The sequence below is a fragment of the Malaclemys terrapin genome, chromosome 1 (assembly GCF_027887155.1).
Source record: "Malaclemys terrapin pileata isolate rMalTer1 chromosome 1, rMalTer1.hap1, whole genome shotgun sequence".
NCBI classification, from domain to species: domain Eukaryota; kingdom Metazoa; phylum Chordata; order Testudines; family Emydidae; genus Malaclemys; species Malaclemys terrapin.
The window spans coordinates 145,247,023-145,368,918 of NC_071505.1; the positions used below are offsets into that span (position 1 = coordinate 145,247,023).

The 121,896-nt window shown below is 43.0% G+C and overlaps 1 protein-coding gene across 1 annotated transcript; it reads left to right on the forward strand.

The window, feature by feature from the left end:
• Positions 1 to 35,895: 35,895 nt before the first annotated feature.
• Positions 35,896 to 120,489, forward strand: WARS2 (tryptophanyl tRNA synthetase 2, mitochondrial). Its single transcript, XM_054042499.1, has 6 exons — positions 35,896 to 35,956; positions 71,032 to 71,289; positions 110,268 to 110,348; positions 113,460 to 113,545; positions 116,710 to 116,828; positions 118,512 to 120,489. Exons 1-6 carry the CDS (start codon positions 35,903 to 35,905, stop codon positions 118,958 to 118,960), a joined length of 1,047 nt encoding a protein of 348 aa, XP_053898474.1. The 5' UTR covers positions 35,896 to 35,902; the 3' UTR covers positions 118,961 to 120,489.
• Positions 120,490 to 121,896: the final 1,407 nt, after the last annotated feature.

A 121,896-nucleotide genomic window follows, 5' to 3' on the forward strand; every position in this document is an offset into this window, starting at 1 on the left:
TCTGAGGGAACCTGAACTAGGCAAGAGCTCTCCAGGCAGGGAGGCCTGGGAGAGTGTGATGGTTCTTGGAGTACTCAAGACCATGAGTGGCAAGATGTGGCCTTGCCTGTGGTGGCTGGGTGTCAGCTCCCTGACACCACCAACCATTCAAGCGCTTCTGGGGTATGATAGCCATAACATCACCTTGCACATTAACATTACGGGCACTCCAGTCTCCAAATCCCCTTGCAGTGTTCCCTTGTGATATCCAGCCCCTGACACTGGCTACTCACAGAAATCCCAGATCCCCTACCCTCAAAGAAGCAGTGTACCCCAGTTTGCCAGTTTTCTCTTAAATCACCATTCCTATAAACCACATAGCACTTTTAATACAACAAAAGTAGGTTTATTTAAGAAAGAATAGATATTTAACTAGATACAAGAGAGAGTGGTGGAAACAAATGGTTACAAAACAAAACAAAATTATAAAACAGGAACCTGGGTCTACATTTATCATTCCTATCTAATAGAGCAGATTTCAAGTTCTATTTTTGGAGAATCCTATTATCTTTATTAGTGCACAGTGAATATTGCAGAATGAATAGCAGTAGTCAAGCAAACAGTACTTGGAAGTGCACACCAAGCACCATACAGTTCATAGCTTCGGGGAAACACATAGCCTTTGTTATAAATATACAGCCAACACTGCACAGTTCTTAGCAGAACTCAAAGCTCCAGGCTCAGAGAACAGTCCAGCACACAGAACATTACTGTAACTGACCATTAAAGTGCTCTTTCAAAGCCTCCCTCAACCACATAGGTCCACATTTGGTTCTTGTAATAGCCCCCATGTCTGGGTATTCAAAAGCAGTAGACAGCCGCTTCACCTCCACCGTGGTGGCAGCTTTTCCCCCTTTTGCCTCACAGATATTATGCTGGACCCAACAGGCAGCTATAACCATTTGGGATATTTTTCTCACTGAGATCCCATCTAGAGAGTAAACATCACCAGTGTCCCTTCAGTCTACCAAAAGCACATTCAACAGATTTTCTGCATCTGCTGTGCTGGTCATCAAATCTTTCCTTGGTGCTATCAAGGTGGCCAATGTATTGCTTCATGAGTCAGGGCAGAAGGGGTAGGCTGGATCGCCCAGAATCACTACTGGCATTTCAATATGGTCAGTGGTAATCTGTGAGTCTGGAAAGAAAATCCCTGCTGGCAGTTTTCTGAACAGTCCTGTGTTCTTAAAGACGTGGTCATCATGCACCTTCCCACACTGATATCAATGAAGCATCCCTGGTGACCATCCCGTGCTTGCATAACCATAGAAAATTAGCCCTTTCTGTTGATGTAATCTGTGGCAAAGTGGGCTGGTGCCAAAATAGGGAACTGCAGTTTGGGAACTCCATTGCTGCAAATCCATCTACTATATCTTGCACATTGCCAAGAGTCACAGTCCTGCACAGCAGGAGATGATTAATGGCCCTAAGAACTTGCATGACAACAGCCCCCACTGAGGATTTTCCAACTCCAAAATGATTTCCTACTGACTGGTAGCAATCTCATGTTGCAATTTTCCAGAGTGTGTTCACCACTCATTTCTCAGCTGTCAGTGAAGCTCTCATTCTGGTGTCCATACACTGGAGGGCTGATGCAAGCTCAGCACACAGATAAAGTTCTGCAGCAGCTGCTCCTCATCCCAAACCTGCATTATGATATGATCCCACCAGTCAGTGCTCATTTCTCGGGCCCAGAAGCAGCTCTTTGCCATCTGCAGTTGCTCCCTGTACACCACCAAGAAACTTGAATTGTTTTTTGCTGTGTTCCTCAACAAACTCATCTCAAAGAAATCCTTATGTCCCGCATTGTTGCGGTACGTCCTGAAAGTCTGTACACAAAGAAGAAGCATACATCCTGTATTTGCAACGTTCATTGGAATACTGCAGAGCTCTGCAAGCTCCATGCTTCTGTCAGAGATGACAGAAACCAAAAAGTGTTACACGGGTTTGTGGGATTTTTAAAAAGTGGTGTGAAAATTATGGGATATGGATGGCATGGGATGGAGAAAGTTGCATGCTGGGAACTTGACCCATAGTGCCCAGAAATCCCTGGGCAAGTCATTACTATCCCACAAAACATTGCAAAAATATCCCAGAAGTCATTGTGCTAGATGGTAGTGGATGGCACACTGGGATACTTACCCATGGTGCATTGCACTTGACATTAACACAAGTACTCCTGGTGAGTATGTGCAGCACTGACAGAAGCAGGCAAGCATGCATGTGCCCAAATTATATAGAAACTTCAGCAGCTATATGCTGACATAGCTTGCATTGACCAAAATTTATAATGTTGACACATGGTCTAAGTTAGAGCAACCTTTGGGTTCTGGGAGAAAAGCTAGAGCAGTCTCAGAATCCATGAAGTGCAAAGGTGGCATAAAGTCACTTTTCTCCTCATTTCTGCAGTTCCAGGGCTGATCTCAGCTCACCGAGAATGGAGAATGAGGACCAGAATCTTTGCTGGTGATGCTTGAACCAGAAAGAAGCCAGCTTCTGTCTCCGGTCTCAGGTTAAGTTTGTGGAGCCAGCAGTTAGAAAAAATAATGTTTTACTTGTAGACTAAACTAATTTGCTCTGGACTCATGAAAGACAATAAACCTGAAGTCCGACAATGATATTTTTACAGTTACCTTCCAGTGTAGAACTGCACTTTAACCTTATGCTGTACAATACATCTTGTATGTATGAAAGTATACAATGTAATAAACCCAGTGAATCATGGCTGTATTACAGTGTGGAGAATAAGGGAGTTAAGTGTATTATTTTGATTAATATCATATGCACCTCAGCTTACTTGTTTGATATTTGCCTGCCTGCCTGCATAAATTTAAATCAAAGGAGGTTGTTAGGGGGCAAACAAGCAGGAAACAAAACAATGGCAGAGCTAAGGATCCTTAAGGGAACAATGGAGGGAACTATTAACCAAGGAATGCCGCTGCCTGGCTCCAACCAGGCTAGCAAGGTTTACTCTTTCCAGGCCCAAGTCTAGGATCAAAGGAGATATTCAACCATTAAAGGATCCTGGGCCTAGGCAGGAGAGTTGGGTTGAGTGGATGGTCAGCAGCTGCCAGGGGGAGATGCTGAGAGTGACACATGGAAGGAGGAAGACAATGCAGCAGGGCAGTCTGCTTCCCCTGCCCTGAGATGGTAACTGGACCGAATGCACTTACCAAAACTAGCCAGGAAAAGTTAAGATTTAGGTAAGGAGAAATATCTATACAGGCCTTCGTTTTAACTCTTGTTTCTGACTGGTATGTACATATGGGTGAATGAATAACTAAATGCTTATTTTCAGTGAGTTGGTTTTGGTCACAGTTGGGTTGCCATCTGTCCGGTTTTTCCAGGATTGTCCCTTTTTTGAAGTAACAGTCCTGGGAAATCTGTAATGGTGCTCAGCATACTCTGCCAGCTGTCTAGTTTTATGGTCTGAGGCTCATCCAGGATGTCCCTTTTTTTCTACCTCAGAGGTGGCAATCCTGGGTCACAGGCTCCTGGAGGAAAAGGGTTTACAGGTGCCAAACACAGCTGGGCCTGTCAGGTTAATGCAGTTGGTTAATAGGGGGGCTGCAGTCCAGAGATCCAATCTAATCATGGTAGGACTTCTACCCAGAGAAGGGTGAGGGTAGCAAAATTTGTCCCCAAAGAGGTGCAATAGAGAGGGACTAAAATGTGTGAAAAGCACTGTCCTGTAACCATGACATACAGCATTAAAGTAATGATTCTGTAGTCAAGAGTACAAAGGACAATTCATTCTAAAATGCCACCTTTTAAGATGTAATTACTTTCTTCAAAAATCTTGAGTGAAAAGCTTTTGTCTTAGCCACAGGGGAATAGATCCTATTTGTTGTAAAGATTTTTTAAAAAATCTATGCAGCTATTTTCAAGTTAGGAAAGTGGGTAGATGGATGAAATGAAAAATAATGTGATGCTCTTTAAATTATTCAGACCTTTTCCCTCCGAATATTCTGACCGCTGATTCTAAAATGACTTAGAATACATGGGAAATGGCTAGTACTAAGAGAGGATTAGTTATTTGATTAGGTATAGGAAAAATGTGAAGACCTAAAATTGTAAACAAAACAGAATTGCATGCTGACAGGTGCAATGTCTAATGGTCCCTGCCAATCAAGCTACTATTAATGACCTGAAATAACCAGAGCCCAGATTGTTTCCCTCCAAACCCCAGCTGGAGGGGATATTCTATGGCTGCATCTTCCCTGACCTTCTAAGGGGTAGATTAAATATTTTATGTCACTGTCTCCCCTGCTCTTGGCCCCATAGATGGCTCTCTATAATGTCAGTGTCTTCACTGCAGAGGATGTAAGGGAAATTCCCACACTTGAGCCATTCTTTTTTTAAGTGACAAATCTGAAGAACTGTCTCAGAATGAGGCATCAATAGAGGAGGTTTTGGAACAAATTGGTAAATTGAACAGTAATAACCAGGACCAGATGGTTTTCATCCAAGAGTTCTGAAGAAATTCATATATGCAATTGCAGAACTACTACTGTGGTATGTAACCTAGTGCTTAAATCAGCCTCTGTACCAAATGACTGGCAGATAGCTAATGTCATGCCAATTTTTTAAAAAGGCTCCAGGGGTGATCCTGGCAATTGCAGGTCAGTAAGCCTAACTTCAGTACCTGGAAAGTTGGCTGAAACTATAGTAAAGAACAGAATTATCAGATACATAGATTAACATAATATGTTGGGGAAGAGTCAACATGGCTTTTGTAAAGGGAAATCATGCCTCACCAATCAATTAAAATTCTTTGAGACGGTCAACAAACATGTGGACAAGGGTGAGCCAGTGGATATAGTGTACTTGGACTTTCAGAAAGTCTTTGACATGCACCCTCACCAAAAGCTCTTAAGCAAAGTAAGCAGTCGTGGGATAAGAGGGAGTGCCACAAGTGCCTTCTAGTGGATGGGTCTGCAATCTTCTTTCTTCTCCCGGCCTCCCCTATAAGTTGCCATGAAAGCAAGGTATATAGCAGAACTGAAGCACAAGACAAAAATAAGAAAATGTACTGTAGGGTTTAATCTTGCATTGGCCTGCAAGAGGTCTATGCAAATGTATGAAAGCCCTGCGTTAGATCTAAGGCAGAGCTTTCATATATTTGCATAGACCACATGTTAATAAAACTGTTTGGGACAACCACCCTCCCATTTGGGATCTTGCAATATCGCTAAAATAAAATCATCTAATGTATTATTTATTGTGATTCGCTCTCCTGATTTTTTATGACATTCATAAAAAGGTTAAAGTTCAAAAAGTGAGAACCTCCTTTTTGTGAATCCACATATCTCCAAAATACTTCATCTACTATGTCTTAAACATTGCAGGAACGTTCTACTCCAATCTACAACCCTACCTGTGAAATGTCAGCTTTGGTTTGCCCAAATTAGAAGTGGTGTTCGAATCAGGCTTATAATAACTGCCTCAACTGCAGTTATGTAAGAAAATAGCATCTCCTTAATAACAGAGAGTAGAATGTGTTAGATTGAGACATGATTATCAGCTAGGCAAGAAAGGAAGACAGATAGAAATGGGGATGGGCACTATACTCTCTTTCATCGCAGATTTTAGGTGCCAACCATCAATGGTTGTACAGTGTGAAATGTTTAATATCTGACTCAAACATCCATTCTTCACCAGATCTCAGTGGGAATGCCTAACACTGAAGCTCTATGTTATTATAACATATCGGTAGATGCACTGCAATATTTTCCTCTCTGCAAGGCTGGTGGTGGCATTCCATGTTGGCAGACAATTTTCCAGCATCAGTGAAGTGAAAGGCAACTGCCATTCTCCCCAGCAGCAGCTGGAGAAACCAGGACTATGTGTAAAGAGTGTCAGAGGTGTCAGAGCCTCAGGGGCAAAAGAGGGAAGGGAATTGCATGACTGTAACAGGAACCTTGTCTGCTTGCCTATCTGTCTGTCAGCATGGAGTTCTGAGTCAATAAATACTAGCCAAAATGCACAATTCCCACTGACCCACAGTCCCCTCTCTGTCTCTGGAGAAAATAAACAGGGATCTTGGGTGCTGAGCAGTTCTGCCTTCTTCAGAGCTTCCATTGTATTTGTATTTGAAGTTTTCAGCCAAAAGCACTTGGTAACATTAGTCTGGTAGTTCCAGGAACTTGGAGGGACTCCCCAGTTATTATGAGATGCTCCTTTCACAACAAAATGAAAGGTTCTTTACTGTTTCCAAATCCAACAAAGGAGCACTCTCTCATAGATGTCGAGGAGTCAGGATGGGCTGGGAGTTTGATCTAACATGTAAATCCTCTCACTGTTAGCTGAAGTTACCAGCACATTGCGACTCTCCATCCCAAGCATCCAACATGGCAAGAAGTTTTAGTCATTCTGTAGGTGGCACTCTTCCTCTGAATCAGAACTGAACCAATGTCTCCCCAGCATAATGCTAGAGAACCCAGTGCTGCTGGAGGTGCCTCCTTTCAAAGGGATATGGTAATGAGGCTTTGACCACTTGGGCCCCATGGCACTTTTCAAAAACAGCTACACTACTATTACAGACTGCTTGCTATTTCCTGACAACAAAACATTCTGTCTCAGGTCACGCAGGGGACAGGACACTGCCCCTAATGGTAAAGGAATGTCTTTTATTCTAGATCTTTGCACAACCAATTGTGATTATTATAATTAATTGTTCACAGTAAAATTGTTGTATAGAGTTAGTTACATATCTCCACCCATTGACTGTCATTTCCATCCTCCTCTCCATATTTAACTCCACTGTGCCTCTGTGATGGGACACCCCCCTGGCTGGAGACCCTACGGCCCTACTACACCCTACCCCAGGAAGGAGCAGCTAAGGTGGGTCTTCCAGGCCTAACTAGAGAGGCCTTATGGAAGCAGCCAATCAGAGTTCAGCAGGCCCAGATAAAAGGTGCTGCAGGGGCTGAGCAGGTCACTTCCTGACTGGGATCAGTGGGGCAGAGAAGGGGGCTCTGCTCTGGGCAATGGAGCTTGGTGAGCTGCAATCCTGGGCAAAGAGACCTGAGAACTTTAATCCTAAGGTAACAGGAACAAGTAAAGAGACCTGGTGGGAAGAGGCCCAGGGAAGTAGCAGTAACTAATAAAAGGGAGCAGTGTGTAGCTGCTGTTTATACAGAAAAGCTTCTGTATTAGGAGAGATTAAAAAGACTGAGAGTTTTCAGTTTGGAAAAGTGATGACTAAGGGGGGATATGATAGAGGTCTATAAAATCTTGACTGGTGTTGAGAAAGTGAATACAGAAATGTTATTTACTTCTTCACATAACACAAGAATGAGGGGTCACCCAATGAAATTAATAGGCAGCAGGTTTAAAACAAACAAAAGGAAGTGTTTCTTCATACAATGGACAGTCAACCTGTGGAACTCCTTGCCAGGGGACGTTGTGAAGGTCAAAACTATAATAGGGGTCAAAAAAGAAATAGATAAGTTCCTGTAGGATAGGTTAATCAATGGCTATTAGCTAGGATTGGCAGGGATGCAACACCATGTCTGAGCGTCCCTAGCCTTTGTTTGCCAGAAGCTGAGAGTGGATGACAGAGGATGGATTGCTTGATGATTGCCTGTTCTGTTCATTCCCTCTGAAGCACCTGGCACTGGCCCCTGTCAGAAGACAGGATACTGGGCTAGATGGGCCATTGGTTTGACCCAGTATGGCCATTCTTATGTTGTTATGAGGCAGGCCTGGGTTCCTCCACTGGCCACTGGCAAAGTGGCCTAAGCCCTGAGAAGGGGACAAGTCTCCTTTAGAAGCCTGAGTGAAGAACTGATTTTAAAGGGCCTAGGAACAGGGCTGAAGAACCTGGTGGTGGCAGACAGTTTGTTGAACTCTTTGCTACCCAGGAAAGGGTTAATTTGTGACTGTGTGACTTGGCCAGAAGGCTGAACCACTGAAGAAATACCTAGTGAGGTTGGCAACCTACAGGGGGTGCCAGGAGCAGAAAAAAAAAACTACAGTACTACTTCCAGCTGATAGAAGGCACTCAAAGGTGAGTGTTCTCTGTCACAGCCTCTTTCCAACTTTCCTTCCAGTCCTAAAATTTGGCTGTGCCATGCATCTGCTCCCTCTGTTCCTTCCCCTTTACTACCAAGCATCTTGAAAAAAATCCAACAACCATGCTGACTTCCACCTATAAATTTATCTTGTTTGAGTTCTGCTATGTATCTTGCTTTGTTTCTTCTCCTTGAATTTCTCCATGTTCACAAATTTCATTCCCTCTTCTCCTTTAACTGTGTCCTCAAACTCTCTCCTCCCTCTTGGCCTGCACTCTTGCCAGTTTCCTGAAGGACTGACACCAACTTCTCCCCTTATCCCATTTGCTCCAACATCTCCCTTCCCATAGGCTCCTACATGCTGAGAAGTCCCTTCTCTTCTCTTCCCTTGGAAGTAAGAATGATATATCGAAAGGAAGGAGAGAGATCCTTGAGGCCAAATTTAGGCTACTAGGTAAGAGATTAAAGTCCAGTCCTCCATGGTAGCATTCTCTGAAATGCTTCCAGTTCCATGCGCAGGGCCAGTTAAACAAGCAAAACTGTAGGGTCTCAACGTATAGATGAATCTATGGTGTTCAGAGGAGAGATTTAGGTTTATTAGGAACTGGGCAACCTTTTTGGAAAGGAGGAGCTGATACGAATAGATGGTCTCCACCTAAATCAAAACACAACCAGCTTGCTGGCATGTAAAATGAAAACGATTATAAAGGAGTTTTTAAACTAAGGGCTGGGGGAAAGACAACAGCAGTGGTGCAATAAGGGCTGTACGGTATGTTACGCTGTACCAGTAAGCTATTTATAGTCGGTATGTCATACTGGAAAGGCACAGGAGGAGTTGTACTGCCCCCAGCCCTGCCACACAGCTGCATGCCTGCGTCTTCTGTCCGGGATCTGTACAGCAGCCCCGTCGGAGGACAGGGCTGGGGGCAGGTCTGGGAGTGATACAGCTGCGCCGGAGGAGCTGCCTGTGTGAGGCCACCCAGTGGTCCCACATTCTGCTCCTTTTGGCACTGCCCTTCCCGGGAGAGCCCTGTGGGTGGGACTGGGGGTGGTACAGCTGTGCCAGAGGAGCTGCTGGCATGGGGCTCAGTTGCCGGCGTATCTGAAAAAAAATTCTCTGCTGTCAGAGGGAGCTGGTTTGAAGCTCTTCTGCTAACAATTCCCAAAGCAGGTGTGACTGCGAACGGGCTATTATTCCAGAGAACAAGCCCTCCTCTTCTCTTAGCAGCCCACACAGCAGCTGTGCTGTGTCCACCCACTGGGAGCGCTCCCCTCCCCCCACCCCCAGGTAACGTGGGATGGATCATGGGGAGGGGTGGGGGAGAGTGGTGGGGTCACGTGAGGAGGTCATGTGTGCCCCTCCCCCCTCCTCCCCCCCCAGCTGGTGCAGCGTACCTGTAAGAAATGAATTCTACTTGCACCACTGGCCAACAGGTGCAGAGGAGAACACATTTCAGACAGGAGAGAATTTATTAAAAGGGATTTTCTATATCTTAGTAAAGAGGAGAGGATAGAAGTTGATAAAGTATATGTAGGAACTGAAGATAGACAATCAAACAAAAGAGTCCCATTCAGTTACATCATATGAAGGCAGAAACTGAATACTGTCCAGTTTTATAAGTGCTTGTATACAAATGAAAGTCAAAATACTAAGATGGGTAACCTTGGATGCCTATTATTAAATGAGGATATTGATATAATGGCATGCATGACTAATATGAGTATAGCAGTAGTAATATACTACAGACCGCCCAATCAGGATGGTTACAGTGATTGTGACATGTTCAGGGAGATTAGAGAGGCTAAAATACAAGAAAACCCAATAATAATGGAAGATTTCAATTATCCCCATATTGATTGGGCACATGTTACCTCAGGATGGGATGCAGAGATAAAATTTCTAGATACAATTAATGACTGCTTCTTGGAACAGCTAGTCCTGGAATCCACAAAGGGAGAGGCACACAGGATCTGGTCCAAGACATGACTATATCTGAACCTCTTGGTAATAGCGACCATAATGTAAAATGGGGCAAAATACAAAAAAACCCACACCCATAGCATTTAACTTCAAAAAGGGGAATGACACAAAAATGAGGAAGCTAGTTAAATGGAAATTAAAAAGAATAGTCAGAAGAGTGAAATGCCTGCAAGCTGCATGGAAACTTTTTAAAAACATTATAAGAGTGGCCCAGAATATATCTATATCCAAATAGAAAAAAAAAAACAGTAAAAGGACCAAAAAAAAATGCCATTATGGCTAAATAACAGAATAAAAGAGGGAGTTAGAGACAAAAAGACATCCTTTAAGAACTGGAAGTCAAATCCTACTGAGGAAAAATAGAAAGGAACATAAACTCTGGCAAGTGAAGTGTAAAAGTACAATTAGGCAGGCCAAAAAAGAATTGGAAGAGCATCTAGCAAAAGACTCAAAAATTAACAGCAAAAATATTTTTAAGTACACTAGAAGCAGGAAGCCTGCCAAAGAATCGGTATGACCACTGGACAGCTGAGGTACAAAATGAGCACTCAAGGAAGATAACGTTGTTGGGGAGAAGCTAAATAAATTCTTTGCATCATTCTTCACTGCAGCAGATATGAAAGAGATTTGCATATCTGAGCCATTCTTTTTAGGTAACATATCTAAAGAACTGTCCCAGATTCAGATATCAATAGAGGAAGTTTTGGAACACATTAATAAATTAGACAGTAATAAGTCATCAGGACCAGATTGTATTCACCTGAGAGTCCTGAAGAAACTCAGATGTGAAATTGCAGAACTAACTGTGGTGTGTAACCTATCGCTTCATCATCTGGTACAGAGGCTGATTAGGCAGATAGCTAAAGTAATTTTTTTTATTTTATTTTTTAAAAGGCTCCAGAGGCAAACCTGGCAATTACAGGCTGATGAGCCTAACTTCAGTACCAGGCAAATTGGTTGAAACTATAGCAAAGAACAATTATCAGACACATAGATGAACTCGACATGTCGGGGAAGAGCCAACACAACTTTTGTAAAGGGAAATCATGCCTCACCAATCAATTAGCATTCTTCGAGAGGGTCAACAAACATATGGACAAGGGTGATTCGGTTGATATAGTTCACTTGAACTTTCAGAAAGCCTCTGACAAGGTCCCTCACCAAAGGTTCCAGCAAAGTAGGCAGTCATGGGATAAGAAAGAAGGTCCTCTCCTGCATCAGTAACTGGTTAAAAGATAGCAACAAAGGGTAGGAATAAATGGTCATTTTTCACAGTGGAGAAAGGGGGTAAACAGGTGACAAAGTTTGCAGGTAATACAAAATTACTCAAGATAGTTAAGTCCAAAGTGACTGCAAAGAGTTACAAAGGGATCTCACAAAACTGGGTGACTGGGCAACAAAATGGCAGATGAAATTCAATGTTCATGAGTGCAAAGTAATGCATATTGTATGTAGAGTTGGAATTATGTTTTCCAAAATTATGAGGTCTAAATTAGCTGCTAGCACTCAAGAAATAAATTTTGGAGCCATCATGGATAGTTCTCTGAAAATGTCTGCGCAAGTGGTAGTCAAAAAAACTAACAAAATGTTAGGAATCATTAGGAAAGAGATAGATAAAAAGATAGAAAGTTTCATAATGCCACTATATAAATCCATGGTATGCCCACATCTTGAATATTGCATGCTGTTGTGGTTGTCCCATCTCAAAAAAAGATATACACCTCTACCCCGATATAACGCTGTCCTCGGGAGCCAAAAAATCTTACCGCGTTATAGGTGAAACCACGTTATAGCGAACTTGCTTTGATCCGCCAGAGTGCCTAGCCCCCCCCCCAGAGCACTGCTTTACCGCGTTATATCCGAATTCATGTTATATCAGGTTGCGTTATATTGGGGTAAAGGTGTATTAAAACTGAAAAAAGACAGAAAAGGCAATAAAAATGATTAGGGGTATGGATCACCTTCCATATGAGAAGAGATGGGAAAAAACTGGGATTTCTCAGTTTAGAAAACAGATGATCAAATGGGAATAGTCTAGAGGTCTATAAGGTCATGAATGGTGTGGAGTAAATCAATAAGGAAGTGCTATTTACCCTTCACCCAGCACAAGAACCAGGGGTCACCCAATGAAATTAATAGGCAGTAGGCTTAAAATAAATATAAGGAAGTCTTCATGCAGTGCATAGTCAACCTGTGGAACTCATTGCCAGGGGTTGTTGTGAAGGCCAAAAGTATAAATTAGATATGTTCTTGGAGGATAGGTCCATCAATGGCAATTAGCCAAGAAGGTCAGGGATGCAGCCTCATGCTCTGGATTATCCCTAAACCTCTGACTACTAGAATCTGGGACTGGATGACAGGGGATGTCACACTTGATAAATTACCCTGCTCTGTTCATTCCCTCTGAGCACTGCTGGAAGACAAGATATTGGACTAGATGGACCATTGATCTGATACAATATGGCTGTTCTTACGATCCAATACTTGACCCCAAGCTTTCACATCTCCTGATCTCCCTTCCATCCCCCTACTCCATGACCCTTCCATTGTACTCATTCTCAATTTTTTTCATCTGGCTCTTTTCCCTCAGCCTCCAAGAAAGTACCTGCTTCTCCTATTTCCCTACAAACCTTTTCTGATTCCCCAGCTACAGCACCATCTCCATCCTCCCTTTCATGTCCAAGCCCCTAGACCTTGCAGTTTACTCTTGCTCCTTACTAATTCATTCCTTGACCCTTTGCACTCTGGCATCACTCCACTCAGGCTGCTCTCATTAAAGTCACTAATTACCTCTTCCTAGCTTCCACCTCTTTTCCTTCTACACCTTTTCCCTGGGAGAACTCATTCACTTGCATTGCTTCCGTCACCTTCCCAACACTAATGACTGCTTCTCTCTGCCCTTTCTGATACCCACCTAGCTCTCTTCCAGTTTAACAAAATGCTACCAACAAATTAATCTTCCTCACCTGCCACTCTGACCGCATCATACCCCCTTCTGGGCCCCTTCACTAGCTCACATCTCCTTCTGCATCAATATCAAACTCTTTGGCCTCATTATCAAGGATCTGCCCATTCCTACAAATTATCACTGGTCACCCACCACTCTCCTGATTGGACTATGCAATCTAACAATTCTTCCTTTTTCGTGTTACTTTTGTTCCCTTCTCCTGTAGGTGCCTCTGCACAATTTTCCCATGCTGTCCAATGACTGGAATGTCATGTCTAGTTCTGTGTAATATGCCATCTCCCTGTCTTCCTGAAAATCCCTCCTCAAAACCCACCTTTTCCAACAATCTCGCAAAGATTCTCTAATTCCCTATAAATTTTAATAAGAAATTATTCAAAAATAAAATCAAGGAACTAACCTGCTGTGCATGGTGCCATCGAAGTAGACACACAGGATCATCTCTATATTTCTTCCTTCCTTCCTCTTTTCCCCATTTTGCCTGTCATTTGCTTCCATCCCACACTCCTTTTTCTGTATGTTGTCCATTTAGATTATAAGCATTTTGGGGCAGGTTCCTCTTTTACCCTGTCTCTAAAGCATCTAGTACAGTTTGGTTGTCATATAAATAAAAAGAAATAGTAGATCATTATGTGTCTTCTCAACAACTATGACACTAACATTTATCTGCATGTGTTCACTGGTAAGTTGCCCTACAGCACATAGGGAGCAAGGCCGGGGCTGCTCCACAAAATACAGGGAATGAGCACACCTACCTATGATGGAAAATTAAAAGGCTTGAGATTTTCCTCCTGCTCCTCATCCAAATCCCTTCTCCCTACACACACTCCCCCTACACATACATCCAGGTTAAATTAATGACTTGTAAACATTTTAATTTGTGAAGGTGTATTTGGGATGTTTGCTTGTTTGTTTTAAAAACAGAAGAATAGTCTATCACTGACGTTGAGTCAATTCTGACAAAAGAGAGATTGAAGAATTCCAGAGTTGTTTTCTCTGTCTTGGCAGGATCTATCTCACTATTCCTCCCATCTATTTGAGGCTACCTTTGTGGCTGTGGCTACTCCATCCATGTCACTTGTGGACCTGAATGCTGTATCTATGCCAAATGTCCTGATATTTTTGAAAGAAGTCCTGCAGGCCTGAGGAATCTCCTAAAAGCCTGAATCTCATGCCAAAAGTCCGAGGTTAGACTGGTGTGAGGGTGAGAGAATGGCCTGGGGTGGATGAGCAGTGTCACAAGATGCAAGAGTGAAGCAATCATCTCACAGAGACCTACGACAAGGGAGCAGGAGAGAGGGTACAGCGGTGACCTCTCAGAGGCATGGGGAAGTAGAGCAACCATTGAGGTTGCCAGGGTGATGCATAATGAATATAATGCTGGAGTACATAAAGATGTTTATCAGATCTTGTAATCAGGGCTCCATGTTTCCCACAATTCCATAACTGTGGAATTCACCACTTGCTGCAAAATCATGCCCCCAAATCTGAGCTTTCATTTAAAAGAATGTTTCTAGTCATTAGAGCTGCAGAGAAGATGAACCAAGAATAAATAAATGCAGTGATGTTCGTCTGAGTCTACAGTGTGCCGAAAAACAATACCTCAGAGATGTGAACTGTTCCATTCATCTCAATCAGGGCCTCATGGACTCCATGACTCTGCTACCATGGGATCCCTGATACGACTGAATTCAGCACTTTTACCATTCACCATTTTGCTGCAGCAGGCTCCTGACATTTTTTATTTCAGTCAGCTTGCAGAGAGGAAGATGGGGAAGTTGGTATAAACTGGTGAGCTAGGCAGTCTGAAGAACAGTATAGCAGCTAAGACCCAGGATGATGCTAGGGAGATGCGCTTCTGAAGCTCGGTACAAGTTCCTTCCTTCCCTGCCACATGAGGGGAAGAAAGCCCTGAGCTGGGCTACTTGGACTACATTGCTGGATTTGAGGCCCTGGGAATGGATCTGAGTTGTTTGGCAAGCATTGTGAAAGGAATTTTTCTCAAAAATAATAGTTGTTGAAAATAGTCAACAAATGTTACATCCGAGTGTTTTCAACTACAGGCCACAGATATATGTGTGTTTGTGTAGGGGTAGGGAGACAGAAATAAAGGGTATTTCCTAGTGATCACATCAATTGTTGCCACACAGTGAAGTGGTTGTTGCTGAAGTACTTGGCCCCACTGCACCATGGAGTACACAGGCCCCTGCTTATAGAAGGATGCCCTATTGAATCCTATGACTCAGGTCCTTAGCTGGTGTAAAGTATTGTATCTCCATTGAAGTCAATGAGCTACTCATGAATCAACTGAAGTCCATGGAGCTACATCAATTTATACCAGCAGAGGATCTGGCCCTATATATGTACTATACATTAAGTGAATGTTAAGGTTGGAAAGTACTCAAAATTAAGAAATGCTCATGCATCCTTAATTCAGTCCCCCTTTGTGTATGCATTATGATACAGTCTTAATTTACATGATCAATGTGATGCTTTCTCAGGGCATCCAGAAGTGTAAGTCACCTTGTTATTCCTCTGCCTCAGTGGGAGAGAGATTTGCTGTTGCTAAACTATGTGTCTGCACCATGATGTTCCAATACTAAGCAATAATAATAGGGACAGCAATGGTTACAAATAAAACAATAGTATAATCATGCTTCTTAGAGACTAAAACTTAACCCAGCAGGTTATTATCCTTGTCTAAAGTGGTTTTCTCCCTACAGCCACTTTAGTGTCATCAACCTGTGTAGTTGGGTATCCACCATTCATAGATACAAAGAACACTGCCCTCTTAGTTCCTCAGTGATATATAACTAAGGCATTCTCTCACCTTCTTCTTATAGTCCAGTAAACCTTTGACATGCATTCTTTTGAAGTGTATCCCCAATAAAGTTCTCTTCCACTGCTGTTTTGTGCCCCAGTGAGCTGATGCCATGCTGTCTTCCTCACCTTTCTCTCAATTTGCTTTTCCTGTTGACTCAGATGCAAATATAACTTCCATTGTCTCTGGCTTTAGGCAGACTGGTAACTCAACATTCCTTTGATGCTGGGACTGCTCACATCTGGTCCATTACCCGTGCAGGCTTGAAATCAGACCTCTTACCATCCAGAGTCTCCCTCGTTCAGGGGAACAGTGACTCACATCACCTTATGGTTGTGCCTAGTTTTCCTCACCCAGATCAGCAAAGGGTTCTGTTAGTGTGAGTGTGGTCTCATGCTTTATTTACTGCACACTATTCAATCCCTGATCTGAAGACAGAATTGTTAATTTTCTTTGGCACTTATCACAGTAGGGTCAAGTGCTTCTCAAACATCAATGCATTTATCTTCACAACACCACTCTGAGATAAGGTGATATTATTATTCCCATTTTACAGATGGATGAATGAGGCATAGAGATATTGATGTCAAAAGTGTCTGCAAATTTTGGGTGCTCAATTTGAGATGTCTATGGGCCAATGTTTCAAATAACTTTATTTGAACACAACTCTCATTGCACATGCAACCTTAATTCTGGAATTTCCTAACTTTTGAGTCCTTGACTTTGCAACTTTAATGTTCCTTTATTGTAGGTTTTTGTGTGTAATTTTCTAGGCGTTTTAAAAAAAGGAAACTGAAAAAATAGAAATTCCATCTTGTGGAATCATTTCAACTCCAACATGGTTCATCAGCATGGTTAGAATCTTTAAATCCGTAGCACAGATCTCTGCCACTTGAGGTAAATGGAGTAACTGCTAGCAGTAGTAGGTTGTCATCCTCTGTGTGGATCAGCACTAGAAGGAGATGAGGCACTCTTTTTGACAGTTGGCTTCACAGGTATTTGCTGACAACAAGGGAATCTAGAGACTCAGGAATCCTGGATTATATTCCAGGCTCTCAAGGGAGTGTACTCTAGTGGTGTTAGAACCTGTTCTGCCCCTCTCCCTTACAAGCCAGGCCACATCTATCCCAGCCATTCCCCTATATCCCAGTTCCAGTCTCCACTCCACCAAATCTTGGCTCCTTGTCTCAGACTCCCTGCCCACCCTAGCACCCCTCCCACTCAGTTCTATGTCCCAATCCCAATCCTCCATACTCCCTGACTCTATGTCCCTGTCCCCGACCCTGCCTTGGCTCCTCATCCTGGGCCTTCTTCCCTGGCAATTTGTCATGGCTCCTCAACCCCACATGCTCCCTGTTTGTTTCAGCCTTTCCACTCATGATACCTGATCCTCAACCCTCTGCATTCCAATCACAAAGCTTACTCCTGCTACTCCATGATACCTGAGGTTATGTCTACACTACCATGGTAAGTCGACCTACACTATGCAACTCCAGCGACGTGAATAACATCGCTGGAGCTGACGTACCTTAGGTCGAGTTACCACGGGGTCCACACCGCGGTGGGAGGAGGGGTCGACAGGAGAAAATCTCACGTCGACTTACCTTACTCTTCTTGTCAGAGGTAGAGTACAAAGGTTGACTGGAGAGTGATCTGCAGTCAATTTGGCGGGTCTTTACTAGACCCGCTAAATCGACTGCTGGTGGATCAATCTCATAGCTTCGATCACAGCTGTAGTGTAGAGCTGCCCTGATTGTCAGCAGAGTGTAGTGAAACAGTCTCTCTGTTCTCAGTTCCTGTGTGTGGAGCAACTATTAGTGGCCTCGTGTAGCCAAGCACACCAATTTCAGGGAGAGGCCTGACAGGCCCCTACAGTCCTGAGCTGGAGCATGCCCAGTGCAGACAGAATCTTCAGGGAATTTAACTGCAAAACTATAAAAAGTCTATATTGAGCATGTGTGAACTGAAATGTTTAGAGGTTCATAATGTAGCCAAATTTGGGTGGATGTTGATAGGGGTAGGAGAAGGCATGAAACCAGGATGTGAAGCCTGCCAAATTTCAAGTCCAAAGCAAGGAGACACTAGACTTTCTCAACAAAACAGTTGTAAGATTTTTTTTAACATGAACAAGACAACCATTTTCCTTTTAGCCTCATTCTGAGAAATAGCAGAACTATTTTTGCTGACTTTTCTTTCTTTCTTTTTTTGTTTTTTGTTCAGCCTGAGGCAGACATCTGGCATGGGAAATTTCAGCCCAAATGGTTAAAGTTGGCAAAGTTATAATTAACTGAAAACAGGGTCTTATAATAGTGTTGGCCAAGCTTAACTGTAGGTGTAGCTACCTGTACTGCATATAATACCGATCTCACTTAATAAAAACTTAAAATTCTTTTTGATTAAGTGAAAAACAAAGCTGCTCTGCATATTATTTTAATCAACTCAGTAATAATTTGGTGATTAAATGTAGCAGAGTTTTTCTTAATTATAGTAATTACAGGCCAATTGTATGTATTAACCTTGGTTCTAAAATCTTGCAAAAAGTTTAGCCAAGCAATTGTTAAAAACCCATTTTTACTTTCTCTTTTTATCAAATAGATTTAAGAAAAATGTTTGGCTCAGATAGTGTGACGAACCTGTTCAATTTCATTCCTACAGTAAGTCAGTGGGCTCATTACTGTGTGGGCAGCATCACTGTCTTTCAATGTCAAAAAGGCATTTGACCACCATGAGGAATGGAGCTACCTCATCCAAGCAATTAGTTGACTTAGTGAAGTGCCAAGGCTCATTAAAGGAACACATCAATGAAATACAAAAGGCCATCTAAACACTACAGCTAATTACAAAACAGAATGAATGAAAATGTAAGTGTTCAGAAAAAATAAAAATAACAATTATCAGGTTGCTAGGAAATTGCCACATTAATAGTCTGACAATGCAGGGGAGGACTCAGGCAATAGATAAGTCATATGAATACATGAGAAGAGAGAACTTCAAAACTTGCAAGAAAAATTGATCATTTTTTAAATTAACTAAATGGGCCAAATCCATCCCTAGTTAAGTGTTGACTAAGGAGGAACTTGATAATTGTCTTCAATTTGAACTAAGTAAACACCAAGCAATATGAAGAATTGTTTAAAGTTGTTCATGGAATAATGGGATGGAAATGTGGGAAAAATATCTTGACAGTAAAGATCAAATAGCTACTGGAACTCTCTCCTTGGAGAAGTGGTAGAAGCCCCAGTATTTGTAATCTTTAAAACTGGACTGGACAAAGTACTAGATAATACATTGCAGGGAACAATTCTGCCTTGTCCCAACTCTCTGTCTTATTTTTCTGTGATCAAAATCAGTACTAATTGTCAGTCTCAGACTCTCAGCAGAGAACCCGAGGACTGTCTAGACCATGGAAACTGAATTCCCCTCTCCTCAGAAGGGGGATGGGGGTATGCCTAGGGCATGGGTGAGGTGCTTTGGTGAGGAAGCTCAGTAGCTATGCCCAGGCTGTACCTGTTTTGTGGAACAATAAAGGACTTCAGTTTCTAAAGCTGTCAATCTGAAACCTTTCACGAGAACCAAATTAATAAAAATGTCTTTAAAAAGTGAATAAAAAACATGTTAAAAGTGCTAAGTAGCCAGCGATTGATAGTTTGGAGCCCAGGGATTGATGGTGGAGAGTGAGCAGGGGGTCTGTTTCTCACCTAGGTAATGATTATATGAGCCCCATAAGGACATAGTTAAATCAAATATTAAGAAGACTGCACTTAAGAAGGGGAAAATATGTCAATCACACTTTGCCTTTGACAAAAGGAAATTCCTTGAAACTGAGAATGGAGAGAGAGCGGGAGGGAAAGTGTCTCCTCATGTGGGTGGCCAGGAAATTGGAGGCCAGAAAAGTACGAGAGAGAAAGAAAGTGTAAGAGACAGGAGGAAAAAAATCCACCAGATTGAATTCTAATCCAAATGCTGTGAGGCGTTCACACCAGGCCTTGTGAGAATATTAACAAGGTTACAGAAGAGGGGCCTTTAGCCTCGGGAATTATTAGTGAATATGGAATTATATTTGCACAAACACAACCAGATGCAAGCAGCTAAATGTTCTGCAGATGTGAAAAGAGCTGGAGTGTGTTACATGAAGCTGCTGCCCATTTGGATTTTAACTCTCCTTCTTGGTGCCTTGCTGCATGTTACAAAAGGGCTACATTTCTCAAATGGCAATAGTACTGGAAGGATGGGGGTTTCTCTCTTGTCAATGCCACATATATGGGTTCCATTTTGGGATTGTTCTTTTGCAGAGCCCCCAACACCTCACAAGTGACATGATGCTGAAGAATCTGTCTTTACTTAATTCTTTTTCAGAACTTTTCAGTACTTTTCCTCAGACCCATTTTCTACTATTTTAATTTCTTGTTGAATTTTTCCATTTATTTTTTTCTATAATCTCTATGTCCTTCTCATTGTTCTATTATTGCTGTTGTTATTAGTATTACAGTCGCGCCTAGAGCCTCAATTGAGAATACAGCTCTATTGTTTTAGACACTGTACAAACATGGTAAGAGGCATTCCCTGTCCTGACTCCATGAGGAGAAAAATCTAATGAGTCTTTAAACATCAGTTTAATCTAATTTGGGTCCACAAACACTAAAGTGCCTTAATCATAACTGTATGGTTTTCGAATGGTGTCATTCTAGGGCAGAATTAAGGATTTTGATGAAGGAAAAAAATGTGCAGTTATGAAGAATAATGGGAAAAATTACTGTTAATCATAGAAAAATATGCAAGTGCAGCCTATCGATGAGAGTTCACTGAGTTTTAACTATATGGGAAGTTTGACAAGTCCGTGACAGGGCAGAATTAAAGTTGTTTGGCAGCCCTAACTGTGAATTTGTATACCTTAATATGTTAGGATTTCTTTTAACTTAACTTTAAATTTCCTGGATTTGTAATGCTTGGTTTCAAGATAATTACCTTAGATGTAGTTTACCCTAAATTACAGTTGATGTGAGCTCTCAGCCTAAACTTAATTTTGAAGTATATTTGTCTGGGAATATAGACTATGGAGGCATTGTTAGAAATTCCACAGTTAAGGCTGAGTTGAGTTCTGCACTTTAAGCAGGGGATTCAACCTCTTTGTAATGTATGAAAAAAATACATTGTCCTCCCCAAAATTGCAACACTTTACTTTTTAAGTATAGAATGAATTTTCTGAGAATTTGTAATGCATTAGTTAATTAGTTTAGGAATAAAAATTAATGAAAAATAGGTCCTTTAAGAAATATATCATCCACTGTCATATCTCGTTTTTGCCTCTAATAATCTCAGTAGCAGAATAACAGACTCTTCAAACTTCCCACATAGTTAAAAATCACTGAAATCTTATGCATATACTATATTTCAGTTTTGTTTTTGTTTAGAATCATTGTTCAGATCAGGGGTGGGCAAACTTTTTGGACTGAGGGCCACATCTGGGTATAGAAATTGTATGGCAGGCCATGAATACTCATAAAATTGGGGTTGGGGCACAGGGGAGTGGCTTGTGGTGCAGGATCCGGGCCGTGCTTACCTCAAGTGGCTCCTGGAAACAGTGACATGTTCCCCCTCCGGCTGCTACGCGCTGCCCCGTCTGCAGGCGCCACCCCTGAAGCTCCCATTGGCTGTGGTTCTCGGCCAATGGGAGCTGTGGGGGGGGGCGCTTGGGGTGTTGGCAGCATGCAGAGCGGAGCCCCCTGGTTGCTCCTATGCATAAGAGCCAGAGGGGGGCCATGCTGCTGCTTCTGGGATTCACGTGGATTAAAATGGCTGGTGGTTTACCCACCCTGGTTTATATCATTTTTCAAGTTTTTCTTCATAACTGAATTTTTTTTCCTTCAGCAGTGGCTGAAGGATAGAATGGCCTACTACAAAGAATTCCATAAAGAATTGCCCTCTTTCAAATGGCTGCCATGTTCCATTGCTCTCAGTGGGACGGAAACCATAGTGGACCCCTGTTGGTGGCCATTTTGAGATGGCGCACTATCTCTCTCATTGTTCTCAACGGGTCTGAATTTCTCTGACTCTTCACAATATAGTCACTCGCCATCTTCCCTGAGGCAGCTGTCAGATTTCAGTTCCATTGAGAACAATGCGAGATGGTGGGCATTTTGAAAGGGAGCAATTCATGACAGATACATTTTCAGTTATGAAAAAGAATGGCACATATGATTATTCATCCTAAATATCTTTTCAAAAGCCACCCATTGCATCAGGTAGGCCATGAGAGATGGGGAAACTGGAATGTGTGTGTGTGTGCATGCAGGGGAATGTAAGAGGGTACAGGAGGAAAGAAGAAACAGACATGTGGGTGCAGGGTCATGTAGACAGGTGCCAGAGGAAGAGGGAATTTGGAGTATGTGTGTGCACAGGGTAGGTTTGCCAGTTTTGGTAGGATGTATTCCTGGAGGTTTCATCACATGACATAATCTCTAATTAAAGATTAATCTTTAATTCCTGGAGGACTGGCAAACCTAGCACAGGGTAATGTAAGAAGGTGCAAGAAGCAGGGGGATTTTGTGTGCACACAAGGTAATGCTGGGAGGTGGAACAACAGGGGTAATCTGAGGGTTCTGAATAGTGGAACATAGGGAGGTGCAAGAGAGAAGTGGAATTTTTGCCAAGGATAATGCTGGGAGATACAAGAGGCAGGAGAAATTTGGAGTATGGAAGGCAGGGCTCTGAAACAAGGCAGTCATAAATCCAGTTTATATGACCCATAAACTCTGGCTGCTTTGTGCTGCTCCAGAGTGGGGTAAAGCAGCCAGAATGTACCAGTGAATCTGGTCGTAAAAGTTAAAATAAAAAAAACAGATTTAAGGCTGATACTACATATCTTCAAATCGTTAAAAGTATCAAATGCAACATTCTCTTAGAGTTTCTTATTTAGTGTTCTTCTATTAAATTTTCATTTAAAAAAGAAAGGAAATTCCCAGACAATAACTATGTTAAAATGGTTTTAAAGGTTAGAATAGATTTCAGTATTTAAGGTAAAATCCATGTTGTAATTATATATCAAATAAACAAAAACAAAAAACAAAAAAACTCAAACTCTTGTAATCTGAGGAACTTCACAGTTAAGTTTAAGATGAAAAGAAATCCAAGCATGTTAAGGTATGGAGAGACACAAACTAGGGCACTGAAACAATCTTAAATCTGCCTTGTCACAGACTCTTCAAAATTTCTCATATAGTTAGAACTCAGTGAAATTTTATTTATAGGCTACATTTGAATATATATTTCTTTAGAATTAACAGTCATTTTCCCCCACAAGTCTTCATACCTAAAAGTTTCTTGATCTATAAATATCTTAACTCTTCCCTGTAGGACAAAACCATATGATTTATGATTATGATTAAGGCATTTTAGTATTTGTAGTCCCAGATTAGATTAAATTCTTTTTTAAAACTCATTAGATTTTCTTCATTATTTTCTCCTCATAGTTTACTACAGGATTGAGTTAAGGTTATTTGGGTGTCCTAACTGTGCATTTCCTTACTTTAACAGGTTTGGACTTCTTTAAAATTTAATTTTAACTGAATTTCCTGGGACCTCAATACTTGGCTTTTAGATAATTACAATATACCTGTAATGTATTTTGTACATATAAAATCAATGAAGCATATATTAAATAGATTAAAAACTGACAGATTTCCACAAATAATTGTGATTGGGGAGTCATCAGATAAGGGTGTTTTTTATGGATTTTCTTTAGAGATCTGATCTTGCTCTAATGCTCTTGAATGTCTTTATCAACAATCTGGAAGAAAATTATTGCTGGTAGAGTTTGCAGATGACTAAGGTTGGTGGATTAGTAAATAATGTTGAGGACCAGACTGTTATACCAAGTGATCAGGATTGCTTGGTAAGAAAGACTCAGTCAAACAACATGTCTTTTAATACAAATAAATGCAAGGTCATACATCTAGGAACAAAGAATGTGTGTCATACTTACAGGATGGAACACTGTATCTTGGAAAGCAGTGACTGAAAATAATTTAGGAGATCATGGTGAATAAGCAATTGAACATGATCTCCCACTGCTATATGGTGGCTAATGCTATACTTGGATGTATAAACAGAGGAATATTGAATAAGCAGGTTGCATTAAGTGAGACTGTTACTGGAATACTCTGCCCAGTCCTGGGGTCCCTGCTTCAAAAAGGATGTTGAAAAATTAGAAAATGTTCAGAAAAGAGCTACAAGAATTATTTAAGGTCTGAAAATCCTGATTTAGAGTGAGAGACATAAGAAAAATCTATTTGTTTATCAAAGACAAGATAAAGAACTTATTTTATTATTTGGAGAGAAGATTTCTGAGAACAGAGGGCTCTTGCTGAGATGATTTAGTTGGGGTTGGTCCTGCTTTGAGCAGGGGGTTAGACTAGATGACCTCCTGACGTCTCTTCCAATCCTAATCTTCTATGATTCTATGATTCCTTAGTCTATTGGACAATGGCTTAATAAGATACAATGGCTCGACGTTGGAGTGAGACTAGTTCAGACTGGAAACGAGGCACAATTTTTAACAGTGAGAATAACTGGAATAATTTGCCAAAGGGGTGGGGTGGGGAGGATTCTCTATCACTTGAAGTATTTAAATCAAGACTGAATATCTTTCTAAAAGATATCCTCTAGCTCAACCAGAAGTTATGGGCGTTAGCAGGAATTATTGGGTGAATTCTTTTCAGAGAAGCAGCCATGTTAGTCTGTATCTGCAAAAAGAACAGGAGTACTTGTGGCACCTTAGAGACTAATACATTTATTTGAGCATAAGCTTTCGTGGGCTATAGCCCACTTCATCGGATGCATGTAGTGGAAAATACAGTAGGAAGATATATATATATACAGAGAACATGAAACAATGGGTGTTACCATACACACTATAAGGAGAGTGATCAGTTAAGGTGAGCTTTTATTAGCAGGAGAGAAAAAGAACTGTTTGTAGTGGTAATGAAAATGCCCCATTTCCAGCAATTGACAAGGAGATATGAGGAACTGGGGGCGGGGGGAGGAATAAGCATGGGGAAATAATTTTACTTTGTGTAATGGCCCATCCACTCCCAGTCTTTATTGAAGCCTAATATAATGGTGTCCAATTTGCAAATTAATTCCAATTCAGCAGTCTCTTGTTGAAGTCTGTTTTTGAAGTGTTTTTGTTGTAATATTGCAACTTTTAGGTCCGTAATTGAGTGGCCAGGGAGATTGAAGTGTTCTCCAACTGGTTTTTGAATGTTATAATTCTTGACATCTGATTTGTGTTCATTTATTCTTTTACATAGAGACTGTCCGGTTTGGTGATCTGTGCTATATAGGGGTCAGTCTAGAGGATCATAATGGTCACTTCTGGGCTAAAATCTATGACTACATGTTCACACATATATGGATGTATTTAATAACATCCTCAATATGTTTCATAGTAGGCTGAACATAGCCAAACCATGAGCATACACAGGATTTAAGATGTCCTCAGTTTAGGGAGCCAGACTAAAGGTTAAAATGGTTGTAAAATGTCCAATAGCTGGTGTGAGGGAAATATATGGGGAAGATAGGATGGGTGTTGGATACGTTGTTGGTGTGTATATGGTGAGATGTTGCTGTCTTGTCAATGAAGGATGAATCTGAGAATAGTCTATGATCACATTGATGGAACATACTCCAGGGAGGACAGATGGCTGTGTGGTAAGGGCACTGTACTGGGAGTAAAGAGATCTGGGTTGAATTCTTGGGCCCATCACAAACTCCTGTGTGACACTGAATAAATCACTTAATATCTCTGTGCCTCAATCTCACATCTGTAAAATGGGGATAATACTTCTCCACCTCCCAGGTGTGTTGTGAGAGTAAATTATTCATTCACGTTGGGGGGGGGGCTTCACCCAGGGGTGCTGGAACAATTTTTATAGTGGGGGTGCTGAGAGCCATTGAACCAAACTGTAATAAACCCTGTATATGGTGGAAACCACCTCAAGCCAGGGGGGTGCAGCAGGCCTCCACCAGCACCCCTAATTCCAGCACCTATGGGTTCATCTAACTACCTTAGACAGATATTTTTCTCGTACGTTATAAATATATATTACAATCTTAGCACTATTTTAGCATATTTTTTGTTTGGGAATATCACTGTCAGTTTGGACGCACTTGAGACAGGTTCCATAGATAAGAGGAACAGCAAAGGAGATAAGGACTAGTAACTCTCTTCAGAGTAAAATCCTTCAACTCTACTCCATGAATAGTTATTTAAGCAGATGGTGCAGAGTATATTAATTTAATCCAAGAAAATAATATAGGGCCCATTGCAGATGTTTTGCACATATAGAAAAGAAATTGTCATTCCACATGACAGAACCTTCTCAGCACCCAAGAAGAGAATGATGACTGGGGATCATGTGGAGAGGATGATGTTTAAATGTCAGAACTGTAATGATTTATTATAAAGCCTGCTTGATCTCGGTGGATCAGTGTGGGAAGGAGACTGTGACTCTGGTGAAAACTATTTTGGATAATATTTGTATTTGTTAAGCTACATTGGTACCTGGAAGTCTTAAAAGGAAGAAGTGTGTGGGAGGGAGGAGGAGAGCAGTTGAGTTGATATCCCAGCCATTCAATTCCCCCCCCCCCCCCTTCACTTCTGGGTCATGTTCTTGTAAGACTGCTGTATAACATGAGGAAATACTGTATATATCTGCTTCCCCTCCCGATAGTTCTCTCTCATACACACACACTCTTCTTCCCTTCCCATCCCTCTCTTGTATTCTGGAAATGCATATAAAAGTAGGTATCAGATCAGCACTAAAACTTTTCTTCATGTTGTCTGATTTGGATATTGATGCATCCTTTTCTTTCAGCCTGGGGATTTCATGTCATTTTTAAGTGGATAGATATTTCCACTGTCCCCCTTATTACTAATTCATATTATCAACATCTAAATAGCAATACTGCTACAAACTGAATTTGGGAAGCCAGAGAAATGAAAATGTAATTATTAATTATTATTTATGTGGCACTAAAAATGTGCTAGGCACTTTGCAGACATGGAATAAGACATGGCCCTGCCCTGAATATGATTGGAGCTGTCTTCAGACATTCAGACTGGACAAACTACTGGAAATAATAGCAGACTTCAGCTTTTTTATTTACCATAGTAAAGCAACCTGGTCTAGAAACTCCTTATTGCTGCAAAGTTAAGGTGTGTGTCTGGAGAGGGAGAGCTTTTCCCCTTGATGTTCCAGGACGTGGAAACACAATCCTTTTTCAGACACAGATGTTTGCAATAGAAAACTTTCACCCTGCACTCCTCTGTTTTTAATCTACCCATGACAGGAAACACAGATTCAAAATGAGTGTAAGAACAGAGTCACCACAACGGGTGATAATACAAAAGAACTTATAGGAAAGATCTCTTTCCCCCAAAATAGTAGAGAGAGAAAATTCCAGTAGATTTTAGGTGTATGTATATCTGCTATGTTATCAATGCAATTGTTTTTCATGTACTTCAGAGAAAATAATCCTTACCAAACTGTGCCATATAGTACTGTGCAAATATCTCTGGTTTCTGTGCACAATACACATTTACTGTCTCTGTCAGATACTCAGCTCTTTTCAAACCACTAAATTGGTTCATGTGAAAACATGTTCTCATCTGAGAACAAAACAGAAATGTCAGTTGTTAAAGCTTCCTCTTCTTATGTGTGTAAAGTTTTTAATGGAACAGATATGATTATTTGATCCACTCCCTAGCTCCTCAGCCAGTCTCCAGCCCTGCTCTAACTCCTTAGGTCAGGCCTGCTCCCAAGCTTTGTACCCCCAAAGACATGCAAACATATACCTCTCAAATACATATTCAAACATTCACATGTACAAAGATAATAGAAGTGTAGACTGGAAGGGACTTAATAGGTCATCTAGTCCAGTCCCCTGCACTCAAGGCAAGACTAAGTAATAACTAGACTAGACCATTTCTGACAGATGTTTGTCTAAACTGTTCTTAAAAACCTCCAATGATGGAGATTCCACAACCTTCCTAGGCAATTTATTCCAGTGCTTAACTATCCTGACAGGAAGTTTTCCCTAAATCTCCCTTGCTGCAATTAAGTCCATTGCTTCTTGTCCTATCCTCAGAGGTTAAGGTGAACTATTTTTCACCCTCCTGCTTGTAACCACCTTTTATGTACTTGAAAACTGTTATCATGTCCCCCCTCAGTCTTCTCTTCTCCAGACCAAACAAACCCAATTTTTTCAAACTTCCCTCATAGGTCATGTTTTCTAGACCTTTAATCATTTTTTGTTGCTGTCCTCTGGACTTTCTCCAGTTTGTCCACATCTTTCCTGAATATGGCACCCAGAACTGGACATAATGCTCCAGCTGAGGCCATATCAGCGTGGAGTAAAGCGGAAGAATTACTTCTCATGTCTTGCTCACAACACTCCCGCTGATACATCTCAGAATGATGTTCATTTTTTTGCAACAGTGTTACGCTGCTGACTGTGATTCACTATAAATCCCAGATCCCTTTCCGCAGTACTCCTCCCGAGGCAGTCATTTCCCATTTTATATGTGTGCAACTAATTGTTCCTTCCTAAGAGAAGTACTTTGCATTTGAAGAAGTGTTTTTTTACCCACAAAAGCTTATGCCCAAATAAATTTGCTAGTCTTTAAGGTGCCACCAGACTCCTTGTTACTTTGCATTTGTCCTTATTGAATTTCATTCTATTTACTTAAGAAGAACATCAGAAAGGCCATATTGGGTCAGACCAAAGGTCCATCTAGCCCAGTATTCTGTCTCCCAACAGTAGTCAATGCCAAGTGCCCCAGAGGGAATGAACAGAACAGGTAATCATCAAGTGATCCATCCCCTGTTGCCCATTCCCAGCTTCTGGGAAACAGAGGCTAGGGACACCATCCCTGCCCATCCTGGCTAATAGACATTGATGGACCTATCTGTGACGTTGCAGTCTATATGGTTTTATAAAAATATGCTAATGAGTGAATATAATGTAACTGGAATATGTTTCATGCAAAAGGTCTCTTGTAAGGTATCATTACAAAGCTTATAATCTACTGAGTGTGATCATCCTATTTGTATAAATGTACCACTCTTGTATCTGAAACTAGAAATATGAAATATAAGTCTGAGACCCTATTGTAATTATGCAAAGTGTGGGCCATTAATGGTGGTTTGGAATCTTGATGACTCCCATTAACCAGGACAATTGTCTGCAGATGGGTGTGTTTTACCTGTAAATCTTCCTGTATACATGTGTGCTGGCAAGTGGGCAATGAAGTCTTGCAGTGACATGTGATCATGTCACCTGAACTGGAATCCATCTTTAACCTGGTGTCTTTCCATTGAGAAGGAGGGGGTGGGAACCCAGAGAGGGACAAAGGATTCCCGCCTTATGCAAAAGAGAGAACAAAGGAGAGAGAGGAGCCATCATGAACAATCCCCTAGCTACCACCTGAGCTGGAACAAGAGCTGTACTAGGGGAAAGAATTGTGCCCAGGCCTGGAAGGTGTCCAGTCTGAGGAAAAAACTTACTGAAGCATCTCTGAGGGTGAGATTATCTGTATTCAATTTGATTAGACATAGATTTGAATATTTTATTTTGCTTGGTGATTTACTGTCTGTTTCGCCATGGAACCACTTAAATCCTACTTTCTGTATTTAATAAAATCACTTTTTACTTATTAATTAATTCAGAGTTTGTATTAATACCTGGGGGAGCAAACAACTGTGCATATCTCTCTATCAGTGTCATAGAGGGCGAACAATTTATGAGTTTACCCTGTATAAGCTTTATACAGGGTAAAACAGATTTATTTGGGTTTAGACCCCATTGGGAGTTGGGCATCTGAGTGTTAAAGACAAGAACACTTCTGTTAGCTGCTTTCAGGTAAACCTGCAGCGTTGGAGTGAGTAATTCAGACCCTGGGTCTTTGTTGGAGCAGACTGAGTGTCTGGCTCAGCAAGACAGGGTGCTGGGGTCCCGAGCTGGCAAGGAAAGCAGGGGTAGAGGTAGTCTTGCCACATGGGGTGGCAGCTCCCAAGGGGGGTTCTCTGAACCACCCCGTCACATTATCCTCCATGAATTTATCTAGTTCTTTTTAGAACCCTGCTATAGTCTTGGCCTTCACAACATGTTCTGGCAAGGAGTTCCACAGGTTGACTGTGCATTGTATGAAAAAATACTTCCTTTTGTTTGTTTTAAACTTGCTCCCTATTAATTTCATTTGGTGACCCCTAGTTTTTGTGTTATGAGAAGGAGTAAATAACACTTCCTTATTTACTTTCTCCACACTATTCATGATTTTATAGACCTCTAGCATATTCCCCCTTAGTTGTCTCTTTTCCAAGTTGAAAAGTCCCAGTCTTATTAATCTCTCCTCATATGGCAGACGTTCCATACCCCTAATCATTTTTATTGCCCTTTTCTGAACCTTTTCCAATTCCAATATACCTTTTTTGAGATGGGGCAACCACATCTGCACGCAGTATTCAAGAAGTGGGCATACCATGGATTTATATAGAGGCAAAATTATATTTTCTGTCTTATTATCTATCCCTTTCTTAATGATTCCCAACATTCTGATAGCTTTTTTGACTGCCGCTGCACACTGAATGGATGTTTTCAGAGAACTATCCACAATGACTCCAAGATCTCTTTTTTGAGTGGCAACAGCTAATTTAGACTCCATCATTTTATATGTCGAGCTGGACTTTAGATCATTTCTCCAGATCATTTTGAATTTTAATCCTATTCACCAAAGCAATTGCAATTCCTCCCAACTTGGTATCGTCCACAAAATTTATAAGCATACTCTCTATGCCATTATCTAAATCACTGATGAAGATATTGAACAGAACCGGACCCAGAACTGATCCCTGCAGGACACCACTCAATATGCCCTTCCAGCTTGATTGTGAGCCACTGATAACTGGTGAACCCACAGAGTCAGACAACCACATCAGCATAGGTGCTTTCAAATCTCCTACTGAAGTTGTTCCACTTTATAAGAATAATTAAATATTAATTTGGGCAGAGAAAGAATGAGTGACTCTAAGAGCACTCATTTCAGAGGTGGCAGATCCCTATTCAAATTAGGCATGTAAATACTGTTTAAAAAGTTAACTGTTTAAACAATTAAAAATATTTATTTTAAATGGTTAACCAATTAAGCAGCTGAGGCTGATCCTGCCGGCCAGCCGGCATGGCTGGGGTTGCTTTAGCCAGGGCTGCTCTGGCCGGGCAGTGCGGCTGGCCCTGCTTCAGCTGGGCGGTGTGGGGCCAGTGGGGCTACCCAGCCAGCCCAATGGTTAATTATTGTCCCTGTTTTAAAATATACACCTTATTTCCAGCCTGAAGCTGTTTAGCTTCAACTTCAAGCTATTGGATCATGTTATATTGTTCTCAGCTAGATTGAAGAGCCCATTATTAAATATTTGTTCCCCATTTAGGTACTAACAGAATGTAATCATGTCACCCCTTAACCTTCTGTTTGTTAAGCTAAATAGCTTGAACTCAAGTCTTTCACTAGAAGGCATGTTTTTTAATCCTTTAACCATTCCCGTGTCTCTTCTTTGAACCCTCTCCAATTTATCAACATTTTTTGTAACTAGACACCAGAACTGCACACAGTATTCCTTGCAACGGTGGTAGCATTGCCAAATATCAGGTAAAATAACCTCTCTACTCCTTGAAATTCCCTTGTCTATGTATCCAAGGATTGCAATAACCATTTTGGCCACAGCATCACACCGGGAGCTGACATTCAGTTACCAATGCCCCCATTTTTTTTTCAGTCACTGCTTCTCAGGCCAGAGTCCCCCAGGCAGTAAATATAGCCTACATTCTTTGTTCCTAGGTGTATACATTTAGCTGTATTAAAACACGTATTATTTACTTGTGCCTAGTTTACCAAGTGATCCAGAGTACTCTGTATCAGTGAGCTGTTCTCTTCATTACATGAATGTTTTAATTAAGTAGACTGCATAAGGATTTATTAATTTTTTCAACAATTTGACACTAAATTGAAGTATTTCTGTGAAAATTAACTTTTAAGCAGTATTGTATGTGTGTTGAATGTCTCTGTTCTAAGGTCAGGCTACTAATCTGATCTAACCTGCACTAAAACATAATGTGTGCAGATGACCTGAGGCTGAAAATAAGAGCTGAGCTTCCACCTAATGTTTCTTTATAAACTCCATCAAATGGCAGAAATGCCTCATATTTCGCATCTGTGGGAGCATATTATGGATTGACAAAGGCCCCCACTGCCACCCATACTAGTACAGCCTGGAATATATTACCCACCGTACTGCAGTAGGACGTTGGGGCTAGTACTGACTCAGAGAAGAGTGGCTCCTCCTGAATTAGTGATGCCACTCACTTCCTGCAGCCAGAAGTGGACTAAACAGTAGCTGGAGCCACCAAAATGCTGGGAGACCCTCGTAGACTGGTCTTCTTGCTCAAAAATTGACAGGCAGCTGGAAGAATCACCTGTGTGCTACACACTGTCATCTTCTGCTCTGCCACTGAGCCACTGTTGCATCTGGCTCTTCCTAATTGTTGGGCCTGCAATAATCCACCCCTGCTTTTAGCACCGTGCAGGCTCCCAATCCTGGATCTGAGCCTGCCCATCTCTGTTCATCAGGAAGAACTGGAAGTGCGAATAAATAAATACAACTATGACATTGTTGGCATCACTGAAACTTGGTGGGATAATACACATGATTGGAATGTTGGTGTGGATGGGTACAGCTTGCTCAGGAAGGATAGACGGGGAAAAAGGGAGGAGATGTTGCCTTATTATATTAAAAATGTACACGCTTGGACTGAGGTAGAGATGGACATAGGAGACGGAAGTGTTGAGAGTCTCTGGGTTAGGCTAAAAGGGGTAAAAAACAAGGGTGATGTCATGCTAGGAGTCTACTACAGTCCATCTAACCAAGTGGAAGAGGTGGATGAGGCTTTTTTTAACAACTAACAAAATCATCCAAAGCCCAAGATTTGGTGGTGATGGGGGACTTCAACTATACAGATATATGTTGGGAAAATAACACAGTGGGGCACAGACTATCCAACAAATTCTTGGACTGCATTGCAGACAACTTTTTATTTCAGAAGGTTGAAAAAGTTACTGGGGGGAAGCTGTTCTAGACTTGATTTTAACAAATAGGGAGGAACTCATTGAGAATTTGAAAGTAGAAGGCAGCTTGGGTGAAAGTGATCATGAAATCATAGAGTTTGCAATTCTAAGGAAGGGTAGAAGGGAGTACAGCAAAATAGAGACAATGGATTTCAGGAAGGCGGATTTTGGTAAGTTCAGAGAGCTGATAGGTAAGGTCCCATGGAAATCAAGACTGAGGGGAAAAACAACTGAGGAGAGTTGGCAGTTTTTCAAAGGGACACCGTTAAGGGCCCAAAAGCAAGCTATTGCGCTGGTTAGGAAAGATAGAAAATGTGGCAAAAGACCACCTTGGCTTAACCACGAGATCTTGCATGATCTAAAAAATAAAAAGGAGTCATATAAAAAATGGAAACTAGGACAGATTACAAAGGATGAATATAGGCAAACAACACAGGAATGCAGGGGCAAGATTAGAAAGGCAAAGGCACAAAATGAGCTCAAACTATCTAAGGGAATAAAGGGAAACAAGAAGACTTTTTATCAATACATTAGAAACAAGAGGAAGACCAAAGAAAGGGTAGGCCCACTGCTCAGTGAAGAGGGAGAATCTGTAACAGGAAACTTGGAAATGGCAGAGATGCTTAATGACTTCTTTGTTTCTGAAGGAATGCCTAACATAGTGAATGCTAATGGGAAGGGGGTAGGATTAGAACATAAAATAAAAAAAGAACAAATTAAAAATCACTTAGAAAAGTTAGATGCCTGCAAGTCACCAGGGCCTGATGAAATGCATCCTAGAATACTCAAGAGCTAATAGAGGAGTTATCAGAGCCTCTAGCTATTATCTTTGGAAAATCATGGGAGATGGGAGAGATTCCAGAAGACTGGAAAAGGGCAAATATAGTGCCCATCTATAAAAAGGGAAATAAAAACAACCCAGGAAACTACAGACCAGTTAATTTAACTTCTGTGCCAGGGAAGATAATGGAGCAAGTAATTAAGGAAATCATCTGCAAACACTTGGAAGGTGGTAAGGTGATAGGGAATAGTCAGCATGAATTTGTAAAGAACAAATCATGTCAAACCAATCTAATAGCTTTCTTTGATAGGATAACGAGTCTTGTGGATAAGGGAGAAGCTGTGGATGTGGTATACCTAGTCTTTAGTAAGGCATTTGATATGGTCTTACATGATATTATTATCGATAAACTAGGCAAATACAATTTAGATGGGGCTACTATAAGGTGGGTGCATAACTGGCTGGATAACCCTACTCAGAGAGTTGTTATTAATGGTTCCCAATCCTGCTGGAAAGGCATAACAAGTGGGGTTCCGCAGGGGTCTGTTTTGGGACCGGCTCTGTTCAATATCTTCATTAACAACTTAGATATTGACATAGAAAGTATGCTTATTAAGTTTGCAGATGATACCAAACTGGGAGGGATTGGAGGACAGGATCATAATTCAAAGTGATCTGGACAAATTGGAGAAATGGTCGAGGTAAACAGGATGAAGTTTAACAAAGACAAATGCAAAGTGCTCCACTTAGGAAGGAAAAATCAGTTTCACACATACAGAATGGGAAGAGACTGTCTAGGAAGGAGTACGGCAGAAAGGGATCTAGGGGTTATAGTGGACCACAAGCTAAATATGAGTCAACAGTGTGATGCTGTTGCAAAAAAAGCAAACATGATTCTGGGATATATTAACAGGTGTGTTGTGGGCAAGACAAGAGAAGTCATTCTTCCGCTCTACTCTGCGCTGGTTAGGCCTCAACTGGAATATTGTGTCCAGTTCTGGGGACTGCATTTCAAGAAAGATGTGGAGAAATTGTAGAGGGTCCAGAGAAGAGCAACAAGAATGATTAAAGGTCTTGAGAACATGACCTGTGAAGGAAGGCTGAAAGAATTGGGTTTGTTTAATTTGGAAAAGAGAAGACCGAGAGGGGACATGATAGCAGTTTTCAGGTATCTAAAAGGGTGTCATAAGGAGGAGGGAGAAAACTTGTTCACCTTAGAACAAGAAGCAATGGGCTTAAACTGCAGCAAGGGAGGTTTAGGTTGGACATTAGGAAAAAGTTCCTGTCAGGGTGGTTAAACACTGGAATAAATTGCCTAGGGAGGTTGTGGAATCTCCATCTCTGGAGATATTTAAGAGTAGGTTAGATAAATGTCTATCAGGGATGGTCTAGACAGTATTTGGTCCTGCCATGAGGGCAGGGGACTGGACTGACCTCTCGAGGTCCCTTCCAGTCCTAGAATCTATTAATCTTGAGCTAGCTGATCACAAAGCTATCAGGGAACAAGTCACCTATTATTTATAACCCCAGTGATGTTTATTGCTCTTGGTTCTGTTATCCTGAGCATGGCGAGGTGAGTGGGGTGCAAGATCATGCTGGATGGTTACGGTTAGGGAGAGGTGGTGGCCTTCTCAGTGGGGCTGGGGGAGAAGTGACAGGCTTCTGGCGGTGCTCTGGGCAGGCGGGTCTGACCCTTGGGCTGGGGCTGGAGCCGCGAGGAGAGCCGGCATCTCTGTGCAGGGACATGGCCCGTGCAGGAGTCTGTGTGGGACGGGACGGGACGGGGGGAGCTGTGCACGCGGCGGGGTGGACAGATGCCCTGGGGAGCTCGGGCGCTGCGGGGGGAGGCGCTGGCAGGGGCCGCGGGCAGGGGCGTGAAGGGCCTGGCTGGGGGGGCGTTGGGACGACGCAATGGGACAGGAGGCAACACGCGCCGGCGGCAGCACCAGTGGAAGGTGGGGGGCGGGGGGCTCTGACGAAGCTGCCGGCCCCGCCCCCGGGCAGGGCGGTAGATTATATTTGGGCCCCGCCCCTTGAAGCGGGTGCCAGGCGCGCAGGCGCTAGCAGGCAGCCAGGCCACGTGCGCAGGAGCAGGCTCCCCGACTCGCTATTCCCCTCCCCCCAGCCATGGCGGCGCCGCGCGGCGTGATCCGGGCCCTGCACCGCGGGACCCTCACCCAGGTAATGGGCCGGGGCCCCTCCCCTGACCCTCCTGGGCGGGGCCCGCGCGTCCCTTGCCCCGCCCTCGGGACCCCACCCGGGCACCGGCCCCACGCTGTGCCCCGGACTCTCCCTGCCCTGGAGCCGCCCCGAGCGGGGAGCCGGAGTCAGGGGCGCCGGTGCGTTTCCCGGCTCGGCCCTGCGCCGCCGCTCTCTGGCCCGGGGCTCCGCCCCCACCGCATCACTGCCCCGCCCTGCATCACTCCCCCTCGTCCTTCCTCAGCCCCTCATCACAGCTCTGCCCCCTGCACTGCATCGCCGCGCCAGCCTTCTGCTCCACGCCGCCCCTCTGCCCTGCATCACCAGCCCTCTGCGTAGCACCACATCCCTGCCCCGCTCTCTGCCCCACATCCCTGTCCCTCTTTCTGCCCAACACCGCGCTGTAGTCTGCCCTGCTGCACCACGTTCCCACCCTGCACTGCCCCATCCTCTGCACCACATCGCGGCCCTGCTGTGTGCTTTGCACCACATCCACGCACCTCCCATGTGTATTGCCCTACCTTTCTGCAGCATTGTGCCACATCTCTACCCCGCCCTCTGCACTGCATCCTTGCTCTGCATCTCCTGCCTGCACCACTTTACCAGATCAACACCTCCCTGCTGTGCTGCAACAGTGCACGACTGTACGGTCATGTTGCCTTGTATTTACTGTAAGAAAAAAAAAAGTCAAATTTAAGTTAGGTTTAGCTGGCACACTTTACACTCATCCACTGTCCCTAGTCAAGACAAAGCCTTTGGCCTTGTCTGGACTAGGGAGAGCTAGTCCAATTTAGCACGTTAAAGGAAGACTATTTTGTCTCAATGAAACTCTTAAAATATGTTCACTAACATCACTCCATGAAATCCTAGTCTAGACAGTATTTGGTAATAGTTTTTCTCAGGGTGATGGGGAGCCAGAGCCTGACTTTCTAACCTTTTTTCCATAGTTTGCTGTGTTTATATGTGCGTTTTAGAACTTTTCAAAGCAAACCCTTTGGGCTGAAATTTATCAACCCTCTTCTCAGCCCAGACGTGGAATAGTTGGAAAACTGGTAAACTGTTTACATCAAAGTTATGTGAATCAGGGTGGATGGGAATAATTCAGTTTATCCAGAAGTATGTAGTGTAATAAGAGGGTTTTTTTTACGAATATTAAAAGGTTTTACCAGTCTTCCTCTTGTAGAAGAAATCTTTTTCAGGACAGAGCTTACAAATGTTATGAAGAAATAGGTCCCTGGGGCCAGCTGCATCGGCCGATCGGTGTGGCTGTCCCCAGGGCTGCCTGAGCAGCTGGTCCCAGTGCCAGCTGCTTGGGCGGCCCTGGGATCAGCCACACTGGCTGCTGCAGAAGTCACAGAGGTCACAGGAAGTCAGGGAATCCGTAACTTCTGCAACCTCTGTGACAAACACTGAGCCCTACTTATGCTAAACACTCTATTACATCTTGTATTTAGCTGAGACACTCCGACGGAAGCTGCATTACTGTAGCGCTTAAGTGAGAGGTCCCCAAAGTGGGATGAGGAACATGCGGGGGGCACAGCCGGCCTAGGGACAGGGGGAGGGAGTGCCACCCAGCCCCTCCCTGCCCCCAGGTTTGCTCTGGTACCACCTCAGCCTGGCTCTGGCTCTGCTCCTGCCCCCAGCCTTGGCCTCTGGCCACGGCCCTGCTCCCAGCGCCACCCCCAGCTGTTTTCTCCTCCCACACCTTCAAGCTGCAGCCCTGCTTCCTGCTCTCGGGGAGCAGAGGGAGTGCAGACAGGGGTAAGGGGGGCATGACCCTCAAAAGTTTGGGGACCACTGGCTTAAGCGAAGACGCTCCTACACTGACGGGAGAGCACTCTTCTGTCAACATAGTTAATCCACCTCCCTAAGATGCAATACCTTTCTCCCGCTGATAGAGCGTGTCTACATGGTGGGTTAGGCTGGTATAACTATGTTGGTCAGGGGTGTGCATTTTTCACAACATAGTTATTCTGACCTAAACCCCAGTTTTAAGGTATAGGTCTGTAGTGTAGACCAGACCTGAGTAAGTTTCCCATACCTGAAGAACAGTTCTGTGTAAGCTCAAAAGCTTGTCTCTCTCACCAACAGAAGTCGGTCCAATAAAAGATATTTCCTCACCCACTTTGTCTCTCTAATATCCTGGGACAGACACACTACAACTACGCTGCCTATATCTCTACATTAGGGAACATTTTTAGAAAATTTCAACCATTGCTGTCAACGTTCCTTCCCCACTCTGAACTTTAGGGTACAGATGTGAGGGACCTGCATGATAACCTCTATAGTGAATTACCAGCTTAGATCTGGTTTTGCTGCCACCACTCCCAAGTGCTAACTCCCTTCCCTGGGTAGCCTTGAGAGACTTCTTCACCAATTGCCTGGTGAACACCGATCCAAATCCTTGGATCTTAAAACAAGGAGAAATTAACCATTCCCCCTCCTTTCCCCCCACCAATTCCTGGTGAGTCCAGATCCAACCCCCTTGGATCTTAAAATAAGGAAAAATCAATCATGACACGCCCCCCAAATCACAGATAGTGTTGGACAGCCAGTTCCACACTGGCTGTGATTTCTTCCTGGAGCTCTAGGAGAAAACAGAGTTAATAAGACACATGCACCTTTAGACATACTACTGATTATATAAAACCTAACAATATGTCCCACATTCCAAGAACAATTTTTAACCAGTTGATTTTGGGAAACTTTCACGGGAGAGTGCATTAGCCACTTTGTTAGAAGCTCCTGAAATGTGTTGTATTTCAAAATCAAAATTTTGGAGAGCTAAACTTCACCGAAGAAGTTTTTTGTTATTCCCCTTGGCGGTATGAAGCCACTGTAGCGCAGCATGGTTGGTTTGTAGTTGGAAACGCCATCCCCAAACGTATGGGCGTAGCTTTTCCAGCATGTACACAATGGCGTAGCATTCCCTTTTGCTGATTGACCAGTGGCTTTCCCTCTCAGACAGTTTCTTGCTGAGAAACACGACAGGATGGAATTTTTGATCCGGTCCTTCCTGCATTAAAACTGCTCCCACATCACGCTCGGACACATCTGTGGTTACTAGGAACGGTTGATCAAAGTCTGGGGCCCTTAGCACAGGGTCAGACATGAGTGTCGCCTTAAGCTGGTTAAAGGCCTTTTGACACTCATCAGTCCACTGAACTGCATTTGACTATTTCTTTTTGGTTAGGTCTGTCAGTGGGGCGGCGATTTGGCTGTAGTGTGGTACAAATCGCCTATAATATTTGGCCAAACTTAAGAAGGATTGGACCTGTTTCTTTTAATTTGGGACAGGCCACTTTTGGATAGCATCCACTTTGGCCTGTAGGAGGTTGATAGTTTCTTGACCCACCTGGTGTCCAAGGTAAGTCACTTTGTTTAGGCCTACTTGACACTTTTTTCCCTTAAGAGTTAGTCCTGCCTGCCTTATGCGCTCAAAGACTTTTCTTAGGTGCTCCAGGTGTTCTGCCCATGAATCAGAAAAAATGGCCACATCATTGAGGTAGGCAACTACAGATTCTCCCAATCCTGCTAGGAGACCATCTACAAGTCTTTGGAAGGTGGCAGGTGCATTTCGCAGCCCGAAAGGGAGCACATTAAATTCAGACATCCCTGCCTGGGTGATGAAGCCTGACCTTTTTTTGGCGGGTTTATCTAGTGGTACTTGCCAGTACCCCTTGGTTAAGTCTAAGGTAGAGATGAATTGGGCATGTCCCAATTTATCCAATAGCTCATCTGTGCGTGGCATTGGATAGTTGTCGGGACGAGTTACAGCATTTAATTTACGGTAGTCCACACAAAAGTGTATTTCCCCATCTGGTTTGGGAACTAGAACCACTGGAGATGCCCATGCACTCTTAGAGGGGTGGATTATACCCATCTGTAGCATGTCCTGGATCTCCCGTTTTATAGCAGTTTGGGCATGAGGTGACTCACGGTAGGGTGGGGTTCTAATTGGGTGAGCATTACCTGTGTCAATGGAATGGTATGCCTGTTCGGTCCATCCTGGGGTGGCTGAGAACATTGGCGCAAAGCTAGTGTACAGCTCCTTGATCTGCTGTTGCTGCAGACGTCCAAGGGTCGCAGAGAGGTTCACCTCTTTCACGCCACCATCACTTTTTTCTTCATAGTAGACACCTTTAGGCCACTTCGCGTCAGCTGTTCCCTGGGCTGTAAACTGGGAAACCTTTTAATTCTCTGGAATAAAAGGGCTTAAGAGAATTAACATGGTATACCTTAGGCTATATGTTGGAGGTGGGGGATGCTATGAGATAGTTAACAGCTTCTAGGTGCTCCTGGACCGTGAATGGTCCTTGTGACAGTGTACCCCATAAGGCTTTATGGGGAGGGGGTGCTTATAAATGTATGTATGACATAACTGGAATATGTTTTGTGCTGGCTGTGCCATGTAACATATCTCCGTAAAGGTTATGGTCTACTATATCTATTCATCCTATTTGTACATATATATCATTTTCTACTCGAGGTTAAGAATATGGGCTGTATGCTTGCCTGATTTCTAAGTAAGCTTTGTGAGACATTTGGTCAGCTTCTTTAGGAAGGAATTCACCAGGTTAAGTACCTGATCAGGAGACACTTAGGGAACAATGCATCTTGGAATGCTCCAATCCACATGAGAAGTCTTCCTGGAGACATGCAAGACGCCATGTGGACAATGGCGTCAGCCTGCAAAGACTGAGTCATGCAGGGGCATGTGACTTGCCCAGGTGTCTCCAAAACTCCATCTTAGAGATGGACTTTGCAGAGGAGGGAGGAGGGGGGTCTCCACCCACAAGAGAGAGTCTATTTAAACCCAGGGGAGACCCCTCCATTTTGTCTTCAGCTGGCTAAAGAAGGAGCCTCTCCACCCCCCCCCAGGATACTTGAAGGAGACTGAAACAAAGGACAGTAACTGCAGGGGGTGTGAGTGATTGCTGGACCCAGGCTAAAAGGAGATTAGCCTGTAAAAGGGAGCACTCTGGAACTGGTGAGGAAATTATCTGTATTCAGTTTGATTAGGCATAGATTCGCGCATTTTATTTTATTTTGCTTGGTGACTTACTTTGTTCTGTCTGTTACTACTTTGAACCACTTAAATCCTACCGTCTGTATTTAATAAAATCACTTTTTATTTAGTAATTTACTCAGAGTATGTATTAATACCTGGGGGAGCAAACAACTGTGCATATCTCTCTATCAGTGTTATAGAGGGCGAACAATTTATGAGTTTGCCCTGCATAAACTTTATGCAGGGCAAAACGGATTTATCTGGGTTTAGACCCCATTGGGAGTTGGGCATCTGAGTGCTAAAGACAAGCACGCTACTGCGAGCTGTTTTCAGGTAAACTTGCAGCTTTGGGACAAGTGATTCAGACCCTGGGTCTGTGTCTGGAGCCAGACGGGAGTGTCTGGCTCAGCAAGACAGGGTGCTGGAGTCCTGAGCTGGCAGGGAAAACAGAAGCAGGGGTAGTCTTGGCACATTGGGTGGCAGCTCCCAAGGGGGTTTCTGTGATCCAACCCGTCACAGTGGCGTAGTCGAGCAGGATCTGTGCACAGCTGATTGCTTTGAGATACTGGTAGTGATTTTAAGTGAGTTTTAAGTGTGGTGGCTGGAGAACAGACAAAGTGGTTACTGGTTTGTTATTTTCTGTTTGCTTATTTCGGGCAAGGGAAGTAGGGACAGAAAAGGAAGCTCTCTGTTAACTAAGAATCCCCTGAGCTGAGTGCATCTCAGTTTCAGTGAACTGCAGAGGGGTTGTGGCCCAGCACAAGAAAGCAGGACAATGAGTACTAGTGATCTCAGTTCCAGTGAACTGCAGAGTGGTTGTAGCCCAGCACGAGAAAGCAGGACAATGAGTACCAGTGACGCTGCTATTAAACTAAAGCTGGCCAGGTTGGAAGCAAAAGAGAGAGAAAGTGAACATAAGAGACGGCTGGAACTAAGACAATTAGAAATTAGTGCCATGGAGGCAGAACAGGCAAGGGAAGAGGCTGCCCACAAGAGAGCTATGGAGGTCGAGGCAGCGAGGGCGGAGGCAGAGGCAGCGAGGGCGGCAGCGAGAGTGGAGGCAGAGGCAGCTGCCCACGAGAGGGCTATGGAGGCCCAGAGGGAGGCCCGGAAGCATGAACTGGCTGTTATGGAGTCAAAGAGACGAAACCCTCCCCCTGCTGGCTCCACTTCCCCAAAAATCCATAAATGGGAGCGGCTATGTCCACAGTATGATGAGTCCAGCGATATTGCCGAATATTTCATCACCTTTGAGAGACTGTGCACCCTCCATGCCATCCCTGAAGATCAGAAGATGACCACATTGATAGCAAAATTGACTGGCAGAGCTCTGGACATATTCAATAAGATGCCTATTGATGATGCTTCAAACTATGGTAAATTTAAGGAACTGGTTTTGAAACAGTTTCAGGTTACACCTGAAACCTACAGGGTTAAATTCAGGAGCCTTAAGAGGGGATCTGGATTAAGTAATGTGGCTTATGCCAATGAAATGAGAGATTTGGTAGATAAATGGGTGCGGGGGAGAGGCATTACCAGCTTTGAAGGGATGTGTGATCTAGTTACTCAGGAACATTTCCTGAATATGTGCAGTGATGAGGTAAAACAGTATTTGTGGGACAAAAAGGTAAATGCAGTGGGTGAATTAGCTGAGTATGCTGACTCTTATGAACAAGCCCAAGCTGCAATCAAACACAAACCACTGGCAGAAGGGTATAAGGTTGGGGGAAAGCAGAATCACCGTTTTACCCCTGGGTCTGGGAAAAAAGAGGCTGGGCGGTCACCTCCCCATTCCCCTGGTACTCGACCCAAATTTCCTGTGCAAGCAGAGGAGCCCAAGAGGTGCTATCATTGTAAGTCCACTGAGCACCTGAGGAATAAGTGTCCCTTACTGAGTGAAGCTGCGGCTTCTCAGAGCCAGGCTGTGGCCTCTTTCCACACAGGATTTGTAAAGCTTGCTTCCACACAACCCAGCAATGAGCATATGCATGCTGTTAAATTGAATGGTCAAATGCTTCTTGGATTAAGGGACACGGGTGCTGAGATTTCTGTGGTCAGGAGGGACCTGATCCAAGAAAAGGATTTGTTGCCAGGTAAAATGGCAGAATTAGAGCTGGTCGGGGGTTATAAAGTCTTTGCACCTTTAGCTAAAGTACACATGCAAACTCGGGATTTGCAGGCTGAGCTGACTGTTGCAACGGTGGCACACAATTTTGCACCGTTTCTACTGGGGAATGATTTCTTTAGTGTGGCAGAATCTGTCCCAGGGTTGGTTAGCAGTGAGAAGGAATCTTGTGCTAAAAGCCCCAGAGGGGGGGGCGAAGTCACACGGACTGCTGGGGGAATAGGAGAGTGTCTCTTAGATTCCTCTGCAGCAGTAAAGGATGCAGCTTCGGGGGCAGGGCTGGTTGTGGCCAGTTCCTGTAGCCCTGGGTCTCAAGGGAAGTTCCAGAGGGGGGAGCTGGATGAAGCCAGCTCCTGTCCCGTAATCATCTCCCCGGGGGAGGGGGATGTACCACCTTGTAGCAAGGAGGCCACTACAGCCGCTGACTGCCAGGAAGTTGCAGGTCAGCAGGGGGCCAGGCCTGCCCTGGGGTGCACAGAGGCGTGTGTCCCAAAGGTGGAAGTTGGGGTCCTGGGGACTGCTGTGGTGGGAACAGGCCCCAAGGACCCTATAGCTGAGTGCCAGCCCAACCCGAGTGGAAGGGGAGGGATTTTGCTGGCCAGTGAGAGGTCTGTCGTAGCTGGTAGCTGTGAGTCCACAGCTGGGGCAGGATCACCTTCCCTTTCAGGGGACACAAGAGTGTCGGACCCAGAGGGGAGACCAAAGAGGGAAGCCCAGATGGAAGGTCAGGGGGGGCCAGAGAGTCCACCCACCTTTTGTGGGGAGGGGCTTTCCCAGGAGGAGGGTGAAAAGTCTGCATTCGAAATGCCAGCCCGCTCTCCTGTGGATCAGGTTTTAAGGGAAACCTGGGGGTCAGGTCTCCAGGATGAGGGGGTCTATCCAGCTGACCCATTGGAAACAGCAAGTGGGGTGCCCAAAGGGGTCCAGAGCACCCCAGGGAAAGCTGCTGTTCTTGCTACACTTGCAAGAGATAAAACTCTCTCTCCAAGACAGGGGGGGGAAAATCTCTTCATGGGAGGAACTTCACAAGGGAGTGGGGCCCAGCCCAGAGAAACTCCAGAGGGAGGGGCCGAGGACAAGTATGGTTGTAGTACACCCTTTCCTGGCCAAAGACCCAAGCACATGCCCGAACTAGAAGTCTTCCCCAAAGAGGCAGAGGAATCTGCATCAGAAGGTCTACCAGAGGGCACAGAGAACTGGGAAAACGCAATAGATGCTAAACAAGTCAAATTGAGTGAACGAAGCCTGTCCACTGTAGATTTGCTGTTAACCTTGTGTCTTTTGCTAATTCACCTATGGGATAAAACAAAAGAATTCACACTAGTGGTAAACCCTTTAAAGATGTGGAACATATCTGATTTGTGGAATAAGCTGTTATACATGCTGGGGATGGTGACAGGACAGCCCCACCAGCATGTTACTTTACAGCCCATACCTGTAAAAAGCAGCAAAAGCATAACAGGCCTATGCTGCTGTGTAGAAGGGGAAACTGAGGCACACCGCCTCATGGCATTGGTGGCTAAATGCCAAGATACCTCCACGTTAACGAGTATTGCTGCCTGCATTCTGTTAGCAATACTACATCCCTACCTGTTTGCAAGCATCTGGGGACCAGGAACCCCAAAACGGGCTAGAACCCCCAGGAGTGACATCATATGGTTTCAAGGTACTGAAAGGAAGTGTGACCAGAAACAAACAGAAATTTTACAGGTACTGCCTCCGCCATGGACAGTGTCCAAGTCTCTGGCAGTAAGTTCAGGGGGAGGGTGTGACAGTGTACCCCATAAGGCTTTATGGGGAGGGGGTGCTTATAAATGTATGTATGACATAACTGGAATATGTTTTGTGCTGGCTGTGCCATGTAACATATCTCCGTAAAGGTTATGGTCTACTATATCTATTCATCCTATTTGTACATATATATCATTTTCTACTCGAGGTTAAGAATATGGGCTGTATGCTTGCCTGATTTCTAAGTAAGCTTTGTGAGACATTTGGTCAGCTTCTTTAGGAAGGAATTCACCAGGTTAAGTACCTGATCAGGAGACACTTAGGGAACAATGCATCTTGGAATGCTCCAATCCACATGAGAAGTCTTCCTGGAGACATGCAAGACGCCATGTGGACAATGGCGTCAGCCTGCAAAGACTGAGTCATGCAGGGGCATGTGACTTGCCCAGGTGTCTCCAAAACTCCATCTTAGAGATGGACTTTGCAGAGGAGGGAGGAGGGGGGTCTCCACCCACAAGAGAGAGTCTATTTAAACCCAGGGGAGACCCCTCCATTTTGTCTTCAGCTGGCTAAAGAAGGAGCCTCTCCACCCCCCCCCCAGGATACTTGAAGGAGACTGAAACAAAGGACAGTAACTGCAGGGGGTGTGAGTGATTGCTGGACCCAGGCTAAAAGGAGATTAGCCTGTAAAAGGGAGCACTCTGGAACTGGTGAGGAAATTATCTGTATTCAGTTTGATTAGGCATAGATTCGCGCATTTTATTTTATTTTGCTTGGTGACTTACTTTGTTCTGTCTGTTACTACTTTGAACCACTTAAATCCTACCGTCTGTATTTAATAAAATCACTTTTTATTTAGTAATTTACTCAGAGTATGTATTAATACCTGGGGGAGCAAACAACTGTGCATATCTCTCTATCAGTGTTATAGAGGGCGAACAATTTATGAGTTTGCCCTGCATAAACTTTATGCAGGGCAAAACGGATTTATCTGGGTTTAGACCCCATTGGGAGTTGGGCATCTGAGTGCTAAAGACAAGCACGCTACTGCGAGCTGTTTTCAGGTAAACTTGCAGCTTTGGGACAAGTGATTCAGACCCTGGGTCTGTGTCTGGAGCCAGACGGGAGTGTCTGGCTCAGCAAGACAGGGTGCTGGAGTCCTGAGCTGGCAGGGAAAACAGAAGCAGGGGTAGTCTTGGCACATTGGGTGGCAGCTCCCAAGGGGGTTTCTGTGATCCAACCCGTCACAGTCCTTTCCATGACGCTTTCATTTTATGGGCCTGGAGCACCTTTAAGACTATGACTTGGTCTCCTCCTTTGAAGGACCGTTCTCTGGAATGTTTATCATACCAGGCCTTTTGCTCTTCCTGAGCATCCTTTAGGTTTTCTTTAGCAAGGGCTAAAGAGTGTCGGAGGGTGCTTTGTAGGTTGCTTACAAAGTCTAGAATGTTAGTTCCTGGAGAAGGCGTAAACCCCTCCCATTGCTGCTTCACCAACTGTAATGGCCCCTTAACCTCGCGGCCATACACAAGTTCAAATGGTGAAAACCCTAAACTGGGATGTGGTACAGCCCTGTAGGCAAAAAGCAACTGCTGCAACACTAGGCCCCAATCATTGGAGTGTTTATTTACGAATTTACGTATCATTGCCCCCAGAGTTCCATTAAACCTCTCCACCAGGCCATTGGTTTGATGGTGGTAAGTGGTGGCAACCAAGTGATTCACCCCATGAGCTTCCCACAGGTTTTTCATGGTCCCTGCCAGGAAATTAGTTCCTGAATCTGTAAGGATGTTGGAGGGCCAACCTACCCTGGCAAAAATGTCTGCTAATGCCTGGCACACACTTTTAGCCCTGGTGTTAGTTAGCTTAGAGCTACTGCTTCCGGCCATCGGGTAGCAAAATCCATGGAAGTCAGTATGTACTGCTTTCCTTTGGGAAAGGACCCAAAATATCCACAGCTACTCGCTGAAATGGGACTTCAATTATGGGGAGTGGCTGGAGAGGGGCTTTGACCTGGTCTTGGGGTTTTGCCATTCATTGGCACGCCTCACAAGACCGGACATAATTAGCAACGTTCTTGCCCATTCCCTCCCAATGGAAGGACTTCCCCAACTTGTCTTTGGTTCTCTTCACCCCAGAATGGCCACCGGGATGATCATGGGCTAAGCTCAAGAGCTTTACCCGGTATTTAGTTGGAACTACCAACTGTTTTTGAGGATGCCAGTCTTCCTGGTGTCCACCAGAAAGAGTTTCCTTGTATAAAAGTCCTTGTTCTACATCACAACCGGGATCGGTTAGAAGAGCTGAGAGGCAATGTGGTGCTCCATGCCGCCACCCAAGCTTTCTGAAGGCTGTCATCTGCTTCCTGCTTGGCCTGGAACTGTTTCCTTGATGCTGGAGACATCAGTTCCTCCTTGGACTGTGGACTTGGACTTTGTCCCTCTGGAAGCGATGCAGGTGCTGGGGTCGTTTCCGTCGACTGAGAACCGCTCTCCGCTGGTGCACTATGGGTATTTCAGGCTCTGGCTGAGCCTCTTGGGTAGGATTATCTGCTGTTTTTGCCAGTTTAGGTTCGCTGGTGCCCTCTGGTTTTGGAATTGTAGATGGGGTTGCAAGCGCTGGACTCAGTGCTGGCAATGGTTCTGGTGCTGGTTGCTTTGCCAGTTCCGGTTCTGGGACTGGCTTTGGCTGGGTTTCTGGGATTTGATCCACTACGGCTGTTGCAGTCATTGGCAGGGGATCCTCTGTCTGGGTCTCTGGTAACACAGACGGGGCCCTGGTGGACGGCTCAGGAACAGGGATGGGTGTAAAAGCTTGCTTAGCCTGGCTGCGGGTGACCATTCCCACCCTCTTGGCTAGCTTCACGTGGTTGGCCAAGTTTTCCCCCAGTAGCATGTGGATGGGATAATTGTCATAGACTGCAAAAGTCCACTTTCTTGACCAGCCCTTGTACAGGATAGGCAACTTGGCTGTAGGCAAGGTTAAAGACTGTGACATGAAGGGTTGAATTGTAACCAGAGCCTCTGGGTTAATGAGTTTGGGGTCCACTAGGGATTGGTGGATAGTCGACACTTGTGTCCCAGTGTCCCTCCACGCAATAACCTTCTTTCCGCCCACTCTCAAGGTTTCCCTTTGCTCCGAGGATATTTGAGAGGCATCTGGGCCTGGGGATCTTTGTTGTGATTGTGATGTAATGAACTGTAATCGGTTGGGGTTCTTTGGGCAGTGGGCCTTTATATGTTCCAGTTCATTACATTTAAAACATCGCCCTGCTAAGGTATTACCAGGGTGAGGTTGGTTGGTGTAGACAGGTGTGGTGGGGTGAGAAGGCGTTTGGGATTTTTCTTGGGATGTAGGTGGGGCCTTGGGTTGCTCCCGGTGATAGGGTTTTGTTTCGGGTTGCCCCTTCTGATATTCGCTCCAACTGCTACTAGTTTTTTTCTTTTCTGCCACCTCCACCTATTTGGCTCCAATCTCCCCTGCCTCGGTTACAGTTTTGGGCTTCCCATCTAGGATGTACCTTTTTATTTCCTCAGGAACGCCCTCTAAAAACTGCTCCATTTGCATTAGGAAGGGCAACTCTTCTGTAGATTTAACACTTGCTCCTGATATCCAGGCATCCCAATTTTTCCCAATGTCGTAGGCATGTCGGGTAAATGACACGTCTGTTTTCCACCTTAGGGCTCTGAACTGCCGACGGGCATGCTTGGGTGTTAGCCCTATTCTGATTCTGGTCTTGTTTTTAAAAAGTTCATAACTGTTCATGTGTTCTTTAGGCATTTCAGCCGCCACTTCTGCTAAGGGTCCACTGAGCTGCGGCCTCAGCTCTCCCATGTACTGGTCTGTAGAGATGCTGTACCCAAGGCAGGCCCTTTCAAAAAATTTTAAGAAGGCCTCAGTATCATCGCCTGACTTGTAGGTGGGGAATTTTCTGGGATGGGAAGCGGTACCTGGAGAGGGGTTGCTAGGGTTGGCTGGTATTTCCTGCCTAGCCCTTACCAACTCCAGTTCATGCTTTCTTTCTCTTTCCCTCTCCTCCATCTCTTTTTCTTTCTGCTCCATAGCTCTCTCAGCAGCTTCTTTCTCGAGTTTTTTTAATTTGAGCAGTGTCTGATGTTTCTTTTCATTTTCTTCTGCTTCTGGTCTGGCCAGCTCTAGTTTAGTTGCAGCCTCACTGGTAGTCATTTTCCTGCTTCCCTGTGCTGGGTCACACCCCCTCTGCAGTTCACTGAAACTGGAGTGCATTCAGCTCAGGGCTGCTTAGTTAACAGAGACTTTCTAACTAGCTATACCCGAGAGGTAGAAAGAAAAAAAAAAAAAACAATTCAGCTTGTAAATTCCTTTTGCAGGCTGCTTGCTCACGGCTTGAAACCCTCTCTTAACAAAGACCCTTGTTAAAAAAAACGTAACACCTCTGCCTTCAGCTAAGAGATAAGATATGTATCTACCTTCCCAGCTCTGTGTTCTAAGCAGCTATACAGGAGAAAAAAAAATCTTACTGGCTTTTGGTTCCTTTAAAATCCCACCTCTACCACCATGTCAAGGTTCCTTCCCACTCTGAACTTTAGGGTACAGATGTGGGGGACCTGCATGAGAACTTCTAAACTGAATTACCAGCTTAGATCTGGTTTTGCTACCACCACTCCCAAGTGCTAACTCCCTTCCCTGGGTAGCCTTGAGAGACTTCTTCACCAATTGCCTGGTGAACACCGATCCAACCCCCTTGGATCTTAAAACAAGTTAAAAATCAATCAGGTTTTTAAAGAGAAGTCTTTTAATTAAAGAAAGAAAGGTAAAAATCAGGATGGAAAATAACTTTACAGGATAATCAAATTCAAAGAGCCCAGAGGAATCCCCTCTAGCCTTAAGTTCAAAGTTACAGCAAACAGAGATAAACACTCTAGCAAAAGGAACATTTACAAGTTGAGAAAACAAAGATAAACCTAACACGCCATGCCTTGCTGTTACAAGTTTGAAATATGAGAGACTTGTTCAGAAAGATTTGGAGAGCATGGATTGATGTCTGGTCCCTCTTAGTTGCAAGAGCGAACAATCCCCAAAACAAAGAGCACAAACAAAAGCCTTCCTCCCACCAAGATTTGAAAGTATCTTGTCCCCTTATTGGTTCTTTGGGTCAAGTGTCAGCCAGGTTACCTGAGCTTCTTAACCCTTTACAGGTAAAAGGATTTTGGTGTCTCTGGCCAGGAGGGATTTTATAGTATTGTACACAGGAGGGCTGTTACCCTTCCCTTTATAGTTATAACAATTGCTAATACTGGTTTAGCTCTGTTTGTATTCGCAAAATTGAGAACCCTAGTGTAGATGGGTCAGTGGCTGCTGCTGGGATTGTTAACACTGTCAGACCTTCATTGAGCATGGTTATGTGACAGTGCTAAATAGATTGGTAACAACAGAATTGATGTTATCATGTCTTAATCAAAACCATGTGGATTTGCATTATGTCGGTAGAGGGTGATTCTTGCTGAACAAGAATTTTTCACCTCTAAGGAATAATGTTAGATAAAATGCCACTAATCCTAAAAATAAATAAAAATAAAAATGTAGCCTATACCTAGGACTGCACTGAGTTTTAATTATATGGAAAGTTTGAAGAATGTGATAAGGTGGAGTTAAGGTTGTTTGAATGCCCTGTTTTATAGTGGATGCTACACTGGGGCCTATCTCATTCTTCTTGAGAGTGCAGAGACATGAGGATAATGCAGTGTTTCTGGGTGAGGTGGAAGTTGGAAGTGGCAAAGATCTATTTGATCCCAGACCATCCCATGAGGGCCAGTGCAGGATTGTTTAGTACAGTGTAATTGTCATGCTTTTTTTCTAGTCCAGTTTTAAATTACTTGAAATGTGACTTCCATTGCTTCCTTAAAAGACTGTACACAGAAGAGCTTGTACATGATATTCTACCTCAGTTTTCATTTTTATTACTATTATCCTTCTCCTAATTTTATGCCTTTGAACTGTTAGTGTTGGGTTTGCTCCTAGGCCTCTCTTACCAGTCTTCTGTTCTGATATAGCGTATTGGATAGCTTCACAGTCATTTGCTCTAAGGATTGAATATCCCCTTCAGATATCCCTTCAGACAATGGTGGGCAGCCTGTGGCCCGTGGGCTGCCCGCGGCCCATCAGTGTAATCCGCTGGGGGGCCACAAGACAGTTTGTTTACATTTGCACAGCCACCCGCAGCTCCCAGTGGCCGCGGTTCGCCGTTCCCAGACAATGGGCGCTATGGGCAGCCGTGCAAATGTAAACAAACTGGCGGGTTGCCAGCAGATTACCCTGATGGGCCGCAGGTTGTCCACCACTGCATTAGGGACATTGTCTAGGCTAGAATTAAGCATCTGCTCTTTTCTCACTTTCAGAGGTCAGAGTGAGCCAGTATGTAGCAGTACAATGTACACTTCTGAGAGTCTCATTGAGTTTTGTGGCATTTAAGCTTTCATATAATAGTAAGTTACAAGAACTAGCCTCGTTTTTCAGACAGAAATTATAGAATCATAGAAATGAAAGGTCTTTGAGGTATGTACTAACCCTGTTCATCTCAGTGGCATGTTAACAATGAAGAATGACATATGATCAGTGTTAACTTCTCTAGTGATCATTTTAATAGGAAACACCCCTTCATTCTGGTGTCTTGGCAGGGCTTGGTTAGAGTCCTACCACTCGTTCCCTCTCTAGCCCATAATTGAATCTCTTTGTTGAGCCTGATGTTAAACTGACAGTCCCGCATGCTGAATTTCTCTGTAAATATCCCCAGAGCAGGTTGTGATTGTCACCGTTTCAAGGGTTAACTGCTCCTTCTGACTCCCCCCACCCCGTCATCCTTGAGGACATCCATTTAAAGTTTCAGGCTTCCAGTAGTCACCTCTCATGAACAGAGACCTGTGTCTCTTTCCCTCCAGACTGGGAAGTTAGATTTGCAGTCCCTCTGCACCTCACAGTGATTTTTCTCAGCAGATGTGACCGGGTTCGAGCACCTGGCGTTAACCTTTCTCCAGGGGTACAGCAGTGTATACCAGTTACCAAGCAACCTTCACAGAGCCAAATACATTCATTCTTAGAATAAAAGTATTATGGAGAAAACATATAAAACAACAGTAGAAGTTCCTATACACATGCTAAAAGTTCATCCCATTAATCTTACGGAATCCTAGTAAGCCATAGTCCTTCCAACCCTTCCGCAAGGATTGGGGATCCTCCTTCTTGGACAGAGGGTCCTGTCTGTTTACTGGGTCAGAAAGGAGGCCCTGTGTCCCAGGCTTTTGGTATAAACTCAGCCTGTTTATACCAAAAGCCCTTTATTTGTTTTGAGTCTCTGGAAAACAGAGTGTGAACCAATATATGCAAACCTCTCCAGGGGGTGATACTGCTGTAGAGTAGTTTAGTCTCAGTGACTCACCTTAGTCACCCCCTTCCCTCTCCCCCCCCCCGTTTTTAGTTCCTGAAGGCACTGTGGTAACCCTCCCCATGGAGTACTATGTAGTCATACATAAACCATGCATACATTTAGACCACTGGTCCCCAGAGATACTGCCTGGGGTTGCAATATCTATCAGAGTGATGTGTGTGAGATTATGAACTCTCTGTATGTATCTTTATCAAACTGCAAACTCCATTTCGAATGTGCAACTTGTTTGCCTTCTCTGTTGTCCTTTTACTTCCATCTTGGGCTGGAATTCAAGGGATAGTTGCCCAGGCTGTCAATGGAGGATGGTTAAATCTTGATGGTCTTCTATTCAAATAGAAGTACCCTACACAAAAGACTGGCTGCTACCCAGGAGAACTAGTTTATCAGGGGGAGGTTGCCTGACAATAAAGTCACCTGGTAAAGGTCTGTGGTCACCTGTTGAAGCTGATCGGTGTGTGTGGGTGGGGGAGTCATCACACAACAGGAGATTGGAAGGTTATAAAAGGGCAGGAGCTGCTCTATTCTGCATCTCCAGCTATTTTCACCAGACCAAGCTGAAGAGAGCTGCTGCTGCAGGAGCCTTGATGAGGTAGGGGGGAGACCTGGCTGTCTGAACAGAGAGACACTCAAGGGCTGGGTGAGCTGGAGTAAGGGGCGTTTCATTCAGGATGCTTGTTTTCTAAATGAATTGTGCTTTCTCTTTAGTAAAGAGTGACTGAGGTAGAAAGACTGTGTTTTGCTATTTGCTTCCCGCAACCGGAAGGCTCACAAGGTATTCTGGGGAACGTGCAAGAGCTGCTGGGGAGCCTTGGGGAAGATGGCACTAGTTTCAGGACCTAACAACTGAACTGTGGGGTCCTCATTGCCAAGAGTGGCGTCAGATGCAAGGTCTGCACCTGGAATGCATGCATAGAGGCCCAAAGGCAGGGACAGTGCCTAAACTCATCTTGCCAGAGCTGAGCCCATGTTATGTGGCTTCAGCGTTTAGATCCTCTCACAGCTTTCTGGCAAGTCTGCCGTAGGGGGAGCTTGTCCAGACCTGTGACAAATACAATGGGGCAGTGGAAAACTTCCTCCAAACTGGCCTGCCCTCCGAGAGCCACCTCTTGGGGTATGTCAAGAGTAGAGTGTGTAGTCCTGTATTCACTGAATTTAATTGACAATTTAGTTAACTCAGGTTAACTAAAATATGATTATAAATACAAGTTGAGACACTCCACAGCTCTTTGTTGCAGGACACCAAAATTGTTGGTTTACCCTCGGACTCCAAGGTTAGATGAACAAACACTTGTGGAATTGACTTTGTTCTCCTATTGTAACTCAAGTTCAGACAAACCTGAAGATTGAGGTCAGTTAAGTCTCCTTGGACCATTTAGCCCTTGACCTCAGCTGAAGTTGCATATAAGAGGGCTGATCATGGTGGTTTTTAGTGACTTGAGCATCTGTTCGCTAGGAAATGGGCTGACACCTTTCCCCTCTATTCAGACAGGCCAATGAACAGCCTTCAGGAGCCTCACTTGTTTCTGTTGGGTTTAAAAGATCTACCTAATACCTGTTAGCCAGAACAAACAATACTTGATTCACCACAGGTGTCCAGCTTGAAAGTGCTCCCCAATCTCTGCTGCAAGAAGGAATATTTTCTGTCTTTGACCAGTCCCACACTATTACCGACTGGCTGCCACAAGGGTGGGGGAGGGGGGTTCTCTGTTATTCTTAGCCCCCAGCTTCTATTTCTGTGAGTTCTTCGAAGGCTTGCTGCTGTTTCTCTGAGCTTTTCTAAGCAGAAGAATGAAGTTGACCAGATTCTTACTAATTTCACTGATCCCCACAGGACTTAGAATAGCAGCAGTGACAGCTTACAGTACTCTGGCCAGTTTTCATGCTGTTGCACCTGGTGATTAGCAGCAGAGGTAGAACTGCATCAGTTACAACATTTTGTGTTTAGACTATAAAGGCTATACAGTTTGCAGAAGTGGAGTTTTCACGCACTGAGGGTAATGATTTGCTTTTTATGCAATCTTCACACTGGGCTTTTTCTGCCACCCCGAAGAGTCTCCTACTATCTAGGTTTGGGTATTTGACCAGTCCAAAAATAACTAGTCATTTGACCAATCACATATTGGTCAAATAATGTCAAAAATGGTCAAATATTTTAAAGCATTAATTTATTAAAACAATAACGACAGTAACAAAAAAAAAGTGAGACTTTATGGTCTCCAGTAGGATTAGCCTTGTGTACTTATGCCTAGTAACAAAAAACATTTATGAAACAGAGTTATTTTAACACAGAAAAATGTGTAACACAATGAAATTAAGATTAAAAAATGAAAGAATGATGCAATCAAAAAGGGAGGCAACTGCTTATATCAGGATATTCTTGATGGAGTATTTGACAATATTTGGCTGTGGTCAAATAATAGATGCTCAACTGGACAGTCAATTGACTGGCTTGCCAAGCCTAATCTGGTACAATGGTAGCACTTAGTGTCCCTCGTAAAACAGAGATCCCACTATTTTAGAATTGACACTAAGATCTATAATTGTCATACTCAGCACCCTTCCCATGTACACACCTCTTGTTCCAGCAAATGCATTCTGGCATACATAAGGATTTGCACTGGGAGGTTTCTGAGAGTGTAGTGTCTTTTGCGATGTGGACCATTGTCCAGTAAGATCTAAGGTGAGAGCGCCAGGCCTAATATAGGATTTGAACTCTCCTCTCCAGAGGCTAGTGCACTTGTCTGTCTGCACTCCAAAATCTGCCACATTTTCCAGTTCAAATTATCTGGAAACTCTTACTTTCAGCTTCTGACGTATGACTGTCCCAGAGCTAATGCAGTTCATTGTAACTCCTTTTAACATGTGACTCTGTATAAGCAGCTGTACCTCCACCTCAAGCCATGCTCCAATCACATATTTCAAGATGTGCTTTGTTGGGATGGGTCAGAACTTGGACTGGAGAAGTCCAGAGAATATGTATGTCCTGCCTCATATGGTATTTATGATAAGTACCATCTTACTTTGTCATTATTGAGCCAATGCTGGAGTGATACTGGGGAAGGAAGGACACTGTGCTGCTGGAGGTGCTATCTACTAAATAAGACAAAACTTAGGTCCTTATATGGATTTGGTGTTCACTTACTCCCCAAGCAGTTAAACTGCTGCCATGTTTCACTTCAGAGGTTGCTAAATCATAGTGATTCCTGTGTATATTTTGTGTATAACATTAAGCTTGTAGATAACTTTGGGATTCTTCAGGATAAAAGTGTGGCTATAAGATACTTAATAATCAGGAGTAAGTGAAAATTTTGGAACATTTATTATTTGGGGTTTTTTTAAGATGCTTTCTTGAATCCAGGAGAACATGTCATATTGCTGTGTTGCATTGTCTTTTCCTCCAGGAAGTTAGAGAAAATTACAGCTGGCATTTGGGATACACCTTTGCCACTACTCTATCAGCCTGTCTCAAGGATGCATTACTGGAAAGTTAGCAGTTCAGGGGACATCTGTTTTAATGAAGAGATCTTGCTTATATGCAGCAATTCATGCTAGAGAGGCTGTATTCAGGAAATGAGGATTTCCTGTGTAATATCCTATATTTCTGTGTAGCTCCTTTTAACCTGAAGAATTCCAAAAGCACCTTGTGACCTTAAACTGTAATGTACTGCTTAGATTCTTGACTTTAAATTTTCAAAAGTCCCCAAGTCCCATTTTCAAAAGTGACATAGTCACTTAGGAACCTAACTCTCATTGAAAGTCGATGGAACTAGGGCCTGGCCTACACAATGGAGCTTAAAGCACCTTTCTGCTGGTGTAACTGTCCAAACTAGGGGGTTGCATTGCTTTGATTATTGTTTTCTAAACTCATGTTGTTATAGTTGTACAAAAGTTGTGAGGACCAGCCCATAGTCCCACTGACTTTCAATGGGACTTGTAGTCCTTAAGATGCTATTGAAAAGGTGTGTCTATCACTGTGGGGCCTGAGCATCTTCCTGTAATTATTCTACATAAACATCATTGCCATGCTTGGGCATCAATTCTTTAGTGCACAGCAAAACTGTGCAACAGTTTAGGACATGAAGAGAAGCAGAATTTTGAATCCAGCTGAAACTGCAGGGGGAATTTAGTGAGGCAGGATGTAATATGAGTTGAAATTTCACCAGGATGCTGTTGTTAATGGCCCATACAAAAAGTGCCATAGGCTCTTTAATAACCCAGTGTGGTCAGATTCTCAGTTTTGCATCCCCTCTGAGGACTGATTTAAACAAGCTGATTACCACGTTCAGTTAAGAAGAAAAAAGTTTCAAGTGATTTCTTGACCTGTTCAAAGGATTTTGCTTGTTGCCCAACCCCGAGAATTGTCTGAGAAGCCAGCATTTCACATCAGTCAAGTGTAGACCTTGAACTGATGAATTTGCTCTTTTACCATCTGGATACAGTAGAAGGGATGATATTTTTGCATTGGCTTACTGGATACTATCCAGAAAATAACATGTCTTGGGCATCAAAGAGCTAGATCAGAAGTGGTGCCTACCCTTTGGGATTGACTTTTTTTTAAAACATGGTTATGAGACATCCTGGAATGAGATCAGAGTTGCCAAAATTTATGATTTTTCTCTTTTGCCACCCCTAAATATTCACTTACGCATTCAAGCGTATCTTGGAGTTAAACCTCATTGTCTCTCTAAATGAGATCACTCCTGCCTGGGTAGCAGAACCAAGAGGGATGGGGGGTCAGCTTTGTCTCCTTGTAAACTCATGCACAGCAAGGGGTGGGGGTGGGGACCAGAGGTGAGAGTGGGACCAGCTGCTCTAGGGCCTGGGATCATTGCAGGGAGCGGGAAATGGAGGGGCTAGAATGGGACCAGGGGCAGGTAGAAAACTCTGGGACCCTCCTTCCCAACTTGGGGCCACCTCCATGCCTGCCAAGTCTTAGTACCTCCTCTCACTCCCCCTCCTGTCCTTCTACTTCTGCCATCCCCTGACTCCTGCAGTGCACCATGCATTTAAACAGAAGGCTGTGAATATCTCTGGGGCCTTAAACTTGGTATAGTCTAATGATGGATGCCCAAACTTTGCCATACTGAGTATTGTGTTGGTAATTTGTAATGAACCTATAGGCCAGTGGTGGGCAGCCTGCGGGCCACCTGTGGCCCGTCAGGGTAATCCACTGGTGGGCTGCTTGACAGTTTGTTTGCATTGTTCGCAGCAGGGCTTTGGAGCTGTGCTCTGGCTCCACTCCAGCTCCAGGCAAAAACCTGCAGCTCCCCTGCTCTGGAGCTGCTCCGCACTTCAGCTCCCATTGACCAGGAACGGCGAACCGCGGCCACTGGGAGCTGCAGGCGGCCGTGCCTGCGGATGGTCAGTGTAAACAAACTGTCTCGTGGCCCGCCAACGGATTACCCTGACGGGCCGCAGGTTGTCCACCGCTGCTACAGGCCATCCACACCAGACTTACATAAAACAGGGCAGATCGCAAATGGCCTCTCATCTTTCTTGCAGAGGAATGGTTCATGAAGACTACAGACCCAATCATGTGATGCTGCTTGGCTTAAGATAAATAATAAATAAGCTGTGACTTTCATGAGAGGCACTTTGGCCACCCTAGTCTTATGGGAAGAGTCCTCTGGATTTTAAATATCTTAGAACTCTATTAAGTGGTACACTGCTAAATACCCTGGCACTCGGTAAGGATTGAATTCACATTTTCACCTGTAAACTAATAGTTTTCTTTTAAGTCTACCCTTAGTCACTGCAACATTAAGGAAAATATGGCTTCCACTTTTGCAGCAGCCATAAAACCAACTGTTAGTTGTGTTGGTGTCTGTTAAATATGCTGATACATTAAGTGTCTAGATGTGAGAGGGTGCTAGGTTGAATTGGTAGTTTCTTACCATGTTTTAAGTGAATGCAGCATTAGTGAAAATTCTTGGATATACAGAAGTAGAGATTGAAGAATTGTCTATCTGAAGAATAGGTCCAACACAGAAAATTAAGGTGAAAGCCTCCTATCTGCCTGATCTCCACTAGGGAGCTTCAACCCCAACCTAGATTGAGCTTCTTGAGGGGGAAATGCAACTTGTGTATTTGGTGTGTTTGTTGATATTTAGGCCTGGTCAACTTTAGAAAAGATTTTTAAATCTTAGTTCAGTAATGTTGCAACACAAACTATGTTGATTAAGTAAAGGTTAAAACAGTTTAAATATGTCTATGTGAGGGATTCACACTGATTTAATTAGTTCCATTCTAAATCCATTTAAATTGGTATAACTTTTCTAATATGGAAAAGAAGTGCCAATTGTGTTTTTTGTGATGTGCACATTTGCCCACTAAGGAATGCACTGAGACTCCCAACTCACACAGACTTCAGAGTGCCATCAGATGGTGTAAACTTTCATTTCCACCTGAGCTAGATTTGAGCCAGCGACCACAAAGTGAAAGTTTTTAAACAGCTGTGTTAATTTTGGCGCCATATAAAAAGTAGCTAACCTTTCCAGCCTTCAGGCAATTGCCAAACAAAATAACCAGTAGAAAAAATTATTTTCTGTTTTTAAGATGTATTATGAACAATTGAATAGTTAAAACACAAAACACGTTTTTAAAAAGCCACTGTAAATGTGACTTGATACTGTTTGTCCTTGTTTGTGTTCCTTTGCGCCAGTCTTGCTAGTATACAACTGCACACTTGAACCAAAAGTGCTATAAAATAAAAAACGTCCCCTTCATCTGAAGGTCAGCGAAGGAGACATTGAGATTGTATGTTTGTAAGGCACTTAGATATTACTGTGTTGATTGTAATATAAAAACTTAGCTAGCTAGTTCACTGAGAGGGAAGCAGGCAATTGGGAATTTGGTTGCCCTCTCCTAAAAAGAGACTGGGAAGTCTTCTTACAAATAAATGAAACAATTTTTGACATAATTCAGAGATTAGAAAAAAGGAGGTGTCCAATAAATTAGCTACTTGCCCTTTGTATGTCCAATGGTCATTATTCTTAAAAGGTAATAAATACATACTGTCTTTTCATATTCTGAAAATAAGTCTTGCCTCTGTATTGCTTACTCCTCATTTCTAAAATCACTTTTCTTTTTGGAAACAAATCAGACTTCTTTCCAGCAGTCTTATGTGGTGCAAATAAATGGAGGTTTCTTCTATTTCTAAACGATAGTACACACAAGGCTGTAAGTACTAAATACTAAGCCACATGTCCTTCCAGAACATCTCTGTCTAGGTAGAACACAGAATGGTTGCAGAATTGTCAGTGTTCAATTCTTATCTATAATGGGTTTTTATAATCTCTTCCCCAAAACTTGTTAGAATAAGACAGGATCGGATCACATGATCTATTGAGCCTCATTCTCATTTCTTGCACAGCAATGCTTCTTTTTTTTGTTTTTTTTTTTGGCTTTGTCTACACTGGAAAGTTGCAGTTTTCAATTGATTGGTATAGTTTAAAACAGTACAACCCTATAGTGTGGACATAGTTATACTAGTGTAAAAGTGCTTTATATCAGTATAATTATTCCCGTATGGAAAGGGAAAAATTTCCCTGCTGTAGTATTTGAAGTGTATTATGGCTCCCCCTGACTCTGCCTTTCTGTCTTCAGTTAGTGGATGTGTTTCTCAAAGCCCATTGGTTACCACCTTCATCCTGGCCTCTGGAGGGACTAGGAGCAGTAGCTGAGTGGCAGTGAGGTGTTCCCAGAACTCCACCTTCTATCCCCCTCATTGCCACCACTTCCTCAAAACACAAGAGGAATTCACTGACTAAAAACTTAGTGCAGAATTAAGTTTGACCAGCAGTGCATCGTACCCCTCCAGAATGTCAAATGAACCTATATTTAAACCTCTGAAAACCAGGAAATGTAGAGTTAATGTACGTACCATCCCTGCACTGTAACAGTAACTGTACATTCTCTGTGTGATGCTCTAGTGCGACCCCTTTAACAGACATCTGTGAGGACACAGCACGGGAGTGTGATAGGAGGAACTGTCAGAGCGTGTCCTCACTAAGGGAAGAGTTGTGTTTAGGGCAGGACAGAGGTGAAAGTAAGCCGGTACGCCGTACCGGGGCGGCCCAGCTTCCCCACGGGGCAATTTAAAGGGCCTGGGGCTCCCAGCAGGGGCTGGAGCCCTAGGCCCTTTAAATTGTCACTAGAGCCCCACTGCTGGAGCCCTGGGGTAGGGCTGCGGGACTCTGGGGGCTAAAAAGTCCGGGGCTCCTGCTGCTTCTACTGCCCTGGCCCTTTAAATAGCTGCCAGAGCCCCACCGCCACTACTCCAGGGCTCCGGCGGTTATTTAAAGGGCCGGGGTGGTAGAAGCAGGGGAGCCCTGGGCCCGTTAAATAGCCCCCAGAGCCCAGGGGTAGCGGGGGGCTCCAGGGGCTATTTAAAGGGCCCAGGTCTCCAGCTGTCTCTGCTGCCCCGGTCCTTTAAATAGCTGCGGGAGTCCCGCTGCTTCCCCAGGGCTCCCGCAGCTATTTAAAGGGCTGGGGTGGTAGAAGCAGGGGAGCCCCGGGCCCTTTAAATAGCCCCCAGAGCCCTGGGTTGCTGCTGCTACCCCGGTGGTGGGGACACTTACCTTACAGGGTGGGCTGGGGCTGGCTCTGGCTCTGACTTTGACTCGCTAAGCCACTCCCCTTCCGCCCTAGGCCCCGCCCCTTCCAGGGCCCAGAGCTGGCCCCAGCGTACCGGTAAGTCACTGGACTTACTTTCACCCCTGGGGCAAGCTTAGTGGCACCAGCAGGCTACATCTGTCTTTTGCTCAACTCTGTCACCTGCTTTTCACAAACCATTCAAAAATTAGTAGATATTATCATCCTTTGACCCTTGTCCTAAGGGCTCTCTCTGCAACATACCTACACTAACGTCTGCATTATTACGTATGCTACCAGACTGCTACAGATCCGCATGGCAAGAATAGATTTTATGCTCCTATGCTTGCACAACCCGCATAAATTAGCACAGAAACGAGGGGTCTGTGATCCCTTTTGGGGGCACTTCTCTCCCCTGCTACTGCAGTGTTAGTCGTGTCAACCTTCTGCAAGTAATCCCTGCACTAATCAATACTGCTGTCTGTAACAAAGTGAAGTGCAGTTGCAGTCTCTTATGTAGATGAATAAGAGAATGCAGTTCTGTGTGACGCAGCACATCACTTAAAATGGCCCATTTACTTCATACATTCAGTACTTGCCAGCGCCAGGTTTGGGGCGGGGCTGTTGTGTATCTTAAATCTTTCTTTCCAGGTTTTCAGAGTTTCAAGTATAGGTGCATATGGCATTTTGGAAGGGTACAAGGCACTGCTGGACAACCTTACCTCTACATTAACTAAGTTTTTGGACAGTGCATTAATATAGTTTCTTAGTGCATGTCTATATTCAAAAAATTGCGTGGAATAAGTCTTTAATTACATCAATGCAAACTCCTAACTCTAAATGCACTTAAATAATTTAAACTGCATTTATACCAGTTTATCTTATTTTGATTACCAGCTTAAGCTAAACCAGTTTAAGTATATTTACATTAGGAGTGTACACTGATGTAATTAAATTGATTGAGTTACATCAGCACAAAAAATTGATGTCTAAACCAGCCCTTGGTTTCCCTGTTTCTTTTAAAAAGAAAGTGAAAGAAATGCCTATACCTGATGATGATAGCACTTCAGTGGTCCCAGTTAGGCTTTAAAATGTATACCTCAGTTGCAGGGGTTTAATGAGGTAGGGTAAGTTCCTACCTTTCTTACTGCTTCAGACTTTTTTGTTGTTGTAAGTCTAGGTTAACAGGCTAGCATATCATTTAGAAAACAAATGCTTTTTATTTGCAAAATATTAATAAGGGAAGTAAAAATTATGTGCAGCCCCTAAAGATACAAGAGTTCATATTTACAGCCAGAGAATTTCTCCTGTCCCTGAAGATGAGGCAAGGTTTTGTTTTGTTTTGTTTTCTTCTCCAACCCCTTTGGGAAGATCTTACTTATGTTTGATCAGACACTTACAATGTCAGGCACTTTTCTTTTGACCGTATTCACTTATGTATTGTTCTTTCTTCCTTCTGACACTCTGGTTTTCAGTCTTATGTGTTTCTCTTCTTTTGACAAATTTCAAGATGTTTCAGTTGGAAACAACTAGGGCTATGTGAACTGCCGTGGATAAAATAACGATAAAAAGGAGAAAAGTCTGTGAGTGATTCTTCTCTGTTTCCTGAGTCATTCCAGCCCCATTAATCAGTGCTAGTGCTGTGGAGGCTGTGTGGTGTGTTATGTCGCCAGCACAGCAGCTCCTCAGTCCCTTTCCCCCACCCCCTGCGTGCCTACACAGTGGGGAAAACTAGAGAGGGAAGCCATCAATCTTTCCCGTCACCACATGCCAACAGTGATTCCCCTCTCCACTTCCTGTTCTCTCTGTCTTGCTCACCACCTGTGTTTAGAATTAGCTCTGATTCTATAATCTCACTCTCATCCTTACCTGATCTGCTCCGAGAAGATAGCAAATTGTCATACTGCTATAGTATTTGTGAGTAGTGACCACTTGAGTTTGGATTGTAAAATAATTTCCCTTATAACAATCTGTTGTGACTCTCTCCATTTTCTGTAACATTCATTCTTAGGGCTGAAACTCTGCTTGCTTTCACTTCAGCCCAATGATGAACTTTTGGGAGAGTTTTAAAAAACTGTAGTTAGCCATTTGTATTATTTGCAGGGATTGAAATATATACTATGCACTTTCTCGTGAGAGGACTAAACTAGCTAGAGGCAGATATAGCAGGTGAATGGATGAGGGTTGGAGGCAGCCTGCAAAATAAGTCCACAGGCAGTAGTTGGGTTAGAAGCCCAGTCTTTATGCTCAGCTGCTGGGAGGGTTCTTATCAGAAAGCTTTTGTACCCTGTTTGGGGCTTGGTCTTGATATCTGCATCTCACTAGTAGGTGTTTTGAAAATTAGAAGTCCCATCCCCTCCTCTTTTGGCTACTAATAACTTGGAGCCTCCGGGTTCTACTCCATAATCTCATCAGTTTGTCTCTGTCGAATAATATGGCCAAGTAAAATCTTTATTCTCACTGTCATGTAGTTTGTAGCCTGATCTAGATTATGAATAAAATTCCCAGCTATCACTTTGAGGGTTGACAGGTTCTTGTCCCAAGATCAGGCCCAGTATTTTTAAAATTATTGTATAGTTGAGAACCCCGATGTGCACAGATACAACACTCACAATGTAGGAACTCTTTTATATTTACAAATAAATAATTTAATAATACATTTAGCAAAGTCTCCCACACTTTAACTCAGTAAGATAGATAGAGATAATACAGAAGTACATCTGAACATCCACACTCACACCATCCCTTCCAGGACAACCTGAAATGTTAGCCATTATCTTCCTCATCACCGTCACCCTCCTTATCTTCGCCAGTGGCCATCATTCTGGCCCCTCTCAAGGGCTACATCTCTCCCCCCTACTGTCCTGGGATGCCACTTTTGTAATATGTTACACTGACATTACCATATCTAATGCATATTTAGTAGGGGTTTTCCCCCTCTTCCTTATATGTATTTCCTCCCCTTACCAATGTTAAGATGTCCTTCTTCTACGGGTTAGTGTATTTATGATTTCACCTCATTAACATATATGTCAATTCATTACCATGGCACTCTTGCAGTCAGATGTTCCGTCCAAAACCTTCCAGAAGCTGGTGTGAGTTCATATGCTGTTCTTGGCTGATGTCCTTATAGACAAAATTCCCCCCTACACTCTACTTCCAGTTCCCCAAAACTTATGAGTTACCTAAGTTTATCTATGCCAAAGTTCATAGGCCTCAAGCCTCATGCTAACTGCTGAAGCCAATGACTTACAGGACACAAGCCTGTAGGTTCCTTGCATTATTGCTGACTATAAAAAGCAGAATATAATGCAAAGCAGTGAATATAATAGAGGTAAGCTGGCCCACTAGGCTACAAGCTTGTATATAAATAAACTTTCTAGACAAAAAATAATTTTTTTATGGCCTTGGTAGAGTTAAGGTTGTAAGCAATATGCTTCTCAATTATTTAAGAAGAAAACTCCTACGGGAACGTTGGTAGTTTTTACAAAACCCCAGCAGGTGTTGGCCCGTCTGTTCAAAGCTAAGATTTTGCTAAAAACAACAAAATATTTGGAAAGAATGGAAATGTCCAGTTAAGAGCATCCAGATAACCCTAACTCTGCTCTTATCTGCTGCCACCCTTCTGTTGAGTGTATAATGGTGATATTCTTATAGACTTCTGAAGGGTTTTTGATAGGAACTGAGCTTTAAATCCACTTTATGTGCATAGCTTAAGTTGTCTGAGGAGCCAGAGGAACAGTAATACATGTTTGATACATGTGATCCCCCTATGATCTCGATGTGTAAAACTACTTCATTTGGGGTTCGCCTTTATGAAGTTCATAACCCTAAATATGGTAGCCATGGTCAAAATTTTGCGAAGGTGAGTAGTGATTTTTGGGTCCCTCGATTTGTGGGTGCTCATTGAAGGTGCATGAATTGGCCTGATATTCGTCAGAAGGTGTGTCCACAGCAGTTGCTGAAAATCAGATCCCGAAAAGGTGTCTTAATGAGCACATACAAACTGAGGCACCCCAAATCAATAGTCACCTTTGAAAATCTCTGGTCCATGTGTCTATGCTAACTTTTGCAGTATGACAGCACTCATATTTGAAATTACATAGAATATCATTCAGAACAATTCCTAAAAAGTGTTCACCTCTGTCAAAAGATTTAAATCTGTATTTTTTTTCCCAGTGACTGACTGCTCATGGCCTTAAAGAAGGCAGAAGTATTTTGCTGTAGTGATGTAAAGACAGGTGTACTTTGGTTTATATGCTACAGCAGTAGTGCTCAGTTAATCAACAACAGTACATTAACTTTAGTCACTGACAATGATTAAATGTGCTTTTGAAGATGGGATTATCTACTGCCTTTCAGTTGTTCCCGGGGTTGAGATACAGGTCAGAGTTAGGGTTAGCTTTTCATGGCTGTGCTTTCTGCTGTTTGCTTTTTGGGGTTTTTTATGGAACCTGAACTCGGAAGTTCCAAATTAATAATGTTTCTGTAATTTGAGAAAACTACAATGTTGTCAAGCCTTTTCCTTACAAGATAGATATTTACAAACTTATTTAAAGATTAAAGCTTTTGCCTGAGAGTTTTCTTAGTTTTTGAATGCATTTTATTGCAGTTTCTGTCACTTAGACATCTGTTAGGGATGTCTAAAAGTTGTGTATACTAATTTGGACATCTGTACAGTTTGGAGAGACATTAACAAAATAAACTTGTTTGCAGTGTTGTTGTAGCCTTTTTAGTCCCAAGATATTAGAGAGACAAGATGGGTGAGGTAATATTCTTTATTGGACCAACTTCTGTTGGTGAAAGAGACAAGCTTTCAAGCTTACACAGGACTCTTCTTCAGTTTGCTGAAATAAACTTGAGTTAGTTACAAGTCATAGAATGCAATAGAGAAACTTCATTGTGAAACTTTGGCTGCAGCTGTTTATGTCTAATGGAGCATATGACACGCTACTTTGAATGGTGCATGGAGCATTAGAGAGAACATGGAACATAGCACATATGTCTGCCAGCATCCTAAAGTTTGAATGGCATAGCCACTTAGATGAAGATTTCAGGCAGCCACACTGGTCAAGAGCTTGGAAGTTTCTTCATGTGCATTATAATGGCACGTGGGTACCATGCCTTATCCTGAAATAATTGTTTTAGTCCCTATAATAGATAAACCATCTCCAGACTCCTTGGAAATAGCAAAAGGCCCTCTTCCTTGTTGTCTAAGGACAGCTCAGGAAAACATACGGGGGGTGGGCAGGGGCTGGCTGGCCATTTCCCAGGTCAAACCACTTTTGATCTGTGAAGGGACAAAAACAAATGAGGAAATTTTTCATAGTCAAACACTCCATTCATTTTCGTCACTCCTGAATTTTGGAAATGTCTTGCCTTATTTGCTTCAACCTTTTCAGAAATCTTTTTTTCTGGCAGACGGCTCTGTTTGCAAATGTTCAGGCAGACTAAGTGGCCCTTTGAAGTGCCTGGTGTGCAGTGGGTGTTCAAAATCAGCTTGATAATGGTATGAAGAATCTATATAGTGTGTGTGTGTGTGTTTATACACTCCCAGCAGAAGTAAATATAAATGTACCCTTCTAAATGAGCAGTATAAGCAAACTGCTAGTGCCATTGTGGTTTAAAAAACGCAGTTTATGGCAATAGACAGATTTTCTGTCCTTATATCCAGCAATTACACTACATTCTCCAGTTTCAACAGCTGGATTTCTTATGGAAACCAAGTTTGGTAGCTGAGGAGGAGGTCCAGATATTGTATGCATCCTCATCTCTAATATGGAGGTGTAGCCGCTTGAGAAGCTGGGTCTCTACATAGAATCATAGAATATCAGGGTTGGAAGGGACCTCAGGAGGTCATCTAGTCCAACCCCCTGCTCAAAGCAGGATCAATTCCCAACTAAATCATCCCAGCCAGGGCTTTGTCAAGCCGGGCCTTAAAAATCTCCAAGGAAGGAGATTCCACCAGCTCTCTAGGTAACGCATTCCAGTGCTTCACCACCCTCCTAGTGAAATAGTGTTTCCTAATATCCAACCTAAACCTCCCCCACTGCAACTTGAGACCATTACTCCTTGTTCTGTCATCTCTCACCACTGAGAACAGCTGAGCTCCATTCTCTTTGGAACCCCCCTTCAGGTAGTTGAAAGCAGCTATCAAATCCCCCTTCATTCTTCTCTTCTGCAGACTAAACAATCCCAGTTCCCTCAGCCTCTCCTCGTAAGTCATGTGCTCCAGCCCCCTAATCATGTTTGTTGCCCTCCGCTGGACTCTTTCCAATTTTTCCACATCCTCCTTGTAGAGTGGGGCCCAAAACTGGACACAGTATTCCAGATGAGGCCTCACCAATGTCGAAGAAAGGGGAACGATCATGTTCCTCAATCTGCTGGCAATGCCCCTACTTATACAGGCCAAAATGCTGTTAGCCTTCTTGGCAACAAGAGCACACTGTTGACTCATATCCAGCTTCTCGTCCACTGTGAACCCTAGGTCCTTTTCTGCAGAACTGCTACCTAGCCATTCGGTCCCTAGTCTCTAGCAGTGCATGGGATTCTTCCGTCCTAAGTGCAGGACTCTGCACTTGTTCTTGTTGAACCTCATCAGGTTTCTTTTGGCCCAATCTTCTAATTTGTCTAGGTCCCTCTGTATCCGATCCCTACCCTCTAGTGTATCTACCACGCCTCCCAGTTGAGTGTCATCTGCAAACTTGCTGAGAGTGCAGTCCACACTATCCTCCAAATCATTAATAAAGATATTAAACAAAACCGGCCCAAGGACCGATCCTTGGGGCACTCCACTTGAAACATGCAGTTCTCTATCTTGATGCCAAAAAGAAGGCAACATGCAGGGGCCGGTGGTCTCTAAAGAACACTCTATAAACAAGTCACACGGTAGGATTTGGTGTGGGCCATACTTTGGTTGTCCTGCAATAAGGGCCCTACCAAATTCACAGTCCATCTTGGTCAATTTCACAGTCAGAGGATTTAAAAATTGTAAATTTCATGATTTCAGCTATTTAAATCTGAAATGTCACAGTGTTATAATTGTAGGGGTCCTGACCCAAAAAGGAGTTGTGGGGGGGAAAGAGGTTGCAGTACTGCTACCGTCACTTCTGCACTGCTGGCGGTGGTGCTACCTCCAGAGCTGGGTAGCTGGAGAGTGGCAGCTGCTGACCAGGAGCCCAGCTCTGAAGGCAGAGCTGCTGCCAGCAGCAGCGCAGAAGGAAGGATGGCATGGTATGCTATGGGTCCTCAGTCAGCAGCTGCCACTCTCCAGGCACCCAGCTCTAAAGGCAGCAGCGCAGAAGGAAGGATGGCATGGCATGGTATTGCCACCCTTGCTACTGTGCTGCTGCCTGCAGAGCTGGGTCTTCTGTCAGCAGCTGCCACTTTCTGGCTGCCCAGCTCTGAAGGCAGTAGCACAGAAGTAAGGGTGGCAGGGTATGGTACTTCTGTGCTACTGCTGACGGGGTGCTGCCTTCAGAGCTAGGTGCCTGGCCAACAGCTGCCGCTCTCAGGCCGCTCAACTCTGAAGGCAATGCAGAAGTAAGGGTGGTAGTACGGCAATCCCCCTAAAATAGTCTTGTGTCCCCTCTGCTACTCCTTTTTTGGTCAGGACGATCGGTTTGAGAAACGCTGGTCTCCCCCTATGAAATCTGTATAGTATAGGGTAAAAGCACACGCCACACCAGATTTAATGGGGGAGAACAGATTTCACGGACCGTGCTGCATTTTTCATGGCTGTGAATTTGGTAAGGCCCTAGCAATAAGGTAAGCACAGACGTTTTAGTTATGATTAGACTTGGCAGGATTCAATTTAAATCGATAGGTGTCAGTAAATGTCATTATCAGATGACACTCTGAAATCAACAACAACAACAAAACCCATTGGTAATAGTTGTTCCGAATGAAGCCTGCCCCTCGCACCTTGCAGGTGTCACTGGCCCTGTGGCCATGCAGGGAGCCCTCTGCAGCCCTGTTGTCATGGGAGTGAGCAAGCGGGGCTGTAACAGCAGGGCTGTAGAGGGCTCCCTGCACAGCTACATGGTCGGTGACACCTGATCCCTGCAGGCACAAGTCACGGAGGAGCCTGCAGTTTTTACACTTGCCCAAGAGTATCCCCATTATTTTTTGTGGTTTTACAATCACATTTTTTTCCTATTTAAAAAAAAAAAAAAAGACCTCCCATAAATGGGAAGCTCACCATCTAACTAGTCATGAAGGGGAAACAATGAAAACGGTTATAAACAAAATGCCATCAAATCCTCAAAGTAAAACTGGGAGAATTTTTTTCTTATCTTAGTTATAGGAATCTTAGATGTTACTTGTAACAGTAGTAGATAATCACACTTCTATTTGAAAGATTTTTTTTAAGTTGATGTCCTTTTAACATGTAAATTTCCTATGTTATGATTAATCTTTGTAGTGGTTCCATAGTTAAGATTGAAAGCAGGGTTACACTTGCACACCCTTAACTTTACAAAAAGTATTTTCACATAACATTGTTTAATTATTTTCAAAGTACACAGGAATTTTTCTGGTAAGTTTGGAGGTTATTGATCGAACCCTGCCAGCTTAAGTTTCTGAGGGTACATCTATAATAGTGCAAAAGAAAAAAAAATGCGATAGCAAGTTACAGAGCCCAGGACTACAGATTTGGACTTGCATTACAGCACTAAAAATAGTACTGTGGATGTTTCTGCTTGGGCTGGAATTCAGTCTCTGAAACTCAGTAATGGGGGTGGGTGGGAACATCTCTGTAGACCTGGGCTCTAAGACTTGCTGCCACTGGGAGTTTTTTGCAGCGTAGATGTACCTGAGCGAATGATCTGCCTGAGAGCCGGGACAGAGGAAAATGAACTTTCCAAAAATGTTAGTTGTCATTTAACCAAACTGTATATATTAACTCTTTTTAATCTTTCTATTAGAACACCTCTGTCAATATTTTCCCATCAATAGGGATAAACCTTTTATGTTCACTGGAATGAGAAGTCAATTTCTTTTGACACTTTGAACATTTTGAGGAGAAATGTCTGAAATTCCCTTCACTGTCATCCTGAGCTTCTGTATCAATATGATTAACATGCTAAAAGAAAAATTTAAGTTACAGATCCAGAGCAAAAATGTAATCCCTTGCCTCTGTTGAAAAGTAGTCATTTCAGAATTCAATTTCAGCCAGTGCATTTGTTTTTACATGTAATTTGACTGGTTAAAATTATTCTAGATTTCAATATTTATTTAAGGTAAACAATAGGAAGTTTTAATGACTGATCACAATAACTGTTTCTGGACAATCATGAGCCAGGATATCTTTTTTTTTATGTAACAATTATACTTACCTTGTAGAAGGAAATCATAGAATCATAGACATCTAGGGCTGGAAATATACCTCAAGACCTTATCTATTCCTGCTAGCCCCCTGCACTGAGCAGTACCAAGTATATCTAGGCCATCCCTGACAGGTGTTTGTTTAACTTGTTCTTAAAAACCTATGATGATGGGGATTCCACAACCTCCCTTGATAAATTATTCCAATGCTTATTATCCATGTCTTTCTTAAAGTGTGGTGCCCAAAACTGGACTAATGCCAGTTACAGCAGAACAGTTACCTCCCATGTCTTACATATGACAGTCTTATTATAGTTCCAGAACTATGTGTGTTTTTCTCAGTTGCATCACACTGTTCACTTGTCTTCAATTTGTGATCTACAATGATCCTTTTCAGCAGTACTAGTGCTTTTTTCCTATTTTGTATTTGTGCATTTGATTTTTTTTCCTTCATAAGTGTAGTGCCTTATTGTCTTTATTGAATTTTATCTTGGTGATTTCAGATCAACTAAACAATTTCTCAAGATCATTTTGAATTCTGATCCTGTCCTCCAAAGTGCTTGCAACTCCTCCCAGCTAGGGATCATCCGCAAATTTTATAAGTGTTCTCTCCACTTCCATTATTGAAGTCAGTGATGAAAATATTTAATAATACCAGACCCAGGACAGATCCGTGCAGGTCTCCATCACATACATTCTTCCAGTTTGACAGGAAACACTGTAAAATAAAGAGTAGAAGGAAATGTGGAGTAGTTGAGGCATAACCAATGTCTGAAAAACAGTGACAGCCAAAGTGAAAGAAGCTGTGAAAAAGCAATGATGGTATAAAGTATTAAATGTTTTCATTACAGAATAGCGTCATGGATCGAATTTTCTCTGGTATTCAGCCAACTGGGAAGCTCCACCTTGGCAACTACTTTGGAGCCATCCAGAACTGGGTGAGGCTTCAGGAAGAGTACAACTCTGTGTTATACAGCATTGTAGATCTGCACGCTCTCACAGTACCACGGGAGCCAGCAGTCTTCCGTCAGAGCATCTTGGATACCACTGCCACTCTCCTTGCCTGTGGTATCAATCCAGAGAAGTGCTTCCTTTTTCTGCAGTCACAGGTCAGTGTCCCAGTTATTTAAAACTTGATTCTCAGACATGGCTATCTGGTGTTCCCTATGCACCTTGCTGAGCACACATAGCAATGTGCAAGTCCTTTATTCTTTTGTACTGACTTTCCTAGAAATTCTTAGTGGTGTTAGATTCCAAACTCCTGCCTTCACTAACTCTCTGCAAAGGTCAAAGATTTGTTCACTAAGTCCATCCTGGGATACATATATTTCCCAAACAGTTTAGGACTTTGTGGATCTTAAGTCAAATTTATTAAAAAACAGTGAGTCTTGGTAGCAATAGTGAAAGCTTGTAGTGTAGAAAGGCAGAGTCCACTCTTGCAAGCACAAGTGGAGCTACAGAGGTGCTGAATAGAGGGTCTGAATTTTACCAGTTGTAGACAAGTCCTAGTTTTCATTATCCTCCTCCTTGAACTTGGTTTTTGTCCATGGTTTGTGTGGAGTTTCCTGTGCATCTGTCAAACAGAAGTGCTGCAGAAGACAAACCTTAGAGGATTCCTTAATTCCCTGCCCTTTTGAGTGAGATTCTCAAGTAGGATAGATTTCATATAATGTTCCTTCACTAGTACTACTATGTCTACTAAGGCCTGCTCTACATTAGAAAATTCCACTGGCTTAACTAAATGGATTTTAAATCCATCTAGTTAACCCAGTGAAGACTTCTAATGTAGATGCACTTAAAACAGTTCAACTTTTGACTAAACCTATTTATTTCTATTTGAGAAATTATCTCATGGTTTAAACTGGCTGAACCCTGGCTTAAGTGCAGTGGGGCTGGCACCAAGTTAACTAGATTGATTTAAATTGGTAATGCAACTTTTCTAATATAGATATGGGTAAACTGTGGTCCTTTTGATCCTAAACATGCTAGCCTGCCTGTTTATAATATCTGGCATCCCTCACAAAGGTATTTATGCAGATACCACCTCCCTAGAGAGACTATTGTCTATGTATTAAATGTCCATTGTGTGTTAGTCATTCTCTTGTTCAGAGATTCTCAACCTTTTTCTTTCTAAAACAACAAAGAGTCTGGTGGCACCTTAAAGACTAACAGATTTATTTGGGCATAAGCTTTCGTGAGTAAAAACCTCACTTCTTCGGATGCATCCGAAGAAGTGAGGTTTTTACTCACGAAAGCTTATGCCCAAATAAATCTGTTAGTCTTTAAGGTGCCACCAGACTCTTTGTTGTTTTTGTAGATACAGACTAACACGGCTACCCCCTGATACTTTTTCTTTCTGAGACCCTCCCTTACTTCCTCTCCCCCCAACAAGCTATAAAAACTCCACGGCCCACCTGTGCCACAACAACTTATTTTCTGCATGTAAAAGCCAGGGCCAGCGTTAGGGGGTAGCAAGCAGGGCAGTTGCCTGGGGCCCCATGCCACAGGGGTCCCCGCAAAGCTACATTGCTCAGGCTTCAGCTTCAGCCCTGGGTGGCAGGGCTCAAGGCCCCAGGCTTCAGACCCATGCAGTGGGGCTGGCCCTGCTCAGTCGATCCCCTGAAACCTGCTCGCAGCCCTCCAGGACTCTGGTTGAGAACCACTGCTCTAGTTACCCTCTTTTGGTAAACCAGTTCAGAGGTTCCTTTTTTTCTTCTTCCTGGTGTGTTTATTTTTTATTAGTTAACTTTTTAACCCGCATTTACAGCATACCATCCTCTGGAAATTTGTCTACACACATTTTTTAACTTGCATTAATTAATTATTAACTAGCTCAAGTTAGCTAACACATTTGTACATGCTAGTCTGGATAAGTCCACAGGCAGTTTTGTGGAATGTCATTAGTATGTACGTATATGTTTGCCAATTAAATCAAGTTTAAAATTTCCTCCAGTGTAGACCTATCCTGGGTGAATGACTGTTATCAGAAATAAGTTTGGGATGCTAAATAGCTTCAGATGTTTTCTGTCCCTGACCATAGGTGTTGACCAAGAGATATCTCATTGTCTTTTTTGAGGCAGGTATTATGTTTTGCCCATAATTCCTTTTTACCAGTATTTCTCCTTTATAGGAAATTTCAATTATTGACAGACCAGAAACCAGTCTGTCACAAGCCTTCATTTCGCCCAAGTGATTGTATGAATCATAGCTGAGTTCTTTTTGGAAGCCAGTGTAGCCGCTAATTAAATTGAATTGATAGTTCTGTGTTAAACCCCAGTGTCCCTAGTGAGTGATTCCAACTCCTGTGTAGCTAGAGTTTTATAACTTATAATACAAACAAGATTTCTTAATTGTAACTGTGTTTCATAGAACCATAGAATATCAGGAGGTCATTTAGTCCAACCCCCTGCTTAAAGCAGGACCAGTCCCTAACTAAATCATCCCAGCCAGCGCTTTGTCAAGCCTTACCTTAAAAACCTCTAAGGAAGGAGATTCCACCACCTCCCTAGGTTCCAATTCCAGTGCTTCACTACCCTCCTAGTGAAAAAGCTTTTCCTAATATCCAACCTAAACCTCCCCCACTGCAACTTGAGACCGTTACTCCTTGTTCTGTCATCTGGTACCACTGAGAACAGTCCAGATCCATCCTCTTCGGAACCCCCTTTCAGGTAATTGAAAGCAACTACCAAATCCCCCTTCATTCTTCTCTTCTGCAGACTAAATAATCCCAGTTCCCTCAGCCTCCCTTCATAAATCATGTGCTCCAGACCCTAATCATTTTTGTTGCCCTCCGCTGGACTCTTTCCAATTTTTCCACATCTTTCTTGTAGTGTGGGGCCCAAAACTGGACACAGTACTCCAGATGAGGCCTCACCAATGCTGAATAGAGGGGAATGATCACATCCCTCGATCTGCTGGCAATGCTCCTACTTATACAGCCCCAAATGCCGTTAGCCTTCTTGGGAACAAGGGCACACTGTTGACTCATATCCAGCTTCTCGTCCACTGTAACCCCTAGGTCCTTTTCTGCAGAACTGCTTACTAGCCATTTGGTCCCTGATCTCTAGCAGTGCATGGGATTCTTCCGTCCTAAGTGCAGGACTCTGCACTTGTCCTTGTTGAACCTCATCAGATTTCTTTTGGCCCAATCCTCTAATTTGTCTAGGCCCCTCTGTATACTATCCCCACCCTCCAGAGTATCTACCACTCCTCCCAATTTAGTGTCATCTGCAAACTTGCTGAGGGTGCAATCCACACCATCCTCCAAATCATTAAAGAAGATATTGAACAAAACCGGCCCCAGGACCGATTCTTGGTGCACTCCGCTTGATACCAGCTGCCAGCTAGACATGGAGCCATTGATCACTACTTGTTGAGCCTGACAATCTAGCCAGCTTTCTATCCACCTTATAGTCCATTCATCCAGCCCATACTTCTTTAGCTTGCTGGCAAGAATACTGGGGGAGACCGTATCAAAAGCTTTGCTAAAGTCAAGGAACAACACGTCCACTGCTTTCCCCTCATCCACAGAACCAGTTATCTCTTCATAGAAGGTGATTAGGTTAGTCAGGCTGACTGTTCCTGATCACTTTCCTCTCCTCTGAGTGCTTCAGAATTGATTCCTTGAGGACCTGCTCCACGATTTTTCCAGGGACTGAGGTGAGGCTGACTGGCCTGTAGTTCCCCGGATCCTCTTCCTTCCCTTTTTTAAAGATGGGCACTACATTAGCCTTTTTCCAGTCATCTGGGACCTCCCCCCGATCGCCAGGAGTTTTCAAAGATAATGGCCGTTGGCTCTGCAATCATATCCGCCAACTCCTTAGCACCCTCGGATGAAGTGCATCCGGTCCCATGGACTTGTGCTCGTCCCGCTTTTCTAAATAGTCCTGAACCACTTCTTTCTCGACAGAGGACTGGTCACCTCCTCCCCATGCTGTGCTGCCCGGTGCAGTAGTCTGAGAGCTGACCTTGTTTGTGAAGACAGAGGCAAAAAAGGCACTGAGTACATTAGCTTTTTCCACATCTTCTGTCACTAGGTTGCCTCCCTCATTCAGTAAGGGGCCCACACTTTCCTTGACTTTCTTGTTGCTAACATACCTGAAGAAACCCTTCTTGTTACTCTTAACATCTCTTGCTAGCTGCAATGCCAAGTGTGATTTGGCCTTCCTGATTTCACTCCTGCATGCCTGAGCAATATTTTTATACTCCTCCCTGGTCATTTGTCCAATCTTCCACTTCTTGTAAGCTTCTTTTTTGTGTTTAAGATCAGCGAGGATTTCACTGTTAAGCCAAGCAGGTCGCCTGCCAGATTTACTATTCTTTGTACACATTGGTGTGGTTTGTTCCTGCAACCTCAATAAGTATTCTTTAAAATACAGCCAGCTCTCCTGGATTTCTTTCGCCCTCATGTTTGTGGTCACTGTATTCGTTCTTCGTGTACTCCTAGGGTGCCCCAACTTAAAAGAATTGCTAAGGGTGGTTTTCACCCTGTTGATTTTAAAACTGTAGCAACACAGGAACCAGACTCACTCACTGGGGACACTGTGGTTTAACACAGAACTATGAATTCAACTATCAATTCAATGTATTGACAAGTATTTTTGAGTGATGAGTGTGTATTAGGAATATAAGCAAGGTAAGGCTGTAATGCAGGGCCTACAGGTTAAGATCTGTAAGATTTCAATTTAGCCATACGAGGCCTCTGGCCAAAGGAGGCTTGACATAAGTAGGTGACCCAGGAATAACCCTATGCCAGTAAAGCTACACCAGTTTACATTCTTTTTTCTCAGTCTTTAGGTGTAAACTTGAAGCCGGTTCAGTGTTCTCTTGATCTCAAATGTAAAGCAACTGGGATTTTGTTTGCAAAACGTTCCGCTTAACATTTTTATTGTATGAATTTTTGACATGAATCTCCATGTCGTACTCCCAAATTTGGAAACAGGTGTAAGAATGTTAGCTACAGAGCTATAAAGGTAAAATTTTAAACAGATACATTTTTTATCTTATTTCTCCTTTATAATAAAGATGACTTCATAATGTTTTTTGGGTTGTTTGTATTATTTACATTAAAAAATGAATATTGTCTCCTGTCTTTTAACATTTTATTAGAAGACATGGGCAGCAACTTGAGGATTGGGTTGATGACATCACACAAGTTTGAAAGCTGAGCTAATGTGGTCCAGTCTGAGCTAATGTGAACCAAGCCTTAGAATGTAATGGAAAGATTCCCTTGACTTCAGTGAGTGTCTGAATAAAGCTCCTAGTCTCTAGCTGATGGTGGAAGGCTTTATGCGTCTTGCACAGCATAAGCAATACAGAAGTTGATTCTTTCAAAGTCCCTTGAGAAGGCAATTTCTTAGTACAGTCTGTGAGACACTGAATATCCTGAGCTCCCTTTGCCATCCTTATGGGTTTAGGATGCTCCATACCTTGCAGGATCAGGCCCTTAGTATTTAGAGTTCTCTTAGTAACTATAGAGATTATACACTACAACTATCCATTATATTTCATTTATCATTAAGCCAAATTATAAATGTCACACAACAGCTTGCATCCATTTTGGGGTATCAAATTCAAGAAAATTCTAATTGTTATTACAGAGCCATGGTACAGAGTCAGCATCTTAATAGGAACCTCTGGATTTCAAGAACATATAACATTAACAAGGAAGCATTCTCAAACATAAAGTTACTGCCAGTGATGACTCTTCACATTATGCAGTGGGTAGACTGGCCTCAATTAAATTGACTCTGGTACCTTTGACCTTTGGTATTAATATGCTCCAATTATCCATTGATGGAAAAATGTTCAAAGTTACCAATGCACTGTTATCTAGGGCTTGTCTATGCTAGTGATCTCAGTAATTCCTAACGGAAGTAGAGGGACAGACAGTTGAAGCACAAACAATTCGCTGTATCTGGACGTGCTGAATCACATTCTGAACCACTGCAGTTTTGCCTATGGCCATGCTACTAATGTTCAAAACTGTTTCGATTGCAGTGCTCTTTGAGAAGTACCTATTCCACAGTTGCCAGCACAGCTCTCAGAAGCAGTGGATTCTGGGAGATTTTAAAATGCCATCGGAATACTGACGGACAGTAAGAGAAAGAGTATTTGAGTTGTTTGTGCTATCCAGATTGGCACTAAATTGTTTAAACTGAAACAATATTTAGACTTGCTGAAAACAAATGGCATTTGGCAGTCATGTAAATCTAGTGTCATACCTTTGTGTATACTACAAGTGTGTCACAAAAAAAGACAAGGGGAATTCATAGTACTGACAAGATCATCATTACAGCCTGTTCTGTACCTGTGCAGATTCTAGTGTTCTCAATCTGATAACTTGAACTATTAAATTCACTCAGCAAGGAAGAAATAAAATTCAAGAATGGGTAAAATTAACAAATATGTCAGTGCAGTACCAGTGAACAGATTTTTTATAAAAAAATTAAGGTGAATATGTTGCTTAATTTGAGGAAATTAAGGTCTACAAATGTGGGCTCCATTTGTGCACATAAACACACACACACAGTTCATTTGCACATGAAAATCAAGGATAGATTTGGTAAAAACAGGTTTTGTGCATGAAGATTCTATCATTTGCATGTACAAGTGATAGCTTTACCCACGAAAGCTTATGCCCAAATAAATCTGTTAGTCTTTAAGGTGCCACCAGACTCCTTGTTGTTTAAGTGATAGTGTGTCAATGACATGGGTACAAATGGAGGCTGGGTTGAGACACTTAAATATTAGGCTTTATGCATGTAAGAATGTTAGGTAGTATGCCTAATACCAATATAGGTATTGCTATATAAAAACAAAATCTATGTAAGCTGACTAAGTGGTGACTTAAAAGGAGCCATAATGACAGTCTACAAGTATTTTAAATGTATAATTATCTAGGATCCCAAATAATTATTTAGGGTGGTGCAAGGGGGTTCGGTATAACTAGCTGTGATAGATTGAAATCAAGCAAAGGAAATTTTTAAGATAACTATCTAGAAAAACTTCCTAGTATAAAATCTGTTAGACACTAGAATAGAGTCTGAAGGAAAGAAGTAAAAGTCCCACCATTATTTACAAACCAAGTACTATGAATTACAGCCTGGCCAAGTTAAGGGATTTAATAAGAAAACAACAGGTCACAGAGGAGTAATAAATATTCCTGTAAAACAAAAGTGCTTATTTCAGAATTTTCACAAGTTAATAAGTCTTGACATGGAGTCTAGATGTAAATTAATGGCTGGATGACTTCCCTAGATTACAATGAATCATTGTCTAAGATATGGGATAGGATGGTGTTGTCCCTGGTATGTGCTTTTAGTGTCAATATGTCATGTGCTGTTTACCCTAAAACCAAATCATCTCAAAATATGCTTTCAGTAACATTCTTCTCCTGTTAGGCTAAAAGATATGTAATGTAGTAATGATGCATACCACATATGATGGAAGTGCCATAAGAAAGATTAAATTAAATATAATTGCGGAAAATGGATTTTTTGTCATTGATAACTTTGTTAGGGCTTCCAGTGAGAGGTATACATGAAATGAAAGACAACTCTCCCCTCTTTCTGCATTAGAATAAAAGTGGAAGAAGATAACTATCACTAGGAATTGGGAGGTAAGAAGCTGTCCGTCGCTTTGCTCTTTGTAGGACTAGTTTCTCCTTCGGTTTATAAGGATGGAGCCTGCTTTCTCTGTGCCTTTTTGTGATGGGCATTCTTGGTGACTAGGGCTATAGACACTTCCACCTTGGGGCATTGCTACCTTTCGCTATGATTTTGGAATATCCAGACCATTAATGGGACAAAAATTTCTGCCCTCCTCATAAAAGTGAGAGGCTGTCTAAGGGTATGTCTACACTACGGGATTAATCCGAATTTCTATAATTCGGATTTGGGAAACAGATTGTATAAAGTCGAATGTATGCCGCCACACTAAGCACATTAATTCGGCGGTGTGCGTCCAAGTACCGGGGCTAGCGTCGATTTCTGGAGCGTTGCACTGTGGGTAGCTATCCCATAGTTCCCGCAGTCTCCCGCGCCCATTGGAATTCTGGGTTGAGATCCCAGTGCCTGATGGGACAAAAAACATTGTCGCAGGTGGTTCTGGGTACAGCCTCACCCCTCCCTCCCTCCCTGCATGAAAGCAACGGACGGCAGACAACCATTTCGCGCCTTTTTTCCTGGGTGAACACTGCAGACTCCATACCACGGCAAGCATGGAGCCCGCTCAGCTCAAGACAGCAGTCATGAACATTGTAAATACCTCGCGCGTTCTCGTGGAGTTTATGCTGAAAAACGAGGCGAGGAGGCAGCAGCGGCGGCAGCGCAGCGACAAGCATGAAGAGGACATGGACACGGACACAGAATTCTGTCAAACCGCGGGCCCCGGTGCTTTGGAGATCATGTTGTTAATGGGGCAGGTTCTATCCATGGAACGCCGATTCTGGGCAAGGGAAACAAGCACAGACTGGTGGGACCGCATAGTGTTGCAGGTGTGGGATGATTCCCAGTGGCTGTGGAACTTTCGCATGCGTAAGGGCACTTTCATGGAACTTTGTGACTTGCTGTCCCCTGCCCTGAAACGCCAGAATACCAAGATGAGAGCAGTCCTCACAGTTGAGAAGCACGTGGCGATAGCCCTGTGAAAGCTTGCAACGCCAGACAGCTACCGGTCAGTCGGGAATCAATTTGGAGTGGGCAAATCTACTGTGGGGGCTGCTGTGATGCAAGTAGCCAAAGCAATCACTCACGTGCTGCTACGAAAGGTAGTGACTTTGGGAAATGTGCAGGTCATAGTGGATGGCTTTGCTGCAATGGGATTCCCTAACTGTGGTAGGGTGATAGATGGAACCCATATCCCTATCTTGGCACCGGAGCACCAGGGTACCTAGTACATAAACCGCAAGGGGTACTTTTCAATGGTGCTGCAAGCACTTGTGGATCACAAGGGACGTTTCACCAACATCAACGTGGGCTGGCCGGGAAGGGTTCATGATGCTCGCGTCTTCAGGAACACTACTCTGTTTAAAGGGCTGCAGCAAGGGACTTACTTTCCGGACCAGAAAATAACCGTTGGGGATGTTGAAATGCCAATAGTTATTCTTGGGGATCCAGCCTACCCCTTAATGCCATGGCTCATGAAGCCATACACAGGCAGCCTGGACAGGAGTCAGGAGCTGTTCAACTACAGGCTGAGCAAGTGCAGAATGGTGGTAGAATGTGCATTTGGCCGTTTAAAAGGTCCCTGGCGATCGTTACTGACTCGCTCAGACCTCAGCCAAACCAATCTCCCCATTGTTATTTCTGCTTGCTGTGTGCTCCACAATCTCTGTGAAAGTAAGGGCGAGACCTTTATGGCGGGGTGGGAGGCTGAGGCAAATCGCCTGGCTGCTGATTACGCGCAGCCAGACACCAGGGCGATTAGAAGAGCACACCAGGAAGCGCTGTGCATCAGAGAAGCTTTGGAAACCAGTTTCATGACTGGCCAGGCTACAGTGTGAAATATCTGTTTGTTTCTCCTTCATGAAAACCCACCCCCTTTATTGACTCATTCTCTGTAAGGAACCCACCCTCCCCCTTCCCCCAGCTTGCTTTCAAACCAAATAAAGTCACTATTGTTTAAAAATCATTTATTCTTTACTAATAGATTATAAAAAGAGGGAGGGAACCCGGGTGGGGTTTGGGAGGAGGATCGGTGGGAAGGAAAAGGCCACTAAAAAAAGGTTTAAAAAATGACAGCCTTTTGCTTGGGCTGTCCACTGGCTTCTTTCCTATACTTTGAAACTGTGTCCTTCCACTCATTCAGATGAGCTCTGTCACTGCGGGTGGATTCCATGATTTCTGCAAACATCTCGTCTCGTGTCTTCTTTTTCCGACGCCTTATCTGTGATAGCCTTCGGGACAGAGGAGGGAGGCTTGAAGAATTTGCAGCTGCTAGAGGGAGGGAAAAAAAGAATTTTTTAAAAAGATACATTTTGCAGAACAATGCTTATACTCTTTCACGGTGACCAACACTATTCACATTACATAGCACATGTGATTTCTGTGCAAGGTCGCATTTTGCCTCTTAATATTGAGTGCCTGTGGCTTTGCTGCTAGAGATCACAGGTCCGGGCAACAGAATTCGGCTTGCATGCGGCCATGGTAAGCCATTGTCTTTCGGCTTCTGCGCCCTCCTTTCCCACATACCAAGCAAAGCCTGTTGAGTGCTGCGGTTTTCCTGTTAACATTCAGCAGCAACAGAAAACAAACTAACCGCCCCCACCCCCATCCAATTCTCTGGATGATCGCTTTATCCCTCCCCCCACCGCGTGGCTGGTATCAGGGAAGATCCCTGCAGGAACCAAACTAACCCCCCCGCCCTCCCTCCCGCCATGAATTCTCTGGGATGATCGCTGTACCCCTCCCCCCACCGCGTGGCTGGTAACAGGGAAGATCCCTGCTAGCCAAACGCGAAAAGCTCAGGGCCAATTCCCCCCCCCCGCGCTTGGCTAACTGCAGGGAAGGATTTCTTTCCAACCACAGGCAAACAGCCCAGTAGGAACGGCCACCTCTGTCCCCTTAATTAAGTTCCCGTATTTCAACCAGGTTACCATGAGCGATATCACTCTCCTGAGGATTACACAGCAAGATAAAGAACGGATGTTGCTTGAATGCCACCAGACACTGGGACCATACGCTGCCAGGCTTTGTCAGGCAATGATACCAGATTACTTGCTGCAAGCATGGCGTGGTCAAGTGTCCTACCACGGAGGATGGAATAAGACTGCACTGCCCAGAAACCTTGTGGCAAGGCTTTTGGAGTACCTCCAGGAGAGCTTCATGGAGATGTCCCTGGAGGATTTCCGCTCCATCCCCAGACACGTTAACAGACTTTTCCAGTAGCTGTACTGGCCGCGAATGCATCCCAAGTCCTGAGGGCAAAGTAATCATTAAAAAACGCTTGCTTTTAAAACAAGTTTTATATTTTAAAAGGTAAACTCACCTGAGGTCCCTTCCATGGGGTCATGGTCTTGGATACTGGCTTGGGAGGGTTGGGAGGGTACTTCAGTCAGGGTGAGAAAAAGATCCTGGCTGTTGGGGAGAACGGAGTGCTGGGTGCTCTCTGCAAGCTCGTCCTCCTCCTCCTCCTCCTCTTCCCCATCCGCAGAATCCTCAGGTGTAGCTGATGAGACTATCCCCGACCTGGAATCCACGGTCACAGGTGGGGTAGTGGTGGCGGCCCCCCCTAGAATTGCATGCAGCTCGGCGTAGAAGCGGCATGTCCGCGGCTCTGACCCGGAGCGACCGTTTGCCTCCTTTGTTTTTTGATAGGCTTGTCTGAGCTCCTTGACTTTCACGCGGCACTGATCTGAGTCCCTATTGTGGCCTCTCTCCATCATGCCCTTAGAGATTTTTTCAAAAGTTTTGGCATTTCGTCTTTTAGAACGAAGTTCTGCTAGCACTGAATCCTCTCCCCATATAGTGATCAGATCCAGTACCTCCCGTACGGTCCATGCTGGTGCTCTTTTTCGATTATCGGCCTGCATGGTTACCTGTGCTGATGAGCTATCTGTGGTCACCTGTGCTCTCCACGCTGGGCAAACAGGAAATGAAATTCAAATGTTCGCGGGGCTTTTCCTGTCTACCTGGCCAGTGCATCTGAGTTCAGATTGCTGTCCAGAGCAGTCACAATGGTGCACTGTGGGATAGCTCCCGGAGGCCAATACCATTGAATTGCGGCCACACTAACCCTAATTCAAAATGCTAAAATCGATTTTGGCGCTACTCCGCTCGTCGGGGTGGAGTACAGAAATTGATTTAAAGAGCCCTTTATTTCGAATTAAATGGCGTCGTTGTGTGGACAGGTGCAGGGTTAATTCGAATTAACGCTGCTAAATCCGAATTAAAGTCGTAGTGTAGACCAGGCCTAAGGGGTAAAGCAATTCTAACTCCTAGAAATGCCCTCTCTCATAACAACCAAATCAGCTGTAAAACCCTGCCCCGATTCTTCTCCAGAAGAAGCTTTTCCATATCTTCCTTTTCCTCTGTCTCCTCTTCTAGAGAATGGACTCCATCTTGGGCAGCCCAGCCCAAACAGGAACATTCAGGTCAACATTTTTTCCTAGTATAAGTTCTTGGCCATTGACATATACTTTTTGAAAAATATCAGCCCTGTCTCTGCTCTTTTTTCCTCGCCTCCTTTCTCCATTATAACTTTTTGCAGAGAGCTAGATCAATTCCTCAATTTACTAGGGTAGAAGCTACGTTTGTTGTATAGAATTCTGTTCTCATCCTTGTCCCGCTCTGTTTTAGCTTCTCCTCTGACAGAGGATAGACCCTAGACCTGCAAATGTCTGAATCACTAATAAGCAGGTCATTTTTTTCATTCATCAGACAACTTCTGCGCCCATTGCTTCCTGGTCTGGGAAACTGTTAGGAAAGGTTCCACTCAAACTTTGACAGCTGATGCCCAGGCTGTTCAGAGAGTATGATTCTGCCTAGAAAACTGCACTTCTTTGCAGGTAGATTTCCTGTGTTCAGTTCCTGAGGTCCATCTTCACATACCATTAGATTCCTCCCCAGTACACACCTAATCTCATGTTCATGGTGTGTTTAACTCGCTGCTGATAGGATGACCTATCCCTTTAATCTCATCTCAGCCCCAAGTCTGCATGGAGGTGGCTGCCAAATTTTGATAAGAAATGTTTTCACATTTATCCCTATCTAAGCAAGTGACTGTTCTGGGACAGTTTTGCCCTTTCTTGATAAGCCAGGACAGAATCCATCACTGCCTCTTGGAATGTGGATTCCTTACCAGTTGTGACAGGCTGTGCCGGGATTCTTCACAGGCCCTTATTCTCTTTGGCCTAATCTGAAAGACTCTGTGCAAGTGAGCGTCTTCCTCTGGATGGCTTTGAATCCCACCAGGAAATGCATTCAGATGTCTGGATGAGCTCAGGGAAGACATCAGTTACTTCAGGCCGCTGCCACTGCAGCTTCCTTCCTGCAGCTTTGTGCTGCCCTGTCTACCCCGCTCCATCACTTCTTTTGCTCTTCAGCCAGCGATTTTACCACAATCTTTAGAGTCCGGTATTCTACCAAAAATGCTAAGCTGGCTTCATTTGTCTTTGGGGAACAAGAAAAGTTAGTGCCAATGAAGATTACTTTCCTAATCCCTCCTTTACAGATCAAATCTGTAGTGCAGGTTTCTAAACTGTGATCCACAGAGCACTTGCTCAGAAAGGTGACCGATTGTGTGGTGCTGCCTGGTCCTTATTTCCAGCTGCTAAACTGCATTAAAGAAGCTAAAAATATATTAAATACTTTCCCATATCAACACTTGCTCTAATGTTTTTTTGTGGCTGTGCAGTCCACCTCTCCCCATATTCACAATCTCTCTGTTAAAATGTTGTCCACATTATGAAAAAGTTTGAGAATTCCTGTTCTATAGAATGTGAGATCAACTGCTCACTCTAAAGCCCTCCTTAGTGCCACATAGAGTTGGTTAAATACTTATGAATTCACAATTTATATGAAATTTTTCATCAGAAGTTTGAATTTTGATTAGACAGTTTTTTGAGAATTTTAATGAAAAATTCTACCTATTTTTCAACTAGTCTAATGTAATCATGAGCATGGAATTTGTTCAGACTTATTTTATTGACTTACAAAGTTGAGGTTGTTGCTCAGCACTGAAATTTGAGGTCCAGATAATCAGAAAAACAAAACTGTTCCCAATTATTTGGATGAGAACAAGCATCTCAGACCAGGCTGTGTCTGCATTTCATTTCCAGTTACACAAGAACAATGATTGCCCCTCAAGTGAATCATGAGTATGAATTGCCTTGAACTCATGGCTATTGTCCTAGTTTGCATTAAAATACAGAATTCCCAATTAACCTGTTATATTCCAGTGAGATGACACAATTAACCTGTCACATTCTAGTCAGATGACACAACATCATGGGCTATGTAAATAATGAAGTGGGGAACAAAATTACAAATGTTCTGTCGAATCCAGCTGAGAGACACAAGGTTGGACAGGGTGGTCCAGGGAAAGCTATGTCTCAGCTTTGTCAAAACATGGTAGTCTGGAAAATCAAGGAGGAAGCCAATATACTTCTCATTGCACCTCACAAGTCAAGGAGCCCCTGTTTTTTCAAACCTTATTGTCCGAACATCAGAACTAATGGGAATTTAATAAAATCAGACTTATTTATCCAGCATCTGATCTTTCTCCGTGAACCAGGAAGACATGTCTAGCAGTTTGAAAGCTTAAAGGGAGAAGACTGACCTAGCAAGGGTACTCCAAAATGTCCATTTGAAACTGCTATGGCACCCAAAGAGGACTCAACTAATATATTACTTTCCAGGCTACTAAAATTACTACTAAAATTAATACATTGGGGTTCAAATTAGCAGATTATAATATAATAACTTACTATAATGTATTCAAAATTGATTATTAGGGATAAAGCCTAGTTCCTTGAAGGGCTTTGTCTCAGTAATTGCCAGTATAATTGGATGAGACAGATCAGGGCATATCTTTCTATTCCCCCTGTAAGAAAATTGTCAAAGGCAGCATCTCTGCAGTTCATAACTTGTTCAAAGTCTGGAGCTTTAACTCTGCCCTTGCAGCCCTAACCCTTTCATCATTTCGACACCTGAGCTCAATTTCCTTATTTTCTTTTTCCATTAAAGCAGACTTTTTGCACAGTGATCACTTGTTAGAAGAATTTCAAAACTAGTGACTCTAGACGTAGTCCCATTGTTGCACTTGCAGTAAAAACAATATGATTTTATGGACTGATCCTGCCTTTGTTCCCAAGCCAAATATTGTTCGGAGATCTCAGGATATCCTACTGAAAGATCTGTCTACTCAGCTGTCAAAGTGGATGCCTGGTTGATGTCTAAAGAGCAATCAAAACTTTTATCCAAAGGTTGGATTCAGCAGGTAGTGGTGACGTAGCACCACTTCTCTGAGAGCTCCATCAGTTTCTGCAGAATTAAATCTTCAGTTTCTAAAGAGAATTAATTTTCTAGCCCTTCTGGTTGTGATAGACCAGCTCCCAGCAACTGCAATCCGCAGGTAAATTGAAGCAGAACTCTGAAGGTGAGAATTTACCCATTCATCTCAGTGGGGTCTCAGTTCTGAAGCCAGAAGATGACAGTTTAAATGTTAGCACCAACTACTTCACTACTGATCATTTTCAGAAACATAACTTGTAACTTCTAAATCCATTAAAATATACTCAACTGGCATGGACCAAGAAAGACTATATTTAATAAGAAGAAATATGCGAATAGTTATTTTAATTCGGATAATTGTCCGTCCCTAGGATATTCACAGCAGTTTATACCACACGGTGGAACTGAAAGTCGTGGTTAAATTGGAGAGGGATTTTTTTCTCTTATTATCCATGTCTGTCAGTCCAGCTCCCTCCCCCCCCTCCCCCAAATTTCTGGGCACATTGCAATATTAATTCAAATGCCATTCCAGTTTGGAGTAATTTCATAATTTTTCTTCGAGGAATGTCCTTGTGGGTGCTCCACTTCAGGTGATGGTGTATCCCCGAGAGGGGGACAGCGCATGCACGACCAAATGGGCACTGCTGCTGAAATTCTCCAATCAAAGACACAGGATGCGCCATCACCTGAAGTGAAGCACCCACAGGAACACCCATCTCAAAGAACCTCAGTTACTGCACAGGGTGAGTAACCTTCTCTTCTCCTTTAAATATTCTATTGCATTTTTATAAAAGAGGAGAGAGAAAAAAACACCACCTGCACCTGATTATTCTGATCTTTCACTTGTTTAAATGCTACAAGCTTCTCCTAAATATTAGGTGAACATAAATTATAAAGTTAGGCAACTATTTTTCTCTTTCCTCTTCTAAGTAATAACAAGTAATCCCTGTAGCAATCCACAAGCCATCTTCCCCAACTTAGTTCATTGCTCTTTATTTTTGGTCCTTCAGCTAGTCTACTGTCCATCTAAGAATGATCTTATTCAAGCCAACTTGTATTAATTTCAAGAGCAAGAATTTGAGATACCATATCAAATTTCCTGAAATCCAGATAGTACTACTATTGGTTCCCTCTCACCCAGTAACTTTTGTGAATTAATAAAAAGAAGCAATCTGACTTGCTGCTTATTGTTCATGGTTCTGTTCTTCTTTATACACTAGTGATTTTTCTCTTCTATTTGTTTATTATATGGAGGTGCATTATCAGCAACCTTGTCAATGTTGCTTTAGGCTTTGACAGAACCTTACACCTCTTCGTAGTTCAGCCTAAAAATGGAAAACACTCTTACAGGTCTCTTGAATTTTTTGAGGGTATTGGGAGCACTGGCAGGTGCTCCTGAAATATGTATAAATCCTCTAATCTTTCCCTTTTTTGAAACTTTATTTGTATCTCTTCAGTTACACAACCCCAACCTCTAAATATCCCAGACTGCCCACACAGACACATTTTATTTTGTGATCTTTGATGTTAAGTGACCATCTATCAGAGTCAAGTTTCTCTGAGTGGCAAGATAGATTGGAATACCCAAGGGGACTCTGACACCATGCTACAGCTGTGTAGTGCCTGACGAGTTTACACTTGTTACTTGGTTGGTGAAATCTATGTATAGAACCCACAACAAGTTTGGGGTTTGTGCTTGCTTCTTAACAGTCTGCCCTGAGATTGGTATTCTCGCTCATGAGCCACTCCAGACAGTGTGACATTGGTGTAATCTTGGCCCAATTCACATGCCACTGGTCAGTTGGATTTATAGATCATAACCCAGTGCTGTTAAAAGTTTAAGCTTGGTATTGAGAGTTTTAAGGATTAAAGAATAGACACAGTAAGTGGGCCTCTGTTATATGATAGTCTTGTCACAAAAGACCTTGAACATGCATGGAGAGGGGAATATCTTTTAAAAGGAAAACCCCAAATCTGGAACTGAGAGCTTTGCTCATAAGTTTTGACCAGGCATCCAAGGACCCTGCTGCTCCAGACACTATTGGGGAACTGGTCTGATTGTAGTATTTGGCAGCCCAGGAAGAATGTAAACACGAGAGAATGATGGCAGAGTTGCGGATCAGGGAGACTGAGGCAATCCAAGCATCAGTCAAAGCCAGTGAGAAGGTTGAGGAGAGAGCCCACCAATGATACATAGCTAACAAACAGGTCAAGTAGAAAGCCCACTGAAGACATGTGGAACAGCTAGAAGCCGAGGAGAGGGCATACCAGAAACAGATGGAAGCTCATACATTGCAGGTCAAAGTACTGGAGCAGCAAAAAGAATTCCCTCAGCCAGTGATTACACCCTCTCCCTCCTCCACAGTAGCAAAGAGACTAACTGCATAGAAGAGTTCCTATGACACTCCACCAGAAAAGTAGATTGCATCCTGGAACTGGACACCCAAATGCCCAGAGAGAATCTGCTTCAATACAGAAATAAAACAGTCTCTGACCACACACCCCTAGTTATCACCCTGACATCCACACTAGAATCCATATGGGGTATCATCAAATAAATTCATGGAGGATAGATCCATCAATGGCTATTAGCCAGGATGGGCAGTGATGGTGTCCCTAGCCTCTGTTTGCCAGAAGTCGGGAATGGATGGATCACTTGATAATTACCTGTTCTGTTCATTCCCCCTGAAGCACCTGGCATTGGCCACTGTTGGAAGACAGGATACTAGGCTAGATGGACCTTTGGTCTGACCCAGTATGGTCGTTCTTATGTTAACTACAACTCCTACTCATTGGGGACCCCATCCTGAAAGACATCTTCCCTGAACCTGCACATCTGGCCTTCAAACAACCCCTGACCTGCAATGATCAACACCCCCCCACAACACACCTTTCAAGAGCTATGGGTCCAACATGTGCCTATCGCAATATTTGGTATACCTCAATCCACTACACTAAGTGCCCCAATAACAGCTATATGCATGAAACCAAACAATCGCTATGCTCTTGAATGAACTCACAGGAAAATGAAGAGGCAAAAACAACATTTCACCTGTGGGAGAACACTTTTCACAAAGTGATCACTCTATATCTGAACAATCAGTCCTCATCTGCAAAGGAAGCCTGCACAACACTTTCAAAAGACAAGCTTGGGAACTTAAATTTGTAACTGCTAGACACTAAAAATCATGCACCTAATTAAAACACTTGATTTATGGCTTATTATAACAATCTGTAACCCACCGTCCCCCCTTTTTGTCCTATGACTACTGGGGTGTTAGCACATATTCTAAGGGGCCATTGTTAACTACTTATGCTGAACTATCTGTTTGATCTTGTATTTAGCTGTGACACTCTGAGTACCTTTCCCACACCTGAAGAACAGCTCTGTGTAGCTCAAAAGCTTTTCTCTCTCACCAACAGAAGTTGGACCAATAAAAGATATTACCTGACCTACCTTGTCGCTCTAGAAGAGTTCCTGTTTACCTCTGAGAGACTGTGTGGAATCCACAAGATCCCAGAGGATAAGTGGATGCCTATCCTCTTCACCAGATTAACTGGGCTAGTGAGACAAGTTTTTAATTATATGGAGGAAGAGGATGCTATGATGTGTAAGAATTGTAAAGAAAATGTATTGAAAAAATTAAAGATCACCCCTGAGATCTATTGACTGAAGTATAGAAATCTTAAAAATGTTTGACAGTATCACTCATGTTGAATATATACACAAAATGTGTAATTTTATGAGAAAATGGATAATGGGAGTAAGGGCTGAAGGTGATTATGAAAAACTGTTCGATCTGATGGCCCAAGAACAGCTGTTAGGGGTAGTTACAGATGAGGTAAAGGCAGCCATCTGTGACAAAAAACCTTCCATAGACTATAGAAATTCCTGATGAATATATTGAATCAAGGGTCCATGGGGGATGCAAATCCCAGGGGAAGGCAAATTCCCTGTCACCCCAGTTAAGAGGGAGGAGGGGATTGGAAGTAAACCTAAACCCAATGTTGATAAGAAACCCCAGAGGAGCCCAGGTTTTAAAACCCCCTACCCTAAGGGAAGGCAGGTAGTCTGCCATCACTGTGGGGCTCCTGATCATATAAAATCAACGTGCCCAAAACTCAAGGTAACCCTATGATTCACAACCCCAATTGTGATGCCTCTACAATGGTACCAGAGACAGCAGTAGAGAAGGTGCAGGACCCAGTGAACTATGTAAGGACTGAGTGTTGGGAAGGCAGTGAAGATTTATTAGGGATGCTAAGGTAAATAGCATAGATTATAAGGGCTGGAGGGACACAGCATCCCAAGTCACTTTGGTCGAGGAAAGTTTGGTAAGGGAGAAAGACAAACACTCTGGTCAGAGTTCAAATATATTAGCTTTGTCTGAATGCTCTGTAGCTGTGCCTCTGGCTAAGGTCCACCTTGAGTGGGAGGATTTTAAGGGTGATGATATTGTGGGTATTAGAAATCTGCTCCCTGCTGATATTTTAAAAGGTAATAACATTTTAGCCATGTCTAAGCAGGTTGATGTTATAACTCGCAGCTAGAAACAGTATAGCTCTACCACACTGGTTTGTCTGTGGACAGCAGGAGGGGCTGGGAGCAGGAGGGAAATGCCCTCAGTCCTTCGTCAGCTGAGAGTAGCAGTTTGTCTTCAGAGGAGAAATTTGAAAATTCCACTGCTTTGCCAGAGTCTGCTGTGAGTTTAAGGGAGACTCCAAAGGACTTTATTGAGGCATAACAGACTGATCCTTCCCTGGACCAGGAGAGGGTTGCGACTCAGAATAATACGCCAGGTGAGGAAGGAAAGGATAGATTTTTTTCTTTAAGGAGTTTTGTTGTACAAAGAGGATTCCATAGGAAAAAAGAGGTGTGCTGTTTGCAAGCAGGTGCTTGTACCTGATAAATACAGGACAGAATTTCTGCAGTTAAGCCATGATTTTTTTTAAGCTGGGCATTTAGGAGTAAAAGGAACCCGTGAGAGACTTAAACAGAATTTCTATTGGCCTCACATGTGTGAGACAGTAAAAAATTACTGTAAGAGCTGTGACTTACGTCAGCAGCATGAGACGTTAAAAGGACTTTGCAAGGCACCTTTGCACCCATTGCCCATCATTAACGTGGTGTTTGCCAGAGTGTCTCTGGATATTGTGTGGCCTGTGTCCAAAGCATCCAGGATTGGAAAGAAATATATTCTTGTTGTGGTGGATTCTGCCACCAGGTACCCTGAAGCCACAGCTCTATCTAATATAGAAGCTGAGACCATGGTCACTGTCCTATTCAGCATTTTAGCAGAGTAAGTTTTCCCAGAGATATTTTGTCAGACCACAGTGCAAATTTTAAGTTATGGAAATTGTGTGAAGTAAGACTCATAAAGGCTGCTCTCATCATCCAGAAATGAATGGTCTGATGGAAAGAGTTAATGGGACTTTGAAAGCTATGCTGAAGATGTATGTTATCAGGCAAGCGAGAGACTGGGATTTGTTACTTTCTTATGTGTTATTTGCACACGGAAGTGTACCTCAAGAATCTACTGGCTTTGCCCCCTTTGATCTCCTTTATGGAAGACATGTGAGGGGATGATTTGAGGCTCTTGGGAGGGTAGAACAAAGGAGACAAGACAGCCTGTAGGGGAGTATGTCAATCATTTTAAAGAGAATTTAAAGGCTATGATGGATTTAGTGCAGCAAAACCTTGAAAGAAATCAGGTGACTCAAAAAGCTCGGTATGGCAGGCATGCTGAAGAGAGATCTTTTGACATAGGTGATTTGGTATTGGTGTTGATTCCAGTGAGGAAGAACAAAATGCAGAATTGTTGGGAAGAACCTTTTCAGTTGATAGAGTGAACAAGGTCACTTACGATGTAAGGAACCCCCGTGGCAGGGGAGCTGTGCAAACAGTACATGTTGCTAGAATGAAGGCTTACCATAAAAGGGAGAAGGGAGTGAATATGATTTGTTGTGCTGATGAGGGAACATTAAGTGCCCCTTTAATTGATTTGGGAGAGTAAGAAAGAAATCCCTCTGGAGGGCCTTGATATATGGGAGGGTTTGAAACCCATCCAAAAGCAGGAGACGTTGGCCCTTCTGCAACACCACAGGTGGCAGATATTTTCCAACTGGCCAGGTTTAACTGACAAAATCATACATTCCACTGAAACCACAAGGGTAGTGATCAGAGGAGTGCAGCAGTCAGCTGGTAGAAGAGAGCTAGAGTCTAGGAGAGAAGTTGTCGCACAGGAGAAGCTCTAGAAACAGTCAAGCTTTGGGTCTCAATTTGTTAGTGTTGTTAGTTTATTAATAAAGTCAAATGTCAAGAAGAGGGTGAAATTGGCCTTATATAGTATTGTGACTTTATTAGAGCAGCCTGGGAATTGCAAATGATCACAGAATCCTAAGGTGTAGAAAGAAGAGTAGACAACTGAAAAGCCATTTGTCTTTACGGAGGGACAAACTGGGCAGCAAACCAGAACAAGTTTCCTTTGAATGAAAGAAGGGAAACATGCTGGACTTCCAGGGAAGTGCGAGGATCATCCACATGTAACCATGTTTGCTGTAAATGTCACTGAAGTTTTTAAAAGTCTGAAAACAGGTTAAACATAGACCAAATGTGAGCTCCACAGGGAAAGGGTCCAATAGTTTGCACTGGAAATAATTTTTATCAGCAATCAGCAGGAAATACTCTTGTGTTGCTGTGCTGATTTGATGCAATGAAGATTGAAGGTGAGGGGACATGAAACCTCTACATCACTGTTAGGAGTGGGGAGGCGACAGTCTCAACCTGCTGAGAGGTGTTAAGAAGTTTTTTTGGCTTGTGAAAGATTTGGAAAGATGTGGGAGTGGGAGAAGAGAAATGGGAAGACTTGAACTTGAGCACACAGACGTACAGAACAGATCGACAGCACAAACTTGATGTATTTAGCAAAGGTGTGGTCTTGGTGGCCAAATAGAGGGATTCATCATGTGGATGTGGTTAGTTTTTTAGTGAAAACAACTAAATGAGAGATAGCTAGTTTCCTAAGGGAAACAATAAATAGGGGATTTGTAAGACTGATAGTCTTCAAAATTCTTGAGCCAAGCTGCAGGAAATATTTTTTGATATTTATATCCTTCAGGACACAAAAGCAGCTGGAGCTGACATGCAGGATTTAATGGATTAGATTAGATAGCTGCTAGTCAGGGTTTCTAATAGTGATGTTCTAGTAGGTTGACTTGACATGCAGTCAGTGACATCTCCTAAATTGCGGTTTTGCTCATTGCAGAAGAAATCCTTGAGCGCTGCTTTGGGAGTTGGAAGATGTTCATTTGCTTTGCTCCATGTATGGACTTTTTCTGGTTTTTCTTCATCTCCATCCAACAGACACATCTGCTGACTGCTCCTTCATGCAGTTGCTTGAACTCTAGTTAAAATAGTCTGCAGGACTTGTGGAAAGCTTAGAGAAGACTTTACTCTTAGATTTTTCTCTTTCCTATTAAATTTAGCAATTGGCAAGAATGCCCTTTGAACCTCCACCTCCATTCTCTTCCCATAATTTCTGATCAATTTACATCACCTTGTGCGTATGTAATCTCTTATGAATTTTGCTATAAGTAGCGCTGACAGTTACATCTCTAGTTAACTTTGCCAAACACTTTCTCTTATAAGAACCTCTTTTCAGTTGCTTACAACTTTGCACACCTTTAATCATTGGAGTTGAAATTTTTCATTCCAGGTGCCTGATTTTTATTTTTATTTTAAGCATCAGTCATTCTTGAAAATACAATTTGGGAAGAATAGGTTGTTTTGCAAATGTTAAATTTCACAACCATCTAGTTGAGAAGAACTAGTTCCTTAATGCTTCAGAGCAGAGTCTTGAAATTTGGGGTGCGTATGAGGCGGAGGGGTGGTGGAGATGGGTGTTGTCACTCACGGTGAGAGAAGTGCCTTTTTGCTATCCCCATGAAAATCCATCCATATCTAAGTTACAAGTCTCAGAAAATCACTATTTATGCATGCTCAATAGAGGTTTGTTTAGTTTGGCATCTAAACTATCTGAAGATTGTCTGCACTCAGCATGCTCCAGCCCACTGCTGCCGATGCTGAGCAGAACTTTCCCTATGGTTGTATCTCTTGGTTCCTGGGGCCCACTGTGATGATACCTGGTGCTGGAACTGAGAGCAAGGAGATTGTCTTGCCTGTGATCAGGGCTTCCCATGCTGATGCTGAGGCAATGTGGAGGAGGCAGCAGCCTGATTCAAATTCAGAGGAGTGAGAGGCAGGCTGTGGGGATAGAATCACTAGAGCACACTCCTCTCCACAACCTGGAATAGAATTTAGGATTCCAGAGCCCCAATGTTTCCTCTCTTGTCCAGCAAATAGCTGTGAAACCAGCTGGTCCCCATAGTAGTTAACAGCCTACAACTGCTATCAGTTACTCTGTTATAGAAAATGGTTCCTCATCTAGCAGAAAAAGGCAAGATAAGAAAAACCAATAGCTGGAAACTGAAGCCAGACAAATTCAAATTAGAAATGAAGTATAATTTTTTAACTGTGCTAGTGATTAGCCACTGGAACAAACTACCAAGGGAAGTGGTAGATTCTCATATCCTGATATCTTCACATCAAGACAGGATGCCTTTCTGAAAGATATGCTTTAGTCAAATACAAGTTATATTTTCATCAAATAAAAGTTATTGGGCTAAGTAGGTGAAGTTTGTTGGCCTATGATATACAGGAGGGTCAGACTAGATGGTGTAATTGTCCCGTATGGCCTTAAACTCTATGAATGAGCTTGAGTGGTAGAGGTCTGTGATGTGAATCTGAGGGTATGTCTAAACTTCAATCTGGTGGTATGATGCCCAGCTCAAGGAAACATACTTGCACATCCAGCTAGAATGCTAAAAATAGAGTGTAGCTGCAGCGGCATGACCGGCAGGAGGGACTCCAGCTATGTACCTGTTCAAGACCTTAGACATGTACTCAGGGCAGCTAGCCCCTCCCGCCAGTCGCATGGTCACGACTACTCTGTTTTTAGCAGGCTTGATCTGATTGAGCTAGCCCAAATATGTCTCCTTGAGCCGGGCTTCACACTCCCAGCTCAAAGTGTAGACTTTACCTAAAGATTGCAACACTGCCAGTCAATAGACATGGGAGTCAGTATAGTTCTACATGATGGAATTTCTGTTTTTAAATTTGCTTTTTTTTTAATTGAGAAACTTCATACAAAACTACATTTTAAAAAGTTAACATTGCAAAGTTAAGCACTCAGAAGTTAGGAAATACCAATTTTAAGATTGCCTGTGCAACATTAATTCAGCCCCTTTGTGCATATGCATTATGATAGTCTTTAAATTACTATTTTGCCTGCAGCACACCTGCATCATTCTGTGCACAGGATGGATGGTGCTTGGGGAATGAATCAGAACTGTGTAGTTAGTAAAGCTAGCATCTATGGGACCCCCTACTTCATAGATATACTGGCACTAGAAAAGGTTCAGAAAAGGGCAACTAAAATGATTAGGGGTTTGGAACGGGTCCCATATGAGGAGAGATTAAAGAGGCTAAGACTCTTCAGCTTGGAAAAGAGGAGACTAAGGGGAGATCTGATAGAGGTATATAAAATCATGAGTGATGTGGAGAAAGTGGATAAGGAAAAGTTATTTACTTATTCCCATAATACAAGAACTAGGGGTCACCAAGTGAAATTAATAGGCAGCAGGTTTAAAACAAATACAAGGAAGTTCTTCTTCACGCAGCGCACAGTCAACTTGTGGAACTCCTTACCTGAGGAGGTTGTGAAGGCTAGGACTATAACAGCATTTAAAAGAGAACTGGATAAATTCATGGTGGTTAAGTCCATTAATGGCTATTAGCCAGGATGGGTAAGGAATGGTGTCCCTAGCCTCTGTTTGTCAGAGGATGGAGATGGATGGCAGGAGAGAGATCACTTGATCATTGCCTGTTGGTCCACTCCCTCTGGGGCACCTGGCATTGGCCACTGTCTGTAGACAGGATACTGGGCTAGATGGACCTTTGGTACGGCCATTCTTATGTTCTTATCTGTTGAAGAAGTTGGTAGGTGTGCATTGGATGGGGCAGGGAATTCCAGGGAGAGAAAGGATGGTTTCATGATTAAGGCAGTTGAATGCCACCTTGGAGAATTGGATTCTGTCCCCACCTCTGCCACAGAGTTCCTGTGTGATGCTGGGCAAGTCACTTAGACCAGACTTTTCACAAGTGGCCACTTATTGCATGTTCCTTCATTTTCTGGATAGGAAATGCCAGAATTAAGGTTGCCCCTGTAGCCTTCATTTGGGCCCATTCCGTGTATGCAATCTTAATTCTAGCATTTCCGAAGCCTTGAGTGTTTGATTTTACAACCTTATCTCTTACATAACTGCAAGCGAGTGTGTGTGTGTGTGTGTGCGTGTGTGTGTAAATGTAACTTTACATTTTAGAAGAGAAAACTGACAAAACTTCACTATGTGGAATTTTACTGACCCCCACATGGGTCATCAGCAAGGTTGGAACTTTTAGTTCTCTGAGTGGCTCCTGTGTGTTCTCACTTCTGGGATTATCACCTCCTGGCGTTGAGCTGTGAAATCTTTCTAGAGAGCATTGTCCATTGGGGCCACTTTACCCCTCCTTCCGCTTGGTTCGAAGAGGATTCAGAGGCTGTAAAGGGGGAGTGCCCTAACTATACTTCACTTCCTTTTTTAACCACCAAAGGTACAGCAAGCTCAGATATCGAGCAGTGCCTATGACACTTTGCTCATCAGTTTCTTTGTTTCTCTTAGTGCAGTTTTTCTTATATTAGAAGAACACATTCAAAATGGTACCTCTTGGGCACAGGTATCATCTGAATCACCTTCAGGACCAAGAGGGCTTCCTCACCCCTACCCATGGCATGTGGGTCTCAGGCCCAGTCAACTAAATCTGGCAGTATCTAAATCCAGTATCAACTTTGTCTGGACATTGCTAGCCTAAGTGACCGTGCCCAGCTTAAGCAGTGTTTGCCTCCCTGGTCTTATCTGGGTGAGCCTGGCACCATCAATGCAATGTCAAGGTCCCTGGATCCTTATGGGTTGACCTAGTGTGTTCCTGAGGTTCCCACCCTGTAGACTTCCCTGGATCCATCCAAGCTGACTGAGTTCAGTGCTTAGGATCTAAAATCATGACCTGGTGACCTACTTAATGAAGTGGCCTGGTTCCAATTGATGGGTCACAGTAAGTGGCACTAAGGTCGACCTTAGTTCAAGTGGTTCTGTACCCAGCTCAGGTGACAATAGGATCCATGGATCCATCTGAACCAACATAGTTGGCAAAGATTCAACACCATTAGCTTGGATAAGGCACCAGTCAAAGTTGTTGTTTGTCCCATATCTGCAATACTCAGGACCATGGGTTTGCTCAGGTCAACTGGGTCCAATGCTAAAAGTCTCTGAAGTGACATTTATTAGGAGAGTATTAGATTGTATGTCAGTGTCACCAAGGTTCCTGATTTGTCAAGGACAGCTGCGTGTGATGCCAAAGGTCCAGCACCTTTGACTTTTTTGATTCCATAAATACTGTTTAGCAGATCAGTGGTGAGGATCCAGAACCACAGGTTCAGGGTGAATCACATACTGTGATGTTCTATATTTAGCATAAGTGGCTCACAAGCCCCCAAACTTATCTCAGTAGACTGAGTCTGGTGCTGAGTGAAATTGACTCTGTTGATCTAGGTGGCACCATAGTCTCCTGATCCTTTGAGCCCTACTGCGTCGACACCCATAAATTTGGATCTACTATCATAGTCTTTCCATAGCCAGATCCTTAGTCTCAAGTAGGCATTACACCCAGAACTTGCAAGCTGAAACTGTAGGAATTCCTTTGTGGGAGTCCTTCCAGGGGAAACCAGTCTTAACTGTTCACATAACATGCTGGGGTTCTGCATACAACCTGAAATGGCCTTCATTGGCTCCTAAACCCTTCAGCTGGATTCCCTATCTGAGGCGCCCTTGAGTGCTAAGACGCCCTCAGCACTGAAACCTTGGAAACCTGTTCCCAGGCCTGGGTTGAGGTAGCTTCAGTACCTGAGTCTCCATTCAGTGCCACATATGGGCTCTGAAAATGACTTTGAAAACATCCAGGGCTGTGATTACTTGGAGACATCCAGTTCCCAACACCTGTATCAGTGCTTTGTTTCTAAGTCCTGGAGTCCACTCCTTATCTACCAATGTTGGATTACTGGATCTGCATGCTTGTCTTTTTATGTATGCAGTGTTGTTATAGCCCTGTCAGTCCCCAGATTCTAGAGAGACAAAGTGGCTGAGGTAATATCTTTGTTTGGACCAACTTGACAAGCAAGTGTACATTGACATTTCCAAGTCTTGGAGTGAATAACTATTTTAAAGAATTTTTTAAAGGAAATCTTGGCATCCCCTCCTGCTTTGGCACAGAAGGTCTTTATCATCAGATTGGGCCCTCCAATGCCAGATCTCTAGTGCTTTTGTTCTGGAACCTATTCTAACTGCAGTGCCAGGAAGAGCTTGGACTTTCATTCTCCATTTGGGCTTAGCAAACAATCTGTTTCAGGTGCATATGCCTCAGAAATGTTCTTACATTGTTTAAAATTTACCTGAACCAGACTGCTTAGGTAAGTAACAATGCCCAGTGGGAAAGGATTTAATTTATAAATCTGGGATTCTCAGCTGAGTTTAAGAACATAATTTGCTTAGAATTGTTAGTGCTATTCCTTGGCCACACAGTACATGAAAATTGCTACTTATAAGGTGACATTGACATTGTATCGCCTCTTCATGGGACAAACACCAGAGCCTGCTATACCAGACCACCTCGTTGAAAGTATCTATTAAATGCTTTCCCTTTAAGCACATAAATGAAAGCGAGAGAGAGAGAACCCTGCTATCATGACTTGATCTGTCTCAGTCAACAGGGCATTCATCTATATTTGCGTCCACAGACAAGTTCCATAACCGTGTAAATGGGTGCTACATTTACTCAGGCTATGCCTGTAGCTCCATAAGACTGATTACACCAGAGCTATTTATGTATCAAGTCATTCAAAATACTGAAGGTGAAGATAACGTGCTTGTTAAGGAATTCCCTTCCTCCTTTCTTACAATCTACAGTAATATTTCTAGATAGGATGTTCACCTTGTTTCCCAGCCCTTGTGATGTTTATGGATTCTGCAAGAGATAAAAGCTCCACATAAGGGTTTGGAGTTGAAATCTGTTTGTTTAGCTAGTGAATCTTTTTCTCTTTTGATCAGAACTTACCTAAACCCAGGAAAATTCTTTTAACACAATTTTCGTACAACAGCATAAATGTCTTACCTCTGGCTGATATTATGTGTTATGTAAGTGGAGACCCAACCAGGTCTCCTTATTACCAGGGTGAACATCTGTTATCTCCAGTTCTGCTTCAGAGTCAAGCGAGACCCATTGTCATTAGCAGAGTCCCCTTTTTTGGACTGGAATCGGGAATTCTGTGCGTTTCCTCTGATTTCCATAGGTTCAGGAAATTTGTCTGCAGATCATTTGGGATAGAGCCAAGATGTTGTCAGTAGCCATAACCAGGTCTTGTAGGATGTTTGAAGACAAATCTGCCATCTGTTGTTAGCATTACTTAACAATGTACTGGATCTTCTACCCCTGCATCTTCTCAGGCTGACATCTGGACGTCTGGATTGCCAACAGGCTTGAGAGAGTTTGTTGGAATTTTAATGGTTCTTATCAAAAAGCAGCAATCTTTGACCAAACAAGTCTCTTGCTTTTAACATTGCTGTCTATTACACTTTGAACATTCAGAACTGTGTTTTGAGTTCTATCAAGTTTTCTGGGTTATGATTCCAGCTTCCACCCACAAGTGCTTAGGGCAGTAGTCCTCACACACCTTGCAACACCGTACTTTGTGGAAAGGCTGCCCTGTGCACCACTAAGATTTCTAGAGATAATTGCTTTGCCCTTCACACCTGTGTCCAAGGAATCTTTTTATAGGATTTATTTTACAGCAGCACATTTGGTTGTGGTGTGAATACCACAAGGGGGACATATTCACTTAGCTGCCCCGGGAGTGTTCTCTCTAGTGCATATATTTCTTTTGATTTGGGTTTGGAGTCTTGTTTCACCAAGCTCTTGTCTGCTTTGTTTGAGTTTGTTGGAGGGAAGAAGACAGTCCTCATAGTTGTAGCTACATGCTAGACTTTGAGATACCAGCCTAATGGCCAGTCCTCTATAAACAATAGTCCATATGATAAGTGTGATATGGTCGGTGTTCTCTTCCCCATTTCCAGTCTCAAGTCATCTCCGTTTCTGTTAACCAGCCTGTTTCTGCAATCTTTTTTACACCCATGCTTAAGACTTGTCAGCTGTTTATTCACCTGGATATATCAAAAAGTATTCAACTAATCCAAAGAAACATCCACGTAGGATCCCTGTCTTCATAGAATTTGAAAAGCTGTTACAGTAACTCCTCACTTAAAGTCGTCCCAGTTAACGTTATTTCGTTGTTATGTTGCTGATCAATTAGGGAACATGCTCATTTAAAGTTGTGCAACGCTCCACTCTTATGTTGTTTGGCTGCCTGCTTTCTCCACAGCTGGCAGCCTCCCTACGCCTATCCGCCCCTCTTCCCCCCCCCCCCGCCGTCCTCACAGCACCTTCCGCCCGCCGGCAGACCCCCTGGATCGGCGCCTTCCCCCGCCTCCTGCCCGGGGGGAGGAGCGAGGACTCGGTGCGCAGGCTCCCCCTCCCTCCTCTGTCTCCTGAACACCGCAAACCAGTTGATTGCCCCGGGCAGGAGGCAGGGAGAAGAGGGAGGGAGAGCCTGCATGCCAAGTCCTCGCTCTTCCCCCCTCCCTCCTGCCTCCTAAACGCTGCAAGCCAGCTAATTGCCCCAGGCAGGAGGGAGGGGGGAGGAGCGAGGACGCAGCGTGCGAAGTAAAGGGGGAGGAGGTGCGGGGGGAGAAGAGGCGGGTCAAGGGTGGGGGTTTGGGGGAAGAGGTGGAGTGGATGAGCCGAGGGTTAAGCCCCCTGCCCCCAGCAAAGTCAGTGCCTGTGCTTGCAAGAACAGCAAGAGAAGCAGCCGGACAATCCATCCTCTTCCACTCTCTGACTCTAACACCTCAACCAAGCTTCATACTCAGCAGTGATGATTGTAGTATTAAATTGTTTCTTTAAAATTGTTTAAAACTTATACCTGTATTAAATTGCTTGTTGAAAATTGTTTAAAATGTATATAATGCCTTTTGTCTGGCAAAAAAAAATTTCCCTGGAACTTAACCCCCCCATTTACATTAATTCTTATGGGGAAATTGGATTCGCTTAACATCGTTTCGCTTAAAGTCGCATTTTTCAGGAACATAACTACAACGTTAAGTGAGGAGTTACTGTACTTGAAGCGCTATATGTACTTAAAGCACCAAAAAAATAAACTGAATAAAATATTGTCCCTTGCATTCTGATCTGAGAGAACAGAGCTGTGGTCCCTTCTGATATATCTTGACTTGCCATCCAGAACTGATGCTCACTTTGGCAATTCTGAGTCCTTGTTCACTTAGAACTCCTCAGTCTGTGTTCCAGAGTCATGGGGGGAAGGGTAGTGCTCATTAATCTCCAACAGGTGGAAATATGTGGAAGCCACTGTAAGGAAAGAGGCTACCTACAACTAATTGTTGGTCTTTGAATGCACTGCCTCTCTATATTCACTCTCCTCCCCCCCACCCTCACTTCTTCAGAGTCTAAGGTAAATAATTCCAAAATTAGGGGAAAGAGCTGAAGGGGGGGGGGAGGGATAGCTCAGTGGTTTGAGCATTGACCTGTTAAACCCAGGGTTGTGAGTTCAATCCTTGAGGGGGCCATTTAGGGAACTAGGGTAAAAATCTGTTTGGGGATTAGTCTTGCTTTGAGCAGGGGGTTGGACTAGATGACCTGCTGAGGTCCCTTCCAACTCTGATATTCTATGATTCTGTGGTTAGGGTCTTTGGTTGCCCCTTTAATAACTTCTGAATCCTCCATAAGGGAAGGGCAGAGAGAGGCAGTTGACCCCAATACACACTACTCTTTAGAAAGATTCCATAGCAAATATGCAGGTGCAATACATTTGAAGAACGCCAGTTACTGGTAAGGAACCTCTCTATCACCAGCACAGATGTGAATCACTTTGAACTGATGGAGTAACTGGTAGCAGTATTAGGCTGCTGTCCTCTATGTGGACTGGCTCCTAGAGGCAGATGAGACATATGCTTTTCCAGTCGGTTTCATGTATGTAAAATGTCAGGAACCAGGATGTGGGCAGTCTGGCCTAAGCAGTCAGAGCAGGAGTCATGTCTAGTGGGCAGAGCAGGTATCCAGGTCAGGGAACAGAAGTGCGGGGGAGAGTTGGGGTCAACTGCTAAGTACCAAAGCCTGGGGGCTGAGCCAAAGTCAGGACCAGGAGTCAAAGCTGAGGATTGGAGCTGGGGTTAGATACCAAATGCCAGAGCAAAGGATTGAGCCAGAGTTTGAGTCAGAAGTCAGAACTGCAAGGCAGAGCCAGGACTGACAGCCGATGGTCAGGAGCAAAGTGAAAGGACAGGAACCAGAGAGAGGCAAGGAGCAAGAGCAAGGCAGGAGTTAGGAGCGAGAGGCTCAGGTCAGGAGCAGAGCATGAATCAGGAACTTGGTGGGATCATGACTGCAGGAGGTAGGTGAGAGCAGGGTCCAGTGTAGCAGCAGCAGAAAGTCTACACAGTTGCTTGGACAGCCCACCTGCATCACTTCCTGGCTTAAGTAGCAGATGTGAGCCATTCAGGCGGCCACAGGCCTTGGGTGCTCCAATAAAATATTCTGTGGGGCCAAATCTTCAAGTTTAGGGAGATGGTGCTTTGCTGTCTCACTTGGTGATGATGAGGCAATGTCAGAGTTCCAGGGCTCCTGCAGGCCTGGATTCTAGACCTCTGCTCTCAGATCCTACCAAAATAATGGAGCCATAGTTAAGGTAGAGACCCATTCCTCTGTTGAAGGGGCATATCAAGCTGCCTGCTATTCAAAAATAAAAAACAACCCTGGGCCTGTTTTTTTAAAAAAGCAAAACAGATAATCATTCATATTTATAGAGTAAAATTAGAATTGTGGGGAAATACTTCAAATGGTTTAGGAGTTCCAAAAAGTTTAAATAATAATAGTACCTAGCTCTTATATAATGTACTTCGTCCATAGCTCTTTTACAAAGGAGGTCAGTATTACTATCCCAATTTTGCAGATGGCAAAACTGAGGCACAGGGAAGGAAGTGACTTGCCTGAGATTACCTAGGAATAAAAGTGGCAGAGCTCGGATGTGAACCCAGGTCTCCTTAAAATTTAGAAAAAGTTAAACTAACTCATGCATAGTTTACACTTGAAGAATTAGGTTGTAATTAAAATTGTGTAACTGTTACAGTTATAGACAGGGCCTTGTCAGTATCTCAGGTCAGGTGATGATGTGACAGAGAATGGGATGCCAACCTTCCATCATCTCCTCCCCGAATTCCACCATCTTATCTCCACCACAAACAGGCCATACTCCCTCAGTCCCTACACCATCCCTTTTCTGCAGTTCTGTAAAGTTGCATTCACTCAAGTGTCTGGAGAAGGCAGTGCTGGAAATCTGACATCCAAGTTGGGGCAGAGTTAAGGTTGTGGTACGTTCTTTTAAGCTGTATGATTAACTATGGTTTGTAACCTGTCCTTTAAATTGGCTTCTGTACCCAATGACTGGAAGATAGCTAATGTAACGCCAATATTTAAAAAGGGCTCTAGAAGTTATCCCAGCAATTACAGACCGGTACGTCTAACGTCAGTACCGGGCAAATTAGTTGAAACAATAGTAAAGAATAAATTTGTCAGACACATAGAAGAACATAAATTGTTGGGCAAAAATCAACATGGTTTCTGTAAAGGGAAATCATGTCTTACTAATCTATTAGAGTTCTTTGAAGGGGTCAACAAATATGTGGACAAGGGGGATCCAGTGAACATAGTGTACTTACATTTCCAGAAAGCCTTTGACAAGGTCCCTCACCAAAGGCTCTTAGGTAAATTAAGTTGTCATGGGATAAAAGGGAAGGTTTTTTCATGGATTGAGAACTGGTTAAAAGACAGGGAACAAAGGGTAGGAATAAATGGTAAATTCTCAGAATGGAGAGGGGTAACTAGTGGTGTTCCCCAAGGGTCAGTCCTAGGACCAGTCCTATTCAATTTATTCATAAATGATCTGGAGAAAAGGGGAAAAACTGAGGTGGCGAAGTTTGCAGATGATACTAAACTGCTCAAGATAGTTAAGACCAAAGCAGACTGTGAAGAACTTCAAAAAGATCTCACAAAACTAAGTGATTGGGCAACAAAATGGCAACTGAAATTTAATGTGGAAAAAATAACCCTAACTAAACATACAATATGATAGGGGCTAATTTAGCTACAACGAATCAGGAAAAAGATCTTGGAGTCGTCGTGGATAGTTCTCTGAAGATGTCCACGCAGTGTGCGGCGGCAGTCAAAAAAGCAGACAGGATGTTAGAAATCATTAAAAAGGGGATAGAGAATAAGACGGAGAGCATCTTATTGCCCTTATATAAATCGATGGTACGCCCACATCTTGAATACTGCATGCAGATGTGGTCTCCTCATCTCAAAAAAGATGTACTGGCATTAGAAAAGGTTCAGAGAAGGGCATCTAAAATGTTTAGGGGTTTGGAACGGGTCCCATATGAGGAGAGATTAAAGAGGCTAGGACTTTTCAGCTTGGAAAAGAGGAGACTAAGGGGGGATATGATAGAGGTATATAAAATCATGAGTGATGTGGAGAAAGTAAATAAGGAAAAGTTATTTACTTCTTCCCATAATACAAGAATTAGGGGCCACCAAATGAAATTAATGGGCAGCAGGTTTAAATCAAATAAAAGGAAGTTCTTCTTCACACAGCGCACAGTCAACTTGTGGAACTTCTTGCCTGAGGAGGTTGTGAAGGCTAGGGCCTGGTCTACACTGGGGGGGGGGGGTCGATCTAAGATACGCAACTTCAGCTACGAGAATAGCGTTGCTGAAGTCGACGTATCTTAGATTGACTTAGAATCACTTACTTTGCGTCCTCACGGCGCGGGATCGACAGCCGCCGCTCCCCTGTCGACTTTGCTTCCGCCTCTTGCTAAGCTGGAGTTCAGCAGTTGACGGGAGAGCATCGGGGATCGATTTATTGCGTCTACATTACACGCGATAAATCAATCCCCGATAGATCGATCACTATCCGCCGATCCGGCGGGTAGTGTAGACGTACCCTAGGACTATAACAGCGTTTAAAAGAGAACTGGATAAATTCATGGAGGTTAAGTCCATTAATGGCTATTAGCTAGGATGGGTAAGGAATGGTGTCCCTTGCCTCTGTTTGTCAGAGGGTGGAGATGGACAGCAGAAGAGATATCACTTGATCATTACCTGTTAGGTTCACTCCCTCTGGGGCATCTGGCATTGGCCACTGTCGGTAGACAAGATACTGGGCTAGATGGACCTTTGGTCTGACCCAGTACGGCCGTTCTTATGTATGTTATGATAGACTTAACTTTTCATGTCACTTTATTTTTAGATTTTATTAGTGTTGTTGATTAATCACAGTTAACTCATGCGATTAACTGAAAAAATTAATCACGATTTTAAAAATTAATTGTGATTAAATATAATTTTAATCACACTGTTAAACAATAAAATACCAATTGAAATGTATTAAATATTTTTAGATGTTTTACTACATTTTCAGGTATGTTGATTTCAATTACAAGACAGAATACAAAGTAGAAAATGCTCACTTTATATTATTTTTATTACAAATATTTGCACTGTAAAAATGATAAACAAAAGAAATCATATTTTTCAATTTACCTCATACAAGTACTATAGTGCAATCTCTTTATCGTGAAAGTGCAATTTACAGATGTAGATTATTTTTTGTTACATAACTGCATTCAAAAACAAAACAATGTAAAACTTTAGCGCCTACAGATCCACTCAGTCCTACTTCTTGTTCAGCCAATCGCTAAGACAAACAGGTTTCTTTACATTTATGGGAGATAACGCTGCCCGCTTCTTGTTTACAATGTCATCTGAAAGTGAGAACAGTCGTTCACATGGCACTTCTGTAGCCAGCATTGCAAGGTATTTACGTGCCAGATATGCTAAACATTCGTATACCCCTTCGTGCTTCGGCCACCATTCCAGAGGACATGCTTTCATGGTGATGACGCTCGTTAAAAAAAAATTGTTAATTAAATTTGTGACTGAACTCCTTGGAGAATTTGTATGTCTCATGTTCTGTTTTACCTGCATTCTGCCATATATTTCATGTTCTAGCAGTCTCAGATGATGACCCAGCTGGTGTTGTTTGTTTTAAGAACACTTTCACTGCAGATTTGACAAAATGCAAAGAAGGTACCAATGTGAGATTTCTAAAGATAGCTACAGCACTTGACCTAAGGTTTAAGTATCTGAAGTGCCGTCCAAAATCTGAGAGGGACAAGGTGTTGAGCGTGCTTTCAGAAGTCTTAAAAGAGTAACACTCCAATGCGGAAACTACAGATCCTGAACCACCAAAAAAGAAAATCAACTTTCTGATGGTGGCATCTGACTCAGATTATTAAAATGAACATGTGTCGGTCTGCACTGCTTTGGATCGGTATCGAGCAGAACCCATTTCAGCATGGACGCATGTCCTCTGGAATGGTGGTTGAAGCATGAAGGGACATATGAATCTTTAGCGCATCTGGCAAGTAAATATCTTGCAACGCCAGCTACAACAGTGCCATGCGAATGCTTGTTCTCATTTTCAGGTGACGTAAACAAGAAGCGGGCAGCATTATCTCCTGCAAATGTAAACAAACTTGTTTGTCTGAGCAATTGGGTGAACAAGAAGTAGGACTGAATGGACTTGTAGGCTCTAAAGTTTTACATTGTTTTATTTTGAATGCAATTATTTTTTGTACATAATTCTACATTTGTAAGTTCAACTTTCATGATAAAGAGATTGCACTACAGTACTTGTATTAAGTGAATTGAAAAATACTATTTCGTTTTTTACAGTGCAAATATTTATAATAAAAAATAAATATAAAGTGAGCACTGTACAATCTGTGTTGTAATTGAAATCAATATATTTGAAAATGTAGATAACATCCAAAAATATTTAAATAAATGGTATTCTATTATTAACAGCGCGATTAATCGTGATTAATTTTTTTAATCACTTGACAGCCCTAGATTTTATGTGAAGTATTTTATGTATAGAACAGCCTTAACTGATACACAATACTGTGTTTTTGTGTATTAGTTTCCCAGGTTTTTAGATAGGATCCTCAGCATTTCAGTTACTTCTTTCAGAAAGAACAGGACCTTCATCAAAGAGTTTTTTGAAGCTATTGCTGGAATGAGCTGTTTGTGTGTCGAAGGTCTTGCTCTTCATTAATATTAGCATGATAAATGTTATGAAATTTGATACAAAGCTACTGGAAATTAATTGACAGTGATAAAGCAATGGGGCATGTCTTTTTTACTTTTGACTGTTTCTTTCTATAACAGGAACTCCTCACTTACCGTTGTATTTATGTTCCTGAAAATGTGTCTAAGCGAAACGATGTTAAGCGAATCCAGTTTCCCCATAAGAATTAATGTAAATGAGGGGGTTAGGTTCCAGGGACATTTTTTTCACCAAACAAAAGGCTGGTCCACCCTGGTTCCAACCCCCCACCAGCTAGCTGCAAGGGGCTGCTCTTCCTGCAAGCAGTGGACAAAACAGGCGGCTGCCAAATGACGTTAGAAAGGAGCATTTCACAACTTTAAACGAGCATGTTCCCTAATTGATCAGCAACTTAACATCGAAACAACGTTAACCGGGATGACTTTAAGTGAGTGTATATGAATTAACTCCATGGTCCCTTGTTTAGTAGCATAGAGAAGTCTTCCTGCAATATTTTAAATGAATTTAATTCCATTTATACAAATCAAGTTCCTCCAAGGATACTACTTGACTTCACTGATTGCAGCTCTGGCGCTTTGTAATCCATCACTGCTGAGCGTACTAAGCAGTATTGGGACAATGAGTTAACAAGCCTTTTATTTATTTTACCCTGTGTGATTGTTTTTCTTTGTTTCTTCCGTGCTTCTTTGCGCTTCCTCCCTCCTCCCCCCCAGCCTTTCTTCTTTACACTAGCATGTATTCTTACCACTTTGTATTAATAATGGACCATGCTTCATGCTTCATTTGGCTTTGGGGGCTAGCAGTGAATGTAACTCACTGCTTAGAACCAGGGCTGCAGAATGGCTGATCGCTCAGTGTTCCGGTAACACATGGGATGTCAAAGCCACTGGCACAGTAGGCACATGCAGCCTTGGTTGTGGGAGGGAGGCATGACAGAGGTATATAGTGAAATCCGTTGCTTTGGAAGAGAGTCCTTGTCAACACCAATGCAGCAGAAAAACATCCCCTCTTTGTGACTAGAAGAAAGAAACGATAAATTGTTTTGTACCAGATGGTGATTCCTCCTAAATGAAATAGACATGGGTTAAGTCAGTTCCATCCAGCTCAGTTTACATTGCATATTGCATAGAGGACACATTTGCTGCCATTTTGTCACCCTTTGCCTTGTGTACTAAAGCCAGGCAGGCAAATGAACATGAAGGAATAAAAAAAAAGAAGGTCTGGGAGGCTTCATGTCATTGTAATCAGTTCCTGAGCTGTTCACCTCAGTTCATCAGTTCAGCTTGGACCATAACATTAGTGACCAAAAGTAATTACAATCTTAGGGCTATTTGATGGATATTAAATTTAGTCAGTGATGGAATCGATCCTTTTCCAAGTCTACATACAACACCAAAATGATTTCTGCAGATGATATTAGTAATTGTCCCACTTGTTAATAAGCACTTTTTAATGCTTTTTATCTGAGCTCTTAGATCGAAACACAAGCATGTTTCTCAACCCCTCTGTCCTAGTTATTATCATACCTCTCAACCTTCAAACCTACCAGCATGTGATAGAGGCAACTGAAATGTGTGGCAAATCACCAGAAGTGGAACACCTGTGTTTTGTTGCACCTCACATTGTATCTCATAAATTACATCCAGACAAAAACTGTTAAAATGGAGTTAAGATTGAAAATACACATCAATGATTCATGGTGGGGGGGTTTAATACAGCAATGTTGTAATTATTTCCAAAACATGCATTATAAACCCAGGAAATTCAGAATTAAGGTTAGGATTCCTGTTAAAGTTTAACACATTAAGGCATAGAAATGTGAGGGCACCAAACAACCTTAACTCTGCCCTGTAGTGAGTGACACCATTAGGAAAGAAAAAAATCTAAAATATATTTAAAAATCATCTAATCTAGTCTTACAGATGCTAAAATGTGTTCATCATTTCATTTCCTGAAGGCGTTTTGGTGGTTGTAGTCCCACATTAGATATGGCATCCTGGCTCTCTGCCCCATGCATCCTTCCCTTAGTCAATCGATATTTTGAGTCAGTCTTCCTCTTTCATTTGCAAAACATCTCCTGCCTTTGGTGCTGCAGAACAGGCAGGCTGATTAACCCAAAATGTAGAGCATGCCACAAAATCCAGAATACTTAAGAGGTCTAGGTTGTCCCCATTTTACAGACAGGACAACTGAAGCACAGAGATGTGTTTGACTCCCACAGCAAATTAATATTGAAGCTAGGACTAGAAGCAAGGGGATCTGACTAACAGTCCTGTGCTGTAATCCCTAGCCCACTGCCTCAAGGTACTTGGAATTCTCAGCATAAAGGCCAAGATCTGAATGAACATGAAAATTAAAAACCTGTCTCACCTCCACGGTTTTCTTTCTTGGTCAGTTAGGGCAGGCTGACCAGGTAGGGTGGGGAAGCTTGTACTGCTGCTGCAGGAGTTGTACTTGTACTATGAATCAATATAGGTTCTTCAGCCACCAGGGCTCTCTGTTACTTCTCACCAGCACTAAACTCACTGAAAAAATGATAGCCAAAAATAAACTAATCTTACTACTCTCTGGTTTAATAGCCTTTACTGGCTGTACTTTCTCTGGAAATGATGTGTGCAGGTGAAAATACATTCAACCTAGTCTGATTTCTTACGGCTTTTTTTTTTTTAGGTGCCTGAACATGCAGAACTCGGTTGGATTCTTGGGTGCTTAACTAGTATGCCACGTATACAAAGCTTTCCGCAGTGGAAGGTAAGGTTTGTATGATCAGCATATTAAACTAAAAGGATATTTAAGGAAATTTAATAACAACAGTATTGTCCTTCTTGTAAAAATTTCTGTTGCCTGTGGACCATAAACACTGGGCCAGTCATTCTTACTAAAAGGTGATGGAGTCACTTCAGGAAGAGGAAAGAAAACAACCCTGTACAATATTATTACTATAGGAGACATAACTGTATATTGTGAGTCAGTGAGGCTGCTGCTGTGGGAGGTTACAAAGTAGCATACCTGTATAAGCAGAGAATACAGAGGCAGTTAAAGAAGGTTTTCAATTATAGACTGGTATTTTTAATCATTTATCAAAATCCTTAAAGTTCTTATTTCAAGCCTAGTAAAATAATAAAATGCAAGAACTACAACAGAACATTAAGGCTAAAAAATCAAGCAGTCACAAGTAAGGAAATTCCATAAGTAAGTCTTCTGTAACATTAGTTAGATATTCTGTGTGTTGTATGGTATGGAATATATTAAGGTTTACATTTTAAAAGGGATACAGAAATAAACATTACTAAAGATGACTGTGGCTGAGTTGATGTTCTGAAAAATCTTCCCTTTTGCCATTCATGACATATGTGCTTAGTTTCTTAGTATTGCATCAACACTATTTTTTGCATTTAATTTCTTTGTGTTTTCTTTATTTAACAAGAAGAGAAATCAGAAGTGTGCTGGGGTGTATAAACCCCACACTGACAGGGAAGGTGCTAGGGAGGTTCAGTGCCAAGGTAGCCCCACCTCTCTGGCCCTTCCAACCATGCATGGTAGGGCAGAAAGTGTTCAGAGGAGGAAGCTGCAGTCAGCAAGGGGGAAGCCTTGAGAATGGAGCGGCTGGAGAGTCTCCTGAAGCAGCAGGAGGAACCTCCACCATGCCCGAGACCCCCAGCTCTGGGAAGAGTCCAGTGACCCCCAGAAGCAAACCTGGCAAGGAGAGCGTGATTGGGCTAAGCCCAAAGGACTCCAGTAAAGCTGCTACCCAGGCATCCCTGAAGTAAGGTGGTGCCATTGACCTTTTTTTGTTGTTGACCCCTGGAGGGGCTTCTTTGTTGACTTTGAACTTTTGCTTTTCTTCACCCATAAACAAAGTAAGACGTCTGCAAGGGTGGGGCCCACTGCAAGGGCTAAGAGGCTGTGGTCTTGACTGGGCCGACCCTGTGGCGGTAACTAGGCATGGCAAGGGGCCCCAACCCAGCTAGAGAAGTACCCCAGAAAGAATCTCTTACAAGTGGTGGAGAATGCGGGCACTTGGTCAGCTCTGCTGAAAGGGAGGGGAAAAGGGGGCAGGGAGTGGGGAAAAGGAGAGAAGAGGTTTGAGGTTGAGAAAATCCTGACAGAAATAACCTTGTAATGGATCTGGAATGGCTGTTAAAATGCGTCACAGAAAACCAGCAGCATCAGGCCACCCTACAACAAAAACAGCAGCAGCTGCTTCAACAGCTTGCAATCCAGCAACAGCTAGGGCAGCAGCAGCAATAGCTGATAAGGGAATTAGCCACACGCTAACCTCAACAACAGAACCTGGAGCAACAGATGCTGTCAGTTCTCCAACCTCTAGGGTCACCCAGGGCTGTGGTGGCCACTAACCCTGGGCCCCCCAACTCAACACCCATCCCTGTGAAGCTGTCTAAGATGGGCACCACCAGGGGACCTCAAGAGATTTTTCACTACTTTTGAGCAGGTGGCATCTGCCGTGGCGTGGTCCTCAGAGCCATGCTATTGGTGCCATCTGTCAGGACCGGCTCAAACTGAATGCCATGAACTTGATTTGGCAGCAGCCCAGGACTATAGGAGGGTCAGAGAGGCCTTAACTTGACTGTTTAGATATCACTACCTCTCTGGGAAGAGTCCAATGAGCCCCAGAGGCAAGCCTAGCAGGAAGAGAGTGATTGGGCTACCTGGCTGGAAGAACTCCAGTAAAGCTGCTCTCTAGGCACCCCAGAAGTAAGGTGGTGTCACTGACCTGACCCCAGGAGGGGCTTCTCTGTTGAGTTTGAACTTTTGCTTTTCCCCACCCATAAACCAAGTAAGAAGGCCTACAAGGGTGAGGTGAGGCTAAGAGGCTGGGGCCTAGATTGGGCCGACCCTATGGTGCTACCTGTATTGGGGTGTGGCAAGGGGCCCCGAACCTGAAAGTCTGTTTTACAAGGAATCAGGAGAGAGACAAACAATGAGAAGAAAAAAAGAATCCAGAGCAGTTTAGTTCGCAGAGTTCACAACTGGAGCAGGCTAAATACCTCCAGATGTTTGTGGGTGGTTTTTTCCCCCTTCCTGTTTTTTCTTCTTAATTAAATAAACTCATTCAAATTTAAATGCAACAAATAGTGTTAATGCAAAACTTAGATTAAAGCCAAGCTTTTCAAACCTGAGTTTCTCAAGTTAGACTTGTAAAGCCGTATTTAGGTATCTAAATATAAGTGGTTGGACTTTTAAAACCCACAAATAGGAGCTGCAGGTGCTTGGCATCAGGTCCCCCGTATTTAAGAGCCTGGAGATGGAGACAGGAGAGTATGATCTGGATGACGGGGAGAGGAAAAAGATATAGGAAAATATGAGAAAGTCTGGACAGATTTTAAGGATTTTTTTAAATGTAGCTACAGTTAAAACAAAAAGCAGGAAACTAGATACTTGAACATCTACAGACCAGCTGGTCCAGATGATATGCATCTAGGGTGATAAAGGAATTAGGTATTGAACTTTTGAACCTTTGATAACTATTTACAAAAAGGTGGGTTAATCTGGAGGGTACCAGGACTTTGTATAAAAACAAGTGCTGCATACCAGTCTTCCAACAAACAAAAACAAAAAACCATCCCACACATCTAATATATCTCCCTAGTAAAATAACAGAACAAATATTATGAGACGAGATGTATAAATATCTCTAGAAAATAACGGATCCATGAGCAGTAAGTAGCACTGAGCATTGAAAAAGCACGAATTCTGTTAGGAATGCTTCTTTGCTAGAATGACACAGTCAGTGAACGAAGCAGACTCACTAACTGAAACTTAAAACCAAAAATATCAAAATCAGACATTGACATCATTAGCCAAATGGATGATTTCCCTATGTCTTTCTTTTGCAAACAGGTAAAGAATGCCAGCCAGAATTATGAAGGAACCGTTGGTCTGTTTACATACCCTGTGCTTCAAGCTGCAGATATTCTGCTGTACAAGTAAGAGACAGAATGTGAGCCCACAGGCAATGTCTGTTCAACTGCTGTAAGATGAAAGTTCTTTGGGTCAACATGTTAAATACCAAAGGGCGTGAATAGCTGAGAGGACTGGGAATGGATGAAACCTTTTCGTCTTTCAGTCACTGATTAAAATCTTGCTCATGTTGATAGTGGTTAAATATCAGGCCACTAGAAAGCCATTGGATGGTATTGTCTAAGAAGAGTTGGTCACCTCAGAACACTTTAGTGCATGTCCCTGAAATCACCAATAAAACTAACACCAATTGGCCCATGTAGCTGTTGCGTTGGATTGATTGACTGAATGGGCCACAGAGACTAAACTAGTTGTGGATCCTCAAGATCAGGGCTGATTCATGTTGTTACTTCCCATGATGGACCTGTTATGAAGCTAGAGAGATTTAGTGTCCAGACCTTTCAGTTGGGCACTTTACACCACTATTAAATTCATTTAAATTTTTTTCAAGTTCTGGCATAGATTATGCTGTGTCAGTGGGGGAGGAGTTCTCTGCACAAAGGGGAAGCTAAACCTCATGTGTTGCCTTCATGAGAAAGTTGAGACCCATTACAGAAGCATAGTTCTATACTAGTCAATTATCTTCGATGTAAGATTAGCAGAGGTCCCAGCTTTGACATGAGGTGTAATGCCTGGCACCATCAGGATGTCATGTAGCCATATGGCACAATATTTGAAGAAGTCTTCTGCAAATTGGGAAACTATGAAGTAGCATTTTTTTTTTCACATTTTAACTCTTTTTTACATCCCTAAGGAGAAGTTTACTGTACTGACGAAATGTAGACAATATCCTTCTTTCAGTTACTCATTCTTTTTTTCCTGGTTCTTCCCGCACGTCTCTTGTAAACCTAATCCCTCTTCTTCTCCCTGCCCACCTACCCAGTGCTAGCAGTCTGACTCCTATACCACTTCACTCCAGCTTCTTGATGGTTCCACTCTACACTCTATTCTCCCCATACACGGCTGAGATTTTAGTTCCTAGGCTGACTCATGAGACTGAAATCAAGAGCTAGTAATGTGGAGGAAGGTTGCATCTGTGAATGAAGCATAGTTAAGTCGGGTAATATGTAAAATCTTAATTAATGAATCTCCAAGGGAGAGTAAGTAGTGCATCATGTTTGCAGATTATATTGAGTTGTGTGGGTTCGTCAACTCCTGTGAGGACAAAGAAATGATACAAAAGGGCATGGAGGGTTTGGGAATATAGAGTAGGCAGGAATAACAAGGCTTCTGCCTGAAAAATACATCTCGGGTAAAATAATCCAAAGCATAGAGTCAATGGGAGGGAAAACAGTCATGTCAAAAGACTTAGGGATGATATTGCTAGTTTATATGTATCATAATTAGGAATATTGGGGTAAAAGTAAAGGGAAAATGTAATTTGAATATTAGAAAAAACTTCTTAACTGAGATCTGTTTGATAGTTGAATAGTTCCCCAAGGGGAATAATAGAAGCCCCATCAACTAAAGTAATTTTAATAAACAAAACACTGGACAAAACACTGGCAACTTCACTATCAGAAACCATTCTGCACTGGGCCCTGGGATGGACTGAACTACCTAGATCTTTCCCATCTCTGTGTAATAAGATTCTGTACTTTTGATTATCAGTGCTCATTTTAGCTCAATTTTTGCATATTAAGTCCTGGCTGACTGAAAATAGATGACAAAATAAGGAGGTGTGAGAGAGAGAGCACATATATTAAAAGATATATATTTATCAAGAGAGATCTTTTATATTCAAAATTATAGGAAATGGGACAAGAGGCAGGAGAAAATGGATAATTAGGAAAGGAGCAGCAGTCATAGAAGGAAGAGCAGGAAAAGCAGACACTGAAATGGTACAAAGCAAAACTAACTGCAGAAATAAGGACACATAAAAATGGCAGAAAAGATTCAGCAAATAAAATATCACAAACAAAATAAATGAAGTAGGGGGAGGAAGCGAGGGAGAAACAAAAAACAACTGATGTGACCTAGGAGGAAAAAGAGGATTAGGGAGAAGGAAAAAAAAGTAAATTAATAGAAGGTAAATAAATAGCATGTGAGAAGCAGGAGCAAAGACAGCAAGAAAACTAACAAAAGAAAATCAGAAAGAAAGAAAGAAAGTCATGCAGAGGCATTTATAGAAACACAATATGTTTTTGGGTCAGTGGGATAACTTTGTGATTCTGGAACCATTTTGGCATATGGAAATGTTCCCTTTGGGCTGCTTAAGTGTATTGATTAAGGTAACTGTTTTTTCTGTGTTGTAAGACACTGTGATTTCCTATGGGCTACTGTAACAGTTTTTAGCTTGTCCTGATTACTCTTTGGTGGTAGAGGGGTGAAGAGATTGACCCCCTGTAGTTTAGGATCATAAATAAAGAATACCATATTGAATTGAAATTGTCTGGGTATTTAGAGACGCAAAATGTAAATTAGAATTTGGCCAGGACTTGGTTTAGCATACACCAACTCTTTAGAAAGTGCAGTGGAAGCTTTAATAAACAAAAGAGGACATGATTTCAAGTCTATATCTCATCTAAAAAATCACAGATTAACAGTAAGGGCGATTAATCATTGGAAAATAACACCAGGGAAAGTGATGGATTCTCCATCTCTTAAAGTCTGCAAATCAAGACTGGATATCATTATGGAAGATATGCTTTAGCCAAATACAAGTTATTGGGCTTCAACACAGCAGTAATTGAATAAATTTGTATGACCTATGTTATACAAGAGATCAAACTAGATGATCAGACGGTCCCTTCTGTCCTTAAAATCCACGAATGAATAGAAGACAGTGGGTAGTAGAAATCTTATAGAAAGTGGGAGATGCTTGCAGAATGCAAGTGTACATGCCAGTATTGTTACTCTTTCTGGTATATTTCCCATTTACGTTCAAACTTTGGTAAAAGGCTGTTCTTTAGCTGCTGAATCTGCATTTCATCCCGTCAGACACAGCAGAACCGTATTAGACAGGAGCCGTATGGAATCTTGTTCACCCAGAAGAGAGTGAGTTAGCTGTGATTGAACATTTGGCTCCGTCTGGCCCTCAACTATGGCAGGAGCTGTGACAGTCTCAGGTAACGTTTCAATAGAACCAGAGAATTTTGCTGAGTTTCCTGTATCTGTCTTTTATTAAAAGGTCAACACATGTTCCTGTTGGAGAAGATCAAGTCCTGCACCTGGAACTGGCTCGAGATATAGCACAACACTTTAACAAGAAATATGGAAACTTCTTTCCTGTGCCCAAAGCCATTTTAAGTGAGTAGGGAGATGTGTGGTTAAATACTAGATTGTAGTGTGTTATTAAGGGTTGAGGTTTGACTTACAGGTAAGGTAAATCTATGTGGGAGCAATTGTGGAAAAGGGGGCAAACTGATGGCAAAGTTGATTAATAGAATATAATGAATATGGGGCTTTGAAAACCCCCCAGAAAGGAATGTGTACAGTATCTGCTATTCCAGTCCTGCCCCCCCCTCACCCCCCAATGCTCTGCTACTGCCTTTCAATCCTGCTTGGTTACAGCCCCTGCTCTTGCAGGCATGGGCCTCTCATGAGGAGAGAATATGTTCGATGGTGCCAATTAAGGAGCAATTTGTGATGCCCGTTAAGGTGTTGAATAAGAGACCACCAACCAGCATAACGCTATAGTGTTTGCTTGTAGTAAATGCTGTAATTGAAGTTGCAAAGCAGTTTCTATTTTATTACCTTCATTACCATAGCACACAAAAGTTCATTAGGTGCTTTGACATATGCTTGTAAATTTCAAGAAGGCTCTTCATTGGAGCTAAACTTTCCATTCTTGGTCACAGCCTAAAGCTTAGGAGATTTTGAGGAAAATGTGTTCAGCCATTTTTTGCATTATGAGGCCATGAAAAATTTCTGAATCTTTCTGTAGAGCAAATGGCACATGTGGCAGGAAACATGAGCAGCTGAGTACAGAAAAAGTGTGGTATCTTTGCATTAGTTCATAATCTAGAGGAATGTGCAGCCCCCAGGAGCAGGGAGTTCTCCCCTTAGAAAAGATTACTTTGCCAGGATATCGTTAGTAGCCCTCTTTTCACTTTAAAGCCCCAGTTAAAAATGAGAGGTCACCCATGAGAATATTGGGTGTTACAAACCTTGGTGCGGTGTCTTGTGAGCAGTTTGAGAACAAATAATGTGATGTCTGTGCAACTGTGATTCTGTGCTATGCGATTCTAGTAATTAGATCAATGGCTCATACTGCATTTTGTGTATAATAATAATAATGGGAATAGACTGTGAATTAATGGAGTGGTGTAACTAGATGAATGTTGCCAAGTGCTTTATAATACTGGTATCCTGTCTTGCATGCATGCATGTGTCTCAGTTATTTCTAAGGCACCTATCACCCTGCCAAAAATTAAGCAATGTTTTCCCCCTGCCTAGTTTTTGAGTAGATAACACCTGGGAGGGAGCTATTTCTAAGGAGCTCTAGGAGAGTTTCAGGGGCTTCTTGTGTGGGACAGCTTCTCATGGTGAGGAGGCTGGTCATTTTGAGACTCTCCTCTGGAGTCTGATCTGACCCAGCTCCCCATTGTTACGGGATCCCTCACACACTTCTAGTTTGTGCTCCCTGGGTTACTCACCTCGCCAATACCAGGTACCTAAAGGAGGAGGTGGATTGGTAGGGAAATCAGCATAGAGCCATAGCAGGGAATCATCCCAGCGGCAATAAGTAACTGGGGAGAAGGGGAACTAGGTTCAGGTTCTTTGGGTGATTATGGGGGGAAAGGGGAATGGCTGGGGTGCTTTTGGTGGGAGAGAATGAAGATCAAGGATGAGTGTATTTTGTAATGCTTGGGAAAGTAATTGTTAAAGCAGGGCAAACACCCAGGGCAACCTGCTATAGGTTGTAGTATTCACCTAAGAAAAGTGCCAAATAAGCATTAATAGAAAACCATTATCTGTTTGTGGTTTTAGGTACAACAAAGAAGATAAAGTCTCTCAGGGATCCAACAGCCAAGATGTCCAAGTCAGACCCTCAGAAGTTAGGCACACTCAACATCACAGACAGTCCAGAGGAGATTGTTCTGAAATTCCGCAAGGCTGTGACTGACTTCACCTCTGAGGTGACCTATGACCCAGACTCTCGTCCTGGTGTCTCCAATCTAGTGACCATTCATGCTGCAGTAACAGGACTCAGCATAAAGGAAGTGGTGCACCAGTGTGTTGGTCTTGACACTGCTCACTACAAAGGGATAGTGGCAGAGGCAGTTATTCAGAAATTTGCACCAATCAGGAATGAAATTAAGAGGCTCCAGGAGGACAAATCCCACTTGGAGAAGGTTTTACAGGCTGGAGCAGAGAAAGCCAAAGAACTAGCTTCCCCTGTGTATCAAGAAATAAGGAGATTAGTGGGGTTTCAATAGAACCTACTGAATAGTTTAAAATTATCTTATTTCCTGAGATAGCTCTTGTTCATCATCTCCCATCTCAGAGTCTGAGAGAGAATTTTCTTTGTCCTGGAAAATCAGACAAAAACAATCAGAGATGATTTTTCCATGTGATTATGACACCATCCAATGGGACCAGCATCAAGCCATTCTGGATGGCCAAAGGAAGGCACAGACACACAATTTCCAAAGAAACTCACAAAACCAGAACAGTGAAGCTGACCAAATTAACTGCCTGTTTTCATAGAGCAACATAAAAAGTTGAAATAGAAGACATGGTCATTGGGATGTCAGAGTTGCTGCATTCCTGATTGCTCCAGCAGGAGAGGAAGTCACAAGCTTCATAAAATCCTCCCCTATTACACACACAACCCCACAGAGAAAGACAACTGTTTCATAAACTTCAATGACAGTTACACTGTGCTGAATGTGATGGCAGAATGTGCTTCTGGATAACTAGAATAAAAATACATACTAGAGACTGGAATGCCCAGGACATTGGTAATGGGAAAGAGAGTCTTTCACCTCTAAATCCCAAGTTCAAATGCAGCCTAGTTTGGTAATGACAGCTAGTCTGTATGAAATAAGTTGGGCTGTTAGTCCATTTCCTGATATACAAATGTCCATATTACAGAAACCACCATGACCGTTGAAACTCTGCTTCTTTTTGGCAGTCTCAGTAAAGAATTCATGGAGTGAATGGAACCTGTACTCTCTACCCTGAACTCCCCTCTCACTTCTAGGTCATCTTAGTAGGTCAGGATTAAGATCCGTTGGCAGGGGACTGTCTGTGTTGGGAAACTTGCTCTGCAGCTGTCCATTCTGCAGCTATTCTGTAGAGAAGTAAAGGCTCGAGCACTGTCAGTCCAGCACCAACTACAGGATTCATTTTAGAATCTCTGTCCTGCAGGGAAATGACTTTAGGCTGGGAAACCAGAGAACTGGCTGTAAAATTGACAAAAACTGCTTGTGTAAGTGACTACCTGACTACAAAGCCATGGTTATGATCAAAGTATTTTTCTTAAAATGAATAGGCCTAGTAATGAGAGCTGCACTCAGCTGCCACAGATCTTATTCCTCCCAAGCCCCAGTGAGAGAGCCCGGAATGAGTGAGCTGCTGCTGAGGAGCAGAAGGAAAGGGAGAAATTGGCAAAAAGGAATAAACTCTTCTAAAGGGAATGGAATGGAGAGGGTAGAGAAGTGCTTAAAGCAGTGCAAAAGCAATTATTGTACTGTTGTGGAGAATTTCACTGCATCAGTGCGTTGATGCCTCACATTTGAAACCACTGTATTAAAACTTAAACTAAGTTTATAGTACCACAATCATGGCAGGTACTGCAAAGAGGAAAATGCAAGTGTCTGAAACATGTCTTCACTGTTTCTTTCTCCTGAGTTGGAAAAGGTGGAAGTTATATCAAGAAACTAGGGCAACTTTATACTCCTGAATCAACATGAACTGATCTTTTTTCTGTGTAATACAGACAAATAAAAAACTGATGAATTTGTTTACTGGTTGGAGTGAAGTGATGAGTGTTCACTGACTCAGAATCTTTAGCTCCTGTATATTGCAAAGCAAGAAATTCACAATTGGATGTCCCTACCATCCAAGCTAAGACCTGGGTTTATATATAACGGATCTGTAGAAAGAGAAGAATGAGATCAGAATTTTCAGGTAAGACAATTACTAAAGCTAGTCAAGACTAGAGGAGGTATATGAATGGACACAATGATGTCAGTTAGAAAACAAGTGCAAGGTATTGAACATTGGAAGGATTAAATGCATCTATTCATACACGTAGCTGGTTTCTAAATTAACACACAGGGAAAGACGTGGGTGTCATGGACAGCTCATTGTAAAATCTCTGCTCAGTGGCCAGCAGCGGACCAGAAGGCAATTGTTAGGTTTCATGAAGAATAGGGTAGAAAGTACTACTGAAAATATCATAACACCACTCTAATACTCAAGATAAAGACATACTGTTCATTGGATGCTCCATGTTAAAAACAACAGAGGGTCCTGTGGCACCTTTGAGACTAACAGAAGTATTGGGAGCATAAGCTTTCGTGGGTAAGAACCTCACTTCTTCAGATGCCTTGCATCTGAGGTTCTTACCCACGAAAGCTTATGCTCCCAATACTTCTGTTAGTCTCAAAGGTGCCACAGGACCCTCTGTTGCTTTTTACAGATTCAGACTAACACGGCTACCCCTCTGATACTTGACACCATGTTAAAAACGTTATAGCAGAAATAGAAGATGGTCAAAAGGTAAGGAATAAAAATTATAGGCAAAAAGATTGAAAAGATTGACTGTCTTCTTTACAAGGAAAACGAGGGGGGCCATGATAGAGGTATATATAATAAACATTATAAAGAGAAGGTGGATTACATGCTTATATTGTCGTATAATATCAGAACAAGAACTGTCCAATGAAATTTAAAAAGACAAACTTAAAAACTGATTTTTTTTAAATTGTTTTACAGAATGTATGGCTAACCTCTGGAACTCATTCACACAAAATATTAAAGTGCAAGTATTTAGCAGGATTCAGAAAAACTTGCACATATATGAATAAAGAATATAAACTATATGCTTCAAAGCATAAAACGTGGACTGTAAGCAACTGACAGATTAGGCTTAAGAAGAAACTTCTACTGTGGGCTGGTTATTCCATAACTGTTCATTGTGAGGATTTTTGTACCTTCATCTTGAAGCATTTGCCGCTGACTACTGCTAGAGACAGGATACCTAACTTAGATGGACAACTGGTCTCATCCAAAATGGCAATTTCTGTATTTCTGAGGGAATTCTGTGCAACAAAATTCTGGTTTGGGACTATCTGAAGCAATTGGCTCATAGTTTAAATCTATTTCTGTTTCTACACAGAAACAATTCAGTTCAAATCCACCCAAT

Excerpts from the sequence above, each read along its gene's own strand:
- WARS2 (XM_054042499.1), top strand. The coding sequence starts at position 35,903 with ATGGCGGCGCCGCGCGGCGTGATCCGGGCCCTGCACCGCGGGACCCTC. Across the intron at positions 71,290-110,267 it reads TCCTTTTTCTGCAGTCACAG|GTGCCTGAACATGCAGAACT; the intron begins GTCAGTGTCCCA and ends TTTTTTTTTTAG. Across the intron at positions 110,349-113,459 it reads AAAGCTTTCCGCAGTGGAAG|GTAAAGAATGCCAGCCAGAA; the intron begins GTAAGGTTTGTA and ends TTTTGCAAACAG.